General features: G+C 38.0%; 7 protein-coding genes, 1 long non-coding RNA gene and 1 other non-coding gene across 9 annotated transcripts; 5 read left to right on the top strand and 4 right to left on the bottom strand.

Moving 5' to 3' along the window:
* The first annotated feature begins 11,021 nt into the window (after nt 1-11,021).
* LOC132183864 (Leucine-rich receptor-like protein kinase family protein) lies at nt 11,022-20,619 on the top strand. The gene is made up of 27 exons (XM_059597323.2): nt 11,022-11,601; nt 12,121-12,259; nt 12,389-12,460; nt 12,739-12,810; nt 12,941-13,012; nt 13,118-13,189; nt 13,287-13,358; nt 13,515-13,586; nt 13,695-13,766; nt 13,855-13,923; nt 14,006-14,077; nt 14,193-14,264; nt 14,550-14,621; nt 14,935-15,006; nt 15,090-15,161; nt 15,243-15,314; nt 15,780-15,851; nt 15,922-15,993; nt 16,083-16,154; nt 16,232-16,303; nt 16,823-16,891; nt 17,017-17,088; nt 17,229-17,302; nt 17,853-17,981; nt 18,624-18,968; nt 19,107-19,477; nt 20,009-20,619. Exons 1-27 carry the CDS (start codon nt 11,502-11,504, stop codon nt 20,378-20,380), a joined length of 2,964 nt encoding a protein of 987 aa, XP_059453306.2. The 5' UTR covers nt 11,022-11,501; the 3' UTR covers nt 20,381-20,619.
* An 18,953-nt stretch (nt 20,620-39,572) lies between these two features.
* On the bottom strand, nt 39,573-42,401 carry LOC148584629 (protein FAR-RED ELONGATED HYPOCOTYL 3-like). The gene is made up of 3 exons (XM_088518186.1): nt 41,448-42,401; nt 41,222-41,335; nt 39,573-39,682 (listed from the first exon to the last, which is right to left on the bottom strand). The coding sequence occupies exons 1-3, from the start codon at nt 42,384-42,386 to the stop codon at nt 39,632-39,634; spliced, it is 1,104 nt and encodes a 367-aa protein (XP_088374312.1). The 5' UTR covers nt 42,387-42,401; the 3' UTR covers nt 39,573-39,631.
* A 217-nt stretch (nt 42,402-42,618) lies between these two features.
* On the bottom strand, nt 42,619-43,906 carry LOC148584628 (protein FAR-RED IMPAIRED RESPONSE 1-like). Its single transcript, XM_088518544.1, has 3 exons — nt 43,816-43,906; nt 43,184-43,650; nt 42,619-43,122 (listed from the first exon to the last, which is right to left on the bottom strand). Exons 1-3 carry the CDS (start codon nt 43,904-43,906, stop codon nt 42,619-42,621), a joined length of 1,062 nt encoding a protein of 353 aa, XP_088374670.1.
* Nucleotides 43,907-45,825: 1,919 nt separating this feature from the next.
* Nucleotides 45,826-74,458, top strand: XI-I (myosin). Its single transcript, XM_059598683.2, has 39 exons — nt 45,826-45,910; nt 46,083-46,211; nt 46,309-46,455; nt 47,389-47,534; nt 47,634-47,790; nt 48,137-48,195; nt 49,461-49,617; nt 49,834-49,983; nt 50,093-50,229; nt 53,293-53,439; nt 53,541-53,642; nt 59,074-59,131; nt 59,251-59,352; nt 59,740-59,777; nt 59,871-59,997; nt 60,089-60,262; nt 60,700-60,831; nt 61,576-61,685; nt 61,905-61,965; nt 62,118-62,295; nt 63,367-63,572; nt 64,291-64,410; nt 64,494-64,592; nt 66,086-66,307; nt 67,857-67,996; nt 68,255-68,366; nt 68,585-68,635; nt 68,729-68,818; nt 68,984-69,154; nt 69,378-69,530; nt 70,692-70,871; nt 71,765-71,902; nt 72,769-72,839; nt 72,936-73,035; nt 73,122-73,178; nt 73,264-73,320; nt 73,428-73,508; nt 73,591-73,673; nt 73,873-74,458. The coding sequence occupies exons 1-39, from the start codon at nt 45,905-45,907 to the stop codon at nt 73,994-73,996; spliced, it is 4,572 nt and encodes a 1,523-aa protein (XP_059454666.2). The 5' UTR covers nt 45,826-45,904; the 3' UTR covers nt 73,997-74,458.
* Nucleotides 58,280-58,382, top strand: LOC148584627 (U6 spliceosomal RNA). The gene has a single exon (XR_015912924.1). It is a non-coding gene; the product is annotated as a U6 spliceosomal RNA (small nuclear RNA).
* A 525-nt stretch (nt 74,459-74,983) lies between the features above and the next one.
* On the bottom strand, nt 74,984-76,575 carry LOC132184400 (hybrid signal transduction histidine kinase M-like protein). The gene is made up of 2 exons (XM_059598027.2): nt 76,237-76,575; nt 74,984-75,601 (listed from the first exon to the last, which is right to left on the bottom strand). Exons 1-2 carry the CDS (start codon nt 76,476-76,478, stop codon nt 75,142-75,144), a joined length of 702 nt encoding a protein of 233 aa, XP_059454010.1. The 5' UTR covers nt 76,479-76,575; the 3' UTR covers nt 74,984-75,141.
* A 4,980-nt stretch (nt 76,576-81,555) lies between these two features.
* On the bottom strand, nt 81,556-84,314 carry GH9A4 (glycosyl hydrolase 9A4). Its single transcript, XM_059598672.2, has 8 exons — nt 84,046-84,314; nt 83,723-83,935; nt 83,425-83,625; nt 83,218-83,295; nt 82,733-82,882; nt 82,518-82,626; nt 82,256-82,419; nt 81,556-82,125 (listed from the first exon to the last, which is right to left on the bottom strand). Exons 1-8 carry the CDS (start codon nt 84,259-84,261, stop codon nt 81,799-81,801), a joined length of 1,458 nt encoding a protein of 485 aa, XP_059454655.1. The 5' UTR covers nt 84,262-84,314; the 3' UTR covers nt 81,556-81,798.
* A 6,181-nt stretch (nt 84,315-90,495) lies between these two features.
* Nucleotides 90,496-92,354, top strand: LOC132185042 (uncharacterized). The gene is made up of 2 exons (XR_009440611.2): nt 90,496-91,714; nt 91,906-92,354. It is a non-coding gene; the product is annotated as an uncharacterized LOC132185042 (long non-coding RNA).
* A 5,650-nt stretch (nt 92,355-98,004) lies between these two features.
* LOC148584626 (uncharacterized) lies at nt 98,005-98,931 on the top strand. The gene has a single exon (XM_088518543.1). It carries the CDS (start codon nt 98,005-98,007, stop codon nt 98,929-98,931), a length of 927 nt encoding a protein of 308 aa, XP_088374669.1.
* Nucleotides 98,932-103,118: the final 4,187 nt, after the last annotated feature.

The raw sequence follows: 103,118 nt of genomic DNA, 5'->3' as shown, positions 1-103,118 counted from the left end.
TTATAACTTTCTAAAATTTAGTAGAAACAAAAAATGTAAACTGTTATTTTATTTGATGTATTTTACTAGTTAAGCCTCAGCAAATTGATTAGCAGCTAAAATAGTTTAAATTTTTTTTTTTTTTAATTTTAGTCACTCACTTTTTCAAAACATTCCACGTGATTTAATATTTTAATTATTCATTATTCTATTTAAATATTCTTTTTTAAAAAAAAAAAAAAAAAACAAATTATTCTCTATTCAAGATTTATCTTTTCCGGTCCACAAATTTGTAGTCACTATTCCACTTTTCTCACTATCGTCCAAAATATGGTCCTCTTAGTCCCAAAATTATATATATTTAAATTCTATGTTTTTTAACCTCATATTAAGAGATTAAGGTGTCCACATGTTACTACCGGTAGTTGTGGTTAAGTGGTATCAAGAAAATCTTGATGAGGTTTGTTTGAATTACTAACACTTTGAGAAAATAATGTGAGAGATTCCATATAAGGCTCATGAGGAATGCTAGACTTTCAAACAAATTTTACAGAAAAACTTTTAAAAACTGATGTGACACAATATGATTGGATATAAGATAAATTCAAATTTTAAAAAACCTAATCATGTTGTGCCACATCAGTTTGTAAAAGTTTTTCTATAATATTTATTTGTAAACCTACCACTCCTCAAAGCTTATTTGTCCAAATAATGGCCAAACAATTTAAAATTTATTTGAACGTATAAGTTATACCATTCCCAATGGAGGAGCCAAATTGTACTTTTATCTAAAATGGCTAATATTTGTAAATAAAAAAAAATTTAAAAAAAAAAAAAAAAAAACATATTAGATTAGAAAAAAAAAATGCAAAATGAATATTTTATTAGATTAGCCAAAAAAAATAAATAAATAAAATGTTACATGTAGTGGCACTTTTCTCATGAGCTATTTCATTTTTTTATTATTTTTCTCACATGTTTTCTCTTTTCTCAAAATTTTCTCCTACTATTTTTCTTCAATCTCTCTTTTTTCAAAAATTTCTCCTACTATTTCTCTCTCCACATCTCTTTTTTTTCCCCAAAATTTGAAAAATAGGATATTTAAGAAAAATACAATCCTTATAAAAAAAATAAAAATATTTAATATTTAAATGATACAGATAAAAATATAACTAATCGGATATAAGAGGTATTTAAAAAATTTTTAGCTAAACTAAATAAAAGTAAATTTTGAAAAGTTATTTTGCATAAAAATTTGGCCGCTCTATTGAGAATGCTCTTATATATAGTATTTTTTACATTATCTACCTAAATTAGAAGCTATTCAAACAAATAATTAGGTTGGTTTTTATAAGCATTAGTGACACAAGCACATGGAGACTATTACTAAGATACCAAGTGGGCCACGTGGCCACAAATTGAGAGAATTGTTGGCCCGGGGGGAGTATGCTTTGATCCCAGAAACATTTTACACAGTCATTAAAGTTAGTTGTCAAAAAAGAATAAAAAATAAATAAGTAGAAGAACAAAAATCGGTAATGACAGTTAATAAAGTACATATATATATATATATATATACTAGGGTTAAATTATGAAAAAATTAGGAAATGGGTGAAAACGACCTTCGACAGAGACGTTGACGGCGTTCGAGGCCGTCAACCTGTGTTGTCAGGCTTTTAGGCCATGGGGGCCCATATGAATCATCAGGGCCTCTCAGAGGCTCAGAGCCCTGGGAGGAGACATGACAAAATGACCTTCCCGAGGTGAGAAATTAAAAAAAAAAAAAATTAAATTAAATTAAATTAAAAACTCAATGAACAAAGCGGGGGGAACTTTCCTTTTTTTTCTTTTTTTTTTTTAAAAAAAAAAATTGATGGGACTTTAATCATAGAGTACGAAATAGACTTGTGGACCCAGGGGTTTGCAGATCTTTTGGCCGTCTCTTTCTTTTACACCCCGTTACCTTCTGATAAATTAACGGAATCGCCGTTGTCCCTTTTATCGAGGGTTTTTTTTTTTTCACCGTATTTTTTTTTTGCCCTTTTTGATATTATCAATTTTTTATACACAGCCGCCCTACGAGTGTAAACAAAGCGAATTTGAGCAAACTTTCTTTGGTTGACTTTTAGCTCATTCAAATTTTACTCGAGTTTAAGTCAAGTTTAAGAATAAATCAAAAAGTTGACCTCAAGTTTCAGCTTATAATAAGTTGAACCGGTTCGCGAGCTGGCTCTTTTATTTAATTTATTTTTTTTATTATAAATTTAAACTTTAAATATTCTTAAACGGCTCAATAAGCCAACTTGCATATGAACATTTGATTAATCTAGCTAGTCGAATATGAAACCTGAGTCAAGACAACAAGACATTTGGTTTCGAAGAGAGAGGATATGCATTCTTTTATAATAGGGTTAATAACTTTTTTGGTACCTGAGTTTTCACTTTTTTATTTTCCCCCCCTTGAGTTTTAAAACATGACAAATCTAGTACCCAACCTATGGAGAAAAGACAAAATCAATACCTCCGTTAGTTCCGTCAATCCTACTTATCGGGTTTAGTAAGAAAATCAACAAGAAAAGCTTGGAACCCTAAAAAGTAAAAATAATTAAATAAAAAAAAAAAATAATAATAAAATAAATAAAACAAAAAACAAAAAACAAAAAAAAAAAACGAGCTGCCTCTGTTTGGTTGCCGAGAAAACAAGGGAAAGAATGTATTGCCGAGTTGACAAGAATTTATTTTTATTTCAGACACTATTACATGTCCAAGTTCTTTCGAGTAATTTCATAGACTAGTTCCAAACTTTCCTTGTTGATTTTTCAACTAAACCCGTTAAGTAGGACTGACGGAACTAATGGAGGTATTGATTTTGTCTTTTCCCCATAGGTTGGGTACTAGATTTGTCATGTTTTAAAATTCAGGAGGGAAAAAATAAAAAAGTGAAAACTCAGGTACCAAAAAAGTTATTAACCCTTTATAATAAAATGATGTTATTAGGGAAAAAAATTCATCAATTTTTAATGTTACTATGACCAACTATGTGAACAACTATCAATTCGAGCCTTATACGAATTGCTCACGAGCCTAACCGAGTCGAACCGAGCTTGCTTCGTTTAATATTTGAGCTCGTATTTGTGTTCATGAAACACCTTATTTAATAATTGAGTCGAGGACGAGCCAAGCTTATACGAGCCAATCCCGAGCTTGTTCGCGAACGACTTGTTCGTTTAACAACTCTACACTGCCCTGTTTGTTAATGACTGTTTATTAATATTTTTATTTTATTTTTCAAAATAAAAATATCCCAAACAACTTAAATATTAGAAGGATAGAGAATTTTTACAAATTCTTTCAACCTAATCTTTAAAAGTGTTGTCTTTTAATATATGATAAATATGTCTTTTTTTTTTTTAATAACATTAATAATAATAAACAAGTGCTTCTAATCTACTTAGGAAATCCATACCTTTTGTGTGCGGAAGGTTTAAGCACTCTATTATTTAAGGCTGAAAATGATCAACGGATTACAAGCCTACCATTAATCATCTCTTCTTTGCTGATGATAGCTCGCTGTTTTGCAAAGCTAATGTGGTTGAGTGGGTTCAAATACAAGAGCTTCTACAAATTTATGAGAAGGCTTCGGGTCAGAAATTAAACTGAGAGAAAACTTCTATCTTCTTTAGCCAAAACACTAAGCAAGAGGCAAAGGATCATCTTTTATCCATTGCAGGACTTAGCACCACTTGTAGTTACGAGAAATATTTTGGGCTTCCCCCTCTTGTTGGTAGATCATGTGTGAGTTCTTTTACAGGCATACAGGGGAAAATCTGGGAAAGAATAAATGGGTGGAAAGCGAAATTCCTCTCACAAGCGGGGAAAGAGGTTCTGCTGAAGGCGATCATTCAGGCAATTCTCACTTATACAATGAGCGTTTTCTAGCTGCCCAAGATTTTGTGCCAGAATATTTCTAGTATGATGTCAAAATTCTAGTGGGGTCATAAGGAGAATGAGAGGCACATTACATGGATGAGCTGGTATAAAATGGGAAAATCGAAAGCTTCAGGAGGATTGGGCTTTAGAGATTTGGAGTGGTTCAAAATGGCTTTATTAGCCAAACAAGGATGGAGGTTGATCCAAAATCCTGATTCTTTGGTTGCAAAAATTATGAGGGACAAATATTATACGAATGGGACGTTTATGGATTCTAATCTTGGAAGTAAGCCGTCATATGCATGGAGAAGTATTTGGAATTCTGAGAAGCTGCTAAAAGAATGACTTATATGGAGAATGGGGGATGGAGCGATGATCCGAATTTGGGATGATCCTTGGTTACCAATTCCGATAGCATATACACCTCGATCGCCGGTAACAATTCTTGATCGAGAAGCTAAGGTTAGTGAATTAATGGATGTTCATACAAATTGGTGGAATACTACTTTAATAAATGAGGTATTTAATGAAGATGAAGCCAGCAAGATTTGTAGTATGGGGGTTTGTCCATGAAGGGGGAAGGATATGATGACGTGGGAGCATACAAAAAATGGGTTATATATTGTTCGCAGTGGATACCATTTGGCAATGGAGAGGTTTGGAAAAGAAGAGGGTAGATGTTCTAACATACATCTAACCCAAGCACTGTGGAAACAAATATGGGAGCTTAAGGGAATCCAGGTGGTCAAACTTTTCATCTGGAAAGCCTACAATGATATCCTTCCAACAAGAGAGCAATTATACCAAAAGAAAATAGTGTTAGATCCATTATGTGTAATCTGTGGGAGAGAACCAGAAATGCCAAGCCACTTCTCGCAACTCAGGATGTATGGGCGGAATGCAATGGAAAATTGCATAAAAGCACCTTGGGAGAAGTAGGTTTTTTAGATATCATTTATAATCTTCTTCAAAGATTGGATGATGAGGAAATGCATCTCATGGTTACAGTAGCTACATAGTTATGGCTACGAATAAATAAGGTAGTTTTTTATAGAGAATTTTTAGCACCTACAACCCTTGTTCGTTTAGCTAAGGATCAGGTGGAGGCCTGCGACATTGTAGCTACAAGAACTTTTGAACCTACGGCTATTGCAAGATGTCCGCTTGAAGGAAGATGGAAGCATCCTCCTGTAGATACAATGAAGTTGAATTGGGATGAACGGTAGATATCCCCAACCAAAAAATAGGAATGGGTGTCATAGCTAGAAACCATGGAGGAAGTATAGTGGCAATGGCATGTGGTTCCTGTCAACATATCTTTGATCCAGCTTTGGCTGAAGCGATGGCGGCGCGAGTGGTAGTGGAACTGGGTCAGACTCTGGGAATGCAGAATATCATTTTTTAGGGAGATGCTTTAGAGGTGGTGAATGCATTGAAGCAAGCGGGGGATAGCAGAGGACATCCTGGATAGATAGTAAATGATGCTAAGCGATTGATGACGTCTGCAAATCAATGGAAGATTCAACATGTTTGCAGAACAACAAATGAGGCAGCACACCAACTTGTAAAAATGGGTTGGAGTACAACGAATTCCATATATGGATAAGGGATTTCCCTGTATGTATGAACGAAGTTATTCTTCCTGAGCAAGATGATGGTTAATTTTTTTTAATGAAAACCAATTTAAAAAAAAAAAAAAAAAAAAAAAAACCAAATCCATACCTTGCCTTGATTCCTAAAATAAAGAACCACACCTGGATTACTGAATATAAACACATTAACCTTTGTAATGTTTTTTATAAATTGATTGCTAAAGTGCTAACTAACAGAATAAAGCAAATTTTGCCCCATATAATTTCCCCCACGCAGAGTACATTCATACCTAGAAGACTTATTACTAATACTGTTCTAATGGTATTTGAGGCACTCCATACCATGGATGTAAGAATGATAGGGAGACAATGCTACATGGCATTGAGGTTCGACATGAGTAAGGCATATGACAGGGTGGAGTGGGATTTTTTAAAGGCAATAATGGCGAAAATTGGGTTTGTAGATAGATGGGTGCAACTGTTAATGACTTGTGTCTGAACGGTCTCGTACTTAATCTTGATTAATGGGCAGCCTCATGGTCAAATCCAGCCCACCCAAAGGATTCGGCAAGGAGACCCCCTATCACCTTATTTCTTCATTCTATGTGCGGAAGGTTTGAACACTCTTTTAAAAAAGGCTTAGCAAGACCGACAGATCACGAGCCTTCCCATAAATAGAGGAGGCATGACAATAAATCACTTTTTTTTTTTTTTGCAGATGACAACTTGCTATACTGTAAGGCTAATATGTTTGAATGGACCCGTATATCGGGGTGGGCAAAAACCCGCAGACCCGCCCCGAACCGCCTCACACGATTTTTATGCTTATTTTTGCGGGTTCGGGTAGGATTTACCCAACCCGTGCGGGGCGGGGTTGGTTGCGGGTATATGAATTTATTTCCTGCGGGTACCTGCCCCGCCCCGATCCGACCCGCATAACTATAAAAGCAAAAAACCCTAACCCTAAGTTCATAACTTTCTCATTTTCAGCCGCCTCTCTTCCTCTCTCTCTGACCTCGTCTCATTTTTTGCCACCTCTCTCCGACTCTCTTACTCTCTCTCTCTCTGTGGTTTGTATGGTCTTCTCTCTCTCAGTCTCTCGTCTGCGTCGCCACTCCACATCTTCAGACCACAAGCTGCAGCGCCACTTCCTCTTCTACAAACCACGATCCAGATTTTTTTTTTTTCTTTCTCTCTAAACCTCTTTCATAAATGGATCTGATGTTGGGTTGTATTTGTTCAAACAAATAATATTTTTTTTCCATTGTTTATAGGTTTGTTTTTTGGGCTCCGTAACTTCTGTTGTTGGGTTGTGAGAAGAAAGAAACAGAGGAGAATAAAATGGAGAAGAAAGAAACAGAGACAAAAATGAAGGAGAAGAAAGAAACCTGCAAAACCCGCACAACCCGCCCCGATCTACCCCACCCCATGCGGATATTGTGCATTATCCTCGGGTGGCGGGTGGAAGTTTCCAGAACCCGCAATGTGCGGGGCAGGTGAGAAAAATGCCAATCCCCGCCCCGCCTCGACCCGTGCCCACCCCTACCCGTATACAAGATATCTTGACTATATACGAAAAAGCTTCAAGGCAAAAATTGAACCATGAAAAGGGATCAATTTTTTTTAGCCGCAACACAAAACAGGAAGCCAAGACTCATATTCTTTCATTAGCAAGTATCATATCCACTACAAGCTATGAGAAATACCTAGGACTACCACCTCTAATTGGTAGGTCTCAAGTGAGTTCATTTACAAGCATACAAGGCAAAATCTGGGAGCGGATCAATGGGTGGAAAGAAAAATTCATGTTCCAAGCAGGTAAGAAGGTTTTTTTAAAGGCTGTCATTCAGGCAATTCCCACTTATACGATGAGTGTGTTCCAGCTACCCAAGTCACTATGCCAAGCTATTACCTCGATGATGTATGAATTTTGGTGGGGACATACGGAAAGTGAAGCTTGCATAGCTTGGATGAGTTGGAGCAAGATGGGGAAAAAAAATGAGGGCTAGGATTCTAGGATCTAGAGTGGTTCAATATGGCATTGTTAGCCAAACAAGGATGGCGCTTGATTCAAAACCTAGAGACATTGGTGGCAAAAGTAATTCGAGAAAAATATTTTCTGAATGGTAGGTTTTTGGAAGCAAACCTCTATCGCAAGCCTTCTTATGCATGGCAGAGTATACGGAATTCAAAAAGGCTTTTGCAAGAAGGGATTATATGGAGGGTGGGGGATGGTAGTATGATTCAAATATGGGATGACCCCTAGTTGCCTAATGCAAGGACACATACCATACAATCTCTGGCGAGACTCCTTGATAGAAGTGCAAAAGTAAATGAATTGCTGGATGTTAACAAAAACTGGTGGAACATTGAACTAGTGCATGAGATTTTTAATGTGGAGGAGGCCACAATGATTTGCAGCATGGGGGTCTGTCCACGTAGAGGAAGTGATATTTTGGCATGGACGGGAACAAATAATGGGGTTTTCACTATTTGTCGTGTTTACCATCTAGCGCTAGAGAGGTTTGGAAAAGAAGAAGGCAGCTGCTCAAACACACAAAAAACTCAAACTTTGTGGAAGAAGATTTGGGGAATCAAGGGATTGAGAGTTGTCAAATTTTTCTTATGGAAAGCTTGCAACAACATATTATCTACCTCATAGAAGCTGTTTAGGAGAAAGATAATGTCAGATCCATTGTGCACTATTTGTGGGATGGGACCGGAGACCACATGCCATATTCAGTGGAATTGTCCCTTAGCACAGGACATGTGGACAAAATGTAATGGCAAGTTACAAAAGTGTTCCAGTGAAGAGAATGATTTCATGGATATTATTGGACAACTTAAGGAATGATTGAGCGAAGAGGAGATGCACTTAATGGTAAATGTAGCATGACATATATGGTTAAGGAGAGATAGTGTGGTGTTCGGTGGTGAGTTCCTGCCCCCAGAGAAGCCGATTTGAATAGCAAAGGTCCAAATGACCAAATGGAAGCTTTCGAAAATGCAATGCGGAGAACGAATGAACAAAGCCCCACGAGTAGAAGTATGCCAGTAGAAAAGTGGCACCTCTCGAGGGAAGTGTAAAGCTCAACTAGGATGCGGCGGTGAACAACAAAAACAATAAGTGGGCTTGGGCATCATTGCGAGAAACCATGAGGGAGGTGTTATGGCAATGGCTTGTGGGTCACAACAACATATTTCTAATACGACCATGGCATAGGCTATGGTGGCACATACAATTGTAGAGTTAAACAACTCACTAGAATTGCGGAAATTCATCCTGGAGGGAGATGCTTTAGAAGTGATCCAAGCCTTGAATCAATCAGAAACTTGCCAGGGGTTTCATGGACAAATAAGAATAGAGTTTTCCTCCAAACTGGGTTGGAGGAATTTTCTACAACTAAGTTTATAAAAATGACATGTATCCTTTAAACATGTGAAAAACGCATACTTTCTCTAAACTGAGTTTGAGGAATTTCTTTCAACCAAGTCTATAAAAATGACATGTATACTTTGAACATATGAAAAACAAATATTTTTTTAATATTAGGGACATAATTGGAATAAATTTTATCAATGATGCTAAATTCCTCCTGTCTCACGGGAAATCATGGCAAGCAAAACATGTTCGGCGAATAGAAAATGGCGCCGCACATCAACTTGCAAAACTAGGATTGGAGCAACACGACCAGACATGGAGAACAACATTTCCATTATGTGTGATTGATATTGTAATTGCAGGGCAAAAAGTTTGTTAGCTTGAGAATGGAACCCAATTTCAAAAAAAAAAAAAAAAAATGACATTTCAAGATATTAGGTTGAAAGAATTCCTTCAACTGAGTTTGTTAAAAAATTATATAAAAAATTTCTTACAAATTGGTTTGTTGAAATTTTTTACAATCTAGCCTAATAAAATGACATGTCTTTAAAGCATGTGAGAAGTATATATATATATATATATATATATATATATATATATTATTTTTTAATTTTTTTATTAATATTAATGTTAAATAACTTTAATCCCTTTGTGATTTAACGACTTTATTTTATTATTTTTTTTTTGTTTAAATTCGCATCGTAAATAGTACATTGCACACTTATGACTAAAAATAGAGATGGTCCCTCCATCAATCTTTTGTCAATAAAATGACTGGAAGTACATGGCAATGGCACTAAGCCCCTTCAAAATGCTTGACCAGTTTGACTAGTTTCAATATGTATTTATTATATATAAAAATATATATAATTTTATAAATAGATTAAGCAAGTCAACACGCGGGTGAAGTAGATTGTCCTGTAATTGACTCGTTTATTAAACGGGTCAAGCATATCAACCCATTCATGACTCAAACCCATTTATACCAAACCCTAACTTTATAATTTCATGTCAGGTTCACAAATCATATAAAAAATTATTAATCTTATATAATGCTGTGCGTGCTCTCCGTAAATAAATTGAACATTGACTTTGTCTATAATCTAAAACACTTTCATTTAGAAAACAATATTTAATTACCAAACCAAAGAGAGTAAGAGTTGAGATCTATAATAATTGTTGTCTAAATTGTTAGCAATTTGAACAAGTATTGTGAAAGAGTTCATATGAGATCTAATACAAATAAATTCTGAGTTGTTTGACTACCTACTTGGACAAATCGTCCCCAAATAAACTCTCTAACAATAGTTATTCAAATTACTAACAATTTTAGAAATCAATTGTTGTACATGGATTCAAATCTAGAGAGTACATGGGAAAAACTTTAAGTTGGGGTTAACTTTGAACATGATTTTAAGTAACAAATTGTATTTTTGAGAATATCAAATAAGCAAAATTACCCTTATTTAATTTTAATAAACAATAACATAAACCAATATTAAGCTATCGAGTAATGCTATATAATACATTTTTATTTCACAACTATTTAAGAATGTTATGTAGCAGTCTCAATCAACTCTTAAATCAATCATTGTTAAAAGAAAAATTTAATAATTGGTTGAGATTACCAAATTTTTATTGTAAGATAATTATAGAATAAAAATGTAATATCAAATATATATATATATATATATATATATATATAAATCTACGGTCAAAATGAATAAAATTTATCATTATATAGTCGTATGCATTCATCATTACGTATTTGAATAAAAATATCTCCCTATATTTCACCCATAAAATTCACTCAGGTTTCTAGATCTACCTCAAAAAAAATAAATAAATAAAAAGAAATAAAAAAAAAGTTTGTATCTGGATCTAAAAGGTTGTCTGACAATGACATCGTACTCCAAATGAGGATAAGGGTGTCCAAAACCGACATTTCGGTTATGGGGAAAAACCAGTAAATAGGAAGTAATTAGAGGGTCAGAGTGTAAAAACGGAAATAACAACCCACGAACATTAATTCCATTTCCAGAGAAGCTTTGCATTAACCCACCCTCTCCTCCAAACGCTTACTGCAAAACCCAAGAGAAAGCGACGCATTATTATTCACAATGGAACAGCATGCATACAGTGGTAAAGAGAGAGAGAGAGGGGGGGAGAGAAACAATGCAGAAAGAGAAAGTAGAGAGAGAGAAAGATAGCTGTAGTTTGCAGGTTTTAGAGCAGAGTTCTGGCAGATTGTTTTTTAACTTTATCCATGAAATAATTCTCCTCTCTTCTCTCTCTCTCTCTCTCTCTCTCTCGGTTCTTACCAGTACAGTGGTGTGTGTATAGAGTTTCTGCGTTGCCAGAGCGATGTGATTGAACGACCAAAGTTGAGCTCCCCTTGCTCACACATATCGTCACCTCTGTTAAAGAAAACCCACCAGAAATCTCCATAAACCCCTACTCCCCCTTCCGTCATTCTTGTCTCCAAGTACTTTGATGTGAGAAAAGCGTTTCTTTGGGGCGTGTACGGACTCTCTGGCTTCTGGGTTTTTTTTTTTTTTTTCTTTTTTCCACATATATTTTCAACTGGAACAGAGTTTCTAAGAGGGGTTGGCTGTAAAATGAGGTTTTTCGGGAGGGCAGTTGTGGCATTTCCTGCTGAGCTCCTTCTTCTGGCTTTTCTCGTCTGTCTCAGCTTTGCTCCGGTCGATTCCGACGACGGTGAGTCTTTTGATCTTAGATACCATGTCCTGTTTGGATACCGAGAAAACGTGCGGCAAAATAAAAATAGCTCGTACGTAGGACACCATAAAACGTGAAGTGCTTTTATTACTGTGTAGCATATTTTTCTTCTTTGCTTTCCTTTGTTTTCTCAGCAACCACACAGGGGGCTTACTAAGACAAAAAAGAACAATATTTTATCCGCATTTCGTTTATTTCCGAACTTCAACAATGTTCTTTTTGCCGTTTTTTGATTTTTTTTTTTTTTTAATTATTATTCTAATGTTTTATATCGTTGACCTTATTTTTCTATCATGATAACGTGCTGACTGCCTGTTGTTTACACTTCGCACTAGCGGACTCGCCTTTGGGTTTTATGAGTGTTTTCAACAAGTAGGGTTTAGAGATTCTTGCGTGCTTTATATAATTATATTCCAGAAATTTTGTTTGTGTCACTGTGTGTGTATGTGCGTGTACTGAGACTAAAAAGTTTGTTCATGTAAATGTGGGTAAATAAAGGGGCAACCTTATTGGAGATAAAGAAGTCATTTAGCGATGTGGACAATGTGCTATATGATTGGACAGACGCACCTTCTTCGGATTCTTGTGTTTGGAAAGGGGTTGAATGTGACAATATCACCTTCAATGTCATGGCTCTGTAAGTTGTTTTACGTATCTGGGTGTTGACCATGTATGTCTTTAGTTTCGCACCTACTTTATTTTCATTTCTTGCTATTCAAGAATTGACTGTTCTTTTACCTTTTGGTTGTTTTTCTATGGTTTGTAGTAATCTGTCAGGTCTGAATCTTGATGGAGAAATCTCACCTGCAATAGGAGATCTTAAAGGCCTGCTCACTCTGTACAGTTCTCCAATCATATATTCTATTTAGAGTTTTAAGTTATTTTTGGTAGATTTTTCTGCCAATGCTCCGTTTGTCTACTTAGGGAATTATTTCCTAGAAAATTTTGTGTGAAACTCAATGAATTTTGTTTTATATATATTCCAAAAGGTGATTGATTATATTTTTTTCAGGAGCTAGTTAGAACAAACAGAGTCTAAGCTTTATACTTGTTTAAGAACATATTATTGTGATTGGTTTGAATCAAGCCTGATTGTTATCATACTTCTTTGATCAGTGATCTCAGGGGAAACCGGCTCTCTGGGCAAATCCCAGATGAGATAGGTGACTGTTCTTCTTTGAAAAGCCTGTAAGTTCTACACCAGGAAAGGGACTTCTTGAGTTCTAATTTTACCATGTTATAATGTGCATGTAGCTACGTACAGAGGCTTTTGACTTATGCCCTATCTGATGGATACTTGATTAATTGGTCTTATCAGGGACTTGTCATTTAATGAGATATATGGAGACATTCCATTTTCAATCTCGAAGTTGAAACAACTGGAATATCTGTAAGTTCCTTCACAAGCATGTCATTTTATGTTGGGTTATCCAGATGACTGGTTATTTCTTTGCAAAGTAATAATGTTAAATTATATTTTTGAATGTCCTTTTAGAATCTTGAAAAATAATCAGTTGATTGGACCAATTCCTTCAACCTTGTCCCAGATTCCAAACTTGAAAATTTTGTAAGTTCCTTTCCTGTTTTCTCTCCTCACTGTTTACTAAATTCATAATTTGAAGAATTCTGACTGAAATTCTTGTTTTCTGGAACACTGGCTTTAGAGACCTGGCACAAAATAATCTCAGTGGAGAAATACCAAGGCTTATATACTGGAATGAAGTTTTGCAGTATCTGTGAGCACCAGCACTTGATATTAAACTGTTTATTTTTTATTTATTTTATTTATTTTTTTAATAAAAATTATTTTTCCATCTGGTAATATTATAATGACATATCATTGATCTTGAGAATAATTTCTTTTTTTTTTCTATTTTGGATCGCCATCTTAGTGGTTTCCGAGGGAACAATTTAGTTGGTACACTCTCTCCAGATATGTGCCAGCTAACTGGGTTGTGGTACTTGTAAGTTGATATCTAATTCCTTCACACTAAAAACCCTAACTTTGTTTTTTGGTGTTCTTTACCATATGAGGTCTATCTATTTAACACATTTTCTCCTGCTGATTGCAGCGATGTAAGAAACAACAGTTTGACTGGCAGTATTCCTCAGAATATAGGCAACTGCACTGCCTTCCAGGTCTTGTATGTATTCCATCTGATTCAATGAAGCCAATTTTTCCAGAATGTTAAACTTGGCTAACTCAAGAATATCGCCTCTTTTTATTGGTAGGGACTTGTCCTACAACCACCTGACTGGAGAGATTCCATTCAATATTGGCTTCTTGCAAGTAGCCACATTGTATGTGCTGGTGGTGTCCTGTGATATTCTAATTTATTCAGTTATCTGATATACTAATTGCTCTTGCCTTTGTGGTTGCTAGATCATTGCAAGGTAATCAACTTACTGGGCATATTCCATCAGTGATTGGTCTGATGCAGGCACTTGCTGTACTGTAAGTGCTTTTAGCTAACTGTATCTAAAGTGAAGTTTATAGCATTGCCTTTTCACTCAATGTTCAATCTCTATCTTCTTATTTCTGTGTCATGTTTTCCTTGTTGCCAACCCAGAGATCTGAGCTGCAACATGTTAAGTGGAGCAATTCCTCCTATTTTGGGAAATCTCACTTACACTGAGAAATTGTGAGTACATTGTTGGCATTCTTTCAATTTATTATTTATGTCACCGAGTCTCTGCTCTTAACACATGAAAGATAAATAGTGTTGAAAATAGCTACTAATATGGACCATCCTAAAATTGTGACTATGAGCTGCCAGTTAACATTCTGATACAACTTGTGCCAACAACTTGTTATTTTCTATGATTGTTATGTATTCATTTCATGTTTGAAATATTTTATCATACTCAAGACTACCAAAAATGTTGCCTATGAATGCCCTCCTTTTGATTCCAAATCCCAAATGCAGGTATTTGCATGGCAACAAGCTGACTGGATCCATTCCCCCAGAGCTCGGAAATATGACAAAGCTTCATTATCTGTACGGATTTTTCTCACTATTTTTCAGGCCTCTTCCTAATTTTCTTTTTTCTTGCATATTTTATGATGATGAAGACTGCATAGGCACCTGAGTGGATATGTGAATTTCAGTCTTCTGATATTTTCTTTACATTGATATTGGCTTTGACATCATTTGGGCTTGATTATTGGACCTAAGATCTCACAGCTCTCCACTCATTTTGTATATTCACCTTGTGATGGATTAAGGGCACATGAAATTTCAGCTGCCATGTTAATAGAAGTGCCGGCTGAGTTGATGCATTTGCTCTCTAACTACCACTCTGTGTTTCTAGGGAATTGAATGACAATCATCTTACCGGGCATATACCACCTGAGCTTGGGAAGCTCACCGATCTATTTGATCTGTAGGTTCTGCGAGCTGGATTATTTATTTCTGAGTGGTTTCAGCATAGTTCTGTTTTGAGTTACTGATGCTACATTCTTGCAGAAATGTTGCTAACAACAATCTTGAAGGGCCCATCCCCGATAATCTTAGCTCATGTACAAATCTTAACAGTCTGTAAGCATCTAATCTTAATCTATTACTCCGGGAACTTTGATTGTTTTTAAGGTAGTTATTATCTATTTGATTTGATGTCAGAAATGTCCATGGGAACAAGTTGAATGGAACAATCCCACTTGCTTTACAAAGGCTGGAGAGTATGACAAATCTGTAAGTTCCACGCTGGTCTTCTGAAATACTAATTGTGAGCTAGAATCGCACCCAATTTGTTTATAATATCTTGCACGTTCTTCATGGTCCTGTAATGGGGCAGAAGGTAAGAATTCTGAATTTCCATGTTGCCTTTATCAAAGTTCTCTCTCTGCTATTGTTTTCATTCCCATCCCATCTAAGGTTTTGTTGCTTTGTTGTTAAAGCATTTCCAAGCACACAAGGCACATTTATTGACATCAAGGTCTTCCATTCATGTTGCCTAGTTGTCATTCCCCAATTTGTTTGCCCCTGATCAATGCCATTCCCATCCACTGTGTGGTTTCTTTAAACGAGTCCTTTCATACAAAAGCACATTTAAGCATGTCAATGTCCTATCATTCACGTTCAGTTGAAGTTTATTAAATTTTAACATAATGCTAAAGTTTCTCATGCCTTTGATGACATTTTACGTACCATTTTCAGAAACCTTTCCTCCAACAATCTTCGGGGCCCCATTCCAATTGAGCTATCTAGGATTGGTAATTTAGACACTCTGTAAGTATTAATTTAAGTAGTTGTTTCCTCCTTATTTTATTTTCTTCTTCTAACACATGCCTTTTATTAGGGACGTCTCTAATAACAAAATTAATGGCTCAATTCCTTCTTCACTTGGTGATTTGGAACATCTTCTGAAGCTGTGAGTTTTAATGCTAGTTTTTTTTCTTCTTCTTTTCTTTTCCCTTTCGTGGTTGTCTTCTTGCTTACACCCACTATTTAATGTGGTAGGAACTTGAGCAGAAACCATTTAACAGGAATTATACCTGCAGAGTTTGGTAATCTAAGAAGTGTTATGGAAATGTGAGTTCTTTTGTTTAATGAATTCTATTAAGCCTTTTGGTTGTTTCTGACTTCGCTATACATGCTTTACATTGTAGAGATCTTTCAAATAATCATCTCTCAGGCTTCATTCCTCAAGAACTTAGTCAGCTTCAAAACCTGTTCTCATTGTAAGTTACTTTTGTGATTCCATTACCTGTGATAGCATTGTCGGAAGGAAGGGCTAGTAGATGTCCCATTGTGGTGATGCAAGTTCTTAGCATTTGGCTTTTGGTTGTATCCAATAGCTTTCCTGTTGGATGATGTTTAGGGCCTTAACGATATTTTGAGGGCAATGGCAAGACTTTCCAATGAAATTCTGCTTAAAAGATGTCCTAGGTATAGTGTTGAACTTGTATGGTGTTAACGATTGAGAAAGCTTTATTTTCTGACTCTGTTCAGTGTACAAGTCTATGGAATAATTTGATCTCCCAAAAATATCCTTGATAATGGCTGAAAATGCCCCACAGTCTGTATTCTTATTTGGTTGCATTAGGTGTAGGTAGGGCTTAAATGGTCCTGTCTTCATGTATACGATTTGGCCTCTTATTATATGCATAGAAAATAAATGTTTGTTTAATTATGATTTTCACAATATTTGGTTGCCCCTATTTTTACTTTATATGATCTCTTGGTGCAATATTATGCAGGAGACTAGAAAACAACAATTTATCAGGGGATGTGATGTCATTGATTGACTGCCTCAGTCTTGTGGTACTGTAAGTATCTTATTCAATGGAATTTATATTTATAGCTTAAGGTTAAAGGTCACACAGATTCATGTAACAAGATCTAGCTAGTGATATTCCCAACACTGTATAGCTTAAGTATCTTATCCTTGCAGCAATGTATCTTACAACAATCTAGCTGGTGATATTCCCACAAGCAATAACTTCTCAAGGTTTTCACCTGACAGGTTAGAGAACTTGTATTTATTTCTTAAACTTACTAACTAAACGTTTGAAACCTTAGTTATCATATTGATGTTCAACAAGTTGTACTGATTGCTTCTGGCAAATGGTTCAGGCTTCAACTGATGTTACCTTCTGTGTGCAGTTTCATTGGAAATCCTGGTCTTTGTGGCTCTTGGCTCAATTCCCCATGTCATGAATCTCGTCCTACAGAGCAAGGTGAAGATGAATTTCAAGTCTTTTAACCTTTTTCACCTTATTTGGTTGCATGATCTGCACCCATAAGTGCTTCGTTTGCAGTTTCTTCAAGAATCAACAAAATGAGCAAACTCATGTACTGGGACCAGGGTTTGACATGACTGACTTAATCAGTCATTTCACAATTTGTGTTCTTATCTTGGGAAATTATTATGTTCACTAGAGTTACTGAGTGCTGTTACCTTAATGTTGATATCCTGTCTTAGTGACAACCAATCTGATCATGGTACATGCTGCATAAGCTATAACTATATTTTTATAATTTTATCAAAAGCTATATAGCATTTCTTTGATGGAAAAGCATGTGGAAGGTGCATGAGGTAAATGGGACTTTTGTCCTTGAATAATTATCTTCTCCATATTTTATCAAAGGGGAAAAAGGAAGTTTCATAATTTATTCTTCCTATATTATTATAACATTTTTTTTCTGAGTTATTATTATAACTTTCAGTTGCAAGTTTGAGTAATGAGCTTTTCATTATAACTTTCTGAGTTTTTCCTATTTATGCAGTCACAATATCTAAAGCAGCTATTTTGGGGATTGCTCTTGGTGCCCTTGTGATTCTTCTCATGATCTTAGTGGCAGCATGCCGGCCACACAAACCAGCACCTTTTCCAGATGGATCACTTGACAAACCAGGTACTTGATAGTCACTGCCATGACACCTATCAATTATGTTTTGTTCCTGTTACTTAGTCGAACCATTTAAAAAAGTACTATTAGAGAAGATGCTTTGAATATGACTGGATAGTTAGAACCATCCTACTAATGACTTACTTGGGTAGTCAAAGCTAAAGGACCCGTTAGAAGTTAATGATGGCATTAAAAAAAAAAAAAAAAAAAATTTCTACCGAGGAGAAAATTTTTGTGTACAGCTAACCATAGGATTATGTTGTGCGTACACACGGGTAAATCCTGAGCACTTGACAAGCTATATGTCAATCAAGAGATTTGAACCTTAGCCAACAATGTTGGGGGCATACCCACTTGCAAGCTGTGAGGTGACCGAGGGGACGAGTAATTTGTCTCTTAAAACATATTTGTATAAAGCTTATTTGACTGGACAATCTAAACCATCCTTCTTATGATCTAATTGCCTTGGACATTAATAAAGCTCACAAGATTAATTCATGTCAATAATGGTAGCAAAAAAAAGTTTAATTTGCAGCTTAAAAAATACTTTACTTCTGACATTCTTAGTTATATTTTGATGGGGTTTGATGATCCCGCCTTTTGAAGGCTCTTCAAGCTACTAAATTCTATTTGCTTGTGAAAATACAGTTACGTACTCGACACCTAAGTTAGTGATCCTTCACATGAATATGGCACTTCATGTGTATGACGACATCATGAGAATGACAGAAAATTTGAATGAGAAGTATATAATTGGCTCTGGTGCATCAAGCACGGTGTACAAATGTGTCCTTAAGAATTGCAAGCCAGTGGCCGTCAAGAAACTCTACTCCCACTACCAGTGCTTGAAAGAATTCCAGACAGAACTTGAGACAGTGGGGAGTATCAAGCATCGGAATCTGGTTAGCCTCCAAGGGTATTCCTTGTCCCCATCTGGGAACCTTCTCTTCTATGACTACATGGAAAATGGTAGTCTCTGGGATCTCCTTCATGGTAAGGTCAAGTGATTGTAGATCACCTAAACTTATCTGTAGTTGTCCATGTGATTAACCGTAATAGTCGCATACTATTATAGGGGCAGATTCATGCATTCTTCTCATTTGGATTTATTATATGCTATTTGTTTTCCAGGCTCTGCCAAAAAGATAAAGCTTGACTGGGAGACTCGTCTTCACATAGCACTCGGAGCAGCTCAAGGGCTGGCATATTTACACCATGATTGTAGCCCCCGCATCATCCACAGGGATGTGAAGTCTTCTAATATTTTACTCGACGAGGATTTTGAGGCCCATCTCACTGATTTTGGCATTGCCAAGAGTTTATGCACCTCAAAGTCCCACACTTCCACTTACATAATGGGCACCATTGGCTATATAGACCCTGAGTATGCGCGTACTTCCCGCCTCACTGAGAAATCCGATGTGTACAGTTATGGAATTGTTCTACTTGAGTTGCTGACAGGAAGGCAAGCTGTAGAAAATGAATCCAATCTTCATCATCTGGTCAGTCTTCTATTGATCTTCAATGTCTACTTTTCTGTATATTATCTTCTTAAATATCACTTTTACAGTAAAGATCATGAGGTATGTTTTGTTTTTCATATGACAAAGTTCAGTCTTTTGTGAAGTTATTCATCAAATGACTTACGTTTTACCAATACCAAGACAAGTTTGAAATTTTATGTCCTTTGTCCAGATTCATGATGTGTCTTTGAGATTGTTAATCTTTAGCCTATTGACTCGCATTAGTCAGCAAGGAAATATAGATTTCAAACTCGCACACTAAAAATCTTGCTTTAATTAGGTAATTAATGTTGGTTTTGACATTTATGATTTATCCGAATTCTTTAACCCTGTTTAATATGATCTAGCTCAAAACTTAGATAATATTCTCGCATAAGTTATGTTTTGGAATTTCAGTATGAGTTTTTTTGTAACTGAACTGCAACTTTTCCAAGCTGTTTTCACTGATTCAAGTTAAGAGAGGAATTTGATCAGCTAGTTTTTAACAAATTAGGCCTCTTACTTTCGCAGATCTTGTCTAAGACGGCCAACAATGCTGTCATGGAAACTGTTGATCCTGAGATCACTGCCACGTGTAAGGACCTTGGAGCAGTAAAGAAGGTTTTTCAGCTAGCCCTTCTATGCAGTAAGAGACAGCCGTCAGATCGGCCAACCATGCATGAAGTAACACGTGTCCTGGGGAGCCTTGTGCCATCGACCACAACAGCAAAACAACCAACCCAGAACCCACTAGCTCCACTCCCTTCTACAAAGGTGCCTTGCTATATGGATGAGTATGCAAATCTCAAGACCTCACACATGGTGAATTGCCCATCCATGAGCACCTCAGATGCTCAGCTCTTCCTAAAGTTTGGAGAGGTAATTTCTCAGAGCAGCAAGTGAAGAAAGAGTGTTAGAATCAAAGCATTACAACATCCGAAACATAAGTAGTGGGATAGTAAAAGAATCAGTCCATTGAAAATGTGTATAAATATTTGGTATTTATTAGTTATAACTTAACCGGAGAAAGTAAAAAGATGGACAACTTCACCAATATATTTTAAAGGTGTAGTACTTCAATTTTCATGTACCAAAAAAGTAATGTATTATATATGAAAGTATGGTAGAAACTTTGGCCTTTTTCTTGTTGGGGACCACTGGCACAAGGGTCTTCTGGCCTGGTGGGGTTTCACTGGTTCTAGGTCAGGTTTAGGCTCTCTGAAGAGTTGGGTGAAGCATTGCAGTATAATGTGTGAGCAGCAATAATTCTCTGCAGTCTGCAGAGCCTTAGCTGGGTGATAGCAGTCCAACTATTGAGTTGGCAATTCCCAGAGAAAGTTAGTTGAGAAAGCATGACGGGGAAAAGAGGTCATGAGAATTGAAAGCGTTTCCAGGTCCGGTATGTCATAGGGACTTGTGCCTTATCTCTTTGCCCAAGGTGGAGCCTCTCGGGGAGAGATCCTTAAAGCCTGTCCGTCGCATTGCTTTTTACTTTTTTCAGAGTTAGTTGCAATCTACTTGTGCTAGGTTGGCAACTTTTGACATTAACCTAACCATATCGGAATGTAAAGAATTTAACATGATATTACCAGGTGAAGAGTGAGAAGTCTGACTTATTTAATTGAGGCTTATTTAATTAAGGAATGTTAGGCTTATAAGCAATTTTTACAGAATTTTTTTTTTATAAATTAATGTGGTACAACATTATTGGATATAAGATAAAGTTTAAATTTTGAAGAACCTAATCATTTCTTTGTAGTCTTTTTAAATTTACCTTTAGTAGGAAATCAGATCCTTATCTCCCATCTAAACAATGTTATTATTAGAAATGAGTTTTAGGCCTAATTCAACCCAAAAGCTAGATCAAGAGCTTAGGTTTCTCTTCACCCTTATAAATGGGCGATCTACTTAATACGCAAACAATGTGAAATTTTCAACACATTCAAGTCAACACGTGCAGCAATGGGAAACGATGAGCCACAGCCAATTGGGCTAAGTTCTGATACCATATTAGAAATGGGTATTGGGCTTAACTCAATCCAAAAGTTAACTCAAGAGTTGAAGTTTTTCCTCACCTTTATAAATGGCTCATCTCTTTAATACCGAAGCAATGTGAGACTTTCAACAGTTATAAATTGTCAAAGCAAAAACTAACAGACACAAATAAACCTTCATAGTTTTACCCCTACACTCCTTCAACTCTAAAGATATCACATATTCCCAACAAATAGGTGAGTTTAGCACACATCAAAAACTTATAATCTGCTGCCAAATTCTGCTACTATAACCACAAGCAAAAAATAAATGATCTCTATCCTCAATCACATATCTATAAAATATGCATTTCACATCCCCTTGAAACCCCCAACTCAACAACTTCCTACCGGTGAACAAAGCATTGCTAACTACTTGATAAAAGCTTGTTTAGAAATTAAAAAAGAAACCAAACCAAAGCCCACCAATCCACAACATTCTTCTTAACCCAAATGGAATCCCAAGTATTTGAGCAGCAAAACTTACCAGTTTTAGAAGCAGTGACACCTAAGTTGTGCAATTTGTTTTGTTTTGTTTTTTTTTTTTTGACTTCTTGTCTGAATTATGCAATCAAATTACTAGTTAATACCTATCCGTTGGATCAACTCAATGAATTCAAATCCAATTCCTAGTAAAGGCAGAATTTGATACTTATTGCACTCCTCTTTTGTTGTGAGGATCATGGGGGACCCCATTCCTTATTAATTAAATCACAAAGGGTGCTTCCTCTCAAGAACGGACGAAATTTGGGCACACCTACAACCTACATGGGTTGCTTCTCAAAGCTACACGCTATCCCTTATTTATTATAATCATGTCCCTCTTGCTTGCACGAAGCATGAAAGCTATCCCTTATTTATTATACTAAAAAAGGTTGTACTTAGACTTTATGAGTTTATTGTTAAAGAAATGGATAGAAAGAACGTCCTTGGGATCAACCTCGAAACCTCCACATGCAATATGAAATCTAATGCCAACCAATAATTAGGACTTTAAATTTAGGATATTATTTTTTTGGTTTTAGGAAAATTAGATGTACCCCTCTTAAATTAATATGCAATTTGTAACGTGTTACGTGTCTTCTAAATTATCAGTCGAAGTAATGTCACATCCAAACTATCAAAACATTACAATGTACCTCAAATGATAATTACAATTCCCGTTAATAAAAAAAATCAAAGATAAAACTGGTGACCCGCGACCACCGTGGGTCTTTGAAAGGCCTAAAGTAGCGTGGGTCTTCACCAAACCCATGACACTGCCATGTGTTTATGCTGCTTTTTTTCTTTTCTTTTCTTTCCTTTTGTTTTAAATTTATAGCGTTATTTTTGTCTTATTAAAAAAATTAAGAGTATTTTTATCTACATAACTACATTGCAATTTCCTAATAGCTTGGGTAAAGGAGAGAGGGAAAGAAAAGTTTTGGGGAACATTGCACTTTTCTTTTTTATAGTTGTTCTTTTGAAGGAAAGCACCCAAGGCATTAGGCGTTGAAAGTTTCAAATTGGAGCCAAACCGAGCGCGCTAGCTAGCGCTTTGATGAGCGAATCTGCTGACGAAAAAAAGAATCTTACTTTGATGGTGTAGGCTCTTCAGGGTGAGAAACATAGCCAATATCCATCAACCATTTTACATTTGACTGGATCAAAAATATGACCAATGGTACCACAGCTTTTCTTCATAAAGCAAACATCTGTAGACACCTTTATAATTAAAAAATGAAATAGAGAAAGAAAAAAAGAAGATGCAGACACATTCCTTCTGTATATTCAGCCCACAAATTCAACAAGCTCTCCAAATCATTGCTTAGATATCTACAATTAAGTTAATTCTAGCAAAACCCATATTGGGATATGACGATGCATAATTTTGCATGGCCGAACCGAATGATAGATTCCTGCAAAATAAAGAGAAAACATTGAAGTGTTGTTGGCCCCAAGGGAAACCAGCAACGAGCCTTCAATGGTTAAGTCAGTGATGGATTATGAGAGAGAGAGATGAGTAAATAAAATCTTGAGCTATTAGAGGTGTTGATGCAATTTTTGGTTCATAGTACGGCTAGTCAGCAGTTTTTCTTCATTGTTGGGCTGAGAAGGAGATTCGTGTACATCTATAGTGTTTTTGCAAAATAAAAGCACGGTCAAGGGTCTCCGGTTGGGGAGCCGAAGACCCTCCGACGCTCAAGTCAGCGTCTCATACTATGATATGTCTCAAATATACAATAATTTGTGTGTGTGAAGTAAGATATATGAAAGAGAGAGAGAGAGAGATGAGGGAGAAAGAAGTGTCTCCTCAGAGAAGGAGAGGTCAGAGAGAAGGGAAGCCCTTCCCCTATAAAAGGAGAGCTTTCTCCTTTTATATCTAGGTGTGACCAAGGTGGACACTTGTCACCTTGTGAGTGGGCAATGACATAATGGTAAATAAACATAAATAGATGGGCATATTTTCTTCCCAACAGTTACCCCCCAATTCCCATGGTCGACTTAGATGATAGGCGGGCGTCGGGAATCTTTGGTGAGCTTGTAAATATATTTACCTTTTAGCTTCTTACCAAGCGGGGAGCGCTAATCACAGGGCGATTAAATGCGACCTTAAGGATCATGGGGCCCACTATATGTGTAGGGCTTACCCCCCGAGCGGGTGGCTCGGCCTTTGTCAACTCGACGCTGGTAAGTTTGCTGAGTCAATAAGAGTCTCGTACATTTCTTAAGGTTCCCTGTGTAGGCTCAAGATAGACAGAAAAAACATATATAGAGTAGCTTCGCTACTCACTATCACAGGCATAAGGTAGCATATTGGGTTAGTTAATGGGAAAATGGCATTTTTATGATGAAATAAAGTACACATGTGAAAGTCAAGCAATATGCCAAAAAGGAACATACCTGAGCCAGGCGAGAAGAGATGTGTCACATGTCGCGTCTTGGGCAAAGGTTTGGGGGCTCTCAGGACCTTCAATCCTGAAGGATCGCCCAGAGATGTAAACCTGTTGTCATTCCTTTCGCATTGCCGCCTGATAATCCACTTCTTTCCCGTGGTTCTTAGGTCGCTATCTTGGATTCCTTGTTGCAGGCGGAGCTTCTTTGTCTAAGAGTTGGTGGACCATGTGACCGTGCTATGCCATAACATGTCGGTGGAGTTCTTGGACAACCATTGTATGTTGGAGAGTTAAAAACTGATGGCCGGTGGTCCTGAAGGACACGTTGTTTCTGCGTTTGATTTCGTGTATTTGCCGATAGGCTTCTGGTATGTTCAGATACTCTGCTGCCGCCAGGGGGAGTATGGAAGCCCCTATTGTCAAAACATGAGACGAGGAGGCTTCCCTTCTCTCTTGCTATCTCAAAAGGTAAAGTTGTGTCCTTTGGGCTGGAGTGTCAATAGTGGACGAAGTAGCAGCAATTCTTTGTCATCGGAGTCTTGCACCGAAAATATGAGGTGGTGCCCATCGCGCGGGCCTGCTGCCGTCTGAAGGTTCATAAGGCTGCTCTTAAAATTATTTGCAGTGGTCACGGAAATAGCTCGACGTAGAAGGCCGCGAGAGGTTTCGCTGAGTAAGCGGTCACGGTAGGATGGGCCGGCGAACACTGAAGATAGGGACCGTGACTTTCGACGGGGTCGAAACATGCTATCAGAGATAACTTTCGGATGATGGCAGCTGGTGAATGATCGTCGGTGGCATCTAATCCAAGAGCTGGATCAGCTTCAACTCGCTTCCCTCAGGGAAAGATAGAAGTCCATGGGAGCCTCTTTCATGTGCACTAGAAGGCCAATAGTCGAAAAAGACCTTGTTCTTCTACCCGGGCAGGGAGCTTCTGATACTAGTGCACTGACCGAATCAAAAGATGAGCCTTCCACTGAGAGTTCTCAATTGGGAGTGATTCAGTTGCGAACTAAGAAGGCCCAATAACCCAGAATCCCAGAGTCTAGCTGAAGGGAAGGGAACTGGTGGTATTCTTGCTTCGTCGCAAGTTTGGACTAGGGTCGGCGTTGTTGGCTGGTGGAGATCGGACCTCGCAGAGACTTTGCCAGGAGCTCGCACAGACTGGAGACACGAGATGTCGAGCACATGATGGGTCGGCAACCGCTAGCTTGCTGGAGGAGCTGCGGGGTCGTGACAGGATTACCAAACTGCTAGTCACAGTCTCGCCGATCTGCCGGCGTAGCCGTGAACTTGTTGGTTGGCTAGTATGCTCGTCGGTGATGCTGCAACAGACTCGTTGGGTGAGTTCGCGGGTTTGGCGGCAGGCGTGTCGGATGGAGTGCCCGCGGGCGAGGCCGAGGCGTTGGTTTGTCATCGAGGTGAGGTGATGGTGTTGATGGCTCGCAGGAGGGACTGCTAACGCTAGTGTTGTTGCAAAAGTCGTGCCTTGGCTTGAGAAGACATGTAGAGGTTATTAGGAAACTTTCTCTGGTGAGGGAGAACCTCGATTTTTCCTGGGAAGCCAATGGTCTCTGCTACCGTAGGGGAATGAGTGCCCATTGTTTGGCTGCCAACTTTTGCTTGAACTCTGCAAGCTAGCAGCTCGCGCCTAGCTTTGTCTGTCATCGCATTTGCAGCTTCCTTGCAACATGACAATGGAGGTTGTTGGTCGCAGTGATGGGGTCAGCGACCCCCCAAGGGTGCTAAGGTGGATCCAAGGCAAGTTCGGAGCTAGCTAAGATAGTCTTTCGACGCCGCTGGCAACCGCTGTAAACTCAGCTTTAGACACCGCAATGATTGGAGGCGTTTTGGTGTCGTTCGCCATTCGTAGGTTTAGCGGTTTTGAGACGAGGCATGTGTGATTTCTCTAGCGAACTTGAAGTAGGGTCCTCGTCGTCCTTGGTGGTTCAAATTTGTGCGATGTCTGCGATTGGCGCTCTGCCATGATGGGTTGCTGTAGCTTTGCAAGATTGGGGACTTCTTGTATAAATCTAGAAACAGACATGGAAACACATGCAGTAGCCTCGCTACTTATTGCCATGAATGTGGGGCCTTGGTCCAGGTTAGCTTTTGAGCAAATAACATTCTTATGACTGAGTGAAATAGATAGGTATACACTAAGCAAGTATGTGGAGAGGAGCTTACCTCAGCCGTGTGAGGCAAGACTCGTAATGCGCTATGCTAGGGACTGAGGCTCAGTAGCTAGCTCGGGTCGAGACTACGGTAGGATTCCGTGTCATGTCAAGGAGGTGCCTAAGAGCAGCCTTATGCAGCGAGGGAACTGGGTCTAGTCTAAAGTCGGAGCAGGTCGCCTGACCTAGTCTTTCGCTGGGTTTGGTCGATAGATCTGGCCCCTGGCCTAACGGGTTAATGGACCTGGCCTATGGCGTAATGGGTCAAAAGACCTTGCCTCTAGCTAAATGGGTCAAAGGACCTAGCCTCTGGCAGGAGTAGGTCGTTGTGCCATGGCAAGGGTATGCGCTTTGCGCAGTCTTATGCCATGAACAGATTAGGACCTGGCCTTGAGCTTATCCTACCATGACAAGGGTTTGCGCTTGGCATAGTCTTATGCCACAGTATGATGGAGCCCAAGCTCTAGGCATGCTCCGAAAGGAACCCGGGGGTTCATAGCATTTTTCTTACCTGTATTGACATAGAGGGAGACAAGGTAGAAACCCTTGTTTAGATGCTCAGTGCTCCGTAGATGCGTGGGCTTCTTTGTTTTAACGAGGATCCCCCGTGAGGGTCTGCTTGTCTCATCAAGAGAATCGGACCTAGGAGTCCATTTACCCCGTGGGTCGAATGTAGAATGCTGAGAAGAGGTCATAAATAATATATGGCAACCAAAATTCGATGGCGGTCTGCTGCTTGGGTTTTGGCACTAGAAGTGTGACTTCCTTGTGATTGATTCTGGTGACTAAGATCAGTGATAGCGAATGGAGGTCGCAAACCACGACTAAGAGGTCGTTGTCAGCAATAAGACCGCGATAGGAGCTCGGGAGACTTTTGATAGAGGGTCGCAGAACCTTTCTGAAGGTTTGGCAAACCTTGCTTGAGGGTTGGGGACCCTCCGTCCTGAAACCGAGGTCGATGATGAAAGGACCTGAAATCGAGGTTTGTAATGAAGTAATGAAACTCTTTAGTGTGGTGCCGAGCCAACTGCGAGACCGACATCGGTACTATCCCTTTTTTCACTGTGAATCATGAGAAATTGCCTTGGACGGCTATTAAGAACAAATTACTCACAGCGCAATGCGGTCTCCCTGGGCCTTTTCAATTATATCGCATAAAAGGTGCGATTTATAGAAAATGAGGACCTTACTAACATGTCTTGTAGCGCTCATAAAAAGTGACAAAAGTCAGCAGCTGTCATAAGCATCAAATAAGGGAAAAGCATAATCACAATCGAAGCTCGAAACATAATATAAGCTCTAGGGTGGTGTGTGGAGCATGCTTTTCATAAGTTTTTATTGTTCTTGCTACTGTAAAAAAAAAATTAACGATGCATAATAAAAAGATGAGTATAGACTTATCTCGCATATCTGACGAAGATGAATTTCTTGCATCGAGAATGCGAGGTGGAGCCTGTTCTGTTGCCACCAGCCGAGTTACTGGGTTAGAGATTGTCCCTTCAAGACCCTCTTTGCTAATAAGACATCTTAGCCATTCGTTGCAGTTAATGCTACTGCTAGCATTGCAGCCATGGAAATTGCCTTGTATAGTCTCACTGAACGGATATAATAATAATAATAATAATAATAATAATAATAATAAAATCTCAAAGAGTGGGATTTATGGCATTCCTGTCCAGTCAGATAGCGCTAGAACTGGTAGTTGAGGTGCAAAGCAGCTTAATGACATTAAAGGGCTACCAAACAAATTGCCTTGTATAGTCTTCTCGAATCGGGCAAGAACCCTGGTGGAAAGTTCTACACTTGCCTAGATGGGTTGGTCAGCTTTTGCTTAGCTTCATGCCACCCCCTGAAATTTTTTGGCAATCGCCTATAAGCAACTCGGAGGTCCGGCGGTCGTCAAAGCGATGGCATCCATGATCTTTCAGTTGAGCCCGCTTTCATAGGTCCTACCTGACTATTTCGGCAGCTTGGTGCTTTCATTGAGAAGATGAACTTCTTCACCCTTAAAATGGTTGTGGTCGAAACTTGGGTTTAACCTTAATGGCTTACGCTCACTAGTAGGCCCTCAAATGGCCAGTTCCACGATTTCTGGAGTGATTCCATATGGCTTTCCTTGCAACTTGCCACGTCGAAGCTTTTACTGCAAAATACGACTCAGAGTAGCACTATAGGGCCGAGGGATCGCATGATACTACCTTGTGTGCAATAAATAGTCTGATAAATAACCAGCTCCAATGTGGCCAAGAAGAAAATTCCATTTACTCCCCCAAGGGGGTTAAATCGGTAATAATGCTTGTTCATGACAGCAAAGTGAGGGTGCTTCGCAGGGTAATTAGAATCATGAGGCATGCAGCGATGATGAGTGCTACTGCAGCGAAATGACTCAAATACTCTAGTTTTGGGAACGATGTCGGAGGAGTGATAGAGGTCCCCGTTCCCTGGTTGTCTAGTAGATGAAAGGGGTTTGTTCCTTGAAAATTCCGGCAGCATGAAGAGCAACCCGGAGACCCAGCCATCGCTAAAATTTGATGATGCCGGTCCTTTTTTTTTTGTTGTTCTACAAAGGAAGAAAGAAGACTGCTTCACGATCTTTTTCTCTGGCTGAATGCACTTTCACCCAAACTTGGGAAGATAACGGCGTAGCAAGGACTCTTGTGTTTATTGCAGCATTCTACACATGCTAGTAAAATAATGTGAAGAGTCCTCCAAGCAAAGGCAACATATCAAAATTCGTATATGTTTTTTTTTTTTAACATCAGCTGTCAATGTAGATAAATATAAAGAAAGACGAAGATCATAAATTAATGAGCATTAATCAATAAAGCAAGGCCTTATCTCATAGGTGGCACCGCGTGGAGGTCCATGTTCGTTAGTCGCTTAGCTGGGGCCACATTTCTTTTCACACGAGTTAGCTGTAAGGGAGGGAGCAAGCTCCCCCTTTTGGTCTTTTTTTGGCGAGAGGTTGACATATTTCGCTTGTACATGATTAGTGGACTAGCTATTTGTGCCACGCATTCTTTTGTGAGACCTTTGCAAAAGCTAGTGGATCCCTGCATGTACTTGCGCTCAAGAAAGCGTAATTTTTCTCTTTGTCTTTGTTAGCCAACAAAATGAATAATGGTAAAAATGCAGATCTACTTTCTAATAAAAAGAAACATAAAAATTTTAGAAGAAAAGAGGTTATGGCCGACTGACTTGTCTCATGGTAAGGCAGGAAAAAGAATGCGGGAACATTTCCACACTTTCCTGTGCATGTTTCTATTTGACAAATGAGGGGAAAGTAATGTTTCTATCTCCTTTGTTTTTTTATTGCTCGTCTAGGCTTTAATGTTATGCTACTTGGGAGCAGGTGCTTCACATAATACGCTAACAAGGCATGTCTAAGATCATTCAATGGGTACCAAGTTATCTTTTGCTCATGCACTAAAGGAGGTGTGTGAGTCACAAGGCATTACAAGTATTTTAAAGTTCCGCATGTGAGCTGCATACAAGACAGAGCACTTTATCGAGCAAAGCATTGTTCTACATGAGGTATGTCAAAAGATGAACTTAGAACTCCTTTCGTGTAAGTTTGTCATCAAAGTCTATATGCAAAACTATGAAATGTTGCATTTATCATTTTAGAAATTGACAAAAACATAGGAAATAGTATAAACTTATCTCATATATACGACTGTGGTAACCCTTGGATGGGAATTTGCTGCGTGTATGCTGGCAATTGCGGGATGCATGCGAACTAGGGAATACTCTTCCATCTTCCTCAAAAAGAAGGGTCAACCAATTCAAACGGAGACCCACGTCTGCTAGCTATTCAGTTGGCACGCTATCTCCCTTTTTCTTCTGAAATGACGTTATGCTATGGCTTCTTTCTTTTGTTTTTGGCTTGTTCAAAGTCTTGGGCAGTTTGGTTGACGCTCCCTTTCGTAAACATTATTATTTTTCTTTCTTGCTACATGCATGCCGCACTTCTTCTGGGAATTGGGCGCGTTATGAACTGTCAAGTTTGGTCGTGTGGACAGCGGACTCGCTGTTGTCCTTAGCTTCATCGAGTGAGAGGGCAGTAAGTCCATGACCTCGAGCTCCATTATGTTCTTTTACATACGCGAACATAGAGGAGTTGCGAAGAGCTTTTGGTTCGATGTGGTATTATGGTCTGTCGCCGACGTCTGATTCTTCGGAAGGAACAAAACCCACTTGAGCTCTCTTTTTGGTGAGCTGCAAGTGTAATGGTCTCCCAGCAAAGTGAGGCTGGGGTCGCTGCAGGCAAAGCTGGGGAGTCCCCGGCGGAATGAGGCAACCTTTGCTAAGATGAGGACTGGCGATGGCGAACCTTGGCCGGGCTCGCTGTCCCTGCTGGTTTGCTAGTGGGAGTCATGGACTCACTGGCGAGCTCGCTGGTTTTGCGAGGCCATTATGGGGAGGCGTGGCAAGCTTGGGCTCGCAGGGTGCCGGTTTGCGGGCAAGGCATGACTGGAATTCTGGTTCACCGACAAAGCGTGGCATTCTAGGACGTGAGCGAGAACTAGCAAGGTTTAGTGAACTTGTTGCGAGGTTGGACCATCGGAGAACTTGGGCTGAGATCACAGTGTTGTTGGCTGACTTGCGGATGGGTGCTCATTGTGGGGCCGTGAGCTGGAGCTTGGCAGAATCAGTGGTCTGCTTATGGACCTCATTTTTTGCAAAGGAAAGAAACAGACAAACAACCACTGTGGACCTTTTTCTTCATCAAGTGCATCTTTACTAAAGTTAATATAATAATGACACGGTAGTAAATTTGAGTGCATGATTAAATGCGTAACAAGACAAATGATATGTTCACAGCTGAGCAAAGATGACGCGCATAGGTTCTAGAAAGAAAGCTTCCTTTTTTTTTTTTTTTTTTTTTTTGTGGCTTCAGGCCTTGTCAACAACCTTAAGGCATAGCACGCATCCATGGCAAGCCTGACTAATTCCAGCTTCGCATACTAAGGGCTTGAGGTGGGCCGTCGTCCATTAGTGTGGACCGGCGAACTTGCATGTGACTAGCGTGGACTAGAAGAGTTGGCTCGACAAACCGGGGCGAAGTGAGGCTATCCGGTGACCTTGGGCAAAGGCTAGGTTGCTGCGAGGTGGGCTCACTCCAAGATGAGGTCGCGACGAGGTGAGGTCTCCGGTGAGGTTGGAGCGAGGTGGGCTTGCTGCAAGGTTGTCGCTGGGCATGCCCATTGACTAGGTGGGTGAACCTGCTGGCGAGGGCGAGGTACAACGAGCTTGGGCTCGCAAGGGCAAGGCTTTGGCAAGCTTGGGATCGCGGGATGCCGAGTCGCGGGCCAGGCGTGGCCAGAGTGTTGGGTCACCGGTGAAGCTCTACGATCCCGAAACTGTAGGTTGGTTGACAGGGGCGTAGGTCTGCCGGCAGGGCTCCACGTTGCGGAGGTTCGCGTGACCTGCTAGTTCGTTGTGCAGGGCCACGGTTTGTAGGAGAGTGTTATGTGGCAGTAACGACGGTCACGCAGGGAGCTTGGTGACCCGCTGAGGCATTTGGGCAGCTTTTGGAAAGCTAATGAGCTGTAGATGCCCCTCGTCAACTCCAGAGGATGGCGAAATTCCGTCGGATTTGTGGAGATGGGGAGGAGCTCATTTTGGAGAGCCCCGCGGAAGGGAGATGACATGCTGGTCGTGGTGAGGCCTCAGGTGAGGCTTGGGTGAAGTCTCAGGTGAGGCGGCACTTCAAGCGAGGGCGAGGCAAGGCCGCTTGCACGGGCGGGGCAAGGGCGTCACTAGTGAGGCAGAAATTCTGGTTCGTGGTGAAGCAGGTTCGCGTTGCGAGACGGGGTTGCTGGCGAGATAGGGTCACAGAAGCAGGGTCGTCAGTGAGCACACTCGATGAGCTTGTTGGGTTCGCTGAGCAAGCTTGATGGCATGCCCGCTAGTCGGAATGTTTGCGTGCGAGGCGACGCCTGGGTACTGGTTCGCCGACTTCGCGTGGTTCACCGCTCACAGATTTAAATGTCGTGGGGGAGCCCGGCAACCCACCAAAGTATCTTGACAATCCATGGAGGTGCTCAGGTCTGAGCTTGTCTAAACGGATGTGGCTAAGCGAAGAGTGCCTGCATGGGTTATTAAACAAAGGCTTTTTCTCCAAACTTGGAGAAGAAAACAATAACAATGGCAAAATAGTAAATTATAAACTATTAAACAATGCAGTAAGGAAACACAAAAGTTGTTCTCTTAATACTTGGCATCAGTAGCTTCGTTTGGCCTTGTGTGTGAACACACGCAAATTAAGAAGCAACTTTATTTTTATATTAATCACAAAATACCATGCAGGAGGTGCTTGTTGTCTACCCACTTTGATGTGAAAAATCGTACCTGTTTGTTGCCGTGCTAGGAGATAGTAACTTAATAAAGAAATATCTTCTGCAGATTTTTCTTGGAGACCCATGCTTCTTTCCTTCTAAAGGACACATGCTAAATATATTTTTCCCACTTTTCGGCTAGTACAATAGGAATTGTCTCCTACTCTACCTAATCTCAATTGAAATGTCGCATCTATCCCTCGCTTTATGGTTCAAGCTAGTGGACGGATTGGCGCTGACCTCAGAATGGGGGCAAAAATGCCATTGAACTTGAATTTGTTTCTTCTTGGATTTTCATACGAGTCCATCCCTCGCTGAACTCCCCTAGACTTCATCTTCTTCCTCTTTCTTCTATTTTCCTGGTATGAGCATGGACGGAAAAGATGAACGGTGGTTGTATCTTTGAAGATTTTTTGAATAAGCCGCTGTAACTGAAAATGTGAAGACTGTCTTTAAGATTTTTTTGAGCTGGGCAAGCAACAGGTGGACGCTGTGCTTAACAGACACGATTTATAAGCAATGAGAAACCATCGTTTCCCACAGATGGCGCCAAACTGTTGATGCAATTTTTGGTCCATAGTACGGCTAGCCAGTAGTTTTTCTTCATTGTTGGGCTGAGAAGGAGATTCGTGTACATCTATGGTGTTTCTGCAAAATAAAAGCACGGTCAGGGGTCTCCGGTTAGGGCGCCGAAGACCCTCCGACGCTCAAGTCAGCGTCTCATATGTGGGTAAAGATATATAACTATCATATGTCCCAAATATACAATAATTTGTGTGTGTAAAGTGAGATATATGGAAAAGAGAGAGAGAGAGAGAGAGAGAGAGAGGCGAGGGAGAAAGAAGTGTCTCCTCAGAGAAGGAGAGGTCAGAGAGAAGGGAAGCCCTTCTCCTATAAAAGGAGAGCTTTCTCCTTTTATATCTAGGTGTGACCAAGGTGGACACTTGTCATCTTGTGAGTGGGCAATGACATAATGGTAAATAAACATAAATAGATGGGCATATTTTCTTCCCAACAAAAGGCATACATATTTTTTGAGAAAATAACCTTTTTATGTAAGGCTGTCTAGTGGTTGTTTGATTATTTGCCACATGGTGGACTTATAGCGATGCAATAATTGTCCACTTGTTTGTAGGCATGAGGCTTATAGGATTTTTCAGCTCTTTATTGGAAGTTCAATGGTTAATCTTGTTTGGCCTCAATTACTTTGTGTGGCCTTATTAGTTGCAGTCTTCATTAAAAAGCTTGTTAAGGGTTCAAAAGGGGTCACTTTCCTTAGGAGTTTTCTTTTTTATCTTTTAGATAGAAGAGTGTTCGAGGGAGCTATCTTCCCTTGCAAATGCTCGTATGTGTTTGGATAGAAAGGGGCTTGGACGAGTAATTTTTTTTGTCCGGGCACAATATCAAGTTACTCAAGGGTAGTTTGAATCTTGTTTGGCGGTTAGTGGTTAGTGCGGTTAACGGACGGTTATTAACCACTAGCCTTTTCACCTCTAGCCATGTCTCCCTTCTTTGGGTGTTGTTTTGAGCAAGTTAGCCTTCATGTCAAACTGAGTTTGGTTAAGATACCTTTTAGCTTGCAACATTCTTCTAACATCTTCCTGTTTGCTTCATTGGAAGTTGGAAGGTTGGCTTCGTTTCGTGGTTGCCCCCCAATCATTAAGCTGATGCTTAAGTCCTTGTGATGAATGGGAAGCCTTTGTCTTCGAGTGTTGAGCCTATCTAGGCCGGCTCGATATATTTTGAGGCCAAAGGCAAAAAGTTTAAATGGGGCATTTTTCTTATATTTAAATATTAATTAAATAATATTTATTTTAATATTAATATTATATTTTTATTTAAAAATCACTCTTCCTACTTTTTGGGATGCAAAATTTTTTGCTGTTCGAAATTTTGGTTGCCTTCTGGGTGGTTCGGCCACCCCTTTCCATTATTATTATTATTATTATTATTTTAAATTTTCTTTTGAACCTTTTTAATAATTTTTTTTTAAAATTTTTTAATTAGGTATATGGACGTGTGTCGATTTTTTAAGGGTATTGACGTGGATTTTCGTCAAATTTTGGACGGAAGTAGACGGATGTACCATCTTTGTTTTTAGCTATTATCGAGGTACCATATATGATACAAAATGAAACCAAATGAGCAAAAAATGAAGTCGTTAAACCGCAGGGGGTCAAAGGTATTTAAACCCTTTCATAATTACATTCAAATACTTAGGGCTCAGTGAAAATATATATCTCATACTTTTTAAAATAATGTAACGTAAGTTTTTACTCGGAATTTTGGCATATCTTCCTGAACAAATCCTTTGTATATTGACTATGTACTTCCCCTTCACATATAATACATGTTATAATCGAAAAATCATGTGATAGTTCAACTCCATATGGTCTATCGATCCAAGCCCTTAACCCATTCTTAGTAGAGTTGACAACGTCCCAAGGGACTTGTAATATAATATCGGTGCCTCAAATATCATCGCATATCGTTCATTTACTAGTAGCTTGATTGAAGCCGACATCGAGTGGCACACGCTGCTAATGATGTCTGTCTATAGTAACCATCACTCAAACATGGTTGCATCAATCACAAAACAAACCTTAGATTCAAGGGCCAAACATAAACAATTAACATCTTTTGACCATATGGCTAACCTATATAATTTTAGTAAGCTCATGGTCGTTATCCCGCACGTACTGGTGTACCATATTATACAATGTAGTTTCATTTTTTCCATCTTTTACATGCATATTTTTACAAATCTCATTATTTTCCATTATTTTGTTTAATCAACATACGTTTTCACAAAGTATAGTTCATAATAATCCAAAATGTATTTCATGAGAGTTGTAAACATGCACATTTGATATATAAAATTAGGGGTGATCATGCCGTTGCAGTTAGTGGCTAAAACCGCTAACCGCAACCGTTGAAGCGGTTAGTACATTTTACTAACCGCTAGGCAGTTAACTGCATCTGGTTAACCGCTTTTTTTTTGCTTTCCTTTTAGGTCGAATTTGAAAATTAGGCTTTTTTTGGGCTCACTTTAAATGTGTTTTTTTTTTTTTTTTTTTTTTTTCATTTTTTTTGGCATCAAAATATGCACTATTTAACAAGCATATAGTTGCGATATACCAAATTGGGCTTGCTCCAAAATGAGCCCATATAAAAAAAAAAATGTAAAAGGTAACCAAAAAACCCAAATGCTATCGGCATCAAAAAGAAAAAAAAACATTTATATGAAAATCATCCCTCATCAGGATGAGATGATATATATATATATATATATATATATATATATACCCACTAACCGCTTAACGGCATTTACTAACTGCTTCTAAAAGCGGTTAGTGGTTAGTGCAGTTAGCGGTTAACGATTAAAGTGGTTAGTGGTTACAAAGTGTTTAATAAAACCACTAACCGCTTAGCGGTATTTACTAACCGCTTTTAAAAGCGGTTAGCGGTTAACGGTTAAAGTGGTTAGCGGTTACAAAGCGTTTAATAAAAACTGCATGAACACTCCTATATAAAATAATCATGCTATGTGAAGCTTCCTCAAAATCTTTTTGAGGCTCCACACCTCAAAATTTAAGAAAAAGCGTATTATCACTTATAATCCCGAGCTAAACAAGCCCTAAATCCTAATACATTCAAAATAGACTTTCTGTCTGACCATCGAACGTTCGAACATGGAATATCAAACGTTCGGTTAGAGAAGGTCGAATGTTTTGATACTAAGCAGAAGAGTAATGCTTGGCGCAGGGGTGCAATCCGTATGAAATCTGGATTTGCTGACATGGCATGGTCAGTGGGCCATGCCATGTCAGCCCACTTACAATTAAAAAAAAAGAAAAAAAAAGAAAAAAAAAATCGCATTTCATTTTAGGTCTTAAATCCTTCTCTTTCCTCTTCGTTTCCTTCCATTCCAGCCACCTTCCTTTCCCTCTCTCCATCTCCATGGTTTCCTCCCTGCCCAGAACCGCCTTTCCCTCCGTCGCGCCTGTCTCTCTCACTCCAGCGATAGATCTCTAGCGACTCGAGAAGAAAAGAATGCTAGTTGGGCGTCGGTAGAGGATTTGGGCGTCGGGAAAGGATTTCAAAAATCCCAAGCACACTGCTCTCTCACAGAAACGGTAATCCGTTTCTTTTAATTTTGGGTTTTTTTGCTTTAGATTGGAATGTGATTTGAAGGCTGATTTTTGTTGATGGGTAAGCTGTATGTAGGTTTTATGGTTAGCCTCTCCCTCCGTCGCGCCTGTCTCTCTCACTCCAGGGATAGATCTTCGGCGACTCGAGAAGAACAAAAGGCTAGTTGGGTGTCGGCAAAGGATTTGGGCGTCGGGAAAGGATTTCAAAAATCCCAAGGACACACTGCTCTCTCACGGAAACGGTAATCCGTTTCTTTTAATTTTGGGGTTTTTTTTTTATTTTTTTTATTTTTTTTATATTGGAATGTGATTTGAAGGTTGATTTTTGTTGATGGGTAAGCTGTATTTAGGTTTTATGGGTAGCGTTCTTAGGTTAATTTTGCGGTTTTCTTTTGATTAATTTTTCTGTTATTTGGCTTAGAATTTGGTTAAGAATCTGTGGAGTTGTTTTTTTTTTTTTTTCTCCTTCAATTATGATCTGATGATTTGGCTCAGTTTTTTTTTTTTTTTTTGTTCATTCTTTTTACTCATTTAGAATTGAAAATTAAAAAAATTATAATACAGCTTATGACAGGAATTTTCATGGATGGTTATATGTCATCAGAAAATCGCAAACCAAATAAGATTGGTGTAAATGTTTGAAGGTTACTGGCTTGTAATGTTTGAAAAGAGAACCGAAATTTCAATTTACTTTGCTTGTAATGTTTGATGATTTGTAGCTAATTTGAATTTTTTTTCTAATAAATGCTAGATGGACTTGTGGAATGAGTTGGAAGTAGACTATTTTCATACACAGATTTCAATTGATGTAGATTCACCCCTCCAAGCTGGCCCCCAAAATGGCTTGTTAGGCAAAAAATTATGACCTTTAACTTTTCTTCAAATCATTGTATTTCTTTCTTATTAGAATATTTTAATAATTATTTGTTGAATGTTGAATCAAAGTGAATGTTATTATTCACATTTCAACTATATTATTACTATTATTATTATTATTTTTTTGTATAGATGGAAATGAAAGAGTGCATGATGTAGAGTCTTGCAAGCTCTTAGATGGAGATGAAATTGTTGAGGAACCTAAGAGAGGTATGATGTTTAACTCTATAGGAGAACTTATATTATAAGAAGTATGCCAAAAAAGAGGGTTTTGCGGTGGTTACAAAAGCGGATACTAAGAATGATAGTGGCACCGTAGTGTTTTTTGGAAACTCATAATCCTAAGGGATATTTCTTAGAGAGAGAGAAACAGAAAGCCACTTGACTTATAACCAATCTGATTACCATATCAAAAGTTACAATCTATAAACAACTTTTTATTTAAATAAGGCTTAATTTCCTTGGAGAAATTTTATACAAATAGCAGTTTACAGTACGCCTCCAAAATAAAGATCCTTGAATACTATAAGAATGTGGTTTATTCCATTAGGATAAAAATCTCTTTTGCGACACAAAGTGTTGTGTAAAGGACATTCTGGATTTTTTTTTTTTTTTAAGCATTTGATTTGCCTTTCTTACTTCTAACTGTTCATCTGATTGCTGTACTGTGTTAATTTTTTTTTTTATTTGCGAATTTTTTATGATAATTAAAAATCTCTTTCAAAAATTTGCAGCCTGTTTGGGGATGGATGAAGAGCAAAAGCTTCCGAATTGGGTGGGATGTTGAGATTATGAAGGATCTGGCAAGAGCTCTCCTCATTTCTCATCTATAAGAGTGGGGAGCTTGATGGAAAAGAAATGACAACTAGGAATGCACATTCGCAATGTATAAAGCATTGTAATTTGTTTCCTTATGCAATCTGCAGTAATAAAGTTAACATTTTGAACTTCATTGTGCATCTGCAACATAGAAAATGTTACATTGAATGGTAGCCTCTGCGTAAGGTTGTAGATATTTCTCGTTGGTATTATCTTGTGTAAACACTAATTTTGAATGATCAAATGTTGAATTGGTTTTACTTAACTGACAAGATAATGATCCAATATCTCAGCCTTTCTTGAAGAAAGTTTTCCAGTTGGAGTATGTCTATGGTTTTCAAAAGAAATTGAATGACTGCTTCCAATAAATGCTTGTGGAAACAGTTTCTAAATAATTTCCAGATAATCATGAATTTGCTCTTAAACAATAAAAAAGAACAGACTTATCACAAATTGCCATGGATCCTTAAATATTGAACTTCAGATCGAAAACACCAGTTGGCAAAGCACGAAGCCATATGAAAAGAACAATCCCCGGTGCACAACATTAACACAAAGATTAAAATAGAAAATGTGATTTTGTGAGATATAACATCCAAAGCCAGTGCACAACATTAACATATTAAAATAGAAAATGTGATTCTGTGAGATACAACATCCAAAGCCAGTGAAATACAACATCCAAAGCCTTCAAAATAAAATAGAATGTGAAATACATAAAAAGCTTTCAAAATAAAATAGAATGTGAAATACAACATCCAAAGCCTTTAAAATAAAATAGAATGTGAAATACAACATCAAAAGCTTTCAAAATAAAATAGCAAATACAACTCTTCTCCGGCCTTCAAAATAAAATAGCAAATACAACAACTCTTCTCCAGCCTTCAAAGTAACTTGAGCCCAATTCTGCCTTCAATTCTTTTGGAGCTTTTAATCTGTTTAGAAAAAATAATAAGGGAAAATTACAGTTTACCCCCCCAAAGTTGTCAGCGATTTGCAATTCCGCCTCCAAAGTTTCAATTTTTGCAATCCACCCCCCTAAAGTTTCAATTTTTTTTCAATTCAGGCATTCCGTCAGTCAAAGCGGCTTTGACTGACGGAACAGTGATCACGTGCAAGTCACGTGATCACTGTTGGTTGTTTTTTTCCCAAAATGCCCCCATCCCTACCTCCTCTTCTCCGCCTACCTCGTCTTCTCCATGCCAAACCGATCGATCTGCTATTGGTCAACAAGAAATGAGAATGAGTGAGAAGGGTCTTGCAGGAAGAGGCAAAGCAAGTCTTGGGAAGAAGGCGTTTTTGTTTCTATGTTCCCCTGTTCATTTGAACGAATGATTCTTGGATTCTCCGGCAAAGGTCATTCTCCGGCAATGACAGAGAAAATTGATCCCTCTCCGGCAACGACAGAGAAGATTAATTTATCGGAATTGATGGTTGATTTATGTTAATAGATGTTAGAATCATATGTTTGATCATTCACATTGTACTGGGTTGTGATAAATTTGAGAATTTTTTTGAATTACGGTTGTTTATGCATGAAATGTAAGGACTTCGGTTCTTGGATAGTTGGATTTAATTGTTTCAATTGTTTCAATTTGGTAGTTCCATTGTCGTTTCCAAGGTGTTTCGGGATTGAATCTGGCCAAAATCCCAACAGTTTTGTGAGATTTGGGCCATTTGGCCAAGGAAAGATCAATCTTCTTCCTTTTGGAGGCAACGGCGAGGGAGAGGGGCAACAACAGTGTGGAGGCAACCCATGACATAAATTATTAAGAAACCAGATGGGTATGCTTCAAATCTTAAGAAAAACAATACCTGATGGAAAAGCAGGCAGATTCCGAAAATATTGGACGAATTTGTGAAGGAAATGCATGTGAGGAAATGGAAGAGATTTGGAGGACTGAACGAATGGACGTTTTTGTTTTTTCTGCAGTCCTCCAGCGCACCAGAACATGGAGGGAGAAGCATGGGAGAAGCATGGGAGATTTGTAATGGAAGAGATTCGGAGGTGGTTGACAGCAAAACGTGGAAAATAATATTCGGGGGGCATTTTCGGTACTAAAACGCCTTAAGTGATCACGTGCGTCTCACGTGATCACTGTTCCGTCAGTCAAAGCGGTTTTGACTGACGGAATGGCTGAATTGAAAAAAATTGAAACTTTAAGGGGGTGGATTGCAAAAATTGAAACTTTGGAGGCGGAATTGCAAATCGCTGACAACTTTGGGGGGGTAAACTGTAATTTTCCCAAATAATAATAATAATAATAATGGATAGGAGTACTAGTAATAAAAGAACATGACCACAATCAAGAAAATAACTATATGAATTACCGTTGTATGCCACATGTCACTCTTAGATCCAAGTAGGCCATATTTCTTGTAAAATTATGACCAAGTTTTCGGAAAAAAATATAAGCCAAATTATTCTGATATAAAAAAAGTTTGTTCTTTTTAAAAAAAGAAAAAAAAAATACCTGACTGATTACACTATTTTGAGTTTCATGTACATAATCATGCTGAATATCAGTTCTTGAAGGCAATGTAGCTTCATTTGTGTTCGATGCGATCTCTTGCATTCCTTCGGATGTCTTCAATTAAAAAAAAATATGTTTCGTTACAAAAAAATATGAAAAAAATTCAGAAATATGGACATGTTTTTAATAAGCATAACTAAACACAAGGGAAAGTTGAATTTTAAACCTGATTTTGTCTTGTTTTTTGTTTGGGATTTGTGTCACTAAATTGATTCTTTCTTCTTTGTGACTTCTTCACCACCACCTTTTCTACCGGAGACATCTTCCTTTTTGATGATGGTTTACCTTTACCACGAACCGCGAGGGGACTACGTACCTTATTATTTTCCACGCCATCCATGGATTCATTACATGTAGAAGATGCACCTACAAGTGCTTGGGAGGGTGGACTAGGTTCGTAGCTTGAACCACTAAATTTGTCCATTAACATATGAACATATTTTTTCGCTTCCATGTAGTTGTCCACATTTGTTACGGCAAGTGCTGCCAATTTATGCATATCTTTGCATAAGTCATCATACTTTTGAGCAATAGGGTTGGCACCCAAAGAATCGTAGCTACTTTGAATGAAAGTATACCTTCGCTTCAAGCCATTCCTCCAACGATCAAGAAAATATTTTTGTGACAACGATGTAATATTACATGCGCTAAGTACAGAAAAGACATGTCTGCACAAGATCCCTCTTGTTTCAAACCGGCCACAACTGCATTTTAATTCACATTCATCGCCATTGTAGCAAACACAAAATTTAACATGTTTCATGTAAGCATCAGTAACTGCTACCTGTTCATCCACTTGATACGTACAAATTGTGCCTTCACTACTCAAAAGATACGGAGTGCAGTACATCTTCCCCTTAAGCTCCTCTTGGACTTCTTTGAATTTTGCATTTGTGTAACATTCTTGAAATTTTTTCTCAAATTGAAATATGGTTACACATTGAATTGTAGTATTAAAAGAATTAAAATTAGCAATCCTCTCATTCTTAACCTTTTTACGCAAAGCACCATCATACTGGTCAGCAAATTGTTTCAATGTGGTGGTCGGGTGCACATATCCATCAAAAAAAGCGTTCATACTTTCACTCCGTTGTGTAGTAGTCATTCCAGCCCAAAACACCCCTTTCAAATATGCTGGTATCCAAGAAGCCCTCTCATTGTATAACCCACGCAACCAATCATTATCCTCAAGATTATAAGTCACAAGTAGAGTTTTCCAGCTTTCCTCAAACTCACCATGTGTTTGAGAATCATACACGCATTTTTCGTAAGGTACTCTTAATGCCATCAAATTGTGAATGTGCACCAAACTTTTCTGGAAGTTTTTTCAAAATGTGTCATAAACACAATCTATGTCGGGTTCCTGGAAATACCCTTGCAATTGCATTTTTCATAGCCCTATCTTGGTCTGTTATTATTGCACTTGGGGCTCGGTCATTCATGCATTTCAACCATGTTTTAAACAACCATACAAAAGTTTCTGTATCCTCACCTGATAGTAATCCTGCCCCAAATAGAATTGATTGACCATGATGATTCACTCCCACGAAAGGAGCAAATGGCATTCCATATTTATTAGTTAAATACGTCGTGTCAAATGTAACAATGTCTCCAAAATCTTCATAAGATGCCCTACTTCGTGCATCGGCCCAAAAAACATTTCTCAACCTAGATTCACCATCCAAATCCATTTGAAAGTAAAAACCATCATTCACTAGTCGCATCCTAGTGAAATAGTCAAGAAGTGCTTCGGCGCCTCCTTCGCCAAGTTGAAGATGTCTTGCTCTATCAATATAATTGCGACAATCTTTTTCTAGAAATGGAAGGTTCTCATACCCCCCCTGCTTCAACAGCTAAAGAGTCATAATTTTTACTCAATGAAATCCCAGCTCTATCATTTACCTCAAGCTTTCTTTTTGTGATAGAATCCAAATTCCTATAACATTTAAAGTATCTAGCTTTGCTTGGGCTTAAACCATGATTATGGTTAATGTATACACTAGTCACAAACCACTTTGATTCAACAGACTTTGCATTCAACCTAGCCTTACACTCAGTTTTGGTACTTGTATTTGGCTTGGAGAAGGTATTACTTAACTTGGTTCTTGGTTTGCCTTGACGACCACATGCAAGGGTGATGTGAATTACACGCCCACTATCATTCTTAGTAGCCTTTTTTATAACCACCGCAAAACCTTCTTTCTTGGCATACTTCTTATAATATAAGTCAAGTTCTCTTAGGGAGTTAAACGTCATACCTCTCTTAGGTTCCTCAAGAAATTCATCTCCATCTAAGAGCTTGTACTCGGACGTGTTGTGACTGTTGTCTATATTTCCAAACTCTACATCATGCACAATTTCATTTCCATCTATACCCAAAAAAAAAAAAAAAAAAATTAACATATTTGAAATGTGAATAATAACACGTGAGTACTAATTAGAAAGAAATACTAATAATGATTAGTATATACTAATTAAAAAGAAATACAATGAGTTGAAGAAAAATTAAAGGAAGAATTAAATGCCGAACAAACCATTTTGGGGGCCAGCTTGGGGAGGTGAAGCTTCATCAATTGAAATTTGTGTGCGCAAATAGTCTACTTCGCACTCATTCCACGAGTCCATCTAGCAGTTACTAGAAGAAAAATTCAAATTAGCTAAACAAATTAATGCATAAATGATTTGTTAGTAACCTTCAACAAAGCAAAGTGAAATTTCGGTTCTCTTTTCAAACATTACAAGCCAGTAACCTTTAAACATTTACACCAATCTTGTTTGGTTTGCGATTTTCTGATGACATGATGGGCATTTTATTTCATTTTATTCATAAACTTGCCTTATGGTGTAGAAAAGAGAACCGAAAATTAACATATAACCATCCATGAAAATTCTTGTCATAAGCTATATTATAATTTTTTAAACTTTCAATTCTAAATGAGTAGAAAGAATGAACGAAAAAAAAAAGAAAAAAAAAGAGCCAAATCAGTAGATCGTATTTGAAGGAGAAAAAAAAAAACAACTCCTCAGCTTCTTAACCAAATTCTAAGCCAAATAACAGAAAAATTGACCAAAAGAAAACCGCAAAATTAACCTAAGAATGCTACCCATAAAACCTAAATACGGCTTACCCATCAACAAAAGTCAACCTTCAAATCACATTCCAATCTAAAGCAAAAAAATCCAAAATTAAAATAAACGGATTACCGTTTCTGTGAGAGAGCAGTGTGCTTGGGATTTTTGAAATCCTTTCCCGACGCCCAAATCCTCTGCTAAGGCCCAACTAGCGTTCTTTTCTTCTCAAGTCGCCGGAGATCTATCGCTGGAGTAAGAGAGACAGGCGCGACAGAGGGAAAGGCAGTTCTGGGCAGGGAGGAAACCAAAGAGATGGAGAGAGGGAGAGGAAGGTGGCTGGAATGGAATAAAACGAAGAGGAAAGAGAAGGATTTCAGACCTAAAATGAAATGCGATTTTTTTTTTTTGTAAGTGGGCTGACATGGCATGGCCCACTGACCATGCCATGTCAGCAAATCCGGATTGCACCCCTGCGCCAAGCATTACTCTAAGCAGAAAACCCATTTCGAACCAAAAGCCAATCAAAAGAGACCCATCACTTGGCAAATAGTTGGGCAAAACCCATAAGAGACCACTTCCAAAGAGTCTTGCATAAGAAGGTCACAAAACTTCAAAGATCCTTAGTCAGTAACACTTTTCATTCAACCTCTCTTTTAGAAAATGATCTAACTTAAACTATTAGAGCGCCTTTCTCGTCGGTCGAGTCGATTCGCTTCGCTAGGCTAACATTCCTTCGGTGGTTTTTTTTGTTTGCAAGTGTCCATCGTTCAGTTTGGTCATGAAAAAAATCTGCATCATCAATTTCCTTTAAAAGATAACAAAAGAAACAAGTACTGTCGTATTCTTTAATTTTTTAATTTTTTGCTTTTATGAAACAATAAAATTACTTGGAATATCATAAATTAAACTCTTAAAAAAAACAGAAAGAAAAAGAATTTTAAACTTCGAAAATTTTATTGGAGAACACAGAAGGTTATCATGGTTATTGTCATTAATGACTTGGCAAAGCCATTTAAGTTGGTGGGTTTAAATCGATGAGATTGCCTCAAAGAAGGTATTTTTTCATTGCTATTTACTAGATGATGTTATATTATTATCACATAATCGGAATGACATGATAGTGATAATCAGTTATTAATTTTTATTAAGTACTGATTAAATTATATAATAATAGTATAATAATCTATTAAATAAATTCGTCACTAATATGAAATTTCAATTTAAACTCTAAAGTTTGGTAACTATTTAATTGGCTCTCCCCCATCTAATAATTTAGCTATAAAGTGAGTGGGAAATAGGTTTGGTTGGATAAAGTTTTTTATAGATTGCCAAACAGAGAGCTACTTTTTAGGCCAACTCACTCCTGTTTACCGTTACGCCATAGGAGCAGTGAGCTGAATATATATGAGGAAAGATTTAGCCACCAGTTAAAAAATAAAACTGTCGAAGAGGTGACGTGTCGAGTACGATATAAATACTCTGAAGTTTCGCCATTTTTGACTCGTAGTACACACCTGTTAGGGCGGGAATCCAAAATTTCACCTAAAAGACATGCCCGTAAGTCTCTCTCTCTCTCTCACCCTCTGCCCCCCTTAATTTTTGTCCCCCTCTGCTCCGCTCCTAGGGTTTCAAATTTCAATTCCAATTCATCTTTTGCCCTCAAAGTCATTTCCCTGAAAAATTCTAGGGTTTTTTTGTTTTTGGTACTTTACTCGCTTTTGCTTCTCAGGAACCGAAGATGAGTCTCCGCAGAGGCTCCAAGGTTTGGGCCGAGGACAAAGATTTGGCCTGGGTCGCGGCTGAAGTCCTCGACTTCGTTGGCAAGCAAATTCTAGTCGTGAACACTTCGGGAAAGAAGGTCGGCATTTTGTTCTTTTCAGAGGGGAGTGATTTTTGTACGGCACTGGGAAGTTCGTGCTAATTTTCAGACTTTCTTTTTTGAGGGGTTTCTTTAGGTTTTGGCTTTTCCGGACAAGCTGTTTCCGAGAGATGCGGATGAGGAGGACCACGGTGGAGTGGACGACATGACCAAGTTGACGTATTTGAATGAGCCTGGTGTGCTTTACAATCTCCAGAGGAGATATGCTCTCAATGATATATATGTGAGTAGCAGTGTGATTGATGGGGTTTAGATGGGGCTTGGTTAGTTTGAAGGCCAATTGTTGTTAACCATGGACTTAATCATGGTGCTTTGAATTGAATTTGTCTGTAGTGGTTAAGTAGATGCTGCTTCAAGTTCTTGGAGTTAATGTGACCAAAATGGGCATCTAATAGTGTCTGGGGGTAAAGTATAGCCAAATTGAGGGTCTAAACTCTGAGCTCGTCTCTGACTTGAAAGATGGGGCATTTCCCTTTCTGAATTGGAGTTCTGGTTAATTCTTGAAAATGTTTTGGTTTTTGTGATTTAATCTCTATTCTTGGTTATAATGATTATCACAACCCCTTCAATTCTTGGAGTAAATGAAACGTATTTTTTTTTTTAAGTAGAAAATTCTGCAGTAGACAAATCAAGAATGAAAATTCGGATTTGGAATGCCAAGCTGGTATTTAATACATTTAATTTTTGGATTATGGCCAACCATGCGTAGAAGGAAGTTATTTTTGCTTTCAATTTTATCGCATATAGGTATGCACCATCATTCAGCTGCTTTAGAAAGTGTCTACTCTAGTTGTCAGGCATGGCTTTTCATTCTTCCTGATTGGTGCATGACTCAATAATCAGATAATATTGAAAATTGAATTTCTTTCGAGGTCAATATTCTAGTGCACAGTTAGTAGATCACTATCTTTTTCGCTCTCAATCGTTATTTTTAGGAGGGTTTTTAATTGTCTTTAACTAGTCTATAACTTGATAAATCTCGGTATAAGTTGTAGTTGTCTTTCTAATTCATTGATCTATGAGTGATAATTCACATGCCTGTGGCACATGCTGTAATTTCGCATGAAATAATGGGAAGTATAGTTTTACCAATTCTTGATTCAACATTTCCCAGATTTGAACTGATACGTGAATTATTTTCCTTTGTCTTTGATAGACATACACAGGGAGCATTTTGATAGCTGTGAACCCATTCACAAAGCTTCCCCACCTGTACAATGTCCATATGATGGAGCAGTATAAAGGAGCTCCATTTGGGGAGCTAAGCCCCCATGTTTTTGCTGTGGCTGATGCATCATATAGGTTTGTTATTTTTAGATGTTCTATAAATTGAGTGGTGATCTCTGTTACATTTCGCCTTTTTTTTTTTTTTCGGTAAGCTTTGTTGGTCGTGTGTTCTAGGGCAATGATGAATGATGCTCAAAGCCAATCTATACTGGTCAGTGGAGAAAGTGGGGCTGGGAAGACTGAGACAACAAAATTGATTATGCAGTATCTTACTTATGTGGGTGGCCGTGCTGCTGGTGATGACAGAACAGTTGAGCAGCAAGTTCTTGAAGTAAGGGTTATCCTTGAGCCAATCCAATTGACAAGTATAGCTGCAATATTTACAATGTGCATTAGATGTAGGTATACTTAATTTATTTGTTAGTTGCTAGATTAGAATACTTTTGGTCACTGTGCTAATAAAAAATTGGTAGATAAGATGGTATTCTCTAGGTTGATGGGGACTCTGTTTAGGATGGACTAGTTATCTTCAACTTGAGTTGAATCTGTAGTGGATCCTGCTGCCTGTGATGAGGGACTGGCCTATTTTTTTCTTTTTTCTTTTACACTGTTGAAATTATTATGTTTCTGTTCTTCCACTATCAACATTTGCTGATTCCACTTTTTGTGTGATTCAGTCAAATCCACTATTGGAGGCATTTGGTAATGCAAAGACTGTTAGAAATGACAATTCAAGGTGAAGTTTATTAATTTTTTTGTCTCAATTTCTAGAATATTACTATTACCAAATTGCAGCTCTAAATTATTTGCCATCATGTGGCTTTTTCTCCATTCCAGCTCTGACAATCTACAAAATGAGCTTGATATTGCATTATTTAATCTTGTGCTGTGTTACATATCTTAATAACTAATTATTTTCTTTATTGATTTACATACATCCAAAGTGTTGCATTGGGATTAAGGTAGTTTACGTGTTAGAATATTCTTTTTCTTTTCCTTTATATTATGCAGTTCATCATTGTAATATTATTGTCGAGGAAAGTATGTTTCATGTTTTATGAGTAGTGTTTGTGTAGTATAGTTTCTGTTTATTTCGGTTGTGCCTCTCTGTACTTTTTTATGAGATTTGATTACTTATAAAGATGAAAGAGTTTAAGGTGGGGGTGGCCTATATTGAGAAAAAAGATGAAAGAGTTTAAGGTGGGGGTGGCCTATATTGAGAAACAAGATGAAAGAGTTACTTCAGATGGTTTGACCATGTGCAACAGTGCAATGGTGACTGATCAATGCATTCATGAGATAGGTGATCTAATTCAAGTTGGAGGAGTGAAAGGAGGTAAAAGGAGGCTTACATTAACATGGATAGAAGTCGGGAAGAAAGATATGTTAAACAGGGAGTTGATAGAGTATGAAAAAGAGCATGAGTTTGGATATGATACAATGATGGAAAGGACTGCATATGGTTGGCTTCCATTAGTTGATGGTGATCTATAAAACCGACTTTGTCGGGATGAGTTGAGCTGATTTAAGTTGATAGAATATGAAAAACTTATAATAAGTTAGAAAACAGAGTGCTGGAATGGACTAAATGGGCAAAACCTCCAGGATAACTGAAAGGAACTAGATATAAGCTTTTAGATGGTAGAGAAGAAAAATCATAGGAAGTGAAGAGCAGTTACAGAGATAAACATAAACTTGTCTTTTTGTTTTTGGGCAAGTATGAATTATCAAAACAAAAGCAAGTACAAGATGTTGGGGATTTAAACTTGTCTTGACTGAAGAGACTATTTGGCAAGTAGTGATTCTGCAGTTTCATTATAGGTAGACTATTGGATTGAACAAAGAGTTTGGGATATTATCAAATCATTAATATTATCCATGAATTATATTCCATTCAATATGATTTTATAATATGATTTTTTCTATTATTGTAGTTTGCCATCGTTTCTCTTCAATCTATAATAATTATTTATTCCTTTATGTTGATTCTTTTCATGGCAGTCGTTTTGGCAAGTTTGTTGAAATCCAATTTGATGCAAGTGGTAGAATATCAGGTGCTGCAATCAGAACTTACCTTTTGGAACGATCCCGTGTTGTTCAGATAACAGATCCTGAAAGGAATTATCATTGCTTCTATCAGTTGTGTGCATCTGGAAGGGTAATCTCTCTCTCTCTCTCACACACACATGACACACACCTCTGCACACACATATTGTACTGATGTATTTACACCTATCTGTCAATATTGTGTTGAAAGGTGCATGGTTTTGCTTATGGCTTTTTTTTGGGTTGTGTGTTTCTGATGATTTAATCATACATACTTGGGTTATTGTCATCATGGACAATGTCATTATGATGTATCCCATATGTCTAGGATGCAGAGAAGTACAAATTAGATCAATCAAGCCACTTCCACTACTTGAATCAAAGCAAGACCTACGAGCTAGATGGCGTGAGTAGCATAGAAGAATACATGAAGACAAGGCGGGCTATGGACATTGTTGGTATAAGTCATGAAGATCAGGTCTGAAAAACCATATGTAGCATACAATTGCTTTGCTTTTTCCCTTTGAGACTCTTCTATTTATTGTTGTTTCTGTTCTTAATTTTCAATGTTCAATCTCCATTATCAGGAAGCTATATTCCGCACCCTAGCTGCAATTCTACATTTAGGGAACATTGAGTTTTCTCCTGGCAAAGAATATGACTCGTCGGTTATAAAGGATCAGAAATCTAGCTTTCATATGCAGGTGGCTGCTAATCTTTTCAGGTTGGTGATTTACATGATAGTTTGGAAATTTTTCTTGCTTTAATCAATTTTGACCAGACTGAGGTATTAATTTCAGTTCCATAATTTGTCTTTTTGTATGAAATTGGAATTGTTAAATCCTTGTAATGGTTACAGGTCTCTTAGAACAATGTTTTTGGCAGCATAATATATAGAATGTCTGCCAAGTAAAAATTGAGAGAGAATTTTGATAAGTAATTGAAAAATATCAACTTATCAAAAAAAAAAAGTAATTGAAAAATATCATTAAAAGCGTAAAGGTACCCCTAAGTACGCATCAAGTATACAAAATGAAGCATCTAGTTAGAAGGAGCAAAACGAACAAGAAAATCACTATAACTAATTGTTAAGGGAGAAACATAAGCAATTGTCCAAAGGTACAAAGTTTTGAAGAAAAAGTACTCCATAGCATAGGAATAGGCAACACAAATTACAAAAATGATTTGGATTAGCACCATAAAAGATCAAAGTATCATCGGCAAACGAAAGGTAAGAGAAATCTACTCCACCATTACCCACAGAGAAATCAAACTTGGCGCAGCTGATTGCCAAAGTTGCATGTTTGCTGGCCGGCAGTAGACACTTGAAGACCAAAGAGCACCTGAATCAAAAGCCAACCATCTTACAATTGCCCTATAGTTTTCTACGCTGGAGTGTGGGTTTGGAACCCTATCGCCAATAGATGCTAAAAGAAAGATATGAAGTAGGAGACCCAACTGTTGCCCTCGGGGAAGTTTGACTATTACTGCGCCCTTGGCTTTTTAGAGAATCCTGCTCCTGTGTCGTGGGACTTGTAACCCCCCCCCCCCCCCCCCCCCCCCCCAAACTCACTACAACAGAAATCATTTTATCCAACGCCTCCATCACAAGGACAAACAAAGGGGACATATGGTCCCCTTGTCTCAAGCCATAGGAAGTACTAAAGAACCTTATTGGAGTGCCGTTCACCAAAATCGAGAAATGAACTAAAGAAATGCAATGAGCTACCCAAAAGCACCATTTCCCCCAAAGCCACACCTCAGCATATACAACAAAAAGTCACAATTAACATGATCATAAATTTTTTCTAGATCCATTTTGCAAATAACACCCGACTCACGGGACCTTAATCTAGTATCAAGGCATTCATTGGCGATAAGAACATGATCTAGGATTTGCCTACTTTTGATGAATGTATTTTGCAACTTAGAGATGATCTTCTCCAATGCCATCTTCAGCCTGTTTGCTAGAATTTTAGCAATAATTTTGTAGATGCCCTCCACAAGACTGATAAGGCGGAAATCCCTGAGGTCAACAATCCTTGAAGTCTTTGAAATGAGGGCAATAAAAGTAACATTAAGGCTCATTTAAGACTTGCTTATAGCATGGAAGTCATGAAAATATTTCATGATATCCTGTTTTAAAACAACTCATTTATATCAGGGTCCGGTGCCTTGTTACCATTCATAGCTTTCACTACCCCTCTCACCTCCTCTTCCTCAAAATCTCTCTCCAACCAATGGAATCAAAGGAAAGGCCATCCACCAACGGCCTTCAATTAACCTGTTCGGTGTATAACTTTTGATATAACTGGACAATGTGCTTTTTGATCTCCTCCCGGTTGGTAGAAAAGGTATTGCCTATCAACAAGGAGTCAATGGAATCCTTCCTTCTGTTGGAATTAGTCATTTTGTGAAAAATCTCAATACACCTGTCACCCTCCCTTAACCACAACACCTTAGATTTCTGCCTCCAACTCATCTCCTCCATAAGAGTAGATCTTTTTAACTCACTAACAATTTCTGTCTTCTTCAATTTCTCCTCAACGCCTAAAGCCCTTTCTTCGTCATAGACATCGAGAATATGTAGCTCTTGTAGAAGGGTCTTCTTCTTCCTTTCTACATTGTCAAACACATCCTCATTCCATCTCTTTAAATCAAATTTCAAGGCTTTGAGCTTGCTTGCTAAAAGCTCGGCGAACCTTGGAAATGATAAGAGTCCCACCGCTGTTTCAGAATGTCCACAAAACCTTCAAACTTTAGCCCTATGTTTTCAAATTTGAAAGCCCTGCTACCCCTTAGAACATCATCACAATTGATGAGGATTGGGAAATGATCTGGATAAAGTCTAGGAAGCCTCCTTTGTGAAACACCTAGAAACTGGGCTTCCCACACTATAGAGACAAGGAATCTGTCAATTCTAAACCAAGCGGGAGAGTTTCAATCATTTGACCAAGTAAAGGAATCTATCAATTCACATGTCAGGGCATAAACGAGCTTCTCCTGACCTTTCATTGGGAAAAAGAATAGGTAAAATTAAAATCATCTCCAACACACCAAGGCAAATTCCACTAGCAAGCAAACCAGCCTACTCATCCAAAAAAAATCCTTCCATCCCTGTCAGAGTTAGGGCCATAGACACCCATAAAAGCCCAAGTGGAATGATCATCAACGTTTCGAAAGTTGGCAGTCACGATGAATTCCCCACACACTCGTCTATCTTCTTCACTACCCTTGCTTGTCTATCTTCTTCAACACCCTTTTGTTCCACATAATCAAAATACCACTTGAAGCCCCTCTGGAGAGAATTAATTGTAAAATTGTTTTCTAGATGAGCAATATATCCCAATTATTTGGTATCAAGGCTTAGTAGAGGTGAGATAAGCTTAGACTAATTAGCAAGCAATGCCATTTGTATAGAAGTGCACTGGAATTGTCATCCAATATGGATATTGTTACTTAATTGCAAGCTATCCTATAAGGAGCATAGAATTTTGTGGAGTAAGAAATGGATATGTTAGTTTTTCCCCAAGCAAATGGATATGCTAGTTAACTTGTGGAGTACATTTCATTTTTGTCACCATTTTGGGTTGTGAACTAGCTAACCAAGCAGAGTTGGGGACTAGCCTATTTCTTTATTGTGATGTTATAACTACCTAGAGTTTAATAGATGCTTTTGGTCTTGTTAATCTGATAACTAAACTGCTTCTTTAATCAGATGCTACCTAGAGTTTAATAGATGCTTTTGGTCTTGTTAATCTGATAACTAAACTGCTTCTTTAATCAGATGCGATGTGAACCTCTTGCTAGCGACACTTTGTACTCGTTCAATACAAACTCGTGAAGGATGTATTGTTAAAGCTCTTGACTGTAATGCTGCTGTTGCTAGTCGGGATGCACTGGCAAAAACTGTTTATGCTCGGCTGTTTGATTGGTAGGCTTATATTCACTTCACTATCAAGAACCATTTCTTTTATTTATGCAGAATTTGTTTTTCGATAGTGTATATGTTACTGATTTTGTTATTTCTTTCAGGCTTGTTGATAAGATCAATAGGTCTGTTGGGCAAGATCTGAATTCCCGAGTGCAAATTGGAGTCTTGGACATCTATGGGTTTGAATGCTTTAAGAATAACAGGTAACAGTTTACTTATCAAAAAAAAAAACAGTTTACATTTTTGGACTTGGTTTGATTTCTTTTCTTGTAACATTTAAGGCTCCTTTGGAGTACATCTTAATTTATTGAATGCAAAGTACGTTATTTGATTGGCATGGCCTCCTTTGCTTTAGCACGTAGGAAGTCTAGTAACACCTACTAGACTTTGCTTTCAATGAAAATTGTCTCTAGGATGTACATGTGGTTTTAGTTCATATAGTTGTTTCCATTGTACATGACAATCAACTCGTTGCATTGGCTGCCGTTTTTTCTGCCCCTTTAGATTTGTTAGTGGTCATTTTTTAGGGGAAATTACATTTTACTTCCTTATGGACCTTATGGTATACAATAGGAACAATTTACCTCCATAAACCTTGGATAAAACCTTTCAACTGTCATCTTCTAAGCCTTCTAATTCTCTTTTATATGAAATTTCTGATCTGAGTTCTTGGACTCTTTGGAGCCTAGAAATTGATCTTTTATTGTTCCAACTTCAATCTGTTGTGTATCCTATTGATGAGCACATAGAGAATACCAATTGCTAATGGAGGTTTTCCCTCTTAATTTGTTAATATCATGCTTTCCAAATTTTGGAGGTGAAGGTGGTTTCAATTTGGAAGTGATGTTTTAGTTGTGCTCTCTGTCTCTCTCTCTCGTCTGCACGTGTCGGCAATTCTTTTATTGTATGGGGCTGTTCAGGGGGTGTCGTGTTGAGTCCAAATTGTTTGAGTTGGTAGTGGACTCTCTCTCTCTTCAGCACAATTCGGCAATTCTTTTATTGTATGGGGCTGTTCAGGGGGTGCCGTGTTGGGTCCAAATTGTTTGAGTTGATTATGGAGGGTAGGTCTCAAGTGTGTAGAATTTTTGAGAGGAGTAGGGGTAGTTTTTGTTCCTTATGCTTGGGCAATGTCAATGTCTCTTGGTTGTTAGCCACCGTCAAGGAGGTGGTTCTAGAGGAGGGGAGGAAGGAGTTTTGGAGATGCTCTAGAGTTGGTTTCCCAGCTCTCCTCTCCCAACGATGCTTTAATAAGCATGAACGGTTCTTGGTCGTGATGGAGTTTGGGGGAGGTAAACAGAGGGGCCTTATCTTAGTGCCGTAAGGGAGGCATGGTAGGGGCTGGAAGTCCATTGTCGTGGAGCTACGAGTGGTGGTGCAAATCTTCCCGTCACTACATGGTGGTGGGTCAGTTGGGCGTCACTCTAAAAATCCTTTAGTGATGGGCGCAAATTAGATGAAGATGGCGCTGAGACCTTCGTTGGATGTGGGGGGGATTTTGTCATATGCAGAGGCTCTTTTGGACTAAGGAAGTTTTCGACCTTTCTCTTGTCGTTGAAGGGCTCATTCGGTACAAAGTGCAGCAAGGATGTCTTGCTCTTGGTTTGAGTCTGGGAAGGTTGAAGATCCCTGATTTTCAACTGGTGGTGTCGGCTCGAGCAGGGGGCTTCAAGGTGTTAATCTTGATTTTTGCTCCTTCAGAGAGGTGTTGGTGAGCTTAAAAAAGGATGTAGATGGGTTTTTAGAATGTATTGATTCAAGTTTGGGCTTGGGTGTTGCAGGAAGTCAAAAATGCCCAATTGGTTTTTTTCCTTCTAAGGTCCCCGTAAGTTTGTTAAGCTCGCCTCCAACGGCCCACTCTAATCAAGATCTTAAAGGAAAGGCTTTGATGGGCTTTGGGGTTTTTAGGGCCAAATATTCCTTCAAGCCCAAGTTGAAGCTAACGCATAAGTGGAAAAGAACTTTGGGTGTGGGTCTGGCTTGGACACCGGTAAGGGCCTCGGTGCTGGTTAGCTCAGAGCTCCTACGACCTCAGCTGATGATTCCATACTGTGCGATCCTTTGTTGTCGCTTCTTTTCCGGTAGATCGCATAGTGGCTTTAGATCTTGCCAACGGTGGCGGTGGCTCAAGGAAGTCTTGAGTTCATGACATGAGTGTTTCAATTCTTGCTGTTGGTGGCCCATAGTTACCGATGTACTATGTGAAGAAGGTTATCAAGGCCCCAATCCCAAAAGGGTCTTTTATTGGTGCCTTAGTAAAGCTCTTATTTCTAAATCAAACTTCTTTTCCTTCAGATTATGATGGCGAGGAGATTGTGTTATATCTTTTGTTGTTAATACTTATGAGGAAACTGAGCTTTTTACTTTCAAAGAACCTTCTCCTAAGCTTAATACTCCTGATGCTACAAGCTCTTCTTCGGCGGGCTGGGGTGGGGAGTCAACCTTATTGGTGAAAAGGGGGAAGGATCTCCTCTGCCTGCTTTGGTTGGAATGGAGGTGGGTTATGTTAAAGAAATCAGTCAGCATGTGTTTGATTCAGCACCTTGTCGGGACATGGATTTTTTTTATTTTTATTTTTTCCCAATTGGGAGGAAGCTTTGTACTGAACTCCCCAAAGCTTCTATCCCCCCTGTTGTGTCGGAGAATGGTCGCTCAAGGTCGAAGCATTCAGATTGGGTTTTGCAAAGAGTGAAGGAGATCCATTGTGTTTTGGGGGTTTTATGTGTGGGTAATGAGGAGCAATTTATGGCTATTTTGTCATCTTCCTAAGGGTTTAGTTTCCAATTCTAAACTTGGTAAGAAAGGCAATAGGGAGTTAAAGAGATTGGAATGCTCCATTAATTACGACTCTAAAAGTGAGATTCCAAGTCGTGGTAAAGGAAAGGAGAGGGGTATCTCAGTTTTTAATGAAGCCTAAATTACTATATTAGAATGTGAGAGAGTTGAATGAAAGGAACCTACTTAGAGAGTGAGAAGTTGATATGTTTCTTTTCAAGAAACTAAGTTGGTGGTCATGTCTTGTGGTGTCGTGTGTAGTTTTGTGGGGGTACCATCATGTGGATTGGTGTTGTCTAGACTCGGGGAGTCTTCAAGTGGCATTTTGATTATGTGGGATAGAAGGGTGATGGAAAAGATCGACGAGTGTGTGGGTGAGTTCACCCTGGCTAATACTTTTAGAAACGTTGAAAATCATTTTACTTTGGCTTTTGCGAGTGTCTATGGCCCTAATTTTGATTGTGATAGAAGACTTCTTTGGGATAAGCTAGCTATTATGCTATTATCATTACTTATCAAAAAAAAGATAAGCTAGCTATTATGCTCAGTTGGTGGAACCTTCCTTGGTGCATTGCGGGTGATTTTAACGTTACCCGGTTCCCCAATGAGAGATTTGGAGAAGTTCGTTTATGCCCAACTATGGTGTTCTCTTACTTCATTTTTTATCATGGCTTGAATTGATAGATTTCTTGTCTCGTCGGTGTGGGAAGCTCAGTTTCCTGGTGTATCCTGAAGGAGGCTTCCTAGACTTTGCTCGGATAATTGCCCGATCCTCCTTGATTGTGGCAACTTTCAAAGGGATAGTGGGTACTTCAAATTTGAAAGTACGTTGCTAAAGTTTGAGGGTTTTGTGGACAAGATGAAATAGTGGTAGGACTCTTATCATTTCCAGGGCTCTTTAAGCTTCATTTTAGCCCACAAGCTTAAGGCTTTGAAGGCTGATTTAAAAAGATGGAATGAGGAGGTGTTTGGCAATGTTGAGAGGAAGAAAAAGATCCTTTTGGAAGAGCTATGTGTTTTTGATATCATTGAAGAAATCAAGGGCATTAGGTGTTGAGGAGAGAATGAAGAAGGCATAAGTTGTAAGCGAGTGTTAAATTATCACTTGTCCTACTAGCTTAAACTGATAGGAAGAGATAATTTAATCACTTAATTATCATTTTAACACTCCCTTTCACGTGTGGGTTCAAATTCCCTCCCTTTTAATCGGTGAGGCCCTACATGTAAAATATTTAATTTAAATAGGGGATGATTTGACGGAGTCAAGGTTCGATTCCAGGACCTTTGGCTCTGATACCATGTTAAATTACCACTTGTCCCACAAGTTTAAGCTGATAGGAAGAGATAAATTTAACTTAATCATTACTTTAATAGTGAGTTAGAGAAATCCATTCTCATGGAGGAAGTGAGTTGGAGGAAAAAATCTGGGGTTTTGTGGTTGAGGGAGGGTGACAAGTGCGCAAAGTATTTTTGCTAATTCCAACAAAAGAAAGAACTCCATTGACCCCTTGTTGGTTGATGGGTCCATTACTATATATACTCTATTTTTGGATAATAATTGTGGAAATACTTAGACTTTACATTGAAACAAAGACTTACAAGGCATGCAAGTATAAAATATTGATATACATGCGTGCCAATAGGGCATCAGGGAACACCCTCCTAATATCTTCTCTTATGATCTATTACATGGAGTGCCTTAATAGGCCCATACTTATTTCACTCCTTATGGGCTCCTGGAAACTGTATTTATGGGAGCTCCAAAAAGTTTCCTTCAAGATCTTGCTAAGGTCATTTCCAATTTGTACTTAATTGAAAATTAAATGGAGAAATGGTGGACTTTCTGTTGTAATCTGCCCCTTGAGAACTCTAGCGTCTTGTTTCCCTCAATTTGGGATGTCTCTGCTTCTGCCTATGATGAGCTATAGATTTGGTTAGTCCGAAACAGAGATTAGGAGGTAGTCTGAATGTGGTTTGGAAGTTGCACTGTTGTGTTGCTTTAGGAAGAGGAGAAGTTGTATATTTGAGGGCATGGAACTTCTCAATGTATAGGCTAAAGCTTCTGAATTTGAGATGTCCCACATCTGATAAAATTGGAACGATACACAGAAGATTTGCATGGTCCTTGCGCAAGGATGACATGCATAAATCGAGAAATGGTCCAAATTTTTTACTTATCAAAAAAAGAATTTGAGATCATTTTACATTTTTTTTTATCCAAATTATATTCTTTTGCCCATTTTTCTCTTGTATATTCTTGTGGAAGCAAATATGTATTGTGTCATGTTCAAAACAAACAAATAAAAAGTGGTCTTGAATCCATATATGAAGCCGAATGAAATAAATTTAGAAAAAAACTAAACTAAGGATGTGAAGATTTTCCTAAATTCACCATTGGCTTCTATATGTGAAATAAAAGAGATTTACTATAGTGATGCCCTTCCAGAGGTTATAAGCATGAGGGCTTGACACTTAAAAGAGTTTCCAGTGTATAACGTATCTCTATATGTGGAGAAGGTCATTCACTCTGATATGTCTTTGTTTGTTTGCTGGTACTGTTGAATATAGTTGCATTGAGGTTTATAACAGATAAGTTGTTCCCAAAGCATTAATATCTTCTTCTTTTTTTGTGCTGTTAAATGAAGTAATTGATTTAGATTCTTTTGTTTTGATTATTTTATTTGTGTTTGATTTGAAAGGTTTTTACACTTTTCATATCTAGTTTAGTAGTTTATACATTTGGGTCATCAATTACTGACGTTCTGTTTGAACTTAATTCACTTCATTTTTTTTTTTTTCTGTGAAGCTAAGTGTTGTCTCCATACTCCTTCAATTGATTGATTAACACTTTCTATTCCACAGTTTTGAGCAATTTTGCATTAACTTTGCCAATGAAAAGCTTCAGCAACATTTTAATGAGGTGTGTAATAATGTTTGGTGAAATGCTTTAAGAAAGATGCATATAGATACAACTGGTCCAATGGGAGCCAGTACTTCCTTGATAAGGCTTTTAAAATTTATTTTTCCAATTTTTTCCAGCATGTATTCAAGATGGAACAGGAAGAATATAGCAAAGAAGAAATTAATTGGAGCTACATTGAATTTATAGACAACCAAGATGTTTTAGATTTGATGGAGAAGGTGCTTGCTCATTCCCCCTGCCGTATTCATCTATTCAGGCTGGATTGGTTTTGAACCTGGTTTTCTGGTTTAGCTTTTAGTATCATGCACTCATCTTTTTTTGAAATCTATGTGTAGGTTACAGATACAGGTTGGGATTGATGCTGAATTGAAATGTTTGGCATTGTGGAACTCAGTTTAAACTTTTAAAGTGATCTTCTCATATAAAGAATTTATTAGAAAAGCTGAGACAAGAACTTTTGAAAAAAAAAATTATAGGAACTGTATAAAGAATCTTTTTTCATATTGATTTTTCTGTGTATGTTTTCTCCTTTTTTATTTTTCTATATATGGTTTCAATGTCAGTTGCTCATGTGCCTTATACTATTATTTTATATACATGTGCAGAAACCTATTGGGATAATTGCTCTCTTGGATGAAGCTTGGTAAATTTGAGTTCTTCAATATCAATTGGTGCGTGTTGCTTTATAACATTTATTTGCACTTTATCCTTATCCTGATTTTTTTTGTTTTTGCAGCATGTTCCCAAAATCAACACATGAAACATTTTCAACCAAGTTATTTCAGAATTTTCGGGCCCATCCAAGGTTGGAAAAGGCAAAATTTTCCGAAACAGATTTTACCATTAGACATTATGCTGGAAAGGCATGTCATATGTCACGGTACTTTTGTAAATAGGGTCTTGTGATATAGAGGATCTTAACAAAGATTCACTCACTCAATGCTTTTTCTGTAGGTCACTTATCACTCAAATACCTTTTTAGACAAAAATCGTGATTATGTTGTGGTAGAACACTGCAATCTATTGTCTTCTTCCAAGTGCCCCTTTGTTGCGGGTCTTTTCCCTTCACCACCAGAGGAATCTTCAAGATCATCATATAAATTTTCCTCTGTGGCTTCAAGATTTAAGGTATTAAAATTTTGTATCTATGTTTAGCCTTTTGTCTTCCTCATGTAATTTTGGTTAGATACATATATCCGTACAAGAATACCGAAGAGTATGGAGCTATTTGGGATTTATCTAATCTCGATTATGCAGATTTAGGTTGAAAGTGTGCTTTTGCCCTTTTCCCTTATCTTTTGGTTTTATAATATAAATATTTGATTTAGTTACTGAGATGGCTTCATGGAATAGGTAACGTTTTGTTTCTGTTTGCCTGATACTTGATTTTTTTTTTACAAAATGAGGGAATAATAGTGCATTTATTCCACATCTTTGTCCAATCAACATAACCAATCTATTGTTTTATTAGTAGATTTATATTGTTTCTGTTAGAAAATTTGATTCATATTGTCGAATGAGATTGCAATTCTTTGATGCTGCAAATCTTTCTTTTGTCTTTCTAGCAACAACTTCAAGCACTCATGGAAACCCTCAACACAACAGAGCCTCATTACATACGTTGTGTGAAGCCGAACTCCTTGAATCGACCTCAAAAGTTTGAGAATCTGAGTATCTTACACCAATTACGCTGTGGGGTCAGTAACACCTACCTTCTATTTTTACTGTTATGGAATTTTAATAATATAGACATGCATGGATTATCTACATTTAGACACCCATGTATTCTTGGCTGGTTGTATATTTTGCATGGCATTATTTGGTCATGGTTCCACATTTTGATTGAGCAGTTATGGTTATTCTATAGTTCTGCTTACATGAAACTTTAGTTTTTAGATTGGGTTATCTTTGTTTCTGTCCTTGTTCATTATTTTTAAAGCTTTTTTTCTGTAGCAGACAGAAATTAGTGTTTCCTTGTTAAATGAAGAGATGTCATCGCTGTACTTGAGAGTGAGTCACATTCACATTACTGATAAATTGAATGCCAATTGAAAACAAAATTATCGCCAGCACACAGCCTTGCCGAAAAACTAGAATTCTTAGAATATATCAAGAATGCAACTAGTAGCCTGGGCTCAAATTTGAATTTGGCAAGATTCATGTGTTTTCTTTTAAATGTTTGTTTTCTCTATCAATAGTTTGACGTTTGTTCCCAATATGTCTGACCTTGTGTCTGTCTTCAGTTTATGTTGAAGAAAACAAATTAGTCTTGTTGCTTATTCGTATAGCATGGCATATTTTTTAAGTTTTATGTGCTTAGTTGCGTATGTCTTGAAAATTGTACATGTGTTTCTTGAAAACATCGTCTTAGCTTGAATCAGTTTGAAAGAACTATTCCCCAATAAAATTGTCACCAATGATAATGTCTTGATATGGTGCAGGGGGTTCTAGAGGCTGTTCGGATAAGTCTGGCGGGTTATCCTACTCGAAGGACCTATTCGGAGTTTATAGATCGCTTTGGTTTATTAGCTCCTGAACTAATGGATGGAAGGTGGCTTATTAATGCTTCATTTATAGCTTCCCTATTGGTGTTCTAATTTAGTACTTTCAAAGATTCTGTGTGGTTTTATTTGCTTGTATGTATTTATTTTGTATTTTGTCGTTCTGGTAGAAGCCACCATATATATATAGTACGTCTATTTTTGCATCTCTCTCTCTCTCTCTCTCTCTCTCTCTCTCTTCACTTCTAAAAATATTTTTGTGTTTTCAGCTATGATGAGAAAGCTATGGCAGAGAAAATTTTGAGAAAGCTGAAGCTTGAGAATTTTCAGGTGTGCTTCCTCAGAATTTAATAGTGAAGCTGTTCTCGAAATACCCTTGCTTATGTTCACGTGTGCACTTGGTTAAATTTATCCAATTATCTGTTATTTTCTTTTGCTGTTGAGTAGGATCCAACTCAAATGTTTGTTCTTTTCTTTTGCAGTTGGGCAGGACGAAAGTGTTTCTTAGAGCTGGTCAAATTGGGATTCTAGACGCCCGGCGGGCTGAGATTTTGGACAATGCTTCAACGCGTGTTCAGCGTCGTTTTCGAACATTTATAGCACGCAGAGATTTTATTTCAACCCGGGCTGCTGCATCTGCTCTCCAAGCATACTGCAGAGGTTCCATTTACTTGCTTTAGTTGGACCTTCTTTATCACATTGATTATTTATTTATTTTTTTTGGAATTTTAATTTCTTTATTGGTAGCTTCTGCTACCCTTTTTTTGTTCATTATTATTATTATTATTATTTATTTATTTTGTTTGGGGGTGGGGGTGGGGGTGGGGGTGGTTAACCACGTGTAAGCTTGCAAAGTTTGGTGGAATCAGGGATAGCATTCATGTTTGAGCCTCTTAATTTCAAGCATTGTGTTTTGATTGCAATCTCCAAAGGGATTAAAGTGCCCATTACCACTAGCACAAGGCCCCATTCCATGTCTTCATGGATATGATCACAATACAGCCTACTAGTTACTTTCACCATTATGATCACTGTTTTGTGCCACTTCTATCTTTGATACATTGTCATTGACCTTACCATGTTACTAATTTGCACTGAGCCAGCATCTATTGCTTTGTGTCCAAAACTGTTACATTATAGCTCTAGCAACTTCACGATGGCCATCATGTAGTCATCACTATCAAAATCTTTGTTATTGTTATTGTTTTGTTTTATTTTCTTGCAGTAAATGATGGTCTGACTGTACATCCATTTTGCATGCTTTGCTGCCTGCTTAAAAACATTGGTCCCACGTGGATGTTGGGTCCTGCCTATGTGAGAGGCTGGAGAACTGATTGTAGTTGATTTTGTCATTATCTCTATAAAGGTTTATAATCTTGCAGTGAAGTATGGTCGTACTGTCACATCCGTTCTGGCTTCCTGCTAACCGCCTTTGTGAGAGAGGCTGTAAAATTGTTAGTAGTAGTTGTGGAAGGCTCTTTTGTTGCACATCATATATTGGTGGTTGGTTTTATGTTTGGAGTAAGGCTTAAATGGGTTTTATTGACTTTGTCATGAATTATTGAACTGCTTTTTTCTTTCTTTCTTTCATTTTTTTAATTTTTTATTTATTTTTATATGTTTTTGGTTAGCGGAACCATGATTTGCTTTATAGTGTCACAGTATTCTTCATCCCTTTTTAAGTTCTTTTTTTTTTTTTGTTTCATTCCCTAATGGCTGATATTTTTGCAGGATGCCTAGCTCGAAAGATGTATGCTGCAAAACGGGAGACAGCAGCTACTATTTTGATACAAAAATATGTGCGCAGGTGGTTATTAAGATGTGCTTATGTGAAACTATGTTCAGCTGTTATTGTTATACAGTCCAACCTTCGTGGTTTCTCAACTCGCCAAAGATTTTTGCATGGAAAGAAACATAAGGCTGTGACTCTAATTCAGGTAAACTTAACTGGAGATATAGACGTTCACTCTGGTGGAATTTCAGTGTATGAACTGACATCTTTGATTTTTAATTTTCCATTTAGCTTCAGTTATGCATGTGTGTGTGTGCCATCTCCATAGTTAACTTTTTTTTTTTTTCTTAGATAATATTCATGTTCTCTTCTTTCAACCTGCAGCACATTTTATGTAGTTATTTTCTAGATAACACTTGGCTTAGCTTATTCTTCTTTAAGAAAAAAATAATAATGCAAGCATATCTGATGTTTTCTTTCATTCCATTTTATAGTTGATATGAGACTTTTTTGGTAATCACAATTGTGATGGGTGTTAAAGAGGACAAAACATAATCCTGTTTGGTTAGCCCCAAAATGAAAGGAAAAAGAATTTGTTCTAATTTTAGAGTGTAATTAGACTGCTGCGTCTTATGGGGAAAACATTTCATTTTGCAAAATGCAATAACTCTCTCTCTCTCTCTCTCTCCTTTCAACATTTGTTTCTACCTCTTAATCTCTCTCTCTTTTCGACCTTTGTTTCTACCTCTTAGTCTCTGGTTCAAGTATGATAATGTGTTGTTTGCCATTTTCAACTATTTCTGGTGAACTTGTCTTTATATTCTTGTAATTGCCTATTATATTGAACAGAATTGTCCGATTGTCTGCTTAATTTGAGTTCGCTAATTTGTCTTCTATTTGGACGTGTAATATACATTTCTTAGTCTCACTGGAGGATGCGCAAGGTTCGCCTGGCTTTCCGAAATCGCCAAAATTCTATAATAGCAATACAATGTCGTTGGAGGCAGAAACTGGCGAAAAGAGAGCTCCGGAGGCGTAAACAAGTGAGTGAATTTGTATTGCTGATTTTGAAGTACTCAACAATTCTCTATATGATCAGCCTTTTAATCATTTTCACCTTTTGCAGGAAGCTAATGAAACTGGTGCCTTGCGTTTAGCTAAAAGTAAACTTGAGAAGCAGTTAGAAGACCTCACATGGAGGCTGCAGTTTGAAAAAAGATTGCGGGTATTGCTTTTCATTGCAGTAGTTTTTTTTCAGATTTATTTATTGATTTCCGTCAGAAGCATTTGGAAAATTTGTTCCAGGAAGCTCCTATGTCTGTTCTGCATGTGACAAATGTATGTTGTTACTTCATTAGCAACAATTAAACTCTTTTTAAAAGTAATTTGAGGGGTAGTTCAATCGGTTGGGGATCATGATTTATGAAGCGGAAGTCATTAATTTGAATCTCCCTGTGCCTCCCCCCTTCCCCCCCTTGCGGCTAGGGATGACAATTCCTGTTCGTGTGTCGAGTTCGGGTCGTGTCAAGGCGTAGGTATAAGACTATATAGGTCAACCCTAACCTAACCCAATTAATTAAATGGGTCAAATCCTTCAATCATAATTTTGTATTAAGTTCGTGTCAGGTTCGCGAGAGTTATGTCAAAAATTGCTAGCTATTAAGTCGAGTGTTGGGTTCGGGTTGTGTCGAGGCATAGTATAAGGCTGAAAAGGTCAGCCATAACCCGACTCATTTAATTAAATGGATCAGACTCTTCAACTCTAACCCTTTAAATTTCATGATGGGTTCATGTTGAGTTCGCAAGTCATGTAAAAAATTGTCTGCCCTACTTTGCGGCCAATTACTTATTAAAAGAAAAAACGATAATGATCTCTTGGTTGCTATTTTTCCTAACGTGTGTTGGACGTGAGTTTAATTGTCTAATATTATGTGAAATCTTTAACAATATAGCTAATTTTTAATGCCATGGCTCAGGGACAGAAAAAACAAAGGCAATGTGATGGCTTATTGTTAGAGACATTTTGTTTTCTGATTTGGCAATCCGAGTCTTCATTCTTTTTGTAGCCAATAATAGTCTGAATGCGGTATCTTTGGTAAGCATTTGCAGTAATGGGTGGTGGTGGTCTTTTGATTACTGGTTAAAATTAACAAAAAAAGAACAGGCTAAAGTCCACACACTCCAGTGTACAAGAAACCCTATCTCATAAAACAACAAAAAACAATTGCCCCTGATGTTGATAAAAATCTAAAATGATCAATTTTCATTTTCTTTGTATAACAGTGTAAAGGGTTGGTTTGCCCTTTGGTACTCTCTTCTTCTGACAAAAAAGAGTGTCTTCTGTTATTTCTCTATCTCAAACTTGACTATCTATTGTCAAAATGTAAAGTATTCAGCATTTTTAATCTCTTATAACTCCTTTTCTCGAAGTAAATTATGCTCTTTCTACTTGTATATCGACGTAAAAGGGTGAATTCTGAAGACTGACCAAGCTTGTGTGGTGTCATTGAATTTGTTTTTTGTACTTAAGAGTTGAGTTCTTTTAAAAAATGAGAATCATTTTGGGAAAAGCCAGCTGATGGAGGGAGTAGTAATTATTAGATTTGCCTTAACCATCTTTTCCCTATTTTTAATGGATTAAACATTATGATTTAGTGTTGTTATTCTCCTATGGCTGGTTAGAAGTTCAATCCTTACTGGGAGTATTCTGGAATGCAGGTTTCTCATGAAGAGTCTAAGTCAGTAGATATTTCGAAACTTCAAAAAACATTGGAATCATTGAACCTTGAACTGGATGCAGCTAAATTGGCGACAATTAATGAGTGCAACAAGAATGCTGTGCTGCAAAATCAATTGGAATTGTCTTTGAAGGAGAAATCTGCTTTGGAAAGAGAACTCATTGGAACGGCTGAACTGAGAAAGGAAAATGCATATTTAAAGGTGGGTCATTTACTTTCCACTTAAGTTGCTTTGATGGGTTCTTTTGTGTAGATGGTTTCACAGCAAGATTTGGTCCTTCTGAAGATCTCATATGGCCATTGAGGATGATCTTGATTGAACTCTTTAAACCACATAATCCTTTTCATATTGTAATATTAAAAGTCATGAATAATTTGTAGAGTTCAAATGGAAAGCAGGAAAATGATGGCTTTGATTTGTTTCTGATTTGACTATATTTTACGTGGACCAGTTGATATTTTGTCTATCACCATAGCATGTGAGCTAGGCATATGGATGTTAGCATAGCAGACAGTCATTTGGTTCCCTTATCCTTAGCTTGTGAATTCTAAGTTAGAATAGTTAAAAGTTTCAGCATAAGGTTTTTGTCAAAATATTTTTCTACATGCTTCCAAATTTGTGAGTATTGACTTGTTTAGCAAGATTACACTCCAGCGGTTTAGTTGAGCTTGGAGAGCTTTAACTAGGGATAATTGGATTATGTATATTACTTCAACCAAAATAAGTTACAACTTTGATGTAACTGGAATCAAAGTGTGCATTTTAGCTCATGCTTGTCTTGCTTTGAAAGTGATGGAAACATTCTTTTTGTTTAAATTATTGAGCATTGCTCAAAGGGGTTATGTGATACAATGGAGACGTATACCACTCGCTAGTACTTGGCTCTTGAGGTAATACATAATGGACAAAGAAAAGTTCTCACTTAAATTTACTGTAGCAGTCGAATGTCGATGTCAAAACTTAGCTATATTAAATGGTTTTTTTTTCTTGATTTGAATATTGTCTAAAATTAATTATGAATTTGGATGAAGAATTAATGAATGAAATGGCCACCTGCTTTACTGGTTCTTGTAGGATTGATTGGAGAACCTAAAGATTCTATGAAATGAGGCAAATCAAGAACATTTGTTTTTTTTTTTTATAAGTAATGATGCATTAAAGAGCGCAGAGGGGCGCAACCCAAGTACACAGGAAGTATACAAAAGAACGACTAAGTAAAGGAGAAAGAAGAAGAGAACATAAAAAGAAAATCAGGGAAAAGAACATTTGTAAGATGTGGGTGCCTGATGTGCGTCATATCTGTTTGTTGGATGTTCTTGTTTCCTCATTTTATCACATTTGTAAAGTTGAAATACTTCGTACACATTACCTTATTGGTCATATTCTCGGTTCGCTTTCCTTCTTTGTCCTCCCTATTTTTGCTTTGGTGTGGCTAGTTTGATTAAGAAGCATTTGCAGGAATTTTGGCAAGATTTCTTCTGAGACTATGTTTGGATTGTAATTACAAAGAAATCCATTTATTTATTGACTCAAATTAGGAACTGTATTGCTACTTTCTTCAGTTTTGGCTGAGTGTTTGATGCATATTGCATTTGTTTGAACGTCATGTTTATTTCACATCTGGCGAATTACTTTTGGGGAAGATCCTCAATAAATCTGTCGCCTTTCTGTCCTCCAATTTACCTCGTCTGTATATCTGCTTTTGTCTGGAGAAGATTTCCATCAAAATTGCTTCTATGTTTTCTGGCAGAGTTCTTTGGATGCCTTGGAAAAGAAGAACTTAGCACTGGAGCTTGAGCTTGTGAAGGCTCAAAAAGATAGTAATAGCAGCATGGAAAAGTTGCGGGAAGTTGAACATAATTGTTCTGAGCTCCAACAGAATGTCAAAAGGTAAGTGTTTCATTTAATGAAAATATTTGAAGTTTTGTTTTTCTCAATTTCCATTATACAGTTTGTTATTGTGTTTGATAAAATTACACGTTTCTTATAAAATTTGAATTTTATGTTGTGCAGTGTTTATATCATTTCTCTTATAAAAACGTTTTGACATCAATGTTAACTACATTTTGCTCTGTTTTTATTCAGTTTCTACATTTATCATGCTCATTCATCCTGATCATTTTATTTGTGCTGTTATTTGAATTATAGTCTAGAGGAGAAGCTCTCACTTTTAGAGGATGAGAATCTTGTCCTGCGACAAAAAGCTTTGAGTGTGTCTCCGAAGCACAACCGACCTGGTTTTGCAAAGGCATTTTCTGAGGTAAGCTGTTGCATACGAACATGCAGAGAAACATATATGCTGACAGACTGTGCCTGTCCTATTCTACTTGGTTAACCGTTATATGGTTTTGCGTTGAATTGACAATTCTCCAACCTACATATTTATTTTACGCTTTGCTTTTAATATGTTTATTGCATATTGCTTCTATGTACATTCTGTACAATCTTCGTGAAACTTTCATTTTCTTAATGGGGCAGAAATATTCTGGTGCCATTGTTCATCCCCAGTCTGACCGGAAGCCTGTATTTGTAAGACATCTTCTCTATCAGTTCTGTTCAAATATGAGTTACACTGCATCATGTTGATTTTTTTAATTTTCTATTTGTCTGTCTTTTATGCAGGAATCACCCACACCTACAAAGCTAATTACCCCGTTTTCACATGGATTATCAGAATCGCGTCGGTCAAAACTAACTGTGGAGAGGCACCGGGTATTTTCTCTTCTGTTCCTAGACCCTTCAGTTGGATTTTGGAGCTCACTGTGATGTTTTGACTGATAGTAAATATTGTTTGTAGAGAATATAGCATGCCTAAGTCACTGGCATTTTAATTTTATGTGTCACTAATGGAGGTTGAGATGTATATTTGATGTACAGGAGAATTATGAATTCCTCTCGAGGTGTATTAAAGAAGATTTGGGGTTTAAAGATGGTAAACCCCTGGCAGCATGCATCATTTATAAATGTCTTCTTCAATGGCATGCCTTTGAGTCTGAACGAACAGAAATCTTCGACTTCATAATAGAGGGAGTTAATGATGTTCTCAAGGTATTCACTTGCTTCAATTGTCATTTTTTAAATGGATATCACCAATTCGTGATTGATGTTAATATGTTTTATATTGCATTGTGGCTTTGCCCATTTTATATTCCTTCACTCACTTGGGTTTTTATAATTATTTTAGAATTTTATAGATCCTGAATCATGATTAGAGTTCATCTCGCCTACTTGCTTCTAAAAAATTGTGAACTTTGGTATCAAATTGTTTCAGGTTGGGGATGAAAATGTTACTTTTCCATATTGGCTGTCCAATGCCTCAGCACTTCTATGCCTCCTGCAGAGAAATTTAAGATCCAATGGTTTTCTGACTACCACTACTCAGCGCTCTGCTGGGTCTTCTGGGTTAATTAGCAGGGTTGGGCAAGTGAGTTTACATTGAGAAACATTAACTTATTGTATATTTTGAATATGTTTGCAATTTTTATTTTTTTATAAATAGAATGAATAACAAGTAGATATCATTGTTTCTTTTATTTGATCATTATCTTCTGGGAAACATCATACTATTTTTAAATTCACAATTCTTGGGATTAAGCATTTTCAGTGGATGTGGAGTGGGTAATTAGTGGGAGGGTTAAAGGAGATGGATTGCTGTTCTGTGTTTCACTATTGTAATTACATTTCCACATAATTTGTGCCATCTCAGTACTAAGAATAATCTAGACTATCTTATGTTAAGTTTTACTCTGCTGGTCTGTTCCCCCCCGCCCCCAAGCACGCCCCCAACCAACAATTAAAAAAAAAAGGAAAGGGAGGAGGATCTTGCTTTACATTGTAAAGTTTTTTTACAAATTTAAGATATTTGGTGATCTTATCCATCTAATCTCAATAAAATTATTGGGTTTGTTTGATAAGGCTTTTTAGAAGGTGCCTTCTACTTTTTGGGTTAGAAAAGTGTTCTGATGCGACATAAAAGATGAAAGGTAGTTTTGAGTGTTTTAATATTTTAAGTTTGAAGCTATTTTGTTAATGTTGCTTTTTAGCAAAAAAGCAAAAGCTTCCCCTAAAAAGCATTTGACAATGAGGCCATTCTTTTCTCCTCTTCCTTTTTTTATTTTTTTGTAGATTACAAATTTACTCACATATATGACATTTTTCTAATTTCTTTCTGTTAGAATTTGTACATTCCTGTCTAGTATTTTGAAAAGTAAGTAGAGAGGTGGCTGGGTTAAAACTTCAGATTTTTATGCTACATCATTGTGTACATGTCATGCTGGTTTATTAAGTAATGCAAAACCTTGGCCTTTCTAACCTTTCTAACATTGATGTGTTCTGTAAAACCTCATACATGTGGCATGCTTTGTTAGTCTTACATTTTTTATTGTATAATTGGTAAAGTGGAAGTTTTCTATAATTAGTTTAGTAAGTGATGCACTTTTAATGGTGCACTGACACAAGTTTTGTCTCTTATTGACTTGAGTAGTTCTTGCCTGTGCGGTTCAGCTATTTAATATCTCCTTACTTTTATACATGGTGAATGACTTCTGTATGAGATTCAGCTGATTTGGTTTGTTTCCCTTCTCAGGGACTGAAATCTCCTTTCAAATATATTGGAGGATTCGAAGATGGTCTTTCTCATGTAGAAGCAAGATATCCAGCTATTCTATTCAAGCAACAGTTAACTGCTTGTGTAGAGAAGATTTTTGGTTTGATTCGTGACAATTTGAAGAAAGAATTATCTCCGCTATTGAGCTTGTGCATTCAGGTGATTGTTCTCATTTAGTTAGATGTGATATACCAAAATCTATCAGTCATATGTAAACTATGATGAATTTCTTTTTAATTATATTTTATTCTCCCCTTTCTTGTTTTAGATGTTAATGCATAATCTGAGTGACAGTTTCAATGCACATGGAAAAATGTGCATTGAAACTGCGAATTAATTATGGAAATCACCCTAAAAGGAGAAGAAGATAATGGTCCGAAATTCCATCCCTTGTACATTGGTGTTCTTATTTAGTGGTGTTATTTGATACAGTTGAATAGCTTATGTAACTAAATTTTCTATTAAATGATGTATATAGAAAGCACCCTAAAAGGAGATAAAGCCTAGGCATAACTTTTAATTTGTCATCCTGATGGCCTTGATACACATTGCACCAACTCTAAGGTTTTACTTGACATGTGTTACATAGTTGCTTGTCTAATAACTGTTTTCATTGATCACTGTTCTACATATGCTCTCTTCGCTAGTTTCACTATACATGCGCTTAGTGAATTAGTATTTTGTCTCTGTGTTGATTAATTGAATTGTTTTTAGAGGCTTATGTTCTTTGAAAGCTACAAAATGCAGGTTTTTTTTAATAAATTTTATCAATGCCTCTATGTATTACTGGATTGTTTTGTTTTGCAGAGGTGATTTATTTATCTAAAGAAACAGGGATAGACATCTGCAGGAATGTGTTTTTTAATTGTGAGGAAATTTGATGGAAAAATCTTCTCATCAACATATGAAGCTTAGTGTCTTCAAGGCTTAACTTTTAACATTATATGATTGATCTTACTTGGCTTCGCTTTTTTGGTTATGATTATGAGAATCCATCTGCTCTTTGCAAGTCACTAGTTACATTTTATATGTTTTTTGTGATTATTTGCAAGGCTCCCAAAGCTGCAAGAGTACATGCTGGAAAATCATCTAGATCACCTGGAAGTGTTCCTCAGCAATTGCCTAGTAGCCAGTGGGACAATATCATCAAATTTTTGGATTCACTTATGAGTCGATTACGTGGTAATCAAGTATGTGGAATGCAACGTTGCCTTCCTTTATCAGCATTGTGTTTAATGTTTGGTCTATTCTTTATTGTTTGTATTTGTCCAAACCATTTGCAAAACAGTTAGAGAACATCTGGGAGCATAATTTGTTGTTGTACATTTTGGTCTGTTCTTCATTATATCTATTCATTTTCCAGAATATATATATATTTTTTTGATAAGTAATTCATTTTCCAGAATATGTTCTGGCGCAACAGTTAAGTTCAAAGAACTAGTACCAATGATTTACAAAGCATATGTGATTGGATATAGTTATTATATCTTTAGACGAGATGTTTTATGGTGTAGTATGTAAATGGTGAGACATAATAGTGCAGTTTGTTACAGCCTATGAAGCATGGACATCAACCTTGGACATGGGTATGGTACAACACAGACATGCTGAGACAAGAAAACTTAGAAAATATTAGGAGAGCACACAGTGCAGACTGGGCAATGAAGGGTTATATATCTCAACAAATCCATAGCCATACTACATGTGGACATAAAGTCGAGATTGATGCATATATCTCTCATGTAGCCTCATCTCACATTACCTGTACTACATGTCACTTATTATAATTTAGGATCTGGCTGATATATTTAGATATTTCTTTTGTTTTAAATGACGGTGTTAGAATGGTAGTAATAAACATATGGCAGTATGCCTACTGCATGTTGGAGTAGTGTTTGGAAGTGTCAAATTATATTAACATTTTAAATTGTTTAACACACGTTTAGGTGTGCAAGAGGTCCTAAGACACGGTTACTTTATAAAGTCATATTAGTACTCCATTTAAGAACTTCATTCATTTTATCAATTTTTTCTGACATAAAAATTGCTCCTCCAGGTACCCTCCTTTTTCATCCGTAAGTTAATCACCCAAGTTTTTTCATTCATCAATATCTCACTTTTCAACAGGTAATTATTATTTCTAGTTTTCTATGTAATGCCATTAAACGATTAATTAGTTTTGTGTACTGAGTTGGTTTTCTTTTGGTGCGTTTGGGGGGGTAGTCTTCTACTGCGACGTGAATGTTGCACATTTTCCAATGGGGAATATGTGAAATCTGGTCTAGCAGAACTGGAGAAGTGGATAGTCGGTGCACAAGAGGAGGTAAATAGAATCTTCACTCAGCATATTAATTGTTACAGTGGTTGAATTTTATGATTTCAGTTCCTGAATCTTTTGCTAAACTGTAGTATGCAGGAACATCTTGGCATGAGCTAAATTATATTAGGCAAGCTGTTGGGTTTCTGGTATAAGCCATGACTGTTTTTGTTGACATTTTTAGAGTTTTCACCTGTAGTGTCTATACTGAAATGAATTACTGCAATTATTTAGGTAATACATCAGAAGAGGAAAAAATCTTTGGATGAGATAAGACAGGATCTTTGTCCGGTAACATCTCACATATTACTCATCTAAGTTTTTATAATCCTTTTTATTGACTTGAAAACCATTTGGGATTACAAATCCAAGTTATTAATATTGTGATCATCGGGCAGGCATTAACTGTTAGGCAAATCTACCGAATAAGTACTATGTACTGGGATGACAAATATGGTACTCAGAGTGTGTCCAATGAGGCAAGTTGCATTTTCAGTTCTAGTTCAGTAAATTTGTGTAATATGTTATCCCATATGGTTCTAAATCTTATTGGGGTTGCAGGTGGTTGCTCAAATGAGGGAGATCTTGAACAAGGACAATCAGAATTTGACCTCCAATTCCTTCTTGTTGGATGATGATCTGAGGTAATCTTCTTGTCGTCTCAATCATACGGGTAGTTGTCGTAAAACATAATAATCGACAAGAATAAATCAATAAGATGAATTCCTTGCTTTTGTCAAACTTTTAATTAATCTTAGTCTAATGTTTGTCAAAATTTTCACTCACTTTTTTTGTGTCCTTGTCTTTTTATACTTGCGTCTTAAATTTTCCTTCTCATTGCAGCATTCCTTTCTCTACCGAAGACATTGATATTGCAATTCCTGCTATTGATCCTTCGGATATCGAACTTCCAAATTTCCTGTCTGAGTATCCTTGTGCACAATTTCTTGGCCAGCATCAAAAGTAAATATTCTCCATTAGCTTCAAAGTTGCCAGAATTCATTTTAGCCTGATATGGCGTTTATCCCAGGCTTTAGGAATTTGCTTAACACGTAGGAGTCAGAGGGTTTCTCCTTATGTGAAGTAGATAGTCATAGGAAATGCTGAATTATTTTCCACAAAAGTAGTTCTTGGGGATTGATTAGCATGTTTCCCCTACACTACCGGTTGGTTTAGGCAGCAATACGTGGTTGCGTGGAATAGGTCACTATAATATTTGCTTGAAAGGCTGCTTCTTTTTTTATGAAGCATATCCTTTTAAGTTTTGTATATGTTTTACCCTTGGATTTTATGTTTGTATTCTAGTACAATTCCTTAGTTTTCTCTTATTTGTATATTAATTCGAGAAAAAAAAAAAATCAAATTGATTTATTGTTGTAAATATTCACTATATTCCACCAAGTATGGGCATTCATTTTCATTTCATTTATATCCCTCGCATTTTGATACTTTTAAGCATCACTGTAGTTAGCATATTCCACTACACCCCCCCCCCCCCCCCCCCCCCCCCCCCCCCAAATTTAGTGTATGAAGTTGACTGGACTTCTATTGTAATTACCGTTATGAGGTGAAGTGAACCAACATTTCTAGATGGATGGGGTAGGGTATTAGTACATCTGCCACATAATATAAATGTGATAGTTTTTCCCCTGAAAAAAGGAAGTGTTAAATGAATGGATCGTAAATTGTAAGATTTTACTACTTGTGTCCTTCCAAAAGAGGATATTAAAAGTAGAGAGAGAATGGAATTTCCCCGATGACCTTTTGTCGTATCCCACAAATGCATTTTGGCCGGAGTCATTACCGGATTCTGCCGACATTTACCTTAAAATGGTGATTTTGTGTGGCGTAATCGTTTTTTCCATTTGTTGGGTTGCACAAATAACTTCATCTGTCAAACCCTAAGAAGCTGCGATTGTGGTAGATTAAAGGCAATGTAAAAAGTTAATTACTCTACAAAAGGTTTCTTTAAACGTGTGAGTTTGAACATTCTTTGCCGTGTAAAATTACTCAAAAGAAGGAGAAGGAACAGCAGACGCAATTGTCCATCATGTGTCTTCTTCTAAAGAGACATTAGATGTATGACTTTCACATTGCCTTCCAACAAGGAAATTATTTTGGTAAGCCTGGTTCTGTCAACAATTCATAAGTAGTGCACGCACCAGTAGTTGCAAGAGTGCCACATTGTTGTAAATCGGCCGACGAGAACGACGGCCAAACCGACATATTCCGTCTCGCCGATCTACCTCGTGGGTGTGGTGGCGGAAGATGCGGCGGAGACCGTGAACTCGAATCCTCACTTGAGCTACTGATGCCGTCGGAGCTGCTCATGGTAACTGCAAAAGCCAATGTGCTTCGACTGGAGCTTAGTGGTCTCTTTGCTATCCCTCCCATATGACTTTTCAAATTTTGGCTCTTGTCCCACACATGATTGAAGGCAAGCAGGTTTCTCCGTTTCCTGGTGTAGGCGTTTTCCGGCTTCCCGACGTCTTTAATGGAGGAAGAAGAGGACGCCTCTGCTAGACTTGTGAAGGACTTCGATTTCCCACTATAGAAATTTGATATGCCTCTTCTGCAACCATAATATCAACTCATCATCAGAACACTAACATAAAAACAGCAAGATAGGTTCCATTTCTCATCTACTTGGGTCAAAAATATCCACAATTTGGTACCAACATCTCTTCTTCATGCTGATAGATTACAAGTTTTGTAATTGAGTTGAAATAATAAAACCCACTTGAATTTCGCAAAAACACAAAGCAATGACATGAGTTTGAGCAGATGCTAACAGCATTAAACCCTAATTTTTGTTTGCCAACTACATTTGCTACAGCACATAATATACCCTAATACAAATCCCTTAGGCTTTTTAGGTTTGTGGGTGGATGTTGGTGTAGGCCTCCAAATCAAATTAATTCTTTGTGTTCTTTCCTTATCCCAACATGTCCTATTTTCTTTTTTTCTTTCTATTTTTGTACATTTTATTATACCATATTTATTTTACAATTAACAGGATCACCCATTTATGGGTTTTTTTTTTTCAACCTTTTAATTTTGGAAACTGCCCAATATTTGTTTATTTCATAGAAACATATAATGAATATATGCATGCATATAAGGAAAAGTTATAAGAATCTTAGTTAGATGATCTCGCCCGTTCTTTCACAAAAGAAAAAAAGAAAAAAAAGAAAAAGAAAATAAAACCTGATGGGCAGAACCTCCTCCAACGCTTCCATCATATCCAAAGGCCCTCTATACGAACTCTGCGCCTCGTTTTCGCCGAAATCCTCACCGTCGGAGCCTAGATCGCTGTTCGTCCCGATCGACGACGACGAACTGCAGGCGTTCAAATCGTCGCCGTCCACCTCCTTCGTGACCAACACGCCGGCGCACGACTTGCCGCCTCCTGGCAATCCGGCCGGCTTACTATCCAACTCAATCGACATCCTTTTAGTATTCTTCTTCAAAATTTTCCGTGGAAGAAGAAGAAGGAAACGGAGAAGAAGAAAAGGAAGGAGTGGGCGAGGTGGCTTTAAATTACTTATTACCACCACACACACACAATATATTTGTAGTATTAATTAATTAATTAGTAGGTAATAATAATAATAGTGGGGGAATTAATTAATTAATTAATTAGTATTAGTAAAGGTGTTGTAGGATAAAAAGAAAAAAAATAATTGTTTAATATTTTTCTCATTTATTAGTCTTTTCGTGGCTATCCGGCCTTATCCTTATCCCCATGGTCCCCACCCCATCCATTTCTCAAATATAATAATGAGCTCTTATCACCCAATTCACCCCACACGCTTCTCACCATGCATCTCATCTCATCATCTTTGCACCTACTCCTCCTTTCATAATACCATTTTCTTTTCTATTTTTTTTTTTTTAAAAAAAAAAAAAATTGAAGAAAATTTATTTTGTTATATTTCTAATTGAATATTCTTAATTTTGAATAACGTGGTAATATATATATATATATATATATATATATATATATGTTAAATTTGAAACACAAAAAGTTAAAATGAAATGACACAATTCAGGTGGTCGACTACCTTAACATTACATGAAAGTGACTATAGTGGTCGGTAGAGCCAAAAAAAACTATTATGAATAAGAATTCGGAGCCAAAAACATTTACTGCTAAAGGCCAGTCCCTCCTCCCTCCATCACTGACAACAACAATTCCGATGACGTTTTTGGGACCGTTAGAATTATTCTTCTTTATAGGATAATAGTCATTTTCATTGAAAAGTGCTATTTTAAAGAATAATGTGTAATTAAACGAAATAATAATTATTTCAGAGTCTATTTCGTGTACCAATTATGTCTTTAATTTTTTTTTTCCTTTAATGGGTATTTATCTTACGTGCTTCTTATTTTCTTATTTTTGCTGAAAAATCCATATTTATGTGCATTTTTAAATGAGAAATTTATTTATGGATTTCTTATTTGCCAAGACATGGAGAACCTAATTAAGCATTATCGGTAGTGTCCGAATTCACGTGCCACAGACCAAGAACGTAAACAATGCGCCAGGACACCTTTCCACCTGTTAAGTAACGGACGATGTGTGGTGGAGACACGTGGAATCATCTGGACGGTTGGAGGCAATATTTTCTTCTTATTTGTTGGGTTGGGTAACGTGCATTGACGCACAAGCACGACAGCACAACTCCTGTCGCTTTTATGTTTTGGTGAGACTTATCCAAAAATGGGACCCACACGTGACCCGTGACTCACCTGGCCTGCCTCGTCTCCACTCATCTTTTGCCGTTGTGGATAAGTGTGAGTTTGGTAGTATATACTTTTTTAACTCTCTAAAGCATTCATGAAGTGCAACAACATATATAGTTTTCCTTTACCACCATCCACTCCAAACAATAATTTACAATAACAATTCGATTTGGTTTGTTAATCACTCTTAGATGATAAGTTTTTGTTTTTTGTTTGTTTGAAAATGTATTATAAATGATATGATATAAAAGTATTTTAATTGTATGCCAACATTAGATAAAAAATTCTTAATTATTATTTTTTTTTAAAAGGCAAAAAAGTGCTAAATTAAGTAAAAAAAAAAAAATAGGCCTAATATCCAAAATAGGCCAAAAATACTTAATTTTTTAAAGACTCGGTTATCGGTCAGGATAATTGGCTACTAATTGGTAATTGATAGTTATTACATAACTTGATAATTGGTAGCCGATTTTTAAAATTGACCAACCGGCCAATTACCCTAGTTCCAGTTAGCAGTTTTAACCAATAACCGCTAACCGAAACCAGGTTTATACCCCTAGCTTTGATGCCGTTTTCATATTGTTGTCCTTAATTAAGAGATGTTGGAAAGTTAAGCAAGAGGTGATTATTTTACTAGGTTTTGTAAATCAAGGAAGTTAATGTTGTTTGGTGTTTGCAAGTAGCTAGGTCAGTGATTTGTTTTTGTTTGTCTTACAACTGACTTTTGTAGATCTATGAAATTGGTAGGAATTGAAAAGTTTAATGGTCATTAACTTATTATAATTGGTCGTGGCTAGAGTCCTTGTTTGGTTGCTTGATCTTGTATTTTGCAATGAATTTCATAGACCCTAGGGCTTGAATTTGTGTTATTTAGTTTGGACGGTTAACATGATGGATAATCATAAATTATTCGTTTGCTGAGGGAGGATAAGCATGGATTCTGCCCCTATGAACTTGTGGTTAGATAGCGGAAACTGCCTTTTGCTAGGGTGGCGGGCTAGGGTTGAAACCCGCCCTTGGGGCCATGCTCAACCCTAACCTCTCCCCACATAGAGAAGGGGGACCACCCTTCAATTGTAATAAGATGCACAAACACGTGCTAATTTCCACAATCACATAGATGTATGTGCATGCATAGAGGAGGACGGTCAGGACGACCAAGATTCATATGCCGATATTTATATCTATGGATGAGGTTATTCATTGCCTCTTTGTTATGATAGACTATTATGTTTAGTCTATCTTTTGCTATGTACTTGCTTTATTTACTATGTATCTATTTCCTTTTGTTATGTATTTGCTTTCCTTGTATTGTATAATAATTTGGTTATATTTGCTAATGTGCCGCTTGTGGGGCATGTGGGGCGCGCGCGCACACACATATATATACATATTGCTTTGTGTATTTGAAATGTAGGATAATCATAAATTATTTGTTTGCTGAGGGAGGATAAGCATGAATTTTGCCCCTATGAACGGGTGGTTAGATAGTGGAAACTGCCTTTTGCTAGGGTGGCGGGCTAGGGTTGAAACCTGCCCTTGGGGTCGTGCTCAACCCTAGCCTCTCCTCACATAGAGAAGGGGGACCACCCTTCAATTGTAATAAGATGCACAAACACGTGCTAATTTCCATAATCACATAGATGTATGTGCATGCATAGATAGAAGAGGAAGGTCAGGACGACCAAGATTCATATGCCGATATTTATATCTATGGATGAGGTTATTCATTGCCTTTTTGTTATGATAGACTATTATGTTTAGTCTATTTTTTGCTATGTACTTGCTTTATTTACTTTGTATCTGTTTTCTTTTGTTATGTATTTGCTAACGTGCCGCTCACGCGCGCGCGCGCGCACACACACACACACACACACACACACACACACACACACACACACACACACACATATATATATATATATATATATATATATATATATATATATATATATATATATATATATTGCTTTGTGTATTTGAAATGTAAGCACGTAATGTTTGTATGTATTTAATTAGAGTTTATACAACAGCTTTGAAGTGTTATATGATGTTTACTTTTTAAAAGAAAAAATATTTCGTTGAGGAATTTAGTAGTGCCACGTGCGAAATTAGATATTTTCACTTATGATTTTGTTTTAAAAGCCAAGACGCCACACGATGTATGCTTGAAATTGAAGCATTGGCGATAAAAGTTAAGGTTATTACTTGGGAAGTGAAACCCTCAAAGAAAAACCTCTCCTCTCTCACTCTAGGGTTTTCAAAGGTTAGGGACGACTAGAATGAAGGTTATGGATGAAAGAATGAATATATAGTCATCTCATGCACAACCCAAATGATAGAAAAGTTTGATTTTATTTGCATGTAGCTGCCCATTGAGCGTTCATTCCTTCAGTCGAACATTTGTCGCTTTTAGGATTTTTATTGAATATCGATGCTAACATCGAACATTTGATACTCGAAGAACTCTTAAATTTTTTAAAGCCTTTTATATCTTTTGTGAAACACATAAGCACATGTGTAATTGTGTTTATATTTTTAGAGAAATTTCACATTTAAGAACTTTTAAAATGTTTTAAACAAGAAAATTTTCGAGAGTTGTAAATTGATAATTATTTTAAAATAATTCCCTTGTAATTATGTGGGGTTCACTCCATATAGGAGTTGTTAAATTGCAATTTGGAACTAGAGTTTTAATTTTGGCAAATTGTCTCTATCTACCTTGCATTTGCCAAAAAAAATTCCACTACATATTCGGGTAAATGTGGTTATACTTATATCGGGATCCTACAATAATTAAGAAAGGTAAAAATGTTTATCTAGTACTGTATATTATTACTCCTGATTTACTTAGCGTTAATAACCCTATGTTGAGGAAGGAGCCAAAGCATGATCAATATGAGGGCTAATTAAGTCTTGGTGATTGTTTTTGCCAAAAATAGATTTGGTGGCGTGTGAAGAAAATGTCAGCAGCTTCAATTGGCACTTGGAGGCAGATGAATGGCCGTAAAAACTCCATATCCATGTCATAGTGTAGACCTCAAAACATAAAGTCACAAAGACCCGCGTGAAGAGACTGATCATAAAACGTAGCTTTGATACCGTGTTAAAATATTAAGATAAAATTGAAAATAATAATATAACTAAAAGCGAGAGAGACTGAAGTTTTGGAGTGTATGTTACATTTGTTTATAGGATGTTACAATATTAGTATTTATGGAGGAGAGTCCCTTCAATCAGGATGTGGTGCAAAGTACTATTTTACAGTTTTTAATAGAATTTTATCTTTAATTCAAATCAAACAGTACTCATAAATTTTTTTTTCATTCGTTCTAACCTAACGCCCACCACCAAATCCCTTACCCACCTCTGAGCCCTCAACACTAGAATCTTCAAAACTAACCAAGACGGTCGCTCCAATAATTTTATTAATGAGTATTTTGTGTATGAAATATTTTTTTAAGAGAAGAAAAATTATTTAATGTGAAAAGTTATAATAATTTTTTGTTTTTTAAGCTGAGGTGTCTGCTTTTTTATTGAATGGTGCAAAACACCTAATTTACACCCTGTGCTTATTGAACTTGTTCTCTTTAGTAAAGCAATCCTTAATGATAGTAGATACAGACAAATATAGAAAATAATCTTCGATCTAGAATTTAACATATAACAATTACAAAGAGGTTTTTGTTGTTGGAAGATAGTAATCAAAAAATGACAACAAAGCGTGGACCCAAGTGAAAAAATAACCGATGGTTAAACCATTTAAAGCATGGTTTCTGTTTATACAGGGTAAATATATATATTATATTAATCAATCCAAACCTGCAATAATCAAGTTAATTTTGAGGGCTATTAATTCTTCCTTAGACACCGATGGCGATGGATCCTTTGGTGAGATGCAAGACTAATTAATCCACCTAATACCTACAGACATAAAGCTCGTAAAAACTTTGAAATTGATGTATTTTTTTGGCACACAAATCTTCATGAATCTCCACATGCAATCGCATAAAACGACAGCGTTTAGGCGTTGTGCGACGCAAGCTTCGCTAGGGGGCCGACCGCGAGCGAATTAATATACGTGCATGGCTCGGTCTTTGAAGAATCCCAGCGCTTGTCGTCGAAGTTGTCGTACCGGTCAGGTCCGCCGACAATGGCGCCGGTGAGCTCGTTAGGATTCGGTCCGTTTTTAGTGAACCAGTTTACGAAGCTCATGGAACAGCTAACGGTTGCTTCCTTTGACAAGACGGGGACAGATGCTCCTCTGTGGTGTGCTTGTTGCGGTGGGGTTTTTCCAAATCCGACCATGTATGATCTTCCTTCTGGGTTGCTCCCCAGCAAGTAATCCATCTGCCATTTTTAACCAGATTAGCATGTAATCAATCAAAAATTTGTCCTTTTATGGGTGTTGGTCCCATCTCTCAGGTGAATTAAATCTAATGATTAATAGATGAAACTAAGTTGTAGGATGTAGAAAAACCTGTTGCTTAGCGAAAGCCATGAGGCGGGCAGAGTCGAATTGTTGGTTTCCACAAGAAACTTTTTGGTTGTGTTTGGCAAGCACATCACTGTAGATGCTAAACAACATGGCTGTTCCCGTAACGTATTGGGTGTTGGCCCCATCTCTCAGGTGAATTAAACCACCTGAAAATTCATATATATATATATATAGTCATTATTTTCATTTTTGCCATGGCGTCCGAGAGAGAGAGAGAGAGAGAAAGGAAGAGAGAAAAGAGTACCTGGAGAGAGGTAAATTTGGTGATAGGGGCTATCAGGAAGGACCGAACATACGAAACTGTCAGCTTGTTTCTTGAAGGTTTCGAAGCTCTTCTCTCCTTCAAAAAGTAGCTGCAAACATTTGACGTACGAGGAGGAGAAAGCAATGAATATATATGTTAGGTGCAAAAGTGCAAGTGCATGCCAAAAGGAGAAAGAGGTGAAGATTTGAAGAGACCTCTGAGAGAAGGATTTGGGCTCCGGCATATTTGAGGTCCCAGCTAAACTCAGCCACAACAGCACTGATGGATTCCTCTTGTATGTACTTCAAATACATTTGGCTCCTCGTCGCAGAGTATAGCCAAGTCGCCGCCCACAACAGCTCATCCTGCATTTTTTCATTTTCACTTAGCCCAACATTATTTCATTAAAATAGCCTAAGTACTCCTAATCAAGGCTTTGTCCTGCAAAACATGCCCACTGCAGCCTTGGGTTCGTTTTGGGTTTGCGATTTCAAAACGTCATATTTTAAAAATGTAATTTTTAAAAACACACAATTCAAACTCTAAACTCGTGTGTTTTTAAAACGCACTCCCAATCCGTATATTTTCTATAATTTGGTTTAAAATCATATTTTTAATCTAATTTTCATGTAAGCATTTGGCAATAGTTATATATATATATATATAGAGAGAGAGAGAGAGAGAGAGAGAGAGTATTTACATTATAGCCTGAGTAGGAGCAATAGAAGGGACATTCTCCGTCAAAACTTCCCCTGTGTGATTTGGCGAATTTAAAAAGCTGAAGAAAAAAAAGAAAAGAGAACCAATTAATAATCTGAATCTTTTCCACCATTCCACATTATAACGCTTTCAAAAAAAAAAAAAAAAAAATCCTAAGAAAATTGAAGGCAGAACCAAATTGAAATACCAATTTGGCTTTGTTGAGGAGACGACGAGAATAGGGATGATCTATGCCTCTAAACACAATGGAAGAAGCAGCCATTGCTGCAGAAGTTTCAGCCGCAATCTCAGTGCCGGGCGTGTTCTCATCAAGCTTCAGGACCGTCCGTGGTGTTTGCATGTTTTCCGGTCGAATCCAGCATTGATGATCTTGCACGGGATCTCCCACCTTCACCATCAACAAACAAACAAACAACCATAACTATTTCATTCGATCAAATACAAAAAAGTAATATGTTGTTGTTTAAGGAAGCGACGACCCTCACCTGCACATATAATCGTTGACGTCGGGAGCTGGCTTTAAGAAAATAGTCTGTGCCCCAACGAATGGCGGAGTGGACATTTTCCAACTCTCCGGCCGCTTGGAGCTCCGTCTTGTAAAACAGAGCAGCCCATGACAGAGTTGTAATGGTGAAGGCCATGGGAAGCCCGTACTTCACATTGTCGCCGGCGTCATAATATCCTCCAACAAGGTCCACCTGCGCCACAAAAACCCAATTCCTAATTAAGCTCGCTCGTGAAAAAACAGAGGAAAAAAAAAATGGACGAAGAAAGGAACAGAGAGAGAGAGAGAGAGAGAGAGAGGCACATTGGCGAGTTTCCCATCTTCAAGAGCGGAGTCCCCTCTCCAAGCAAGCCTGTTAGTTGCGGGGAGCTTCCCTGATCTCTGTGCCTCGAGGAAAACAATGGATTTGGTGAGTGCATCCTTGTAATTAAATTGACCGTTAACGGCGACAAAAAAACCTTCAAACAGAGCAAGCCAAGCAACGGCAATGGCGGCCAATTCTCTTGCACAAGCACCCATGAATCCAAAATCCAAACCCAACACAAAGAGAATGACGGATGAAACAAGTGAGAGAAAGAGAGAAATATACTGTGCAAGGGGAGAATGGAGCTCTAATGGCCTCAAGTTAAAACAAGGAAATAGGCGGTTGGGTATTCTGTTGGCAGGTTTGACTGTTTTTGGAAACAGAAAATATATATAAATAAGAGGGGGCTCTGGCTCTCTCTCTCTCTCTCTCTCTCTCTCTCTCTGTTTTGGGTTTGTGATGGTGGGCTATTTTGATGGACACGAAAAGTGGGGTTGTGGGAGGGGCAAACGTGGGGTTGGATCTCACAATAATAACCATTTTCAGCTGCCCATCTCATCCTTTTCTATACTTAACTTTATGGTGCTCATTCGTCTTTTACAAATATCATTTTTTTTTTTTTTTTTTGTTAATTATAATTACCTTCCTTCAAACTACCGCTCAATTGACAATGTTATCCCTCCACCCAAACTTTCAATTGTAATAATGTCCCCTCTAATTAAACTACAAAAAATTATCAATATTTTCTCCAACGACGAAAATACTCTTAATAAAAAATATAAATATACTAAAAAAAACTAAAACTAAAAACATTGGTGGCCAAATTTTTTAAAATAAAAATAAAAATCGTTTTTAAAATTAAAAATTAATTTTTTTTTCCTGAATTTATAGGGGTATTTTTGTCTTATTGAAAAATTTGTAGATTCATTTTTGTATTTTTGCTAGCTTTGGGAGACTTTGACAATTTTTTGATAATTTGGAGGGAGAATATTGTCCCAATTGAAAGTTTAAGAGAACATTGTTAATTAGATGGTAGTTTGAGAGAAGGAGGCACGTGGACTCTTTCCAATAATAATAATAAAAAAAAGGAATGAGTTTGGTATATACAAAATTAAGGAAGCTACTAAAGCTGTGAGTTATTACTTGGTTTTTTCTAGCAAATCTCCGGCTTACATGGTGCCCCTTGTTCTTCACTTTTCTTTTTGAATTTATATTTGCATGTGATTTCTTGGGTTTGGGCTTGCTTTCAGTTATTACGTATGTTTTTATTTTAATAATTTCAGTTATTACGTATGTTGTTTGTCTAAAATGTTGTCTTTAGTAAATGTTGATTATGTATGACATTTTAGGGTTTGGTGTTTGCTCTTTATGTTTTGTGCCCTGGCTGTTGTTATGATTTTGCATCCACATCATGGGGAATGGAATGTTGTGGCTATGTATGACTCATTTAGGGCTCGTTTGGTTCACCAAAGGAACATATTTCTATGAATAGTTAACTATTTATTTATAAAGAGAAATACTTATTCCTCTAAAAAAATTATGATAGGAATAGCTATTTTTTAACGAGTAGACAACATTTCCAACCCTTTAAAACAAAAAATTGAAAAACATTGTTGAATTGCTATAGGTGGCCAGCCACCCCCTGAAATCAAGGGTTTTCAGTTTTTTATTTTTTTTATTTTATTTTAATAATTTTGGTTTAATTCCAATTAAAACACATGTATTGTCACCGAACTAAGAAATGTAAATAACTATTTTATTTCACCTTCCTCCATACCTAATAATAAAACTATTCATTTTCGGATTTTCTTAACGGAATATCCATTCTGGGCTATTTTATTTCACCTTCCTCCATACCTAATAATAAAACTATTCATTTTCGGATTTTCTTAACGGAATATCCATTCTGGGTTCAATTCCCCAAATGTGTTGTGCTGGTTGGTGGCTTCAAAGTGTTCCCTTAGCTCCTCTCACAAAATATATTATACTCATTGAGGGGATTGAAGTTTCTCTATCATGTACTGCTTTTTGAGATTTTTGACTTGACCCACTTCTCTGTTGCTTGTAGATTCACTTAAGTTCAGAAACACACCATATCCCTGTGAATTATGTTAATATTCCAAGCGTTAACAATGACAATTAAGGTCTCAAGGGCATGCTGACTTGCACTCTCATCTTTTTGCAAATGGAACCTTTTTCTCCTGGCAGATAAAGTAAACCTAATTTAATATCTTAAACAATTATGAAAAGCTCATTGGTATATCTTGATGCCTAATTCTAAAGTAGCAAGGTTGCATGAGAAGAAAGTTAAAAAAAAAAAATCCTCTTTCCTATTAATATTTTGTTGATGCTCTTGGCTGTGATTCTGTTTCATATGAATGGCAACGGGATTGATTATTTTACATGATTATGGTGTCCAAATCACCATTTTGTATCTGCATTAATGTAAATTTAGTTCGAATCAAATATCCAACTTGACATCCCCTTTTATAATTCTAAGGTAACATAATGGGAATTACATAGTCAGGATTACTCCATAGTTTGTAAATTTTTTTGGTGCTAGTGGTAGGGCTGGGTATCGGTCAGTTCGGACCGGTTAATGGGCTTATCGGTCGGTTAACCGATAAGCTATCGGTTAACTAAATCCTAACCGATTACCAACCGATAAGAAGTGTTAACCGAAAATTATCGGTCATATCGGTGATCGGTTAAATCGGTTTGGGCTTTTGTGGGCTTTTTATTGGGCTTTTACTAGTTGCTAATTGGGCTAAAAATTAATTGTTTTGGAGGCCCAAATACATTTTGTTGGGCTAAAGTCTAAAATAGCTTATTAAAAATTATTTATTTTAGAGTATATTTTTGGCTAAAATAGATTATTGAAGCTTTTTTTTTTTCTTTTTTTTTTATTTTTTATATTGATCCACTACAATATAAAATAAAAATCAAATAAATAAACTGCCAAAGGCCTAAAAAATAAAAAATAAAAATAGCTTATCGGGGTGGGTATGGGTGTCGGGGGTTGGGACCTTATGTGACTATTTAGAAATGATAGGCTTTTTAAAAAAAAAAATTTACAAAAAAAACTCTTACAAAGTGACATGGCATTACATGATTGAATTTCTCACGCTACGTCACTTTGTAAAAGTTTTTTAATTATATTGTGCCACGTCAATTTGTAAGAGTTTGTTTTTTTTTTTTTTTTTTTTTGTAAATTATTTTTTTAAGCCTTGCGAGCATTCCTCCTGACTATTTAATAGTTACTCATTTCAGATTTTGGAAAAATGAATATTTGCTGTTGTAAGTCAAAGACTGAAACCTTGTTGGATGCAAATAGGAAATGAGTCCCACGTGATAGTTCATGTGGTTGTTTACAATTTAGTGGTGGACATGTTAATCGACATGTGGATTGCCACCTCAGGTTTTAAATGTGATAAATCTCATGTGAAATGCAACGCAACTATCAACATTTTAGCGGTTAACGTGTGAACTACCATGTCAGTTTGTAAAGAATTTGTAATAGAAAGTGTAGTATTCCTAGTACCTCTCTATTATTTTTTTTTGAAATTTTTTATGAGTTAAATCAACTACAACCCACTAATCCTCTCTATTTTTTGGTCAAAATTGAAAATTGGTGCATCTAAACGTAGTATTATATTATTTAAATTGTTTAAAAGACATGCCAACATAGAATACGAAATCTATAATTTAAACATCATGCTTCCCTACAAAATTCATTTAAATATAAACAACCCACATGCCTTTTTTTTTTTAAAAAAAATAAAGATCTAAGCATACATAAGTGTGAACTTAATTAAACAGTAAAACATTTATAAAAACCGAAAGATTAGATATTAGATTACCCTTATGTAGAAGTCTTCCAAACTAATGAGGCAAAACGTCCCAGAGCAATCTCCTCTCACTAGGTCTAGGGTGTCTGAAAAATGACCAATTAAGGAGGTCTTAGCCTCTTAGCTAGGGTTTATCATATGCCTATATGCAGAGTTTCCTACCATTGTCTAGTGGCGTTGGAGTTTGGACGAATTAAGGTTGATTAATAAAATGGTTTGTGTTGTAACAGTTAATATTTTGTAAAATGATGAAGCTAACGACTTGGTTGCTGATGTTTAGAATTTCTTTTTTCAATAGATTGTCGGTGTCTCTTATAATCATTTTATTTGTTTTGGTAGCTTAATTTTATGGATTAGTGAGTTGTTGTCGTGCAATTTTGAGGTGAAGGAAGCTCAATGTAACTCTCTATGTTATTGTGTAGTTCAATTAACCCCTATCGAGGATGCATCACATGTCTCTATATCATTTCACGGTTACTCTTCCATCTTTTTATTTTTTAATTTGGATATATGTGTTCATGTGGGTCCTACACGTAGATCCTACCGATTTAATGATGATTTTAAAAAGTAGAAGGACAAGAGAATAACCATAAAAAAAAAAAAAAAATCATAAAAATAGATTTCTTTGTAGAAATCTTAGCTGTGTTGGTTACTCTCTAATTCAAATGGACATAGAGGATCAGAATACGGATCCACCAAGGTGGTGACGAGGTTTGAAGAGTTGGGGGTATGTAAAGAGTTCTATCACCAATCTTTTGCTAAGATTTTACCATATCGTTTTACTAACAGATACCGGAGTTAATTTGGACTGTTAATTTTTTTAACAACCGATGTTTGGTACATTTATTTAAAGCATGGAAGTTGGATCCTTTTGCAATAATCTTCCCTCCGAAGGTCACACGCCTAGGGCGATAAAATTTCAAAAAATTATTCTTAATTTCATTCTCAAATCGTATTAATTATATAAAATATGGCAACAATATTTATGTATATTATTACATAAAATATTCAAAATAAAAATACAATGATGAGACTTACTTAAAATTTGTTCATATATATTTTGGAATCATGATATATATCCAGACATTAGTTGCCATAAACCAATGGGTGGAAATCCAGATTTCTCATCTATTAACCCAATGGGCCTTTGCCCACTTTCTAGTAATCTAAATAGGGACCGGGTCGGAAAAGAAAGAACAACCATACGATGCTGACAAGGCAGCCAATTGGGCTAGCCTTTTTGGTTGGTTAAAGCAAGGTGATTCCGTCCCATTGGTGGACGTGTTTCAACAATCAAGTGCAGATGTGGTTGATTATCATATCTCTATCGTAAAGTAAAATTTACTTATCTAGGATGAATTGAGGAGATCCAACGGTGGAGGGAAACTCATAAAACATGGAGAGTTGTGAGAAAAATTAATTCGAAAATTATGAAAGGAACGGTTGAGATTCACTCTCGTAATCGGAACTCTGGAAGACCAAGACCGCGTAATACGAAGAGACAAGGCCCAAGGACCAAGGACAAGACATGTGGCCAGAGTAGTCGGGGAAAATTAATGCCGGACCCGGGAGTGGGTGATGAGGTTTGAAGGGATGAGATTAAAACACAATGAATCAACGGTTGAAATGAAGGGGAGCGTGTGTGGAGTAGTGCAATGGCCAAGATTGAAAGAGGGGCGAATAAAAAATGGCCGAGATTGGGGGATCCGGATTTAGGCTGTGTTTGGCCAAGGAGTGGGCCGGACCCTATCCAAAAATCCAAAAACTTCTTTTTAAAATTAACTCCAATATTTTTACTTTTTACATCACATAAATTACTTTTTATTATCCAATATTTTTACTTTTTACATCACATAAATTACTTTTTATTATTATTCAAATAAAAAAATCACTACAAAACATATATATATTGTTTTTCACTTTTTTATATAAAAGTAACAAAACATTCTTACTTTTTTTCCTCACATCAATTAAATCTGCTACAATTTCAATTAACTTCTTACTTCAAGCTTTTTGACAAACACGCCTAAATGAATGGAGAATATCAAGTTAGTGGCTTGGATCTAAGCATAAAAAATGAGACACGTCGGACTTGGAATAAAAGAATAAAAAAAAATAGTAAGTTAACGTTAACTTCTCCGTTAGATAGTTTTTAGAGAATAAAAAAGTCAATAACAAAAAAAAAAAAAGAAGCAAAGTGTTAAAGGTATTCTTGAAAATCGGCACACAGGTATCTCGGGCAATCAACAAGACAGTAATAAGAGCATACAATATCAAATCAAATTACCCACACATCCAGCACTTTCCATCAAGAATCACGTTGAGATAGAGGAGGATTCACCATATCATATTGACAACTAGTGACAATATTTATATTCCTTACGTGAATGTCTGCAGCTGTATATATCTCACAATAGTTGTATTCATTTGATTTACTTTCATTTTATCTTGTATTAGTTGTACGCTTACCATTGTAGTTGTTAACTTGCCATTTGGATGACTTTCTGTATTGTTCTATATAAAGGGAAATACAACACTGTTTTGGTCAAGCAACCAAAAACAGTTTGCCTATATTTTCATGGTATCAAAGTCACCTAAGAGTCAACGCTCATCCATGGCCGATTCTAGCTCTAGTTCCGCATATTCTCAAAACCCCAACCCAATCACTAAAATTTGCCCCTACACTCCTATGCTTCCCAACGTTACACAATTGGGTGGTATCAAACCGAAAGGATCCTGCAACTACCTTGGATGGGTTGCTCAATTCCAGCACATTCTTTGTGGTTACGAACTTGAGGGATTAATTGATGGAACAGATCCATGTCCTCCCAAACTCATCACCAACCCCATAGATGATGCTCAAATTCTGAATCCAGCCTAAGTTACATGGCGGAGGAGAGACAAACAGCTGCTGAGTCTCATCATATGCTCTTTAGCTCCCTCTCTAGTGTCGTTGATGTATGGTTTAAACACATCTCGACTAGCCTGGAATGCCCTTGCAACCAGGTTTGCTGCCCAGTCCAGATCATGCATCTCTAATCTCAAGCGTCAGTTGCAAAGCTTGCTGTAGGGAAGTAAGTCGTGTACTGAGTACTTGAATCAAGCTAAACAATGGGCTCATGAATTATCTACAGTAGGTAAGCCCCTTGAAGATGATGATCTCATCTTATTTATTATCAGTGGAATAAATCCAATGTTCAATTATTTTGTTACTGCATTCACCTTACGTGACCATGCAATGACTTTTCTTGATTTTCAATCTGAATTGTTAAGTCATGAAATATTGCTTCAAAACCAACAGCACACTCTCACGCCTAAAGTTGGTCCTTTTGCCTTATTTACCAACAAACCAAACCAATCACATTCCCATCCACACCATTCTACCCACTTTAGGAAAACAAAATTTTCCTCAAGACCAAACCAAAATAGCCAATCACGTCCTTTCCATTTTTCTCCATGTAACCACACTTCCCCACCAAATCGCCCACCAACACCACACCATGGGAATTCCTCATTTAGTGCTCCACACCATGGGAATTCCTCATTCAATGCTCCTCCAACCCCACGATTCCTATGCCAAATCTGTGAGAAAAGCAGTCATAGGGCTTTAGATTGCTACCACAGAATGGACTATGCCTATCAAGGAAGGCATCCACAACACAACTAGCAGCAATGGTTCCCCACACAAATGGCGATTTTGAAACTCAAGACTGGTTAGTTGACTCTGGAGCCAACACTCATGTGACAATTGATTCCTCCAACATCACTGATGCTCAACCATTTGCAGGAGCAGACACTGTGGGTGTAGGCAACAGTTCAGGTTTGGATATGCATAGCATTGGTTCCTCAATTGTTTAGTCACAAGCATACTAAACATCTAACCCCACATCTCTTCTTCTCAAAGACATATTACATTGTCCATCTGCATCTGCCAATTTGTTCTCCGTAAATAAATTTTGTAAGGATAATCATTGTTGGTTTGCTTCGACTGACTCTGATTTCACTGTGAAGGACAACTTGACAGGAGCCGTACTGCTTCAGGGGCCGAGTGAGAATGGGCTCTACCCTATCCATCTCCACAGAAAATTCATGAATAAACTCAAGGGGTTTGCAGCTCTTCTTGGTGTTAAAACTACCAACATGGTTTGGCATCAAAGGCTAGGACACCCATCAGCCCCTGTTTTCCAGCATCTCCTTCATCACTAGAAAATTCCTCTTGTTGGGTCTTTTAATAAATCTAGAGTCTGTGAGTCATGTCAACTTGGAAAATTTAAGCAATTGCCTTTTTCTAAGTCCAGTCGTGTTTCCACTACTCCCTTAGAAATAATTCACTTAGATGTTTGGATATCTCCTGTTCCGTCACTTAGTGGAGGCAAATTTTATGTATTGTTTATTGATGACTACAACTGATACACCTGGTTGTATCCCATTATGAATAAAAGTGATGTCTTTTAATGTTTTGTCAAATTCAAATTGCTTACTGAAAATTTATTCTCTACCAAAATAAAATATTTTCAATCTGACAATGGTAGAGAATATTGCTTTCTTCAATTCAAATATTTTCTCAGCCGTCATGGCATCTTTCATAGATTGACATGTCCACATACCTCTCAGCGAAATGGTATTGCTGAGAGGAAACACAGGCATATTATGGAGATGGGCCTTACCCTTTTGGCTCAATTAGGTCTACCTCATAAATATTGGGTCGATTCCTTTTTGACTTCCATCTTTCTCATTAATCGACTACCATCCATTGTTATTCACAATGAAACACCGTTCTTTAAGCTTTTTAAGAAACATCCAAATAATACCTTCTTGAGAGCCTTTGGGTGTTTATGTTACCCACTTCTTCGTCTTATGCACAACATAAGTTATCATTCAGAAGCAAACCTTGCATTTTTTTAGGCTATGGTGCAAACCAGCGTGGGTATAGGTGCCTTGATCCTCAATCTCAAAAAGTGTACCTCTCACACAATGTAGTCTTTGATGAATCCCAATTTCTAACCAAGGGCATGGCTCTCTCACAAGGATCCTACACAGTCACGGTTCCCAAAGGTAATCCTGTGCCTCTTCCTTCAAATTTTATGCATACCCCACTTGTTTCTACATACCCCTCTACTGATTTGTTAGGCACCTCTTTCCCATCACCTACAACATCACCTACAATACCTACAATACCTACAAATACAATGCAGCCCACTTTGCAGCAAACCCACTCCCATACTTTACAAGACAACCCACCTACGTTGGACCCACCTTTGTTGACTTCACACCCACACATTATCACTCCTCCATCTGCTGTAATATTGTAGCAAACCCATCCCTCCGCTTTGCAGAACAGCCCACCTATATTACATTCCAACCCACACGTCACCAACCCTTTAGCTGTAGTACCCGTGCCTCTAGACACCCCTGCCTCCTCCAGTGAGCCACCATATCCTCATTCAACCTTTTTCCAGTAAAGCCACACCCCTATTTTGCATGACAGCTCCCCTACTTTGCCTCTCAACTCACACGTTGTCCACAAACCAGCTGTAGTACCCATGCCCGAAGACACGTTTGCTCCATCCACTGCACCATCACATCCAACTTCAACCGTGGAGGTCACTGCCCCATCTCTTCCCAACCTTACGTGTCCCTCTTCTCCTCTTGACAGCCCACTGTGTGTCCATACATCACCAGTTACCGTTGCACCTACTGCTCCTACCCATCACATTGTTACACATTCCCAGACAAGTAATCTCAAACCCAAATCATTTTTTGATTTTAAGCTCTTTCGAGCTATCAAACATCCTCTTATCGCCTATCACACTCTTACTCTCCCTCTTGAGCCCTCTACATACCACCAGGCAGCCACTAAACCCGAATGAGTTGATGCAATGCGACTTGAATTCAATGCTTTTTTGACAAACAAAACCTGGTCTCTATGCCCCAGGCCTCTGCACCAAAATGTGGTAAGGAACATATGGGTGTTTAAGCTTAAACAAAAACCTGACGGCAGTATTGACAGGTTTAAGCCTCGCCTTGTTGCTAAGGGGTTTGATCAGGTGAGTGGGGTTGATTACCATGAAACATTCAGCCTTGTTATCAAATCTACAACCATCCGTTTAATATTGGCATTGGCAGTGCAATTCAATTGGCAAATAAAGCAACTAGATGTTTCTAACGCTTTCTTGCATGGTGTGTTAGACTTGTATATGGAGCAACCTCAAGGGTTTGTGGATCCCTCTAACCCTACCTATGTCTGTCGATTACACAAATCTCTCTTTGGCCTAGAACAGGTCCCTAGAGCTTGGTTCACCAAACTTTCTCATGCATTACTGGAAATCGGGTTTTGTAGCTCTCAAGTGGACCATTCCTTATTTGTTTATCACACTGACAATGTCCATATTTTCTTCTTGTTTATGTGGATGATATTATCCTCACAAAGAATCATTTAGACACCATACAACGCCTTATTGACAAACTTACAGTCAGATTTCGTAATGAAGGACCTAGGGCCCCTTGGCTATTTTCTTGGCATTCAAGCTATCCGAGACACCACTGGACTTCACCTCTGCCAGTCCAAATATGCTATGGATCTGCTTACTCGTACACAAATGACGGACTCTAAGCCTTATCGAGCCCCTTGCACTGCTGGTTCTAAAATGTCTAAATTTGATGGTGATGCACTAGCCAACCCCACTGAATTTCGGCAAGTTGTAGGTGCTCTTCAATATGTCACTCCCACACGCACAGACCTTGCATACTCTATAAATCAGCTATGTCAGCACATGCATACTCCCACTTCTGTGCACTGGACAGCAGCCAAGCGTGTGTTGTGTTACTTGAAAGGCACAATTGATTTTGGCCTTCATTTTCGCAAAGGTGCCATTACTCTCAATGCCTTTTGTGACTCAGATTGGACTCGCAACCCCGATGACCGCTGCTCCACGACTGGTTTCAGTATTTTTCTTGGGCTCCAATTTAATCTCTTGGTCTGCCAAGAAACAACCTATGGTGTCCCGCTCAAGCACCGAAGCCGAGTATCGCTCCATGGCCAATGCCACTGCCGAAATGTTCTGGCTTTGCATGCTGCTAAAAGAATTGACAATCTCTCTCCCCCATCTCCTCCTGTCCTTTGGTATGATAATTTTGGCGCCCTTTCCCTCACGTCTAACCAAGTGTCTCACTCTCGCACCAAACATGCTGAAGTGGATGTCCATTTTATCCCTGAAAAGGTTACCAACCATGACATTCAACTTCGCTATCTCTCTACCTTGGATCAGGTCGCTGATATTTTTACCAAGGGACACACCGCTGATCGCTTTTGTTTCTTACGTGACAAACTGCCGGTTGTTCCCCCCATCAGTTTGCGCTCGCGGGGGGGTCTGAAAGGTATTCCTAAAAATCAGTACAGAAGCATTGGTATCTCGGGCAATCAACAAGACATCAATAAGAGTATACAATATCAAATCAAATCACCCACACATCCAGCACTTTCCATCAAGAATCACGTTGAGATAGAGGAGGATTCACCATATCATATTGACAACTAGTGACAATATTTATATTCCTTACATGAATGTCTGCAACTGTATATATCTCACAATAGTTGTAACTTGTATTCATTTGATTTACTTTCCTTTTATCTTGTATTAGTTGTGTTGGGTCAAATTTCGGCTTATTTGGGCTCAGTTCTAATTTACCAGCCCATTCCCCATACTCGGTCATTTTTACTGTTCAAAACAAACTCATGTTCGGCAGGGCAGCTTTATTTGGTTGTATTGTTGACACTCGGCTATCAAGCTCGGCCAACCGAGCTTGAGGTAGGTACCGAGTATTACTCTCGGAAATATTAGAATGTCAGAAATAAATATCTTGTTTTAGTATATTGTCAACACGTGGACTCTCGGTAAGTCCACAGTGTTAGATGAACAGGAACAATTCGATGCCTATAAAAGGGGGCTCCCCTCTCATTATTTCGGTAACTTCTTTTGACCCTCAGATTTAAATGCTTGCTTATCTTTTCCTTGGCATATAATCTTCCAGTTCATCTTCCTTTTGAACGACTTGACTAACTTAGGCATCGGAGCTTACACCGGCCAGACAACGCAGGCAGCTTTGATCTTTTTTTCTTATCTCATTCTCAGCTCCATGTTCGATAATCACATATTGTGCTGGTCCCTTTTTCCACGTCATCATTCGGAGAACTGCTTCAACAGTTTGGCGCCGTCTGTGGGTACGAGTTTTTATCGGTTCTTACTAATCTCTTATATTCCGATATGGTGAACACACCTCCGCACCCTGACACATCTCCTCATCTTATCCCAATCATCCAAACAGATATACCCGGAACCTCACATGATCCAAATCCCCAAACAGCTGTCATGGTGGATTTTATGAAGCGAATAGCCGAATCTGTTGAGGCTATGAGGAAACAGAATGAAGAGATCGTCTCTAAGCTGCCTCCTAGAGAAGACTCGGCACAGAAGAGAAGACGAGAAGAGTCTCATAGGAATCCACCACCATCAGCCCGATGTCAGTCAACCCAACCAGACACTGGAAGTACAATACAAGGCAATCCACATACTGTTCGGGCCAAGTCTATCACCCACCAACAAGAGCTAGCCAAGCATTCGCAGCTCGGTGGCAAGTCACGCCATGGCGAGTCTAGTCACGCCAAAACACATCATGGCAATTCCCAGTGTAGCCATTCCCGTTATGTTCGGTCATATCTTGATAAACCTGTAGAGGCTGCCGTGCACAAAGACGTTAAAGATCTTCAGCAGAAGTTCGAAAAGATGGCTTTCCTAATTGAGAGTAGAGAAAATTGGTCTGCTACTGAGGATCTAATGCAGTACACCAACCTACCTTTTACTGACCGGGTAATGAGGTTCCCCATGCCAGGTAATTTTAAGGTTCCTCGGATTGGCGAGTATGATGGAAGTGGAGATCCTTTTGACCACATGGAGAGTTTCCGAGCTCATATCATCCTTCATGAAACTCCTGACGAAATTGCTTGCCGAGCTTTCCCTTTAACTTTGAAGGGAGTTGCAAAGGAGTGGTTCGGAAGTCTGAACCCTAAATCTGTTGATAGTTTTGATTATCTTGGACAGCAGTTCCTGGGTCAATTTCTTGCCGCTAGAAGAAGAAAGAAGAACCCGACATATTTATTATCTCTCATGCAGGGAAAAGACGAATCTTTGAAAGATTATTTGTCGCGATTCAATCGAGAAAAGTTGACAGTGGAGAGTACTGACGAGCAAACCATTCTATCAGCGTTGATGCACGGTATACAGACTGAAGGGCCTCTAATGGCCGAGTTGTCCAAAAGGCCAAAGACGGGACCTTTACGACAATTTAACAGCAAGGCCGAGGAATTCATCAACCAGGAAGAGACTATCTGGGCGTTGCTGAAATCTAAAGCTGCCGAGAGAAAATCTGCTACTGATCCAGTTATGACAAAACCGAGAGTTATAATCGAAAAGAAGAAGAAGGACGGCCAAGATCCTAAGATTCAGGATAAAAATGTCGGTCTGCTGCCTCGTCCGAACCAGCATCAACAGTATGTGGGATGGACACCTTTGAATACAACTGTTTATAAGGTGTTCATGGAGATTAAAAAGGACCCGAACTTCCGATGGCTAGGAAGGATGAAATCTCCTCCCCAGCCCCGCAGTACTCAGAAATTTTGCGAGTATCATAATGATCATGGGCATCAAACCGAGGATTGTATCAGTCTTCGGTTCGAGATTGAAAAATTTTCTGAGAAATGGGAAGTTGCTAAATTTCTTGGCCGAAGAGAATAGCAAAAGAAAGAACATTCAAGGTGGACAGGGACAACATTCGGGTCAGAACGATGATCTGTCACGCAACCAGAGGCAGAGGCGTGATGAGCCGAGGGTTTCGCAAAATCAGTAGCAAAATCCTCAGAACCAAGCTATCATTGGCGAGATTTGCACCATCTCAGGAGGTCTGGCTAGCGGAGGAGAATCAAGCTCGGCAAGGAAGGCTTACGCCAAGCAGGCTAGAATAGAAGAAATCTTCGCGCTAGAAAAACCCTCCAAGATTCAGAAGAGAGAACCGAGTGTTCTAACATTTTCGGAGGAAGATGCGAAAGAAGTCTCGATGCCACATGATGATGCTTTGGTGATAATTCTGACGGTAGCTAACCATGCCGTTCACCGAGTCTTAATAGACAATGGAAGCTCGGCTGATATTATTTATTGGACAGTTGTTCAACAATTGGGCATTGGCCGAGAGAAGTTGAAACCTTTCTTGTCATCGTTGATAGGATTTGCAGGTGAGCATGTCCAACCCATTGGGTTGATTTCTCTTCCAGTTACAGCAGAGACTGCTCCTAGACAATCCACTATCATGGTGAATTTTTTTGTCATTGATCGACCATCGGCTTACAATATGATCATCGGTCGCCCGGCCTTAAATCAACTGAAGGCAGTCACTTTCACCTATCACTTGAAAATGAAATTCCCAACCATTGAAGGGGTTGGAGAGGTTAGAGGGGACCAAATTGTTGCTAGAAGGTGCTACAATACATCTTTGAAGAAATGCCCAAAGTCAGCACTATTGATGATCGGTAGTTTAGCTGATGAGCGAAAAATGCAGTTGAGGAAGGAGCCAGCCGAGCCACTGATTGATATTCCTATAGCTGAAGGAAAGGTTGTCAAGATTTGTTTGCAGCTGGCTCCTAGAGTTAAAGAAGCTCTTGTTCGATTTCTCCAGCAGAATCTTGAAGTTTTTGCATGGTCTCCTGAAGACATGTCAGGGATTGACCCCAAGGATATTGTTCATCACTTGAACATTGATCGAGAGGTCAAACCAGTAAAGCAGAAGCGAAGGAAGTTTGCTCCTGATAGAAACATGGTGATAGCCGAGGAAGTGAACAAGCTACTGAAGGCTCAGTTCATCAAAGAGGCGCATTACCCTGATTGGCTATCCAACGTAGTGATGGTTAAGAAGTCCTCTGGGAAGTGGAGGATGTGCGTAGATTTTACCGATCTTAACAAAGCTTGCCCGAAGGATAGTTTTCCATAGCCCCATATTAGCTCCTTAGTTGATGCAAATGCAGGGTATGAGTTGCTGAGCTTCATGGATGCCTTTTCAGGCTATAATCAGATTTTCATGCATCCATCTGATCAAGAAAAGACAGCCTTCATCACTGACTGAGGCTTGTATTGCTACAAGGTCATGCCATTCGGTCTGAAGAATGCCGGTGCAACTTACCAAAGACTGGTAAACAGGATGTTTCAAGAACAGATTGGTAAGAATATGGAGGTTTATGTTGATGACATGCTGGTCAAAAGCAAGCTGCAGATGGACCATGTTACCGACTTCCAGGAAGCGTTAAAGACATTGAAGCGCTTTAAGATGAAATTGAACCCTACAAAATGTGCATTCGGAGTCTCATCCGGGAAGTTCCTCGGTTTAATGGTGTCTAGCCGAGGGATTGAGGCTAATCCAGAAAAGATCCAGGCGATATTGGATATGCAATCTCCAAAGAATGTGAAGCAGGTTCAGCAGTTGACAGGAAGAATCCCAGCCTTGAACAGGTTCATCTCTGGGTCTACAGATAAGTGTCTTCCGTTTTTTAAGATTTTACGCAAGGCTTTCGAATGGTCTGAAGAGTGCGAACAGGCGTTCGAAGAGCTTAAAATGTCTCTGGTTAGTCCACCTCTTCTCAGCCGAGCTGTTCATGGGGAAACATTGTATCTATACTTGGCAGTATCACCAACTGCTGTTAGTGCGGCTTTGATCCGGGAGGAAGAAGCGGTTCATAAGCCAGTCTACTTCGTCAGCCGAGCGTTGCATGGCGCCGAGGAAAGATACGTACAGATGGAGAAACTCACTTTCGCCTTGGTAATTGCCTCTAGAAAGCTCCGACCATACTTCCAAGCTCATACAATCAATGTCATGACCGAGTATCCATTAAAGAAAGTACTTCGGAAACTGGACTTGTCTGGTTGGCTGGTCAACTGGGCAATTGAAATTAGTGAATTCGACATTCACTTTATCTCACGAAATGCTGTTAAAGGTCAGGCTTTAGCAGACTTTGTGGTAGAATTCACCAACATTCAAGACCAGGAGGATTGGCCGAAAGAGAGAACATGGGTAATTTATGTGGATGGTTCATCTACCAAAAGAAACGGCGGAGCTGGGGTTGTAATGATCGCGCCGGATGGAAGGGAGCTGAAGAACTCATTAAGGTTAGAATTCAAAACTACTAACAACGAAGCCGAGTATGAAGCTGTAATAGTTGGGCTCGGTTTAGCTCAGGAGCTGGAGGCAGAGTTTGTAGAGGTGCGAAGTGATTCTCAAGTTATAGTTGGCCTCATTCGCGGCGAGTTTGAGGCTAAGGGTACCAAAATGAAGCTCTACTTGTCCAAAATTCAAGGTATGCAAAAATCTTTCAAGAAGTTTTGTATTGTTAAAATCCCGAAGGAAGAAAACGAGAAGGCCGGCCATCTGGCCCGTTTAGGCTCTTCAACCAAGTGTGAAGTAGGAGAGTTCGACCAGATGATGCAAACTTTGCAGCACCCTTCTATCGTCGAGAAGGTTTTCATTTTAATTCTCGAAGTCATGCCTGCCTGGGCTGAAGAGATAGTTAGTTATCTTGAAAAGGGAATTCTGCCGAGGGATAAGAGAAAGGCAATACAGTTGAAGCGAAAGGCCGCTCGGTTCGCACTAGTCAATGGAGCTCTTTTCAAACGAGATTTTATGTTACCGCTTCTTAAATGTATCTCAAAAGAGGAAGGTGATTATGTCCTTCGAGAGATTCATGAAGGAATCTGTGGCAGTCACTCAGGACCCCGTTTTTAGCGCACAAAGCGGTAAGAGCAGGATTCTTTTGGCCGAGTATGAACCAAGACTCCATAGATATGGTTAAGACTTGTGACAGTTGCCAGCGTTTTGCCAACATTATCAAGCAACCTCCTGAGGAACTTAGCTCGGTTTCCTCACCATGGCCATTTTCACAATGGGGGGCGGTGGATATAGTCGGGTCATTACCTACAGGGAAAGGAGGAGTTCGGTTCGTTGTGGTCGCTGTTGACTATTTCACCAAGTGGGCAGAAGCCGAAGCTCTGGTGAATATTACTGCTAAGAATATTGAGAAATTTCTTTGGAGAAATGTCATTTGTCGATATGAAGTTCCACATGCTTTTGTTATGGACAATGGCAAACAGTTTGACTGTGATTCCTTTCGGAGTTGGTGTGCCGGACTTCACGTTCGGTAATACTTTTCATCTCCGGGACATCCCCAAGCAAATGGGCAAGTAGAAGCAACGAACAAAACCATATTCAAAATCCTGAAGAAAAAGCTCGGTCAGCACAAGAGGGAATGGTCAGAGAATCTTCCCGAAGTTCTATGGGCATACCGCACAACCAGAAGGACTCTAACCGAGGAGACTCCTTTCGCCTTAGCCTACGGAACCGAGGCTGTCATCCCTGCCGAGGTCGGATCTGGAAGTTTCCGAGTGGACACATTCAGCCCAGATTTCAACGGCGAAGGTCTAAAGTTACACTTGGATTTACTACAAGAAAAACAAGATCAGGCCCAGGTTACAATGACAGCATATCAGCAAAGGGTAGCTCGGTATTTCAACCGACGAGTGAAGCATCGTAGTTTCAAAGTTGGAGATTTGGTTTTGAAAAAAGTTACACTGGTGACCAAAGATGCAACCAAAGGAAAGCTCGCACAAAATTGGGAAGGACCATACCTGGTGGTCAAATGTGGCAAAGTGGGAGCTTACCATCTTACAAACTCCGAAGGAAAACAACTTCGACAACCATGGAATGCCGAACATCTTAAGAAGTATTTTGTATAGAATTATGATTCTCAGAGCATCACTTTTGTTATATTCTTTTCTTTCTTAATCGAGACTGAGATTATAATCATACAGAAATCTTAAGTATGTAGCAAAACCATGTGTTCGCTGAGCAAATGTCATAGAATTATCAAGTATCACTCGATATGTTCTTATTGAGACATTTCCACTAGACCAAATGCAAACCTTTATTCAAAGGTTCTAACTCGGTGAAACGTAGCCGGAGAAGTTGCCAAGTGTTGCTTAGACAAAATTCTCTAAGGCGCTTTCCCGAGGAAGAAGAATGTCAAGATATGTCCATTTCAATAACAAACTTTTAATAAGCTTCGGGAAATATAGCTGCACTAAGTGCTTTTCCGAGGGTCATTTCTTGGAAGGTATTTATAACACTTTCCAACCCTTTGGTGCAATACAGTCTGAGATTTTCTCGAGCGTAACTTAGTGATACATCGCTAAGGCGCTTTCCCAAAGAGGAGTTCGGAAATATAGCTGAACCAAGCGCTTTCCGAACTTAACCTTTATTCAAAGGTTCTCCATCGGAGAAATATAGTTGGAGAAGTTCCCGAACGTATTTCGGCTGAACATCACTAAGACACTTTCTCGATGATGAAGTTCATAAACATCCTTACAATTGCAGCACCCACCGAATATTAAGCCATCATACCGAGCAGTTTCCTTAAGCAAATATGCAGTTTCCTTAAGCAAATATACAGCAAATATCATGGTTTAACATAATTTGCCCACAAAACAGCACATTTTCGGACAAACATGCAGCATGTTGCGGTATTAATTCAAGTTTTACACTCGGTTCAAAGTCTTTTACGCCTCGTTAAGATTCCCATCAGTATAAATTACATTTATAAACTATGGGAATCGGGGGGGGGGGGGGGGGTATACATAGTATGTTTGCGAATATTGATGTGCAAGTTTAATATGAACCGAACACCAGATTTTCTCATTGTGAAAAATTTCTTTCATTTACAAAGTTTGTATAAATTAGATACAAAAAGAGAGATGTTCTCTCGGTATTTACACTTAGGAAAACTTAAGGAGAGGCATGATCCCAGTCTTCGTCAGATGCAGCCACTGACTTCTCCGAGTCATCATGAGCATCGGCAAGCTCGGCCGCAGTAGAAGACTCCCCAACTTGACGCTGAGCAAACGGGTCAAAACCGAATATTGTGATGCCTTTGCAGTCAGGCATCTGCTCTTTACCAAGTGTGGAAATTTTTGAAATGTCTTCTTCAGTAGGGGGAACATCTTCAGGTTTGATTGTGTTGAGGTCGACACCTTCGGGAGGATTCCTCGACCATCTTCGGAAAGTTTCAAAACCTGAGATGAAGCCCGTGCCCCAACCGTAATCTCGGGCCCAAGAAGCAAAGGAGAGCTGCTTGTAGA

This window comes from Corylus avellana, chromosome 7, assembly GCF_965113065.1.
Source record: "Corylus avellana chromosome 7, dhCorAvel1.hap1.2, whole genome shotgun sequence".
Taxonomy (NCBI): domain Eukaryota; kingdom Viridiplantae; phylum Streptophyta; class Magnoliopsida; order Fagales; family Betulaceae; genus Corylus; species Corylus avellana.
This window is presented reverse-complemented; position numbering and strand designations above follow the sequence as displayed.

Bases quoted from the DNA above. Each gene is read 5' to 3' on its own strand.
- LOC132183864 (XM_059597323.2), top strand. From the start codon at position 11,502: ATGAGGTTTTTCGGGAGGGCAGTTGTGGCATTTCCTGCTGAGCTCCTT. The intron at 13,924-14,005 runs GTATGTGCTGGT...TGTGGTTGCTAG, and splicing joins TTCTTGCAAGTAGCCACATT to ATCATTGCAAGGTAATCAAC. The intron at 17,303-17,852 runs GTGAAGATGAAT...CTATTTATGCAG, and splicing joins ATCTCGTCCTACAGAGCAAG to TCACAATATCTAAAGCAGCT.
- LOC148584629 (XM_088518186.1), bottom strand. From the start codon at position 42,386: ATGACTACTACACAACGGAGTGAAAGTATGAACGCTTTTTTTGATGGA. The intron at 41,336-41,447 runs GTTTAAAATTCA...TTTTAATTGAAG, and splicing joins AAAAAACAAGACAAAATCAG to ACATCCGAAGGAATGCAAGA. The intron at 39,683-41,221 runs GTATTTTTTTTT...TTTTCTAAACAG, and splicing joins AAAATAGTGTAATCAGTCAG to ATTAAAAGCTCCAAAAGAAT.
- LOC148584628 (XM_088518544.1), bottom strand. From the start codon at position 43,906: ATGGACTCGTGGAATGAGTGCGAAGTAGACTATTTGCGCACACAAATT. The intron at 43,651-43,815 runs GTTTGTTCGGCA...TTTTGGGTATAG, and splicing joins CCAAGCTGGCCCCCAAAATG to ATGGAAATGAAATTGTGCAT. The intron at 43,123-43,183 runs GTAAATGATAGA...CTGTTGAAGCAG, and splicing joins TCACAAAAAGAAAGCTTGAG to GGGGGGTATGAGAACCTTCC.
- XI-I (XM_059598683.2), top strand. The intron at 67,997-68,254 runs GTAAGTGTTTCA...TTTGAATTATAG, and splicing joins CTCCAACAGAATGTCAAAAG to TCTAGAGGAGAAGCTCTCAC. The intron at 73,321-73,427 runs GTAACATCTCAC...ATCATCGGGCAG, and splicing joins TAAGACAGGATCTTTGTCCG to GCATTAACTGTTAGGCAAAT.
- LOC132184400 (XM_059598027.2), bottom strand. From the start codon at position 76,478: ATGTCGATTGAGTTGGATAGTAAGCCGGCCGGATTGCCAGGAGGCGGC. The intron at 75,602-76,236 runs GTTTTATTTTCT...TTATGGTTGCAG, and splicing joins GAGGAGGTTCTGCCCATCAG to AAGAGGCATATCAAATTTCT.
- GH9A4 (XM_059598672.2), bottom strand. From the start codon at position 84,261: ATGGGTGCTTGTGCAAGAGAATTGGCCGCCATTGCCGTTGCTTGGCTT. The intron at 83,296-83,424 runs GTATTTCAATTT...TTTTTTCTTCAG, and splicing joins TCCTCAACAAAGCCAAATTG to CTTTTTAAATTCGCCAAATC. The intron at 82,883-83,217 runs GTAAATACTCTC...GAAAAAATGCAG, and splicing joins GCTCCTACTCAGGCTATAAT to GATGAGCTGTTGTGGGCGGC.
- LOC148584626 (XM_088518543.1), top strand. From the start codon at position 98,005: ATGCCACATGATGATGCTTTGGTGATAATTCTGACGGTAGCTAACCAT.